The sequence below is a fragment of the Eleginops maclovinus genome, chromosome 4 (genome assembly GCF_036324505.1).
Source record: "Eleginops maclovinus isolate JMC-PN-2008 ecotype Puerto Natales chromosome 4, JC_Emac_rtc_rv5, whole genome shotgun sequence".
Taxonomy (NCBI): domain Eukaryota; kingdom Metazoa; phylum Chordata; class Actinopteri; order Perciformes; family Eleginopidae; genus Eleginops; species Eleginops maclovinus.
Window position 1 is genome coordinate 24,906,566 of NC_086352.1, and position 140,531 is coordinate 25,047,096.

General features: G+C 39.5%; 8 protein-coding genes across 12 annotated transcripts; 2 read left to right on the forward strand and 6 right to left on the reverse strand.

The window, feature by feature from the left end:
- Positions 1-11,132: 11,132 nt before the first annotated feature.
- cpeb1b (cytoplasmic polyadenylation element binding protein 1b) lies at positions 11,133-22,595 on the reverse strand. Of its 3 annotated transcripts, none has more exons than XM_063882583.1 (12): positions 22,468-22,595; positions 22,124-22,226; positions 19,896-20,117; positions 18,378-18,607; positions 16,529-16,784; positions 16,292-16,405; positions 15,572-15,676; positions 14,711-14,847; positions 13,778-13,976; positions 13,381-13,475; positions 12,937-13,017; positions 11,133-12,553 (listed from the first exon to the last, which is right to left on the reverse strand). In XM_063882583.1, exons 1-12 carry the CDS (start codon positions 22,480-22,482, stop codon positions 12,443-12,445), a joined length of 1,668 nt encoding a protein of 555 aa, XP_063738653.1. In that variant the 5' UTR covers positions 22,483-22,595; the 3' UTR covers positions 11,133-12,442. The 3 variants fall into 3 exon arrangements, with proteins under 3 accessions (XP_063738653.1, XP_063738651.1, XP_063738650.1); XM_063882581.1 differs by having other exon boundaries at positions 15,587-15,676; positions 22,052-22,226; XM_063882580.1 differs by having other exon boundaries at positions 22,052-22,226.
- Positions 22,596-28,264: 5,669 nt separating this feature from the next.
- On the reverse strand, positions 28,265-38,966 carry LOC134862963 (RNA-binding protein, mRNA-processing factor 2a). 2 transcript variants are annotated; one of them, XM_063881122.1, is made up of 8 exons: positions 38,467-38,966; positions 35,644-35,721; positions 34,261-34,299; positions 33,929-33,991; positions 32,782-32,932; positions 31,811-31,974; positions 30,132-30,204; positions 28,265-29,341 (listed from the first exon to the last, which is right to left on the reverse strand). In XM_063881122.1, exons 1-7 carry the CDS (start codon positions 38,725-38,727, stop codon positions 30,139-30,141), a joined length of 822 nt encoding a protein of 273 aa, XP_063737192.1. In that variant the 5' UTR covers positions 38,728-38,966; the 3' UTR covers positions 28,265-29,341; positions 30,132-30,138. The 2 variants fall into 2 exon arrangements, with proteins under 2 accessions (XP_063737192.1, XP_063737193.1); XM_063881123.1 differs by having other exon boundaries at positions 31,826-31,974; positions 38,467-38,963.
- A 19,635-nt stretch (positions 38,967-58,601) lies between these two features.
- On the reverse strand, positions 58,602-63,043 carry LOC134863189 (proteasome subunit alpha type-4-like). Its single transcript, XM_063881532.1, has 10 exons — positions 62,915-63,043; positions 61,583-61,706; positions 61,118-61,142; positions 60,985-61,027; positions 60,482-60,644; positions 60,288-60,365; positions 59,849-59,937; positions 59,516-59,646; positions 59,052-59,175; positions 58,602-58,835 (listed from the first exon to the last, which is right to left on the reverse strand). The coding sequence occupies exons 3-10, from the start codon at positions 61,118-61,120 to the stop codon at positions 58,681-58,683; spliced, it is 786 nt and encodes a 261-aa protein (XP_063737602.1). The 5' UTR covers positions 61,121-61,142; positions 61,583-61,706; positions 62,915-63,043; the 3' UTR covers positions 58,602-58,680.
- LOC134863188 (solute carrier family 25 member 44-like) lies at positions 62,513-66,634 on the forward strand. 2 transcript variants are annotated; one of them, XM_063881530.1, is made up of 4 exons: positions 62,513-62,663; positions 63,774-64,429; positions 64,610-64,737; positions 64,962-66,634. In XM_063881530.1, coding segments are annotated over exons 1-4 (978 nt in total). In that variant the 5' UTR covers positions 62,513-62,661; the 3' UTR covers positions 65,154-66,634. The 2 variants fall into 2 exon arrangements, with proteins under 2 accessions (XP_063737600.1, XP_063737601.1); XM_063881531.1 differs by having other exon boundaries at positions 62,543-62,767.
- Positions 66,635-69,165: 2,531 nt separating this feature from the next.
- Positions 69,166-76,382, forward strand: LOC134862983 (cellular retinoic acid-binding protein 1). Its single transcript, XM_063881178.1, has 4 exons — positions 69,166-69,326; positions 70,406-70,584; positions 71,092-71,205; positions 75,752-76,382. Exons 1-4 carry the CDS (start codon positions 69,257-69,259, stop codon positions 75,800-75,802), a joined length of 414 nt encoding a protein of 137 aa, XP_063737248.1. The 5' UTR covers positions 69,166-69,256; the 3' UTR covers positions 75,803-76,382.
- LOC134862982 (paired amphipathic helix protein Sin3a-like) lies at positions 76,185-92,400 on the reverse strand. Its single transcript, XM_063881177.1, is given in 22 exon segments — positions 76,185-78,161; positions 79,499-79,706; positions 81,955-82,049; positions 82,806-82,898; positions 82,998-83,171; positions 83,359-83,495; positions 83,498-83,527; positions 83,665-84,250; positions 84,375-84,558; positions 84,761-84,999; positions 85,170-85,286; positions 85,771-85,996; positions 86,366-86,484; positions 86,597-86,683; positions 86,914-87,069; positions 87,594-87,746; positions 87,877-88,128; positions 88,376-88,703; positions 89,160-89,266; positions 89,367-89,555; positions 89,762-89,978; positions 92,212-92,400. Coding segments are annotated over 21 exon segments (3,894 nt in total). The 5' UTR covers positions 89,957-89,978; positions 92,212-92,400; the 3' UTR covers positions 76,185-77,942.
- Positions 92,401-93,330: 930 nt separating this feature from the next.
- On the reverse strand, positions 93,331-99,818 carry LOC134862942 (uncharacterized protein DDB_G0271670-like). The gene is made up of 9 exons (XM_063881086.1): positions 99,687-99,818; positions 98,825-98,977; positions 98,228-98,265; positions 98,080-98,109; positions 97,800-97,966; positions 96,137-96,765; positions 95,902-96,001; positions 94,517-94,838; positions 93,331-94,125 (listed from the first exon to the last, which is right to left on the reverse strand). Exons 2-9 carry the CDS (start codon positions 98,899-98,901, stop codon positions 94,043-94,045), a joined length of 1,446 nt encoding a protein of 481 aa, XP_063737156.1. The 5' UTR covers positions 98,902-98,977; positions 99,687-99,818; the 3' UTR covers positions 93,331-94,042.
- A 6,226-nt stretch (positions 99,819-106,044) lies between these two features.
- taldo1 (transaldolase 1) lies at positions 106,045-116,013 on the reverse strand. Its single transcript, XM_063881087.1, has 8 exons — positions 115,762-116,013; positions 113,020-113,143; positions 112,101-112,208; positions 111,334-111,465; positions 109,610-109,785; positions 107,309-107,506; positions 106,646-106,791; positions 106,045-106,522 (listed from the first exon to the last, which is right to left on the reverse strand). Exons 1-8 carry the CDS (start codon positions 115,859-115,861, stop codon positions 106,490-106,492), a joined length of 1,017 nt encoding a protein of 338 aa, XP_063737157.1. The 5' UTR covers positions 115,862-116,013; the 3' UTR covers positions 106,045-106,489.
- Positions 116,014-140,531: the final 24,518 nt, after the last annotated feature.

The window sequence follows — 140,531 nt, forward strand, 5'->3', positions numbered from 1 at the left end:
ATGGCAATCACTCTCCGAATCACGCCTTTCCAGTGTTCAACTTCAAGTTGCATCAACTCCATCTGTCTTTGATCAATCAGTGTACTGGTTTGCAGTCTCCTCTGAAGGTCGTGCCACTTTTTCACATTGTCACAGTGCACCTTTGTGCACTCGTGTTTTTTTAGGCGATAGGAAAGGTTCTTCCATCCACCGTAGCCACAGGTCGTTAAGGCATTGTCACGCTCACGCTTCCCGAAAACAGTACAAGGGAAACAGAACACTCCATCTGTGTGGATGGAATACACCAGCCACGATCGATGTATATTCTCACCATTTTTCATGGTTCTTTTGTAACTGTCCTTGGTGAATCTTCGAGGAGGATTGTCTAAGTTTTGCGGGAATTCAATGTCCATGATTTGCACAGGTCCTTTTTTGACTATTTCACAGCGCATACTGCTTGTTAGGACACTGGGCCAACATCCTGGGTCATCACTTAATGTGGTGCTTGCAATACCTACAGGTACCCCAGTTCTGGATGGTGGGGTGGTCTCTGCCATGTCAATGTCATCTTCCTCTTTGTCCTCCTCATGAAGTGGAGATGGAGTTGATGGCACTGTTGAAAACATATAGTTGCAAATTAATTTATAGCACAATTGCCATGTGGTAAGTACAGCAACTAGGGAATGGTGATCTACTTGTATAATGCTTTAAAAAGAAAGGGTCATTTTAATACACTTTCATAGCACATGGGTGTTAGGTGATAAGTTGAAATTGTGCGGCTTAATGCACCTTCTGTTGAACCACTGCTGGGAAGTGGTGTGGATGCTTCCACTTGCTCCTCCTCAAGTCGTGATGGAGTTGATGGCACTGCTGAAAAATATGTAATTACAAATTAATTCATGGCACAGTTTCATGTGTGAAGTACGACAACTAAATGCTTAAGGTATGGTGATCTACTTGTGTAACGCTTTATAGCAAATGGTCATTTTAATACACTTTCACAGCACATGCTGCTATAACTTTGGGTCACTATGATAGGTGATAAGTTGAAATTGTGCGGCTTAATGCACCTTCTGTTGAACCACTGCTGGGAAGTGGTGTGGACGCCGCAATGTTGTCTTCCACTTGCTCCTCCTCATAAACATGTGACGAAGACGATGTTGATGGCCCTGGTGCAAAAATAAATAAATACATAAATAATATTCTTTTTATTTATATTGCACATTTTGCATGCATTGATCTCAACAACTCAGTTATTCATTAACATTAGTGAATGTCCCACATATTTGAAATGTCCAGAAGACTCTGTGGGCAAGTGGAATGAATACACACAACTATGACTTGAATTAGAAAAATGTAAAGTCATTTTGATAACATCAAGTGTGTTGATAGAAGGCACTAATAATAGGTAGAAAAGAACGTTACCTTCAGTAGCACCAGAGACAACACTTGGTAGAGCGGGATGAAGAAATTTCAGCAATGCCCCTTGGAGAAAGAATAAGTACTGTATGATTAGCTTGGTTATTTTTCAAATGCTTTTGAAATCCTATCATTTTACAGTCTGATAATTGTGGTGAAATAGATATTAAAAGCATTACACACAGTTCCTACTAGGCGGTTTAGTGGCGGTTTCTATACGACTACAGGTGAAGCACTGCTTCACCAAAAAAAAGTAAAAAAAATAATAATAATAAAATCTTACAATAATCCCGTTTTCACTGGTTTGAAAACAGAAATACAGTCACTAAGACGAGCTGTTTTCCTGAAATCAATTCTGTGAGTGGCAACAGCGCCATCCCCGCACCCGTGGTGTGTCTGTGTGTGTCTGTGTACTGTCTGTGTCCCATAGAAAAAGCTCAAAGCTATCGGTACAGTTTTTAACGGTGGTCCAGTGGTATTTACAGCTATCATGGAGACCAACAACAACAAACAGCAGAATAGGTTTAGAAAAGGATTAATTGACACTAAAGTGGCTGTTTTCTTCATGTGGCTGATCTGCGCCGGGATGTTAACCGTTAAAATGTAAATAAAGTAAGTAAATCAACCCAATGGTATTCTAGCAAAATTATTGTAAACTCCCATGTTAATCTCCTATTAAATAGCTAGCTACTACAGGAATAACTATTTCACTGGTTGTCTCAAGGCTCTAACGACTGAAAACATATGTGAAGTTTATTTAGGATATTAAGAGGAATTAATCGTTGATCAATTTGGCCAGCTGATAACGTTATGAACTTATAGTGAAGTCAAAGGTAGCAGTTTAAGTTTGGTTAGCATGCTAGCATGCCAAACCACTGGTTCCTAGCTAGTCGTCGTTACAACCTCGCTACTCTAGCAAAATATGGTATACCCTGCCTGGCACAATTTTCATGTTGATTGTGTATATTCTACTTACCGGTGTCTTGTTTTCTTTTCTGCTCCTCTTCCCTTTTCTTCTTCTTTTTTTGATTGCCGGAGAGATAATTTCGCTTCATTTTAATTTTTCACTTTTCACTTGCACTTGACGCTGTCGCGCTAATGCATGGGAAAGGGGGGCCCCCTCGAGCTGGGGTATTTCGACTACAATGTGTCGTTGCGCTTTTCGGACATCGCATGCTCTAGGGAGGCGCTGTTGCTGCCCTCGCAGTCGCAGCAGAGCCCTTCATATACAGATGACTGCTTATTATTATGAAGCTATTTAAAATCGTCATTGCTGTTGAATACATGACCTGTCTTATTGGTATGCATGTTGTTTGATTCATGTTGCATTTGTATCAGACTTTTCTTTGAATTTTGAAAAAAAAAAAAAAAAAAAAAAAAAAAAATCTTAACCTGTCGTCTTTGGGGGGCCTCCTCCTACTCGGGGGCCCTAGGCAATTGCCTACCATGCCTACCTGAACGCGACGGGCCTGCCCACACGGCGTCCCAGCAAAATGTCAATCGCGGCGCAGAACTGGTATGTAAGCGAAAGACAAATGGATAAGTAATTTGGAAATGGTTTGGTTACAAGGTGTCTGACGAGTTACAGCAACAGGTGATCTGTAGAGAGTGCTTATATGTCGCCACTAAAGTGTCGAGTACGACCAACCTGTTTCACCACTTGCAGTAGCACCACAAGGTGCAATATGAAGAGTGCCTAAAATTACGTGTAGCCACGCATACTCCTAAACTGGCTCGCAGTACACCGAAGCAAATATCTCTTACAACTTCGTTTACAAATGCGGTACCTTACGATGGATCAAGCGACAGGTGGCGGGATATCACACGGTCGGTGACATACCTCTGCAGTGCCCGTTGTTTCGCCAGGATAGCGAACTTTGAAATTTACTAAGCCAGATAATTTTCTTCTTAACGACTGTAAAACAAATATTTGATGAAGCATCGGAGCGGCTGTCGCACGGTCTGTTCAAGAAACATTGCCGCGGCTCATTTAACATGGGCTATGCATAGACTTGACTGCACGCACCCACCGTTTTGCTGCGATTGCTGCATTTTGCCTTTTATTAAACCAGGCTGTTTCTACCACTATTAAAGTAGGCAGTGTAAAAAATGTTCTTTTATTCGAAGTCCAGGAGTCGATTTAAAAGAAAACGAAGTGAAGCTCCTCATGTAAATTTTAAAAGGAGTATTTAATAAAAGGATGCAGCAGTAGGTTTTACAAAAGTTTCACAGCTGTGGCTCAATAGCCCGGTACACTCGTCCACAGGCCGCTGAATGAGTGGAGCTCATCAGTAGTTGCTGTCTGGCGGTCCGGAACAAAAGAGAGATCGATTTCACAATACTAACATGTTTTATAGAACCACCCTCTTCCGGTCATAAAATAAACAACTTCAAAATAAGACGAGCTCCGGTCTCGTCCTCTCATTGGTTGGTAGCGGGGCTGGATCCTGTCGGCCGCTTGTCCTCACATGGGGTTCTCCAGACTCTTCTATTGGCTGACGTCGTCGGGTGCGGGTCCTCCTATGACGTCACCGTCGCCTTCTTGTTAGCGACTCTTGAAGCTCACCTACGATATTCTATTACGCAATCCTTCTGAGGTTTATCAGTTATTAAACACGCAATAGTATTACTGCAGCATCAATGCGTGAGAGGTAGAGGCGGTGTGTTTAGTATGTAACTCCACGTGTCCTTCTCCCTCTACTCATATATACAATACAATATTAGCTATATGCTATCTGAGGCTAAAAACAACATCCGGTAGTGCTACCGGAATTGGAGAAATATGGTCCGTCCAGAAACAGTGAATTATCTTTTAATGTTCCGTTTCAATATATTGACTATTTCTTAAAGCAGGCAGACTTGATATGTGACCATGTAACCTACAACCAAATTTAGGCTTGAGTTTGCAATCAACAAGGCAGGTTGACGGGCACAGCGACACTGGCAGGCTGGAAATGAAAGCACACAGCGCAATGGCCAGGTGATGCAGTGAGGAGGAGGAGGCAGGAGATGGTGTTGGAGTGGTGGTGTCTCCAGCAGCAGAGGCCAGGTGATGGAGAGAGGAGGAGGCAGGAGATGGTGTTGGAGTGGTGGTGGCCAGGTGATGCAGTGAGGAGGAGGAGGAGGAGGAGAAGGCAGGAGATGGTGTTGGAGTGGTGGTGGCCAGGTGATGCAGTGAGGAGGAGAAGGCAGGAGATGGTGTTGGAGTGGTGGTGGCTCCAGCGGCAGAGGCCAGGTGATGCAGTGAGGAGGAGGAGGCAGGAGATGGTGTTGGAGTGGTGGTGGCTCCAGCAGCAGAGGCCAGGTGATGGAGAGAGGAGGAGGCAGGAGATGGTGTTGGAGTGGTGGTGGCTCCAGCGGCAGAGGCCAGGTGATGGAGAGAGGAGGAGGCAGGAGATGGTGTTGGAGTGGTGGTGGCTCCAGCGGCAGAGGCCAGGTGATGGAGGGAGGAGGCAGGCGAACATTGAGGCAGTTGGTTGAAACAATGATTAACGTGTTTTGTAAGCTGGTTTTTCTTGATTACTGTTTGTGTGCAGTACAAACAGTGGAAGTGTGCAATTGACCTACACGGTCGGTTGCACTTACAGATGTAGTATTCTGTGAAACAGAAACAAAACCACACATCAACAACTCTACTCTATAGAATATACTGGTGTAAAACAATGTTTAAAATCCTACCTCCATGATGTACAGCATGTTGAATATGGTTAGTGATATGGCCCTTGAATTTATGCTCATGGTCTGTTGAAAATGGGCAGCACGGGCATCTGTAGATCCCCTCCTCTAGATATTCCTTGGTTGCAGGACAATCTTTAAAGTGTGTTGGGTGCTGAAAACATTTAAACATTATACATGTTATTTAATATGATGGTAAAGGGGCTTATGCATGTATTTGCACCTCACCATTAAGAATACAAGACATACAGTTTTCTGCGCATGCCATTTCTGTGCTACTGGTGCAATACAAGTATTACTTTGAACATTAGCAGTATCTCTTGCAATGACTAAAACTATGCAGAGAGAATTATCATAATTGTATCAAAGTGAAATGATAAAACGACTACTTAGCTAACATTATGTAGCTAGTCCAACACCGAAACTGAAGCTTGTCAAGTTGAACACGTGCTTCGCGCTATCAACAGTCAAGCTCACACTAATCTTGCATAAATGTTTAAAACGGGAAATATATGTGTAGTTTTGTACAGCAGGACAAATACAGCATGAACTCAATTTCACAAGATACATCTTTGCATGCGGTTGGAAAAAGCTATCGCCAGCTAAAGTTAAATTGACAAGATAACACTGCTTTTATCTACCGTATCTATCTATCTTACGTTATACGACATGCAAGTAACATCAAATGTCATAGATATTTTAACCAGTGCATCATTGTGCGACAGGGTCAACGAAGTAATGTCGTTATGAGCATAAAAGTATGTATTTTTCACTTACCGCCATAACGTTAGTCTTCTGTCTGTAAAAACGCGACTGTCGTAGGTGGATTCCGGAAGGCTCAATGTAATCTAAACCTAGCACTAACCCTAACCCTGGAACGTGATTGGACGAGCCCCTCATTAATATTCATGATCTCCCGGAATCCACCTACGTTTTGCACACACGCTGTAAAAACTGCTGTTCTCACGTTTGAGCATGTGACGTAATCAATATGGCCGACTTGGACATTTTCAAAATGGCCGACTTGGATATTTTCAAAATGGCCGACTTGGACATCCCGCAGGCTGCAGCGAAAGGCTACTCGCGCAATGAGCGGCACGAGTTGGAGCGCGGAAACGGTAGTGTTATTGCGTCAACAATATTGATATATATTTTGTATATATGACTTGGCGTTCAAACGACGCGCAATTGGTACCAAGGGTAAGGGGGGGATAATCATCAAGTTCAAAATTCAACACACCCATTTGGGACTTGATTAACACTATCAATACAAGAACTTTGACACCAAAAGTAACTCTGTATCTTGAAAATAACCCCCCACCCCTTGAAAATGAAAAAAAGAACCCCAAAAGTGGCATTTTCTGCACATTCCGCCTGGTATGCATAAGCTGTTCTTACTGTTTGCCTATATACTGTTGAATAAATGCTTTCAAACCCATTTGATATTTAATAAACACTATTAATAGAAGAACTGTTACACCTCAAAGTGACCCTGTATCTTGAAAATAATCCCCCATCCCTCTTTAAAATTAAAAAAAGAACACAAAAAGCGTTTTTTTTAGCTGTTCTGCCCTTTGTATGCATTCACTATTCTTACAGTCTGCCAATACTAAAAGACTAAACTCATTTGGAAATGTTTTATTTCAAATACAAAACAGTTAATTCATTTTTATTCAGTCACATTGACATGGAAAGAACTTGAACTTGTCAGTCTTAAGTAGCACCTCACATTTTTCTTAGCCTTTCAAGACTTTCTTGGAATTTTGCATATTCCAGTGTGGTTCGGTCACTCCTCTTGCCTAGGTACGCCATGAGAGCATCTCCAAACTCCTGTGCTGTTTTCATCCTCCTCTTCCCACTTGGCAGTGTCACCTGGATTCTGAAGATAGGATCGACTTTAGGCAGAAGCGTGGTGCTTTCTCTGGCAAACTGAACCTCAAGCTTCATGCTCTGCAGCTTTGCGTTGTTGTTCAGACTTTCATCCACAAGGAACTTTTCAACTTCCCCACTGTCAGTGAAGGGGCCACCTCTAGATTTCAGTGTGTCCAGCATGTCTAGTCTCTTCCTCTCCTTTCTTTGAGCCATCTCCTGTTTCTCGTCTGCCCCACTCTCGAATTTTGCCTTCATGAGTTTACTCCAGTTGAGTTCAACCTCTCTTTTTGCTTGGGCTGCTGCCTTGAAACCTCTGAAGGACGGAATCTGTCCATCCCTAAGCTCCTGGCTCTTCTGTAAAATTATTGACCTACTGACTGCGTTCAGTGTGCCTAGCTTCTTCAGTCTGTAGTCCACCTTGCCACATTGTCTCTCCATCCCAATGTTGTGCACAGGGGTGCCATCAATGTTACTAGTCTGTTCACTGACAGGGTAGTCCATTGGGAAGGTCTCCTCATCAATCCCATAGTCCCTCCTCTGCCTGGCCAGGACAGTCTTCAGATGGGGCTGCATGAGATCTGTCAGCTTCTTCAATTCATCCAAGTTTTCGGCAGCCACGTCTGACACTGAGTTCAGGACCTCTTCCGTGTAGGTCTTCTTTACGCTACTGAAGAGCTTGTCAGACACTACAGGATACTCAGGTGTTGTGAACGTAGTGTAGTTGTCGCTGATTGGCTGGCCCAAGCCTGTATGCAGTCCCTTGTAGAACTCCCTGAGCTGAGTATGGGTAGAATCTTTCTCTATGGTTCTGGCATAGAAGGGCTCCACCAAGTGCACACCCAGGCAGGCAAACACCAAAAGGGCCACTTTGAGGTAGGGAAGCTCCATCACTTCTCTGACGAGGCAGGCCAGGCGGTTGTTTATGTGAGGGTTCTGGCTCAGGAACTCTGTCAGATGGCCAAAGTGGTATATTAGGACTGCTGCTGCCCTGGAGAGACATCCAAACCTGCTGTCTTTGTAGGAAAACAGCACACTGGATACCTGCCTTTGCTCAAGGAAGAGGAGGAATTCCCTGTAGCGGTTCCAGGGTTTGTGGGAATACTCAGGAGCCACCAACTTGAGGCACATGTCCAGTGCCTGTCCAGCCACACTGGCATTCTTGCTGTCTACATCCAGATCCACCATGAAACTCTGTAGCACTTGCTCCATCTTCATATCGGCCTCCACCAACCGCATCATTTTATTCATGGCACTGCTGAAGCCCAGTGTAGTGTGGGTGCCACAAAAGATCTGACCTGCTGGTGTTTCCAAGTTGTACATCTCTGCCAACAGCTTTGAAAACGCTTTGTTGTGCTCTGTGCTGTCAGTCACATGTGCATCTACAAGTTTATAAACATCCTCCACACTGACTCCTCTGACCGACGCCAGTATTTCGAACCCCATATCCACTTGAATTGCTATGTCCTCAGTGGTCTCTCGATGAATTGGTAAGATAGGCAGAGGAAATGGGCTATCTTGACCCACATGCAGCCCTTGTACCATGAACTGGCCTACACCTTTCTTTGTGGTGCTGTCCGATGCATGTGTGATCATTTTACCTTTCTCCTTCTCCTCCTCAAGCTTTTCCACAACTAGACACAGACTTTGGGCCTCAATTTGCTGTAGAGCTGTCCTTATGCTTCTAGTACTTGGCACTGTATCCTTGTCAAAGACCTCATCAGATTCCCCAGCACTTTTCCAACTTCGTCCAAACATAGTGTTGCCTACTTCAATCACAGCTGAGCTCGCCTCACTGATAGAAAGTCCCTTTCCTGAGAGATTGACTATAGTTGTATTGAAGTCATCCCGGACTTTTCTCTCGGACAATCGTATGTGTTGAAACTCTTGTGGTAGTAGATCTTCATCCATGTCTAGTTCAGCAACATCTGTGAAGAGTTTTTTCCTTCCTTTGGGTTCTGCTCGCACCTCACTCTCTTTACCCTCCTTTTGAAGCTGTGTGTCAGTCTCAGACATCTGTCTCAGTTGATTTGGGGGTGTGCCCTCTTTCTCTTCATCACTGCTGCAGCTGGATTTCTCACCAGTTTCAATCAAGATATCTGTGATATGGTCCAGAGTTTGATATGAGAACTGCTGGTCTCTCTTCCTCTGGTACTCTTCGCTCCTCTCCCTCAACCTTTGGGTTCGCATCATGCTATGGTACCAGACAGGGTCCACACCTTTGGAACAGAACATCCTTCGCTCTGTCTTCTGATCTTCATAGTATTTGTGCTCCATCTCACTCATGCTTACACACCACTCTTTCTCCAGTGATTGCCGCCGTAAAGGGTCATGGGCAAATACATCAAAGAGCTCAGACTTTGTATGAAATAACTCTTTGTATTGTTTGACAGCCAGTGAGTCTTCTTTCCCTGTTTGTCCATACCTCTTTCTGCCCTCACTGAACTGTTTCCAGATCCTTTCTACCTTCCTCTGGATGGTGCTCAAGGAAACACAAAACACAGTGTCATGGTAGTACTTGGCGTAGACCTGTTTTGCCACCTCCCGTGCTGCCATGGTTGCAGTCACTTTCCCATTGCCCATCTCCAGGTGGTACCGTATCATGCTTATGACACTCTGCAATGTGGGGAGTTTTGTGGGTGGTTGGAAGTTCTTGGAGGGAGGAAAGTCAGTATCTGCATTATAAATGTTTCCAGTAGATCTAGTTTTGGACATGCATTTGGGCTCTGCCATGCTTGATGATGTATGTCATCAGACTGATGTGACTTCTCTGAAATAGATAAATATTCTAAATTAGATTTAGATTAAGTTACAAGCACTAGGTCTAGGAGAGTGTTAATTAACTTCGGTGCTGCCTACTAATTTAGCTTAATGTAACAGTTAACTAAGTGATTACTGTATAATAAAGTTAGCTGGCTAATTTGAGCAAAAACATGTCAAATCAACTGTTGCACTAAGCTAGCTAGCTAGCTAGTTTGAGCTATGTTCTTAACAGATAGAAAGCTAAAAGTATGACTAATATTGGAACCTGACACAAACCAAGCTAAATTATAGTACAATAAATCATATAATAATACAATTAGAATATAATAATTTTGTTTAAAAGGAAAAAACATACCTGGGACAACTTTGTTTAACTGCTTGTCTGATGGTGTGTTGAATATGACTGTCTGCTTGGGGATTTCAACGGTTTGCTTGCAGTCAACCAGCAGCCACAATGTATTATGTAAATGTACTTTATCACATTAGAACATTGCAACATCTGACAGGTGAACCAAAGTGTTCTCTTAAGATTTTAGTTGATTTTTAATGATAAAAGGGGGGAAAGGGGGCAAAAAACATGTCCGATTTAGTTTTTTGGGTGGGGTGGGGGGTTTATTTCATGATAGGTACCACTTCCAATACAAAATATCTTCCAAATGACCCAATGCACCATCACTGAAGTGGGTGTAATCATTTTCCAATTTTTTTATTTTTAGGCCATTTATCCCCCCCCCCCCTACCAAGGGGCCCAAAGTAGGCCTACGCTGAGAAAATATCCCACCCCCCTTTACATTACCAGCCTGAACTGTTGATAAAAGTAAAATAATTTGGTGAGCCCTTGCAAATTATTGCCTCAGTTTCCTGTTAGAGTAAAGGGAAAGTAATACTATACTAAGTTATAGTATACTAGGGTGTCAGAAATAGGAAAAAAGTGAAAAACATGAAAACAGTATTTCTAAAATATGTCAAAATTGATAGTAAGTTGAAAAATATAAAAGAATTCATAGTATACTAAAATATGACCAAAGTCATAGCACGATATGCCGAATATATCACTAAAGAGTCATCGTATACTATGTTAAGAGTGTCGAAAAATACCATAGTGTAGTATGTGGAAAATATTGTCATTAAGTATGTCAAGGTATGAAAGAGTTCATAGAGTAGTGAGTCAAAAAAAAAGGATAAAAATCATAGCATAGTTTTCTCAAGATAACTTTACATACTATGTTGAACATTTAATATCTTGAATGACATAAGAAATAAAAGCCTGGGGTTTGTAGAGACAGCCGGGGAAGGTCTACTAAAGGTTGAATGGACCTTGTTCAATAAAGATACATTTCAAAGAACCGAAACAGTGATTACCTGAGCTCTGAAAGAGGATCAACTCTGAAACCTAGAACTGAAAAGAAGAGTCCAGACACAGAAGGTAATGCTTAAACACCTTTATTGTGCCCAATCTGAACATACTCCACAACTGTTAAGTAGCAGCAAACTTGGCAGACCACAATGAGGTAGACTTTCAAAACTCTAAAAAGCAGCTGGGCTAAGGGACAACAAGCTCAGCATGACCAACTTAATGGATAAAGAAAAGACACTTGTCTTTGGCACACAGCTTATTATGCATTTATGTCCAACTGGAACACAAGGCAAGATGGGATAAGAAAGCATGGAATAATTTATTTGGGTCTACTCAAGCGCTGGCTAGATTCAATTTATCAATCAGCGAAGTGGAAGTTCTTACATTCAACAGGAAACAAGCAGCTGTTTAACATAGGCGAGTCCCCCTGCTGATGTACAAAAGTGATTAAAAACCACTGCCACCTCTCCACACGTGCAAATTAAAAAGTGCAAAAATTAAACTACATACAATCAAATGTTCATTCACTCTGGTCTCAACTGGATCTATCAGGTGCTTGAGAACTGATGGATGGCCCAGTTGGAGCATATCCAGTACTATCGGTAAATACAGTTAACATAACGGGACTAACAAAGCAAGTTAAAGTACTACTTGCAACATTTTGTGCCCATTCAGTTGAAATTTAGGAGGGCAAATTAAAAAGAAAAATGTATGAGAAAAAGAACTGGAAAAAAAAGAAAAAAAAAGAGGGGGATTTTCCCAAAAAACGGCCGCCTGGTAGAATTCTGTTCAAAATGTTCATGTCATGACTTAAAACCGTGTGTACAAATTAGTAAAAAACTGCATAAAAATGTCTGAAATGCGACTGGTTAAATGAAGCCCAACATTAAACTCCCAAAAGTAAGAAACACCAGTTGGCTTGCACAGGAAAAACAGATGCCAACTGGGGGTAGGGGAGAGTGGGAGCGAGCATGGAAACAAAATAAAAATTTAAAGGCACTGTATGGCATTTGCCAATGAACGGCAATGAGACTTGCGTGATTGCTCTTCACTATGCAACACAAGTTAACAAAAAGAAAAGGCATTGTCATCCACTTCCTAACCTTAGGCTGACTCCCAACTCTCTGTCCGGCCACAGGTCTGGGAAAATGCGTACGAGTGAAGGGCCCCTCGTCTTCCCAACAAGGTCACTGTGCATAGTGCCACTGAACAACAGCAAAAAAGTAGCAAGTGCAAAAGTGAACATTTTCTACAGTGATATCCCCAGTGCCTGGTGGAGTGCCGCGATCCCCTCGTGCAGAGGGACATCTGACACACGTGCTCTCCTTGGCGGGCAGCCCGCCCCCCTCAGGGGCCCCCTTCAGAGTGTGCTCCTCTGCTCTAGCTGGAGTCCCGGTTCTTCTGGTTGCGCATCAGGGGACGATGGTTGCTCAAGATGTCCATGGAGTGTTGCCAGTGCCAGCAGGAGCGGCAGTAGTACTTGAAGCAGGCCTGTGGGAACATTTGACAGGTTAACCTGTGGCTCATCTCAACGTCAGTCTAACAGCAATACAGCTTTACTGAAGCATCAGCAATAAAATACTAAAGACTGTCCATGCTAGGCTGAGGTCAAAGCCAAAAGGAAAGCACTGTCAATAAATAATCCCCCCGCAGATATGGCAAGACCGGCAAATACATTTTATAAGTCTTAGCAGTAGAATGTTTACATTTGTAATCATTACAACTTCCATGAAAATAAAATCTAGGTTATAATGAACAGTCCCTTGACCTTTTCAATGAGTTTATCAGAAATGGGTTTCATGTTTTCCTCTTCATAAACACCAGCAAGGCATGACGCTAGCGGGACATTCTCTCTGAGTCACCTCTCCACTGACCTGGTCTCTGCAGAAGAAAGGTCCGGCTTGGCGAAGGCAAACTTGACACATGGAGTCCTCCAGGTACGGGTCGATCTGGACCTGGGGGGGGGGGGGGGGGCAACGCGGTGTTACTCTACTGATAAGGTATTTGTACAGTTATATTTTTGTAGCACTACATTTTTACTTTTATTAATATTAAAGACAGTCAATGAAAGGCTGTCACTCTACAAACCGCAGGAGGGACATTAATGATTCTACCCAGCGGGGAACGGGTCATCGTTACATCTCTTACTAACATAAAGAGTAGCATTAACATTGGCAAAAATACGTCACAGAAAATTGGCATCAAAACATATTTTAAGTTCAGTCTACATGTTGCTAATTTAGAATTGCTTCTAAGCTGACTGGTAGTTTGATATCACACAGTAAAGTAGGTATAAACCGTGCTGGAAAGTATCTTACCTTCTTTGTAAACTTGGGGGTTTTGATTTCTACAAATGCTGCGCCCACAGCCTTCAGGTAACTGCGCTGATTGTTAAAAGTGACACGTCCAGAGCCTGAAAGACCACATTTATAGAAACAATTATTCGATAGCCTACTCTGATTTCTCAATAGTCAGAACTGTGAATGATCCAAAGATAGAGTACACGAATTGAACCATTGAAACTTTGTTAAATTGGGTCAGTCAGTACTCCCAATTGTTTCTGAAGGCATTTCATTCATTACAGTCCGCGCAAAAGGACAACCCAGGGCAGAGTCCTGCAGCAACATGCGACAGCCACTGCACTCCGGTATACCAGTTAGTACGTCCTTGAAGCTTACAAGAAGTCTTCAAACTGCAGGCACACAGGGGTCTCACCTATGGGGTACTTGTGCTTGTCCGTGTCGATGCCAGCGTACATGACACCACCGAACAGGTCGTTCATGATGCTGGCCAGTGCCTCAGCGTTCAGCATGCCATGCAGCGCCCCAACAAACACCGTCTTACTGGGGTCCAGACGCTGGGCAGGGCAGCGCACGTAGTTACTGTCAGAGATCACCCAGGGGATCACCTGCACCTGAAACCACAACAAGAGTCCCAGGAGTCACGGCTAAGAACTTGCTTAATGACTAAACCTGGAGATAGTTTTGTTTTCCACACTTTCAATTCAAATGTTCTTGCACAAACACGCACTCCGCTCATGGAAAAGTATAGTATCAAAACTGAAAAGCAGCAAACGCTCCTCCATCAGTTGCTGGAATCGTAAAATGTTTGGTTTTGTTTTTTGTTCAGCTTTATGGTGCTCTGGCAATAAAAAAGGGAATTTATTCATTTTCTATTTTGATTAAATGCATTTGTAATATTTTGAAGTGGGTAAGTATTTAATTAAGACAATTGGCAACTCTAGGTTGCAGTCATTGGAGGAAGAAGAACTCATTACTTCATTTACTGAAGGCACAATCATCAAACTGTAAACATGCTCTAGTACACGTTTAAGTCAAAGAATGTAACTTTAATCCAGAACATGTACTTGTGATGTAGGAACATGTAGCCTGTAACATTATTTTAAAATCATGCACATTTTCATCATCAGTTAATGTAAAACATTCTGAATTAAAAAAAAGTAATGATCCAAACCTCATAATTGTGTCACAAGTTGGAACCATTAAATGTTTGCGGTCAAAAACTTATAGTTTGAGATTTACCCTTATATACTGTTGAGATGGAAGTAAAAAGTACCATGAAAAGAAAAGACTCAACTGGAATGTGTATTCATTTTAGTAGTTCAGAAACTGTTCTTCCTCTACTCACATCCTTGCATCTCATTCTGCGGCTGGACATCTTGAAGTAGTACTCTCTGCTGTCCTCGGGGTGAAACGGGTCCTGGGAGCAGGCTTGGAGCAGCGCTTGCACAGACTTCTCATTCTCAAACACCAAGTAAACATACCCTAAAAACCATCAAAACATTAGGATACACAGCATGTTTAATTATCTATCTTCTGTACAACCTTTATCAAGCAGTCAAATTATCCATGGTTCAAATAATCATGAGCTGCAGCATAGGCAGGTAAGCTCTCCCTAAAAAAGATAAGATCTACCTTTATTAATCCCCATGGGGAAATTCAGTGGTTTAAGCAGCAACAGAATGAGGGATAAACAGGACAGTGTGGCTCACACAGGATAATAAACCAAAAAAATTAAGGACTTCAATGAACATATATACACTTTGTATCTGGATTGTTAAATATATTTACATTGATACGGGTAAAAAGGTCTATAAACCATAACAAAAAGCTAGCAGATAATCTCAAATCATGGAAGACATTTGCTTTGAACCCTGCGTCAGGAAAATATTAAGAATAAATAAAATAGTCAGTCCTAAATAAACCCTCTAACTGAATTTTGTCGGACCAACAGACGAATAGGTGATCAGTGAAAAAATAAACAGAATGTAATAATTGAAAGCCTTCACACGCTCAGTTGCTACAGGGCTAATGCATTATGAAGCATACTTGTGTTTAGTCTCCATCCATCTATGCTTTGCCACATTTCATTACCATTATCACTATCCAGAGTAGCTGTAGAGACCAACGACCAAACTCACCAGCATGCCATGTGCTCACCACTGTGCCACCCTGAAGGAATAAAAATAGCCTACCAGCATGTTGTTACCTTTAGCAACATTACCTTTGGGAGGACAGCGAGGGTGCTTTCCATCCTTACCAGGCCACTCCACACTCAGAGGGCCGTACCCGCTGAAGGTGTTGATCAGGCCAGCTGTAAGGAGAGAGCGATTTCATCCATATACGAGGGTGGGCACCCTAAACTGTATAGTCGCATAATTTTCTGGTTGGATGGCTAGATAGTTTTTAAAGACAGCACCAAAATACTAGTCAAAGTTAAGAGGATTTTTTTAGTTAACAGAAAAGTCATACTGTTAAGCCTCAATATAAGAAAAGATTTTACAACACGCATAATCATCCTACTTTCTGTAAACTTGTGGAATAAAAGAGTTCTTCGTTTTTGGAGCGACTATCACAGTGCTGAAGGCCAAAACCTGAGAGTTCATGCACTGATGTGCTCCGCTAAAAGAATAGTCTGACAAACTCAGGCTCACAGCAGGAGCCACAGAACTAGATGTGCTAACAAACAGTTGCTTTACAGTGTTCAATACAATGTTAGGGATGTTGCCAGTCTGCACCTTGTTGAATTGAAATACAGAGTCTCCATAGTTTGACAAATTTTGAAAAGCAATCCTGATTTTTTCCCCTTGCTTAGGCTTTAGCGAGCATATTTAGCATACCAGGATTATGCTGTTATCAAGCACAACCCCTTTAGGACTGCACTGTAAAACTTAAAATTATCAAGATTAAAAGTCAAAGCAGCAGTTACCTTCTGTGATGTCCCACGGCACGCCACCAAGAAAGACCTTGCAGGAGTACATAGGATCCTTGTTGTTCCTGGGAGGCAGCTGGCCACTCCAGGTGAAGGTGGCCTCATTTACAGCTGAAAAACGAAGGAAAAAATAAAAAGGGGGAGGTAAAAATGTTCTCAAAGCCACCACATAACATTCATGATGCATCAGAGGGAGCTTTAGAGAACACACAGATGAACTCAAGTCCGACTCACCTGCAGCTTGTCTGTGCAGGCGGGCCTCCCTCTCAATGCTGAACGTGTCATCAGGCTGGTGGTCGAGCATGTCTGTACCAGGCCAAGGAGAGCCGCTACGCCAGCGGCGGGAAATGCCAGAGGCTGGGCTGACACTGGGCGGTGGAGTCAGAGGAGAACCGGAGTCCTGGGGGTCTAGACGCGAGCCCAGTCGCAGGAGATCCTTCTGTAGGTTTGATGCCAGATAAGGTAGAGGAGGGGAAATCCGCAAAGTCGACTGGAGAAAAGATATATCCAGATTATAATACCTTACTGAAGACACAAGACTTCAAATATGATCAGTGTATAGAGTTTAAACGATTACCATAAGTTCTCAGAAAAAGTTAGCACACATTAAAGGCAAAAGCCATATATACACCCCTGTACCAAGCGCCCTTAGGGCCACTGGATTTCAATATGGAACATGGAAAGTGTAATTTCGCCACAAAGGCCATTTAGGGAAAAATTAGGATTTGGAGCTTACAAATAAACTTAACTTTCTGATAATAAAAACACATGAATGACATGGAAAACAAATTACTTTTTTACTACACTGCGCATTGAATAGAGTAGTTTTTCATTCAATGTGTGCGGCAAAAAATAAATCACAAGAGGAGCAAAGCGCTCGCAGCCCCACTGAAACATCATCTCATCAGTCAGAGCTGATTGGCTGTAATGTGTGCGAAAAGTGTAGTTTATGCAGAGGAGACGAGAGAGCTTAGACTACATCACCAGCGGTAAATAACTAACAGAAAATGAAGAAGTTGACCATCTACTGGAGCTTTGGTGAGCAAAAGTATAGTTTATGTATCGATTGCTATTGTAACCACGGTGACGAGTGTCTGTGTTTTCCTAAAGTCTGGTGTTTTCATGCTGAGGCATCACGGTTGTTGTTATTGTTAAGTTTTGCTTTGTGATAGCACTCTTTACTCCATGTATTAAGGTACAAAAAGCCTTTATATATCCAAGTTGTTCGTGCCCCACCAGTTTTGTACATGTAAAAACGCCACTGGGTGAAGGGAGGTTCCTAGAGAGAGACGGGGGAATGCTATGGGAGAGCTAACGGTATACGTGTGCGCGAGTAATAATTAACATTCTTCTTTGTTGTTTTGGCGTGGTTCCGGACGACAGTAACCTGTCTCAGAAGTGAATAAACTCACGGACAAAAAGAGACACGAGGCCTCCTTGTATTCTTATAGCGAGACGCTGCAATGATGATTGAATGATGCGATGATGACATGTGAGGTGCGCGCAACCAAGCTACAAGGATTAATACAGTTCAGAGCCCAGACCACTGCTCTGACACTTTTAACGCAACTTCGAGATTTTAACAGAATCAGGGCACAACGGCCATGGTGGCCGTAGGACGTACAATTATTTTCGGGGCATCACAGCCAGACCGAGGGGCAATGAAGGCCATGGCCGTCATGAAATTCCCACCCTGGTTGAGAGGAATTGACTGTAGCTCCACATAAAAAAAAAAGTGTGAACATTTTTTTTCTAAACTAAACACTTGTAGAAATGAACGTTATAATGAATGAATCATAACAGGTAAAGGAAGTGAAGCACTTTAACAACAAAAAGCTAATAAAAAAAAGGGAGCCATCAGAAAGGGCTGAGATGCCTTGCTAAAAGTAATATGAATTTGACAGTGAGTGAAGAAAAGAAGCCAAGTTTAAGTAAAGGCCCAACCCAGCGTTATTCCTAAGGTCAAACCAGCCTCAACATTTGGTTGTTCGCAATCCATCTAAGTTTAAAACAAATATCCCCATGACTGAGCGCCACTGACAATCTAATACAAAAACAGGAATCACAGAACCAGTATCATTACCAGCATTTCAGAGAGGTGGTCTGAGCCAGAGCTGAAGCCGCTGGTCTCAGAGTCTTCAGGACTGCTGGAGCGAGAGTCTAAAAAGGAGCTGGAGTCCAGACGGTTTGCCATGCGAGCCATAATGGGAAACTTCTCCAGGAAGTCAGCAGTCATGCTCATGGACTCAGGGGGCAGGTAGCCTGGGGGCTTCCCAAGGAGGTTACTGAAGGGGCTGTTCAGTATACCCAGCACTGGAGGAACAGGACAACAACACCATTAATAGTCTTATTAAGATGATTCAACCATTTTGTTTTTACATCTAGCCATGGTGCTATTCCTGCTTAGATGGTTTGATGTTTGTTTTGCAAGAGGATGAGCAAACTGAAATGTGCTGAATCTACAGAGCCATATCGATTTGTGAGGAGGCATGCAGGAATTGCAAATTCAAGTTTCTAACATTTGCATTTCCTAACTTTGTTCATCAACATGCAAACAGGTTTCTAACTAAGGGCAAAGTCACAATGTAGGTTTCTAATTTTCCAAAATGTGCAGCTAGAGGAGGATACTTTGCACAAGCTGGCTGCCAACAACAACACAGTAATTGAAGCGAAGCGTAAAGCAGTTTTACTTTTGATATTTGGCCACTTGGCCGAACAAACCTGGAACACAACTTTGTCATAGACGCTACACATCTTACTAAAGCAAACTGGAGGCCAACTGATCCATCCTTTTCCCAAAAAATGGCTAGCTCCAGAACTATTAACCAGCAGTTTTATTCCTCCGATAAGCGAGTCAGGTGTATGGATTTTAACAGTAAACGTGTGGCACTGAGGGCTATTATTCAGCTTTAGGCCGCTCTGTCCCACTTTATACTGGGCCCAGTTTAGAAAGCTCTAAATTAAGTTATGCTGGGTGGGTTTGGACATGCAGTGATCAAACTCTAATAGTACAAAGGGGTCAGGGCAGGTGGAGCACCTTTACAGTCTGCAATATCTTTAAAGGACAACTCAATTTAGAACCGAAATAAATATTTAAAAAATCACCCCTTTACACAAGTGAGAAGTAGCAAACTTGGGAGGGGGGTATAGCTTGTATGAAACACAACATCCTGGCATCAGTGTCATCAACAGGTACTTGGTATTTTAGAAATGACTAAACCTTGTTGTTAGAATACATTTGTTCCAATATGTTTTAGGGAAAGTAAAAGTAACTACTGGAGTATTTGTTTGCCTTCTGGATTGCTAGAGATGCAGCGAAGTAAAACTGCCACATCATCCTCCCTAGTGACGCTACGGTCTGTTCCCACACAGACTGCTGTAATGATGAAACACGGCATATTTCTAAACATAAGGGCTACACAAGACAAGACACACCGCCTCACAGATGTTACAATACCTGCTGGAATGTTAAGATAAATGGTTCAGGGAGAAAGCTTATAACTCTTGAGAAAAACCACCAACCTTACTCTGACATTGTTCTAAAAAATATTTGCTGGTTTTGCCATTATTAATTGAGGTAAACAAAAACGCTGGTACTTACTGGAGGGTGAGCTGGTCTGAACCTGGGAGGGGGAGCTGTGTAAATCCGTCTCCTGGCTGCACCAGGGTCTGTCCCAGCCAGACAGCCGGAGTGACTGGAGGCCCAGGCCCAGGTCTGTGACACCCGGAGGGCCCCGGGCCGACGGCGTGTCCTGGGAGCCGGGAACGCTACCACAGTTGGGGAAGAGCATCCTCCTGCTGCCCACCGCAGCCAGCTCCGACTCTTTTTGAGCAAAGATCCAGGTCAGGGATTTAGAAAAAAAAGAGAGGAGAGGATTTGTTAAGCAGCTGAAAGAACAGTTTCAGTCTGTGTTGCACAGAAATGGGCAGGGAGTAACTAGTCACACAACAGTTTGTGAAAATAAATCTTGCTTAAAAATAAACTTCCCTGATCATGACCACATCTCCCCCTACCCTGGCTGACGGGGGAGCTAACCTGCTGCCTCTGTGCCCGGTGCAACTGCCATGCATCTCTGTCCGCATCACTGACCCACCTAGCAGCATGTGACATGGCTGCTGATGCACTCACACACCCCTGCTAATGACATCAGCTTCACCCCCACCCCCCACCTCCCTGTTTCCTTGCCTAACAACTGTGTAATGAAAAATTCCTGCTGGAGCTATTGGTTTGTTGATAGAAGTACTCCCCGTTCTGGTAGGCACAGCACGGCTCCGAGTCAGTGGGAAGACAGCCTCCACTGCTGCTAGTTACAGCTGCTGCTAACTCTGTCTAGCCTCGTTCCTGAGCGAGCGGACAGAGGAAGGAGGAGGGAGGGCGAGGCGAGGGGCAGAGCTACAGCAGCATGGTGGGAGGCAGCAGGGGAGCAAATGACTCAGCAGACTTTATTTAAAATAAAAAAACTTCAGACTTAATGCTGCGCAATAAGTGAGCAGGAAAATGGATATAAATAGCTTGTTAACAATCACACACACAAACAGTTCAGTTTGTTTTCCTAATTTTTGCACAAAAACACTAAAGGAACTGTGCATGTAGAGCCTTGCTGTGGCAGAAATCAGCTGACTGATCAGATGCTGAGGACGAACGATTTGCACTAACAGCTCCTCCCTCCAGGCCTGGATAGCATCCAGCTGCAGCCCTGATTCAGCAACACTGAGCAAGGGTTGTGGGGGATAGAGGCAACAAAATCATTTTAACTCTATGTGCAGCAAGAAACAATTAACTTTTGTATTCATTGTGACTTATCACACAAGTGTCAAACTGTAGCTTATGTCAAGCCGCGTGTAAATCTTTACATTAACTGGACCAAGAATACAGAAATGCCCTGAGCAAAGTACCACTTCAACAAAAGGACACTGTGCCGAGCTTAATTCTTGGCAAATCTCACTTCTGGGGTTAAAAACACTTCAAAGTGCTGCAATGCTGCAGATCAGCGATGCAGCATGAATCAGCTGCTGGCATCTGAATGATAATGACGAGGTTTACCAGAAGGCATTCTGGATAAGATGGGGACTCCAGTGAGGATGCAACTTTCAATGATGTAGAACAAGATCCATTTAGTTAAACAAACTAGTATGGTAACTTATGTGGGTTTATTTTATAGGTTTCTAGCCTAAAAGTGGCTCTACAACAAAATTGCATATGACATAACAGCAGCAGGGGAATTCACATCAGATTGAGGAGCTATCACAGAGGTGTCGTATCTGTAATTCAGCTTGTCAAATGCTTTTGTTTATTGAATGAGAAATTAAAATAAATATCTCTGGTTTATGGACTGTTTGGTATCAAAAACTTCAAGATGTCACATGCCGGGCTTCTGGGAAATTGTGATTTTTATAGACTAAACACTGACATAAAATGAGCAATAGTTGAAATTTTAGCAGATAACAAAGCAATCGGTTGATTATCTTTGGAACTAAAGATAACAAATTAACAAAAAATGTTCAATTCAAAATGGTATTGATGGCAGTGTGTTAGAACTGCATTTAATCCTTAAAATGTGACATTTAACAAAAATACAACTTTAAATTCATGAAAACAATTTAATAAAAAAGACATCTTTCCATGTCAGCTCAAATTCAAATGGGTAAGATTCAGTGGAGAGACTTGACTTGGATTTAACCCAGCACGAATTATGTTCTCGCTTTTTGCAGCCAAGACGAACTGCTGCGGAGTGGGAAATACTTAACAGACTTTACCACACAGCAGGTCTGGCGTTCCCCTGGTGTTGTTAGGTGTGGTGCACACACCGGTGAAATCCAGACCGTTACCCAGCATGGTGTTCATCCTGCGAAAGATGTCCGCGTTGCTGCATGTGGACAGCGCCGGGGACTCCAAGTCCGGGCTTTCTGGCCTGCGGGGATCCTTTCTCTGCTGGGAAACCAAAAGACAGGGGGAATTATTTCTAAATTAAAGCTAGAAGTCTAGCTAACGGTTAGCACAAATGAGGTTGGGTTTTCAACCGTTATTAGATTGCTCTTGTGAGTTCTTTCGGGTAGGAATGAAGAGTTTAGACGAGAGATACGTCGCTGATAGTTTCAATGTTCACACTCATGGTGAAATGTGATCGTTATACTAATTCAATGCACCAATTTTATTTAGTGTTTCAACTCACCAGGGAAAAAGCCATGATGTGGACTGACAGCCTGTGAGAAATGTCCAAACAATAACTGCTAGCCTCAATAAAAGGTGATATTTATGTAGCCTGCTAGCCAGCTAATTAGTCTCAATTTGTTGAACGTGTGTTCAGCGAATGACTGTCTTGAGGCCTCCGCCGGCTCACGTGACCCACATCAAAGCCAATACTGCACACATGAATAATCACCTGTTAACCAAGATCACAATTTGAGAATATTTAAACATTTTAATATACTTAGCATAATCTTAATATTTTATTAATGGACCAATAAATAACACATTATATTATTATATGAGATTTTCCCAAAATAATCTAAAACATACACTATGATAAAAATACTAATATAAAGTACACCTCTTTTAATCTGTATCATATTTAATTTAAATAAATGAATAAAATATTAAAGCATATCATACAAGTACCAAATAAGCACATATAACTGGAGTTTCATGACAGTATGTGCACTTTTTACTGGTGGTTAGGGGAGTAGGGTGACAAGCTTCCTCTACAAAAGAGGAGGGTGAGGTTCAAAGATGCCCCAGAGTTAAAATGGTTTACATTAACAAAGCGGTTGCCTTTATTAAGGTTAAAATATTGCCCGGATGGTTGAAGAAACGTGGGGTTGTTTTCCAAAAGGGATTTTAACTGTTCAGTTAATCGACTGTTGTGATTTTTTAGTACAATTTAATAAGAAAGGCTTTGTGAGAATGCCATCAGTCAAGAGCTTTGGTAATTTAAGACCGGATAAGATGGAAAGTTATTGATCCAAATGGGAAATAAAGTCTAGATGCAGCAGCAGTATCAGTTCAGTGAGGACAAAGAATAAAAGAACATGAGCACACAAATAAAGAAATATCAATACTTCATAAAGGACAGAGGGCTATGTGATATGATACAATTTAAAATAATAAGGCCATCAGTGTTGATCAAAAAAACGTCCTATGTTGATTAGGATAAATTCTTCTTTTTTTTTAAATACCACAGTATATGTTTGTGTATCGATCTTAGGATATTTTATTATTATACAATATTATATTTTATTTGTATTGCCAACAAATACATTTCATATCATTGTAATGTTGTTGTTCTCAGTGTGTAGATATTTGAGAAAATACTGGGAACATTTGTTTTGCAGTACTGGATCATGTAATGTGTCTTTTGTATGTAAAAAAGTAAAAAGGAACTGTGGGCGTTATATAAATGTAGGGGAGTAAAATAATAGATATACTCAAGTAAAGTACAATTATCTTGAAACAATATAGTTTTTTAGTTAATGTACTTAGTTACTTTCCACCACTGAAAGATGGTTAGTCACATTGCTACTGATAAAAGCTAGGTGATGATAAGTATGTTGCCATGTATGCTAGATAACTCCAAAGGGCAACGCTGTTTTATTACCTCGGGTTATTGAACTGCTAATTTGTTATTTATATAATTTTCATTCATTTAGGCTTAATAATATGTTCTGTTTGTAATGTTCCCATCAGTGCTGTAATCTGTGTCATACCTTACCACTTTTAGAATCCACATAGATCTGAGTTTCCACACCAGAGAGACATAGCGGGAGAGAGACAGGAGAAACATTCAAAATCTTTAATCATCTGAATCATCAGATTCTTTGAGAAACATGAATCACAGTAACCACAACCTTTCAAATGGCAACTCAGTAAGTTTAAATAAAGATGCAGATTCTCTTTTTTCTAGTTTGTAGATGTTTTAATCTAATATATTCTTATTTGTTTAGTGTGCTGAGAAAACAAAATGTAAAATATCAATTGAACAGGAGGTTAACTTCTTTATTTCAATGTTAGTTTAGTTTTCTAAGTTTACAAAGTGGAATTGTGAGTTTCTGTTTAATATTTAATCCTGTTAGTTTTACTTATCTACATATGATGTGATTATATAATATGACAGTGATCATTTTGATGTTTATTCATTGCAATTCTTAATTAGTTTTCACGTTGTGTTCAGTTATTTAAGGTTAAATTACCTCAAATATAAACTTTGTGTATTGTTGTCCCAAGGTTACGAGTGACACTTTGGACAAATTAACAGCTGCCATGGCTGGGTGTCCATAAATTCACAGCAGCGTCCACCTATAAGTGCAGCCTGCACCAAGGTTGATAGAAAACCCACAGGCGACACTCTTGGACCATCAAGTCCACTACTGCCAATGTGATGCAGGGGGAAAGAAAACAGGACAAGGATTTGTTTGATAAGTTTGTCGAGTTAGTGTTTCATCAATCACTCCACTTTTGTGCAGGAACAGCCTGAGCTCAGCAGGAGAGTAAAGACTGTGAGCAAGAGGATGGTGAAGGCTAGTAAGTCAAAGCCCAGACGTGGTGGAGTGTTGGTGCTCAGGTATGTTTTCTGACAGCAACACTCTATTAAAGATGTCTTTATTTAGTATATACAGCTTAAGTTTATCACACAAGCAATAAGGCTGTTAAACTCCTGAGCTCTGTGAAGTGTTTTCATTTATCTTGTTATGTCTTGAGAATATTGTATGTTGCATTATTGAAAAAGCATAGATATAGGGTTAGGTTTAGGGTTTTCATCGCTTAAACAACGCTGTTGTGCATTATGACAAGAAAGCTTTGAATGTTGAATTGAAACTTGTGTATATGTCATCTAACAGTATAATGAAGAAGTGCTACTATGGGTGGTCATCACGTTCCCCCCCTGCCACAGAGCCTCTAAAACCCTCTGCCCAAAGTGCTAAGCGAGATGAGGCTTAAGACACACCTGCAGGAAAATCTACAAAACAAATGACTAAAAGTCTATATCACTCTGTTATTGCCACTTCTGTTAACCAGGTTCCCATTGAATGTCTTAACTGTTAAAATGGTTTAAAGGAGTATGTATGAGGAATTACATAAATTGCACGTAAGTGGTTTGTTTTTTGTAATTCTTTGCTACCAGGGCCCATGATGGTTGTTAAGTCCGTTAGACACCGCGGGTGCAGCAGCCTGTCACTGAAGGAGCTGCACAGTGCACACAGGGTGTCCTGGAGGGGGTCGGATAAATTGTCCAGCAGAGAGGACAGCTTTGCTGCCATTCTCCTGTCTGCCACCACCTCCACAGTTTCCAGATGAATCCCAGGACAGAGCTGGCCTTCCTTATCAGTGTGTTCACTCGTTTCCTGTCAGCAGCCGAGATGCTACAACCCCAGGAGACCACACCATAAAAGATGGCCGATGCCATCACTGAGTCAAAGAAGGTCAGATGAAGTGCCCCCTGCATCCCAAAATACCTCAGTCTCCCCAGCAGATAAAGTCTGCTCAGTCCCTTCTTGTACAGAGCAGTAAAGTGATCAGACCAGTCAAGTGTATTGTTCAGATGAACACCCAGGTACTGACTGGAGTGGGTGGAGAGTAGGAAATCCACCGTCAGGTCCTCAATTAAGAGTGTAAATGAAATATGTTTGTAACTAATTTAGTTTTGTTGTACCCTGTCTGTATAAATTGTCTGTATTAAATGTTTTAATTAGTCGAAGATTATGTTTTAAAGCTTTGATTTTGAATGCAGTACTTCTAACAGAGTAATCCTGCTCTCTGTTAGAAGTACTGCATACTATTTTTACTTAAGTACACAATCTGAGTACTTCTTGCACCTCTGTACAAATCCTACTCCCTTACCCATGGTGCCTATAAATCCTATAAAGAGAGCGACATGATGTTTGTTAAGCTTGTGGTTCTATAGCACCACACAACGGACAGAGGAAGTGGTGCAATATTAACATCATGTCTTTTCCAGCACACAACACACACATGCCAAAAGTAATGCTCCCAATGCGGCCGGTCCCCAGTGGTCACTGCAGTATCTCCCAGTGTCCTACCAACTCCCCCGATGCGCACAGATGTAGCAGGAACTGTTCATTGATTCTTGCAGCTTTAGTTACTTTACATTTTTCAGCTGCAATTTACTTACAAACATCCCTCGAGTGCAACTCCATCAATGCCATGAATTTAAGTTGTACCAGAGTGTTTAACAGTGTGGTATTTGTGTAAAGTAAAGGGTCCTAATTCTTCCTCCACTCCCTAGCACTCAGTCCAGGTTGTGCCAGGTTGCTCTTTGCAGCTGCTTCATGGTGGTCATGTGGACTCTGGGCCAGAAGAGGGCAATAAAGTCCCGCCGTAAATCTCTAGGTCTCTTTGATAGAGCTTGTTGCGGTTTTATGGCTGGTCAAACTGTTTCTCTTCCTTCTTTCTTTCAACCGTATTCAAACACAAAATGCCATAACTAATAAGAAAACCTGTTGTGGTACAGATAGAGTTTTGGATTTATTAATTTTACAATGACACAAAGCACACTTGTGAGTGATTCCAAATGTATGGTTTACACAAAAGGTTATGTACATTGATATGTAAAGAAGATCCTCTCCAAAACATGTTCTAGTAAACCTACAGCAAGGGCACCAAATGACTGAATTTTCGCTCTACAAAATGAATGCTTAAAAGGTTATTACATTTTATGGACCCTCCTCTTAGATAAGGGCCTCTTGTTTCTAAGAAAGATTTAGCCATTTAAATAATTCCTTTCATAAATGACAGGATAAATTAAATGGCATCCATAAAACAACACTTATGTTGTACCTTAATTTGTTGGTTTACCGGTAACGCCTTATTTAGAAGATGTAAAATAAGGATCTAGACTACATTGATATTGGGCCAGTCCAGTTGGAGAGACATCACAAAACAAAGAAATGTAAATATACTCAAATAATAGTATACCTTAATTTCTGATTCTAACATACAGCTTGTGTTTGCAGAGGAATCCACAGAGGAAAAGGAAAGGTTTCCTCACATCACCATCTTTGCACTCTGTATTGATTTAATGTCAATCCAAATATTCTGTGTGAAAGTTTACTGACCTGTTTTTTCTACAAAAGGGCAAATGGCTGATTCTTGAGAGAATTGTTTGCGTCTCCTGAATCATCTGTTAGTTTGGGATTTAACAGCCTACAATTCATTTATAAATTCATCTCCATTAATGCCTCAGAGTTCCTGTTCATTTTTAAACATTTTTTTACAGATTTCTGATTTAGTTCAGGAAACGTTTAATCGAGCAAAAGACCATTTTCTCAGAGAAAGATCTCTAAACTTTTGTCTGACCAACAATTAAAAATGCAAATATATATAGTCACACTTATAACACAAACACAGCAAATAATCACATGCAAGTTGATGGCAGATGTTTGACAGTTTAGGTTCTTGTCAAAATCATTATTAAATTGATAAGGAAATTAAAAAAAATTTTCAATGTTCTTTAATCTTGATTAAATGGTGAGTCAATCTGAAATCGAATGCATCTAAATTATATTAACGCTTATACAATGCCAACGTTTCAGTCTATACTCACAGTATGTCTTTCAACTCAGTGCAGCCGTCATGTATTATGTCCTGTTTATACCGTAACTTAATTGGCACAATATGGACAAATGTTTACAGTTAACCATCAGCACTGTCACCACTATGATTAGGCAGCTGGTCGTACCGGGGACAGTCACTTAAGAGTCCCTCGAGGAGCAGTCATGGTTGGTTGAGCAGAGCGCCTTACCAGCTTATGAGGGCAGAGTGTGGAGGTCAGCATGATGCAAAGCGACACTAATGCAATGGTGCATTACAAATGAAAAGTTGGCATGAATTATTGATGTCAACATCTGATGTGCACAGAATTCATTTCTTGGAGTTAGCGTACAGTGTCAGTGTTAGTTAAATTAAATTGGCTGCTGACTCGCCACAGTGATGAATGACAGATGTCCAGAGAGAAATGCATTCACTTCTTTTATTATTCATAAGATGGGAATATTTTTGACATCTTATGCACAGCAGATACAAAGACAAACATGTTTTTTTTTTTAAACCACAAACTAAATTCCTTCATCACTATTCTTGCTCTCCATTTCAAAATGGCCCCCAAGAAAAATCAACCCTTTACGTTTGTAGTCCAGTTTCACATTCTAAAAAGATCGTTTTACAGCAATCTCTTTTTAGCAGAATGGCCCAAGCCACGTTCAGAATACTTCCATTTTTGACAGATTCCCATTTCCCCTTTAAACAAATTGCACTTTTTTTTCCTTTAAAACTACGTCAACAGGATTATAAGATCAAAAAGTAACACCAAAAACACAAGAGACGACTAAACATCCAACTTATACAGGTTCATTATTTTAGTTGCACAAAAATGCATAAATATACATTACGCAAAAAAGTACAGAAACATCTGTACTTTACTTTGCTCAAATAATGACATACATTGATATGAGGATTGGGGTTGTCAGAATGTAGGGAAGCATTCACAAGGTCCATGCGATGCAAGCCATTTACACAACAGCCTAGCTTTCACAGAGGTAAGACCAAGGTTCTACAGGAAAACAAAACATTTCGCTGTCTAGGCCAAAAGGTAAAGACGCAACACAAACACTAAGAAAATTAGGCTACACAGAACTCTGCGTTCTAAATTCATGCCAAAAAGACTAACATGCAATGACTCTTAATGCTTTAAGCCTCCCACGAGCAGCGGTAACCCGTGGAAAGACTAGCTCAACAACGATTACTTCAATTAGTTAATTTTCCTCAGCAATTATGATCCATAGAGTTTGACTAGGCTTTGCATGAGCTTTTTTTTTGAAGTGCTAAGATGGTACCGCAATAGTTGCCAAGGATAAGCTCAGATTGTCGACAGCAAGATGGTTTCAACTCAAACTCCCCCCAGAGACAATCGGGAGGAGATATAAATACTGTTTGTTTATAGTAATGCACACTTGTCCATTAAATAAACCTGATTAAATTAATGAAGAGCTTGGTAAACCTCACTTCAGCTGGACAAAGGTGTGGTTTCCAGAGGCCTGAAGGAAACAGAAAACAAGATTTAGTTTAAGATCAATAAATCTGTCATTTACATTTTTTTAAATGTAATTAATCATATTATTCAGGAGTATATAGTGTTGTTGTCAGGAATTTCCAGCAGCAGATTGAAACTGTACTAATGCCATTAAAATGTTTAGTGTGCTATTAAGTATTTCATGGCTACAAGATCGTAAATGAGGAATGTATTCCAAATCTAAGCGGACCTAAGCTTTATGGTAATGAATGTACACGAAGTGAAACAGTGTGAGTCAAACAGCCTTTGAAAAGAGGTAAAAAAAAAAGCTGCATTACAAAATTATGGAATATCAGCCTGAAAGAAAAAGCATCGTGGGGATCAATAATTTATCTAAAGCAGAATTTTATTCCCCTGACAAAGCTCAACTTTTGTCCAAAACTAAAATGAACACTGTAGTATATTCTGCATCAATCCCACTTTTTCTGCTGCTGTAAGTATTCAAATGTGGATAACTGATAATATTCCATAATTTAAAAAAAGGCACAATTTACTCCTGTTTGGGTAAAGTTTGATAAGAGCCATCACTGGAAATTTTAAATGTATTCATTGCACATTTTATATCTTTAGGGGCTGAGCACCAAAATACAAAGTTAGTCATTTTAATTTATGTTTACTCATCCAGTAGTTTTCAGTCAAACATTGTGTTTCAGACATTATGCAGGTTTCAGTTTGCACGACATCAGGTTAGCAGTTAGAAGATGGTGGGTGAAGGTTGAAAAACTCAAAATGCTGTTGTCTCAAAGGTTACTCACTAAATATCTAACAAAACTGCCGGGACTTCCATCCAGGCTGGGAAGTCTCAGAGGGAGTAGGGTACCAGCGCATCTGAGAAAAAAAACACAAACATTTATGTACAGCAGACCAAACCAAGCTTCAGTGTTACAATTCTGCAGACGAAACACACTTATTTTACTTTTGAACAGCAGGTTTAGAAAGACTGTCCCATTAAGCCCTGGTCAGTGAAGCCATGGGAATGTGGGTCATGTCGCCGCTCATTGAGGACAATAGTCCTTGAGTAATTAACAAGCATGGAAATGTGGAACGTCAACCTCTCCATTTGTTAAACATTTCCACAGGGTAAGAGCTGGTACCTTTCCATACCTGTGACTAAACATGTGGCCGAATGAGGCCTCACATTTATACAAACTGAAACCAAAAAAGACGGAGGCAATAGATTTCCTAAACTAAGATTTACTAAACACTCTTACACTGCTGTGTCATACAGTCAAACTATCCAAGCCAAGAGTCAGTGGAAAGAGACCGGAGGGCTTTTTAGGGATCCTTCATCAGATTGCAATTAAAAGGGCTTTTCCCCCTTTGTGTGGCTACACAGTCAGCTTGCGTTCCAACAGAAACGTGGACAGTAAGTTGGCACCTCCAGAAAAGGCCATCAGGTCCGACAATTTCTCCAAGCAAATACCTCGCATTCCTCCGCCTCTTACGCCCGACAAAATTGTCCATGTAATAGCTGCCTACTTTGCAGTGTTGCACTCCCCTGTGCTCTTACATTGCTGCAGGAAGTTAGATCACAATGAACTTTAAATGACCCAACAAGGGAAATATTTTCCATTGCTATTGTTACCAAAAGCCCTGCCCACTGCTTTGTAGTTTGCTGCAATGTTGCATTTAGACTGCGATTATTTTGGAAAGTAAACACTTCGTACACCTATGTTGTATATTCCAACTTTCAGTAGACATTATGACCCTTAAATACAATGTTTAAAATGAGTTTTGCAAACCAGATCCAATCAAAAATGTTTTAAATTGACTTAACATGTGCAAATCGGGTCTTATTTGGTATTAAATTTTCCTTTAAGGTAAAATGTTTACTCTTAAACAATCCCACTTTATTGGACCACACTGTAGTGTAGACCAAAACATTGGTATTTTACAAGTGAGCATCCGTTGTATCCTGCAGCACACGGATGGACAGTGATGACAGAGCTCCATTATGACTACCATACGACTAAACACAAAGAGGTATTTAAATCAAGTGTGTGGTATTTTAAGGTTATACTATATCAAAGAATATACAAGTCACTTAACTGATACCATGACAGCAGTCAAGACGTTTTCCATTTCTAAATGACAAATCGTTTTATTACTATATAACTCAGGGTTGTAACAGCTCCATGTTTTGTGACAGACTGGGCACATGTTTTGCAGCAAAGAGTGATCTGAAGACTTGCTATCCAGGTTGGATTCAGCAGGACAAGTCCAGTTGCTGTAATACCTCAGGATAACGGGTATTGTTTCAAGACTCTGAAGATCTGCCTTTAACAGTGCAACATGCTGTCAAGTTTAAACTTGCACAGGTGCATCTTTTGACGTCTCAGTTTAAGCTCAAGGATTTGGGTTGAACCCAGTTTTACCAGAGATGTATTGTGAGACCTGAATGTCTACTAGAGGAAGGAAGAAGAGAAACACACACCGGTTGGTCCCTCACCTGGGCGTGGAGGGCTGCAGCAGCAGCAGCGGCCGCTGGATAAGTAAAGGCTGCATGAGGGAGGCCTGGGGTCAGCTCCGTGGTGTACAGGGGGTAAGGAGTCCAGGCATCTGGAGATGCTGGGATCAGTGCTGCTCCTGTCAGATCATCTGGGGAAGTACAGGGCAGGAGCAAACAAAAGCTGACTGACCTACTCTTGAACATACAAGCTTGCATCATGTGAGCAATAAAAACAGATGCTAAAATATAAACAGGAAAAAAAAAAATGGGTCATCAAAATGTGCTACAAAAGGGGGTTTGTTTACTTTGTCAGAATGTGGCCTTTAGTTTTATTACCGACACATTTTGTAGTAATAACTTGAACTGTTACCAAGATAAAAACTTACTTACAACCCTGAAGATGTGCACTCAGACCAGATTTTGCATCCAAATTGTTTCTATGTGGAGCACGCCAAGATCAATTTGAGTCTAGTTAAGAGACCTGCCAATCCCCCTTTGCACAATGTAATTAAGCGTTTAACAAAGGATCCTGCAGTAATGGGCCATGTTGTTACTGCTCCGCTATGGAGGCTCTCCCTTACATTTTCATTCCATACCTGTATACCAAAATACAAGCAATGGACGCAAAATGGAAATCTGGTCTGAATGCAACTTGAGACTTTAATGAACCTGTCCAATACTACCAAAATCAAACCATTGTTTTAGGTAAGTGTCCCCGTGAGAAAGTTTTGTCCAGAGTTACAGAAGCAAAGCGGGCATCTTAAGAGCCGAGATGACACATGCATGTGGTGGTGAGTTAGTCCTTAATTAGTAAGATACTGTTTTAACTTCTGCCCATTTGTCTTTAATACCACAATATTCTGAGACAGATTTAAAAAAAGGGTAATTGAGTATACTGGCATTGCCAAGGTGAGAGTGGATGAGAGAGCCTAGAGTGGTGCAGCCGTACAACTTACATGGGTCCCGTGCAATGAAGTGTGCTCCTAGAGCAGGGTGGATATTTGTGGGGTTCGGTGTGGCCATCAGCTTACTCTTTGCCATCTTCGTGTTGGCTTTAGCAAACTCTAAGCGCAGGGTCTGGGGACTTTCGGGGTCAAAACGGATACCCTGGGGGAGAGACGGAGGAGGGGGACATAGTATCGTAAGGGCGGTTTGAGGGACTGAAACTCTGTAGTCTCACATGGCTTCCTTTCCTAAAGCCGTGTTTCAATACTTGGGATTTATCCTTCAAGCTTCCCTTGAACTTAACATTGTTCTATCCTCTGGTGGCATGGTAAAAATAATTGGCTTTCTCTGAACTTAAACCGTTCAATAACATTTTTGTCATAAAACAGGAGGAAAAACAGGGAAGGGAGAAGGATACCCTCCTGAAGTATTTCAACATGATTGCATCTCTTTTTCCTCCTGACGAAATCAAGAGCCCATGTGTCTGAAGAGGAGCCAGGAGGAGAGGGAGAGGAGGAAAAGGGCCGATGTGGAGACTTTTGAGAGCAAATACTTTTAGGTGGTTGAACCCTGCTTGTGTTCTTGTGCCCTAAGCGTTGTGCCCACATGCAGGTGAGTAGTTTTTTTTGGTGTATGTGTCTGTGTGTGTGCGAGACTGCTGGTGTGTCTAAGATGCTGGTGATGCTCATAAGAAAGGCTAGTCTATGAGAGAGAAGTGTTAGATACTGCCAGATACGTGGGCTACTGAGTGACAAAATAAGAAGTTACACTACTGAAGATGTGTCCAAATAACACTACACATGTGGCTATGGAACAAGTATTACAGTAAAGCAGTGATATGCAAAATGAGGAAAGCTATACCAGTCTACGAAGGGATGTAGGTCAAAGTAAACTACCGTAAATCTACGGGATTCTGGCCTCTTTCCAAAAATGGCCCTGCCATTGAATTATAAAAAGACAAAATGGGTTGACTTTGACACTTTTTTTTTTTTTTTTTTTTTTTTAAAGGGAAAGAAGAGTTTTTGAAGCTCCCAATGTTTTGGTCTAGAATCAAGCAAAAGTTAGAAAAAAACTCAACAAAATATATTTTATGTAAATAAAAGGGGTAAAATACAACAGACCCAGAGAGGAATTGGATAAAAACAGAGCTATGCTTACATTTAGAGCATTTTTTGCAGCTTCAGCTCCAGTACGACTGTCAAAGGTAACAAACCCGACAGGCTGGAAGGCAAAAAGGGAAGAAACACACTGTGACAGCTGACAACATTGGAGGAGCATCTCAACATGCAAGAACCTGCATTTGCCAAATGTCACTATATCTATCTATCTATTATAGAAAACATATCAAGGATCAAACAAATCAGCAAAATATGTATCCTTATTTTCAAAGTCCTAAGGCAATGTTAATGTTAAAGAGCGTCACTGGACATTTGTTTTGTATTTTAGTACAGCATTAAAGCAATTCCTTCCACTGATGGAAGGCCTCTCACCTGTTTTGATGTTAACTTAATCAGTGACCCTTCATAACCCTGCGGGGAAGAAAGATAGCCAATTATCCACCCTGGAGTCACATGCAGGAAGTCAGGCATGAACACTTCTCGCTACATCAAGAGGAACCTGCTTGTGTGCACCTTCAGTTTGAGCTCAATAGAAGGCCATCACGGGTCCTTTTTGTGATGGTGTTGTACTTACATTTGATGTGGTAAAATGGAGCGAAACATGTACATTTCAAACAAATCCAACACTAGTTTATTTCACTGCAGATAGAATTTTAATATCCTTAAAACTAAAAAGAAAAAAACATTTTTAGTTTAAAGAAAAGAAAAAGGGCAAGCACAAATGAGTGAAGGATCTCTCTTATGCAGGAGTTTGGCCATAGATTAGACACCACTTCTAAAAAAAAAAAACTCCACTGGTTTTAAACTAGGTTAAAAACAGCACAAGTTTTGGTTAAAACAGGAACAAATTCCTGAGAAATAAAAGGGGAATGTTGCCTAAGCAAAGTATTGATAAATGGGATCTCTCCTGATCCTGATTTACAGCCATGGAAAATAAACAACTTTCCCTGGCTGTCATAAATCTTTAGAAACAATCCAAACCAGATTTAGCTTCAGTTATTCATACAAAAACAAGAGGTAGAATACAGTCAATATTGAAAAGGTTCTCTAAAATAAACTGAAGTGTTTTAATTTGTATAATCTGTATCCCTATTTGCACACTGTTAGCCATGTACAGAAGCAAAGGACAAAAAGTAAATGAGTGTTACAACAACTTGTGTAAACAAAACATTTCAGTGGTTTCACAATGTCTGATTGTTACGTGGGGAAATAAATAAAGTTTCCCTACATGGTGGGCAAGCTGGGTCATGGAGAGGGTTTGTTGGCCAATCGCGAGGGCTACTCATTTACACATTCCACAAGATCATCCATGTGCAAGGGATACCACTTCCAATTTGGTTAGTTAGGACACGGGTGGGAGGGGAGTTTATGGAACTGGAGTCCAGTCAAAAACAGAGCAATGGACAAACAATTATGTGGCCTCATTTCCATATATGCAAATATCTGGACGTCCATTAACAGAGGGGATTGTTTGATTTCAAAAGGAGCTCTGATGAACTTTTTACATTGTGAGCAACAGGCAGTAATACAATTTCATCATGAAAAGTGGTCTTATGAGAATATCCTGCACAATGAAATTACGGTTGCCTCCATAATACTAACAAATGTTTAAACTCTTCCTTCTGTGTGCCGATAATCCTTTAAAAATAACAAACATTCCAAAATATTTTCCAGGCCTTCAAATAAGTCAGCCTTGCTTTACTTTTAAGGGTGAAAAGTCCCGACACAACCAGGAAAAAAACTCATGTTACTTACCTTAAAGGGTCTGAAGAGAAGGTAAAGCTCCCGTGGTTTAATGTCCACTGGAAGGCCACTGACAAACAGTGTTCGTACCTGCAAAAAGAACAAAGAAAAATGTGCGTTTGTCAGCGGGAAGCAAAACATCTTAATATCTGTGTATTTTTATTGTGTCCTTATTCTATAGAAAGACCAGCATGTTGGACTATAAACTGTGAGCTGCAACATACATAGATATATATACACACATGCATACATATATATGTACACACAACACATAGGGATGTGAATGTGCAGTTTATGGTATGATTTGTGGGAAAAGGAAAAACCAAACATGTTTTATGCCTGACTTTTTTTAACAAGGTTACAGCATTCAAAAGATGGACATCCTTAGACGTACGTTTTGTTTGCAGCATAATTATTATTTTGTTTATCAATTTGGGATACATAGGACCTGATGAAATGATAAAAAATATTATTTACAGGAAGTCGTTTTTGAAAAATATAAATGTGAGAACAATGAGTTTATTTTTGCTTTGCCTGAACATGAGAGGAAAAAAATGCAACATTTATTTTATGTTTAAAACTTAAAACTGTATAAACTTGCCTTGCTCAATAATCCAACTAAAACTGCTTGTTTAGCTTGGCATACTATAGGCTTGTATGTTGTGCGTGTCACCTTATGTGCCCAACTGTCTAGCTAATGGCCGCTGCTCTTCACGGCACAAAGTTTATACCTCTTTCGGACCTGCGGAGTTTTGGCATAAACGCAACGGCCTCCTGTTCCCTTCCAGGTCAACTACGGTCTGGGACAGTGACAGGAAAGTTCAACAACTGTTAGCTCTGTCAGAGTTTTTGTTTGTGGTGTTAGCACTGATAGCTACTAGTAACCGGCTCAGCCTTCTTCAAGCTGAGAGCAGTGTGGAGGCAATCCCTGTCTGATTCATAGATATGCTCCAAGTTTGAGCCTCACCAAAGAAGGAAATTCCCTCAGAAGATGTGCGACGAGCAGCTTCATAGCCCTTCCTTTCACTATTCTTTTAACCATCTCACAACCCTAAGATGTATCAAGCGACCCCTTGGCTGGATCCTGACCCTCGGATTGGGAACCACTCCTTTATCTCCCTGTTCAAGAGGATTTAAAGTACGTCTCCAACAGATCTTATCTATTCTCTTTAAATCAATCTTGTGAACTTCAAGCATGTTACGAGCTGAAGGGGGAACTTAAATTGGTCTTCATCCTGTTAGGAAAGCCAGGACCAGCACTAAACAGACATTGAGAACCAATGTAGTGTACAGTGCGGAGTGGCCGGAGAAATAAACAGTGTTGTGCGGGGCCCATTAGTTCCCAGCCGGTGGGGAGGCCCCCACTACAATGGGGCTGCCAGACGAACAGCACTGGACAACAGTGCACAGCGTGACACCATTTCCTTCCTCTGACCTGCGGCCCCCGCCCTCCAGCATTTTTCAGGTGCCGCACAGCAGCAATTCTCAGCCCTCTACAGCTCAGCACACACAGCGACTGAAGGCCGGCTCAGCGGGACACAAACTCAATGAAGATGTTTTAACTCATCTATCAGCTTCTTGTTGACTGGGAGTGTATGAACCTGAAACATACTGTATTGTTCACAAAATCTGAAGTGCATCAGTTACTAGGTGGTTTATTTAAGAATATAAAAGGCTGACAACTGATGACTGAAAAAACATTCTTCATCTTGATTTACCACGCATCTAAATACACATTTTAGGGTACTAAATACATTTTTCTGGCCGGTTTGTTTAATCTTTGCGCCTAATAACAAGGAGACAAAATACAAAAGGACATTAGGCTAATAACAGTCAAGAGGCCACATGTGGCTTTGTTGTAAGATAATGGGAACAAAGGAGGACCAACAAAAGGCCCTGCACTCCCCTCAGTGCGTCTCCATAAGGAGTCATTAAAGAGGAAATATAGATGGCCACACAGACTTCGAGTGGCAGAGGAACTACTAGTATTTTAGTTAAAGTAATTAGTTCTCAAAATTATTATTCAGATAAAAAATAAAAATAAAGGCCTTTGTATTAAGTTAGACCTACCAAAGGATGTCAGTTGTGACATTTGTTTTAGGTTACAGTTTCATGATGACCTCTTCTCAAAGATATTGAAAACGGCAGCATTGTGTGATTATCTTCTTTGCAAAACAAAACGCCCCCTTCAACAAACCTGATGCTCAGGAAAAGATAAGAAAAAAAAATTACAGCATTCGGAAGGAAAATTGGGAGAGACCATAGATTTCTTTCTGTTTTTTTAATGCAGACGGACTGCTTTCACCCATTTACAGCGTGTTCTCAAAATAAAATACATATAGGCCTTATTATTGACCCACGTTTTAAGGCAACATAAATCCTCTACCTTTTTCGACACAAAGAAACATTAAGTGAAAATTTGGTATTGAATACGACAAATAAAAATACAGGTTTAAGAGCTCAATTGATTCATGTTAGTTATTGGCTAATCATTAAGTACCTGGTGAAATAACCAGTGAAAAAAAATATATGATGCGTCACAAAAAGTTTAATGAATAAGTATGTTGGAATAAAAATGTCTATCAGTTATAAACAGATACTATTAAACAATGCGCTTACTTCCACTGGAAGTGGTTTCGCCCCTATAAATAGCCCCTTCCTAACTTCCTTCTAAACTGACTCAGAAGAGCGAAAGCCACGATAAACCAAAGTAATTTCAGCCAACACTCAACTATCAAAAGTTGCAAAAATACATTTTTATTCGGTTGTCATTCAACAAGAACACGAGGGTCAAAGTCCGGAGCAGCGGAGATATTAAACTTTGTGTAAACTCACCTCCTCTTCGATTGAAACATTGTTGTTGGGCTCTGCGTCAGCCTTGAGACTCATGTCGGCGGAGGCTTCAGCGGCTGCTGCTGCACACAGTATCAAGTCTTTCCTCGTCGAGTGATATTTCCCCCAAGTGCGGCTGAAGCTGCAGTGAAAGTCCTGGTGGCTTTTGAATTTAGGGAGAGAAGATGTGCCGAGGTGAAGTTGTGCAGACGAGGACGGCGAGGTATCCGAGGATATCTTAGAAGTATTGCGAGAGAGAATCATTCATAAAAGGGAGGAAAAGGGAAGAAAAGAAATACAGACACGCGCTAAACTAAAGGTGAGAAGGTGGTTTGGTGCTCCGTGTGTGAGGGTGAAAGATAGTGGGAAAGAAGTGTGCGTAAAAAACAGAAAGCCTCTGCGCTCACATCAATGCCCTCAGCTGTGGGATTGTGCGGAGGAAGAACAAGTAAACTTTTCTCATTGGAGCGCGTCTCTCTCTCTCTCTGTCTCTCTATCATCCACCTCCTCCTCCTGCTTTTCAATTAGGTCATCAATTATGCTGGAGTCTGCTGTGAGCCGTAATCAGGCTGCAGATCCGCCTCAGCTGCTGCAGGAAGACCCGGCCCCTCCGCGGCTGCATCACCGTTTCTATGGGACCCAGTCAGCCAATGGTAGTTTTATTTTATTTAACACATATTGACGTTGGCCTACAGTAATAGTATATTGTAATTCTTATTAATTCATGGAACTATTTTTTATTATTATTATTTTTTCTGTTTGAACCTGTCGCCTTAAACTTTCTTCGCCCCCCCCCCCCCCCAACACCAACTGATAATAGAATTCTGTGACAGTATGGCACCACGCTGACACAAACCTTAATGTATTTCAATATATTTTATCGTTTATATATGGGGTAAAGCCCACTTAATAAACACAAATGTAAGGGCTATCTATTTTAAGTCAACTTAAATGTATTTATTCATGTGACACATTTTATTACAGGTGAAAGTCCTTTAGCTTATAAAAAACAGAGGCATTTAAAAATAGGGTTATCATTTAATGTTGTTGTGTAGTTATGTCTAAAATCATTACACTAGTACTGAAGTGTTCCAGTATGTCAGAGATTAAACAACTATTTATTTACATTTAGTTTGTTAGTTATATTGTAAAACAGAGTCTGCTGTCATTCAACCCTTTTTGATGCTTAAGAAAATAATTAATCACAAACACACACAATGTGTTTTTGTTTTTTTTACAAATGTATGCATACACTGATGAGCCTTGTTCAAATATTACGTATTTTGTTGTGCAAAATCATAAATTAAATAATAATGATACAAATGATGATAATTAATCATGCCCTTGTGTTTTAGTGATGTGGCTGATAAGAGTGGCGTAGGGGGAGAAGAGTCCGAGTTGTGTATTGGGGCTCGGCCCTGGACGTGAGCCCAGCATGCATTGCATTTCCTCACAACAAAACAGCTCTCAAAGGCCACAGAGTTTCCTGACTTTGTATAGGAACACAATCAGGCCTGCAGGGCGAGGAGGAGGGGGGGGGGGGGGGGGGGGGGGGGGCAGTGGACGGACGTTTTCTCACTGTACTTCTTCAGTGGTTTAATCTAATAATAGTGGATCAAACCACCAGTGTGTTTCTGTATTGAACTCAGCTGGTGAATTTGCTGTATAAAGATATTTCAATCTCTTCATGAGGGGAAATACAAACAGATGTAAATATGACAAAGCATTGGCTACTTGTATAAACTGTTGAGCTAAAAAAACATGGAATTAATCCATTAACTAACAGGAAATTAATTTACTTTTTCCTTTGATAATTGATTAATAATTGAAGTGTTTTTTTTAAAAGCTAAATCAATAAACAAAAATAACAATATTTATTTGCTTCTCAAAATAATGTATTTACTGTTTCTCTATGTTTCTTTTAAAAATGAAATATTGCTTAGATTTGGCCTGATATCTAGAAAACAGCCCATTTTTTATAAAAAGATTTGATAGATTAGTGAGTTCAATAATTGAAGAAATAATCAGCAACGTAAAATCATGGGCACATGGCTCTCTTCATTTTTTTACATTTTAGAATTACACGCAACCACAAATGACTTAAGGATACAAATGCTCATTGCATGTCTGAAATTATCAATGGATTTAAATAAAAACAAGGAGCTTTGTCTGACTAATTTGTCTTTATGTTGAAGGGTAGGGGGACGCTACAGGCCTCTTTAAGGGGCCGGTATGTGGGTGTGTCGATGATGATGTTGTTTTAACCATTGACTGGATCCACTCCAGGCTTCAAGTCATCAGTAACATTGTTTTATGTGAGTGCATGTGGAATATCTTTATTGTATGATTTTGTATTTTTTATGATTTATGTTCAAGTCTTTGTGTGTTATGTATTTCACCTGACTGCAAGACACATTTGTCCTTTGGGTACAATATGAAATCAAAAGTAAGATACAGATCTACATCTCATAATCCAGAACAAAGTAGGTTTGTAGAGATCTGGCTTCTGCTTCAGTCAGCAGCTGAAGCACTTGACTTTAGAGAATTTGTTCTATGGAACATCATATATTACGCTCTGTTTGTCATTGTAGCAACACTTGCTGCCTATGAAATATTGACTGTGCTGCTGGGTGTTCATTAATGTATTCAGCACTAGTCTGTACAGTCTGTACTCTGAGGTTTTAATGCATAGGAGGCCACAGATTCAGGACTTATTACAGTAAATTTCATTCACTTGCCTTACATACACTTAAAGAAAACATGAGACAAGATTGTCCCTGCCCATTGCTACATGATTTTTAATGCTAAAACAAAATCTGAATGTAAGAGATGAATATTTTTTAATCTTTTATATATTCCAACTAAGGCCCCAGTTGTGCAATGACCCGCAGAGTTTTTTAAAGACACAAATTTATTATTGTATTGCTGTTTGCTTATCCTCTATCTTTTATAATATGTTATTAAACATGTGCTTATTGTTTTTTGATTGAAGGTAAAGAAGATTGTAGGGTTTTTCTTCAAACATTTAATCAATATGGATATTATTATTTATAAAATCAATACATTTATAATAAAAAGCACATCATTGGCAGCCTGAGAAAAAATGCTTTTGATGTCTTTGGTTTTGGCGTTTTGTTTACTTTTCCTTCCTCTTTCTTTACTTTTTCCCACAAATCTTTAATGCAGATGCGGTGGTTGGAAAAGTTTGACCATTGCCACAAAAAGGGTTAAAACGCAAAAAACATGTCAATGTTGCTCTGAGCCTTTTAAGCCCAAAGATGTCACTGCCACCTCACTGCCAAAGATAGCTTTGTGTGGATGTAGTGTGCTCACAATATCTTATTCATACGTCTCTTCGGTTGGATTTAAAAGAATGCCTGATGTAGTTTAGAGCTAAATTCATAGACCCATTCGCTCTAAGTGTTGGCATAGAGCCTTTACATAATTGAAAGCTATAGACTTTTATAGTTGAAATTATCAAGAGATGTTTATTATTTTAACCTAAATGGATTTCTTCATAACATCACAGGCCTTATAGGATTCAAATAGCTGCTGCTTCTTATTAATTGTAGAAACATACTGTCTTCTGCTTTTACATCACAACTATTCCAACACGTCTCAAAAGGATATGTCGCCAGTATGATAATACCGAAGATGTTGCTAGGACTGAACATTGTCATTCCAGGAAGATGTCTTTTCTTTTGCAGGCCCTTTTATAAACCAATCGAGTTAACCCACAGTCTTTGTCAGTGGTCCCCAACATCTTTGGATTACATCCACTTAACGCAAACATAATATCCCTTGTGACCCCATGTCAACGGTTGAGTCTTTCCATGGTCAAATAATGATTCTCCCTTCTGAGGCTGCTTAATTTAAAACATTTTAAGGGCAAAATATAGTGAATCTTTTTTGCATGTAATAAATAAAAGCCAAAGATCAAAGGAAAGCTTTAAAAAAAAACAAGATGTTTTAAATTCATCTTATGCCCCCAATATACATGTTGTAATGTATGTTTGTATCTAAAAATATGCAAATCATACATATTACTGTGCAAAATCAATGTCCTATCCATTGATTTGTTCCTTATAATCGTCCCTTTTATCTCAATTTTATCTGTTTTAATATTCAACAAAATATGGAACATGGCCGAATCTTGGCCTTGAAAAGGGTTTTTAGTTAAATCAGAAGCTAAGCATAATAGAATAGGATTTTAACAGCATGAAATCTACTTAAGAGAATAAAAAAACTGGATGTTAAGGAGTTAATAGGATAGTGAGCATTACCAAAAAAGCAATATGTTTCACTGAATTAGCCTTCATTGTATTGTACAAGATAATCCAAACAGTTCAGAAGCATTAAATCAGATTCCCCCCCCTTTCTTTCCTCCCGCAAACACCTGACAGAAACCGAGACTGTACAGCTCAGAGGCTCTGGATAAGCCCTCATGTTTTATTTGCGAAAAGCGGCCCCATTGTCCCATAAGTCACCTCGCACAGCACTCTTCTGCTTCACGCCACACTGAGCCTGTCCTACTACGTTAGCATCACCCGCTGCTAAAGCACTTAGCTTGTGTTCTGCGTGTCCTCTGTGGTACAGCCAAACATCCATTTGGAGGTCCTAGAAAACTTTGTAGCTTTTCCACCCACACACTGAGTGAGGGAGGCGCTGGGAATTTGTGACGTTTCGTGAATACTTTGTCCAATAAATAGCCCTCTTCACGAATACATTATAATCATGGACATGTAGTTGCAGCCAAACAGCATGATGGGAATGAAATTTGGTTGTATCAACTGAATGGTCTTATTGAGATTATTGAGGTCTTATTGGTCTTATTGTCCAAACCAATGATGTCTGTAATACCTTATCAGCCACTGATAGCACCAGTTATCCATTTGGTTGCCACATTTCATCTGTTGCCCTTTTTTTCTAACACTTGTCAGACATTGTCACACCTGCTGTGAGAGCCAACAAGGACAGAAGGAGGGCGGAAAAACGTCTGCCGGAAATCAATCGGACAGTGCACTGATGATACATAAACATACGCCTCTTTGTTTTGTTGGCATAAAAAGATATATTTAAATATTAACGTCATCTGTGTCACAGATGTAAGTGAATTTCAACTTAAGTGCATTTAGTGGAATTTCAGATTGGAGACAGTTGTTCCAGCAGACGACATTAATAACAATTTAATGCTTTGCTTTTATTTGATGTTGCAGCTGCACCCAGAAGGAGTTCACAGCTGCCATTTTCCATCAGTTCCTTGTAGTTGACAAAGTTATTAAGAAGGAACGTTCACATATTTTAAAGGTTGATTGTGAACAAAAAGGTGGCATTTGAAGGAAAGTTGTTTCATATAAACAGTTGATCATTTCGATTCACAACAAGAGCCTGTGAGCTTAATTTAAGGTATTGTTTCTTGGTGTACATTACCAATAGCTAAACAAGGCTTAACCATTACCAATAGCTTTATACCTATTTATTAAATGGCTAATTTGGTATTTACATTTTATTTTTGAGACTTGGAGCAGTAAAACTAAAAAACAAACAGCCATAATCCAGTATACATTAGGCAATAATATACTGCTCTAGGTTATCCAGCTAGGGGCAACATTAGCATTCATCCGGAGCTTTCTGGCCACCTTTCAAATGTCAGTCCAATATTCACTCACACCTTTTAACTCGGTCTCAGACTCCGTCCACTACTGAAGGTTCTCTGGCTCCTCGGCTGTAAAATGTTTGGTTTTCCTCAAAAACAGTTCACTAACTTTGTGGGTCCGAGACTTTGTTTTCCGTTTGATGCTAAACATGGAAGCTACTTCATTTATCAGAACTGGTTTACTGAAACACAACACATGTCATTAATGTGAGCAATGAGACTTAACCATTGAGAAGATAAAACCAAAACAATTATCTAAAACCATTAAGGGGATATTCTTTTATTTATGTGTTGACAAATGTTGATGTTGTTGTTTAAAGGCATATTGGGAATTACATTGTTTACTTTCTTGCCTATAAAGTAAGGTAAGAAAAGCGACACCACCCTCATGTTCGAGAGCTTAATATGAAGCTAACAGGTGATTAGCTTAGCTGAATTTAGCATAAAGACTGCAACTGGGAAAAAAACTCCTTTGTATCGGAATGACTGTTAGTTTCATTTAGGTTTTGCTTTGTGATGGAAGAAGCAAACTGCACTGCTTTGTTTTGAGCTTTGGATACCAAAGAAACCCAAGTATCCCATCCTTTATCAGCTGGAGGAGGAGTCATAACCTCTGAACAGCAGCTGGAGCAAACCATTTTCTTTCTCTACCACCTCCAGATGTTCACCACTGATCACATCTATCAGGCCACACTTTGCAAAAAAAAAAAGACTAAATAGTTCACAGCTTTACTGCATAGGCCTCTGGATGAAAGCTTCTCACTGACACTTGTAATGTAAACCGTAGAAGCAAGCTGTGTTTGTGTTTGGGACATCAGCATCAATCATACAATAGAATACAAATATAAAAAGATCTTGGCTCTATCAGAACTTAAAGGATTACAACAATAATATATTCATGCTGTAGTTTGCCTTTATTTGTTGAGCACAGTAACCCCAGTTCATTGCCTCCCCCTCTCCTGGACCTTAGGGCTGTTATGTTTTCTGCAATGACAACAAAGTCAGTGCCAGCAGCGACTGTGTTTATTGTTTCATACAAAGCAGAAAACAAAACTGGGCTCAAAAATGTTCCAAAAGGATTTGCCAGATCTACTACTGTGATATTGTGTGTTACATATTGTTTGTAACTCAGATAAGAAAACAAATCTTTTTTTCTGGCAGTCTGTGCGTCTCCTCATTTTTCTCACAGATCATTTTTGAATCTTGGAGAAAAGACAGGCAGGAGATGATCTTGTTCCTGATGAAACAGACGTAATATCAAAGTGTTTCCTATTACACTCCCACTCTGAGCATTCCTAAGTGGAGGAAATGCTGAAGAAACAACCCAGAGGGACCATTTAAGTCATTTTCTCATGAAGTGAAACTGGCAAATAAAAAATAAACTCCACTGAGATTTTCCTCAACATGGGAAAAACATGCAAGAAAGCCCTTTATCAACAACATTCCTGAAGCCCTATTCATGAGAAATAAAAAATACAAAAGTAATTACTTAAATACTTTTCAAGTGGCTACGTACTAAACGATCACACCAAACCAGCTGATTTCTTCATATTTTAGAGGGGGGTGTCGTATTAAACGCAAAGCAACAGTGAACTTGGTGAAAATAAACACTTTCGCAACATCCTCCCTCAGCAATAAGGTCTTCACTTCCTGTTTGTGTATGGAATAAGGGACACAGAGGGTTATGCTATTTAAACCAAAGGGCAGCATATTCCCAGCTAACAGAGGCTGGTGGGATCTTGAGGACTGCTTCCAGTTTCTCAGGGGGATGTGAAGTGAAGTAGCTGAGAAAAGGCAGAAAGCTGGAAAAGAAGGGAAACAAGATAATGATGCAAACGAGAATGGAAAAGAGGATAATTAAACAGGGGGGATGGTCGATGGTCTTGCAACTGCGAAGCCTTGTTTATACACGTACAAAGCACGACCAGGCCCTTCATAGATGGCGCAACATCAACAAACAGGAAAAAATACCTTTATGATAAACAAGCTGTTTGCTAACATATTCTTCGAAAACACCAAAAGGCAAAACATTTGGTAAAGAGGCAGTAACACAAAGAGTGCTTCCAGAAAAAAATGCAGACTAATAAATTAATTTATGCAGAGTAGGAATCAAATATTTATGGACATATTACATTGCTTTTATACCACCCTGGTGAAGATCAGAGTCGTTGGAACATCAGATGTACCATTATGGGACAAAGGTTGAAAGTTTGAATATCGTAAACTATTTGATTCAACTGGAAAAATATTTACTCAAATAAATATGTTTTAATACCTCCCGTTTCTAAAGCTTTCAAAAACAAATTAGCTATCTTTTTAATATTCTGAGACATGTTATCAAATTAAATATTTTTCTTCTTAATATATGTCATTTTCTTTTAAGGCTATTTCTATTTTACACAAAATATGTGATGACATAAAGTTAGGCTTGCAATTCCTTGATAAGGGTACACCATAAAATCATAATCAGAGTCAGAAGAATCCGAATGAAATAAGATCTTTGCAACTACAGATTATTTCAAGGTAAAATAAGTTAAAACTTCTACTTTGAAAATATGGAAAAGATCACAAATCACCAAAGAAAAGTCCACTTGGCCTAGCTTAGCATAAAGACCGAAAACCGGCATCTTTAAAGCTCATAACAAGCTAGCTTTTCCCTCCTGCTCCTTACTTTGCACATAAACATTTGATTGTGCTCCATCATTTACTGAAATCTGTAAACAAGGTATTTTGCTTAAAACAAACAGATAAACAAATGGAACCAAACCCAAACCTCCTCAGTGAGACATTAAAGGATGTGAAAAGTAGACCTACAGTCAGGGGAAATACATGTCTAACTAAACCACTTTGTTGCTTCCTCAATCAGAGATCCCTGATCCTGTAAATAAAGTAGATGAACTTGATAAAACTGAAATCTTATAAAGTTGAAAGAATATTTCGCTCTCCAGACTCTTTAATGTGACCGCTCGATGTTATTGTGTTTTCATTTAACTGTAATATTTAAGCCCATTATAAGAGTACTTTGTAGCAGTGTATATATAATCAACTAGCACAGAGATTTTAAAGACAGGAAGGCCTTTTGATAACTATCAGACCCACCAGTGCCTGTGACGCCCTCCGCCTGCAGGCACTTTCTGCAGCACTCACACACAGCAGACGATACTCCACAAATTCTAATATTGTTGGACACTTTTAGCTCAGCTGTGATATGTGGTCGTGTTCTGGTTTTGGGCAGCGTCTCAGGAATGTAAACTCCCCACTACCCACTCATAAACACAGACTTCATAACAACTAATGACATACAGTGAAGTGTTCACATGTAAGGTTAAACATCATCACATGACTAATTTTTATGATTGATGATGAGTTTTTTAACAACTCGTCAGTTATTAGATTAGCAGTAAGTGTATTTTTGATAATTGTGTTTGTGCTCATCACCTCGAGGCAGATGTGTGTTTGTTATGTTTGGATGAAGTTAATGGGTGTTTTGGTGAGGATTTAAGCCACTGGACTCAGTTCTTCATTATTTTCTTTCTCAGTACGTTTTTTTTCCTTTCAGTTTTTTTTCTTTCCGAAAAATTCACAGCTTAGTTTTGATGACACCTGATAATGATCCACACATAAACAAACACAATTCTTCTTCTTCTTCTTCTGCTGCTTCTTCTTCTTCTTCTTCTTCTTCTGCTTCTTCTTCTGCTTCTTCTTCTTCTTCTTCTTCTTCTTCTTCTTCTTCTTCTTCTTCTTCTTCTTCTTCTTCTTCTTCTTCTTCTTCTTCTTCTTCTTCTTCTTCTTCTTCTTCTTCTTCTTCTTCTTCTTCTTCTTCTTCTTCTTCTTCTTCTTCTTCTTCTTCTTCTTCTTCTTCTTCTTCTTCTTTGTAAGTGTTGGTAGGTAAATCTCACAGAGCATCAATCACTGGAGTCCAATCCAAACACACGTTATACGCACAATGTTCTTTCTGCGCTCCACAGATCCGAGGCATGGCTCTCATCTAATGGACAATAACAAGCCAGTTAAAAGCGGCAGGTCTTAGTCCAGTCCAACTCAGAGACACTAAATCAATCTGTTTCTAATAAACATCTGGCTTTTACGCCACTTGCTCATCCTGAAACCTGAGTTTGGAGTGTGGCATTTTGAATGTATTACAATCTGGTGAGAAACAGATGAGGTAGGTAAAACAGCTTCATTCCTTCTCAAATTTCGGCTGCTTATTGCCTAACGCCTGTCCACGCTTTCACATCTAAATATTCCTTCCTGCTTTTAAGAGCAGCTATTTCCAGATGATCTCTTTTAGATACAGACATAGGAACATAGGAAGCATTGATTTGTTCATCACATGTTTAATGTTGTTGCTGGTAAATGAGGAGCTTACGTTATTTTTTATTGTATATGCTGCTGTGAATCTTTTAATCTATAATAACATTTGATAGATTATGTGTATGTTTATTAATCTGAACCTTCATATTGACGTGTGCCAGACAAATGTGGACTATCAATAGCGACCAGCCCTGGTTATAAATCATACAGAATGATATGACATTAAAAGTCCTCTATTCTCAGGTTTGCCAGTTCATTACTACATTTAAATATTGGCTTTATTTGAAAGTAAAATCCCACAAAAGAAATCAGAATTAGGCTTCAGTTCAGTTCAGTTAATTGTTTTGTTGTGAAAGGTTTTAAGTCATTTTTTGTTTTGTGTTGTGTTGTTTTGTGAACCGGCCCAATGTGTTGTTTATCTTGCCTACACTGAACTAACCCTTTAACATGGTTTGACTATCTGACCCTACTTCTTCCAATTTGCATGCGAGAATTGACAGCTTCATAATGTGAACAAAACACACATTTACTACTTCATAAACATTGTCTCTGTCAGCATATTTGAAAGAAATTGTATTTTAAATGTGTTTCACAATAACTGTGAGTAATTCACACAAAAATAAGCTGTTGCTAAAATAACATTTTTCTTTTGAAATAGCTTTAAATTGTCACTCATTACAAGTGAAACACACCAACCATTAACCGAAAAGGGAAATTCAGGTTGGAATTTAGGGCTGGAAGGCATTCAGCAGAAGTAAAGAGTGCAGAAGCAGCAAGCAGAACTAATGTCATCAAATATTCAACTTGGTAAGGAGACTCAGCTGAGTAGGATTTCCCTGCAGACCTACATGAGGAAACCTGAAGGATCACGGGATATTTTGCTCAGGAAGTGGACGTGGGTGGAAGCCATTTTGAAAAATAACAAATGCTCAGTATTTCAAAAAAGAAATTAGATCTGTAAGTTGACCACACAAATAAAAACATCTTAAGTTAAGATTCGGTTTTGCCTTTTTAGTACCAATTTGATCCCATGTGCGTCTCAGGGATATATTTAGTTTTGGGGAAAATACTATGCAATAGACGTTGAGAACATTGACACACTTTAGTCATCAAAAGATTGACTGACCAAAAATGTGGGGGAACTTTCTAGTCTAGTTTTACCAAGACAAACACCAAAAATGAGCATTTTAGTCAAACTTGAGAAAACTGCACTCTCTGTGTTTGAATACCAAAAATGTCTTAAATGTCAAGGAATGATTGATCTTCTGCTTATGTGCTTGAAATATAAATCTACACAGTGACACAGTAACTTTAAAACGGAACTTGCCTGGTAACTAAGATGCATGATAGGTACTTTAGCAGAATACTTTTTTTTTAGGATGCGGGACACACACACACACACACACACACACACACACACACACACACACACACACACACACACACACACACACACACACACACACACACACACACACACACGTGCTGAAGAATATAGAACACTACTGCAACTGTTTAAAAAACAAACAACACATACAAAACTATAATTACAATTAAAACATAACATTTCTGCATTTATTGAAAGCATTTCAAGACACAATCTGACAAATGAAAATGTCTTTGAATTAACAGATATTTTAAATAAAGCTTTAAACTTTAAACACAGAGCTGCATGTTAACGACACAAGTGAAGAGGTCATACGTAGAGTAGAGTTCTTTGAGTTGAAATATTAAAAAGGCCACATCCTGTACTGACATGCTTTTTCTAGCACTTGTCATTACTCTAGGAAATCTAAATATTAAAAGGGGAAGTGACACAACATTCGTCACAACATCAGTATATGTTACAGAAAAATGTTAAAAATATTTGAAATATGAAATGCCGACCTGCTGTGATGCTAAAAATAATCGTGCTGGAGAGTTATGTAAAAGAAATTCATTACAGACTAAGATCAAATTACATTCATACAGCCAGTAACTGATATATCATTGTCAGCAAAGTTTAAGATAAGGGAAGGTAAGATATTTTGAACAAATATCTTAAACTTATTAAAAACACTTTTAAAAAGGGACCATTGGCCAACTCGTTTGACTCGCCTGACCAGTTTTTGCGTCACAAAACTTGTGTGTAGATGTGTAGTTGAAATAAAGGCTAAGATAAAAAAATGGGTATGATCTGGGCAGGTGCGCCAGAAAGGGGGGTGAGAAGTGGGTAAGGTGCCATTGTCCCCCCTAGAAACACACTTTATGCCCCTGGCCCACTTTGCCATCGCAGCTGGTGTGGATGCTGAGATACATCGGAGAGTTCTCAGATTATTTTATGCTTTTCTTCATGCCGAGTGCTTTCAGCTGTACTTTTTTTGAAAGACATTCCGGGTGAATTTCAAGAATCACCAAATGCCTAAACTAAAAATAAGTTCCAGGCATTTAAAAAAAACAGACCAGCTTCATTGTTGTAAAGAGCATCCTAAGTGAAAGTTATCTAAAGAGCCATTTGAATCATTTTAAAAAAACCTCCTCACTCCCCATAACAGTCTATTAGTCATCCCCTGCACTCTTCAAACTGTGAGGCAACTGCATGAACTCAATCTGGAGATTCTGGTGGACATTTTTGGGATGCGGCAGGTGCCGTGCAGAAAGGCAGAGGCAGTAATGGGGGAATTGAAGGAGAGAGAATGTTTTTGGGGGGTAAAGTGAAGTGCATTACCCGCGGGCTGCCAATAGGTTGGCACAATCCCATCGCCCTCCATCACCTCCACTCAGCTCCTCCAGCTGAGGCGCACTTAGCACCATTCATAATGCATGGTCACCACCCCTCCATGCACAGGCCTGTCATGGCTTGTTCCCTTCGACAACTCAGCCCAACTCCACTTTTTCCCCTTAGAGTATGCGAGCAGTTGCATAATTTAGATGCTGCCCGCTGTTTTCAGGCCTCATCCCTTATCAAAAATGTAACAGACTGAGTTTCTGGGGGAGTTTTATCTAAACGTGACGATGGAAGATGTGCTGGTTGAGACAATGGACGTAAGCCTGGACCACAACTTCTCTAACTCCTGAAGAAACTTTTCTGAAACATGGTGATGTCAGCATCATGTATGGCTCACTGCCCACGTGTATATACAAGGCACAAACCTTGAGAGAATAAAGTACATGTACTGCATATTAAATACCAAAAAATATTGGGATTCATTTAAGAAGACTAACGAGAGAATCTCATTTAATCTCACTTTTTTGCTCTTTTGAGTTGATTTCTACTATTGAAGTCAAATGTAAAGTTCCTCAGATTAATTAATCTCCTGAAATGTGTGTGAGTGTCTAAACATGAATTGATGCATCTGATCATATGTATGTACGTACATCAGGGAGGATCAAAGTATACGTATACGTGTTGCAGAATTATTTAATTGGAGTTGATCATAAGGGAAACAATAGGCCCATTGAAGGAGACTCATGCAGCCAGTGTGGCCAGCTGCAGTCAGGCAGGTCAAGGTGACTGAGGTCACAAGAGAAAGATATTTAAAAGAGACGAGGAACACCTGCTGAAAATATCTGACTTCTCTCCACTAAAGGAAAGACACGGGTCATATTGAATCTGCTTGTGTGTAGTCAGTGCGTATGTGCCAGACATTTATTTGGGATCACAAGATGAAACAAAGTTTAGACAAGAATCTGAAAAACTGTTTGTTTCTCAACTACATTCTGATGGAAATAACTCAAAATGATATGAATGCTAGAATATGAATATGATGTAGTCACTGGCAATAAAAACACTGTGACCTATAGGCACATGGAAGCCAAGAAAATGATTACAAAATATAAACGTATATGAAAGACGAATGCAAACAACCATATTGTAAGGCAAAAATATTGACAGTATAGTATAGCCTAGTTTACTAAAATGTAGGTGCATTGCACTGTATGCAATATATGGAGATAAAATTGCAATACAAAACATGCAAAATAAGTCTACATTACACTGGAAATACATGTAATATATGTTACCAGACAAGATATTTTATGGAAAGTTAATTATGTTTTGCATTAAGGATATTTGTTGTGTTTCTCCAATCTCCAATTGTGTCAGAATATTGACGTGGAAGAACATACCACACACAGGTGCAGCATTAATGTTCAGTTTGCTTCCTGTAAACACAAATGAAAGGATTTAATGCTGATCAAGGTGCCGCGTTGTTTTTGTTAAGGTGTTTTCATTTCTTCACTACAAGTCTTCCATAATTTCATTTGATTATATAATAATAATTATGATTATACAATGATATTCAAATAATTGTTTCTTGAACATACAGTTCATCTCCCATTTTGTTGACTCTCTCTCACTTGAAACAACATTTGGATACCATTTAAATGTATTTTAAGTTCACTACATAACTTGTTTTTTCCACATCTTCAAATATTAGTGTTTATATTTTATTTAAAATTGTTACTTTTTTGTCCTGCGTAAGTTGTTCTGCTTATGATTCTCATGGCTCTCTTTTTAAAACATGCTCTTCATTTCCAACAGTAACAAACCCTCACTTTCTTTTGAACTGTTGCCAATTTGCGGCCGCACCATCCATTGGGTATGTTTACATGAGCACTCTGTTTAGCTGTGGATTTTTTAATTATTTTTTTTTAACCCAACACGTAGCCACTGTGTGTCATTTCTGCACTGAATTAGTTACCGCAGTAATAATTTCAAGTGGTGCAAGAAAACCTTACATTGTTGATTAAAGTAAAAGTATTTCATAATCAGCATCAAAATGTAATGGCAGATGTGTCCCTTTCAGATTGTGATGCTTTAAGCTGGAGCACATGTATTTACTTTATATAGTGTACAATAGTTTAATCTTGCACAGTATCATATTTAATTAATTGATAACATGTTTTGTTTTTAAAACATTAATCTGTAAAGTAACTACATCTATCTGAAATTGAGTGTGTAGGAAGAAAACTGAGGTATGCTTCTAAACTCATGACATGTTCTTGTATTTGTTTTATGGTATATTATATAGTATGTGTTCTTTAAACCTCTGAACAAATACACTCTGCATGTTTTAGGATTCTAATCTTTGGCTTTAAAGGTTTATTTCTGGTAAGAAATCAGCACGTCACAAAGTTTTGTCAGATGTTGAAGAGTAACATGGATTAGGAGCCGGTCTGTGAATTTTCCATGACTGTTTTCACTACTTTATTACCCTCTCCAAAAAAGAGTTCATCCTCACTACCTTATTAGGTAAGTAGTGACAGGAGGCCATTGTTCCAAGTAGAAACAGACCAGCACGTCTGCAAGAACAATTTAACTGTGGTAAAAACAACAAGAACAGAACACCTAAACAGACTTCACTTTTAAACAAAGAACCACTGACAATCATAACAATCTGTCTCTATGGTGTTTGCTAGAGACTTATTGTTGCTGTGGGATAAAAACAATGTGTCACTAAAATGTATTTTAAGAGGCTATACATTTTCTATTGATATTAGCTTACCCTTTTATTATGATTTTTTCTTTTAAACAAAATTAAAGAAGTTTTAGGAGCAAATCAAAACAGGAAACTTACCAGAGTTGGAGTAACCTTTTTCTTTTTGTTAAAACAACTATCTAATATTGTTTCAAGGTCATGCAAATATTTCTCTCCCAAAACCTTGTAGCAATCCATTAGACTGCACTGCACTACAAAACCTGCCATTGTGTGCAGCACCAATAGCTTCATATATGTCTCCATAATAGGCAGTATCAGCAGCACCGCTTCTAAGTATTGTTTACGGCAGCTCGGCTCCTTTTATGGTGAACTGTCGTGATCTGTGTGAGCAGCGAGTCTGTAATCTCAAGGATTTGCAGGCTGCTCATAAAATTACTGTCATGGATGAGAGGATTATTTAATTCCCAGTAAGGTCAGGATTTCACATCACACTGAGTGGCCTTGGCTTTAAATAAGAGCTTGAAGGTAAGTGGTAGAGTCAGTAACAGAAGTAATTTTGAAGAATTTTCTTTCTTTCCCCATGATTGATCCTCATGACGTATCACTGTCCAGTGCACAGATACTGGGGATGAAATGTATGACTTTCAGTGCCAGCATTCATACCAGATATAGACACATAGAGCCTCTGCTGTAACAATACACAAAACATTACAGAGTGTTAAATAACACATTTAGCAACTTTTTTAGTTGACGAGGAAGTCCTCTGAATCATCCTGTTCTCACTGCCCGTGATACGCCACTGTCGAGATCAGCTACGGGAGATCAAGGGCTTTGAAATGGCAACAACTCTCATGTCATGTTTAGCCTCAAATGCTAACTGCTGTTTTTCCCTCTGGGAATAAGGGGAGATGGGAAGATGATTGCTTTGAAGGGACACTCCTCCTGGATCCTGTCTCCTTCGGCCCCTCTTACTCCCCCTTTTTCACCCTTCCTTCCTCCTCTATCTCCTCCTTCTGCTCCTCCTCCGGTGCTAGCAGGATAACATACCGCCTGCCGCTTGTTTGGATAAGTTAATGCTGAGATGTCAGCCTCGATTCTGATGTATACCACCTGCCTTGGCCTCCGACTGACCTCGTACTCCAGCTCCCACTGCAGAGACATTCCTGTGCTTTTCTGGGTCTGTGTTTACACTGCAACAGATTGCCCTGCCTCCCTATCTGCCTCATCACGCTGGACAGTGGTGGGCCTCTACGCACATACCAATACACTTGTGTTGTTAAGAAGGAGTATGAAAAGTGAGCTGGAAGGAAGTGTTGTGTTCAAGAGAGTCAATATGACGTTTTTGACACAGGAATTGAATTCTTACACAACCCTAAATCTCAGTGGACTGGACATCTCTTTCAGGCTGAACCTCAGGAGGGGAGGCCTGCGAGTGGCTCCAGTCATTCAGATGCCAGGAGCCTCCCACTCAACACTGAGAGAAGCTCATGTGAACAACATGACCTCACTGCACTGCCCTTTAAATGAATCAGTGCTGTTGATTTACAGTTTTCAGTCCATGTAAGATCCTAACCAAAAGATTCACGTCAAATGAAAAGAAGTTTTCATTTCAGGACCCGTAGGCTAGCTGCCAAGGCTTTATCTTGGATGTTAGTCAAATATCTTAATTGTTTATGGGCCAATGTCACTAACGTCACTTGAGTCTGCAAATAGAAACGTACTAAGAGAATGTGTTTTTTTTAAATTCATTTGTATTGTTGGTCAAAGGCGAACATGTTATTCTGCTACTGGCTGTTAAGGGCACAGATAACAGGCCAATGTTACCACTTTAATAGAGGTATTAATGCTATCTATGAGAGCAAAGAAGAGCCATGCTTGCAAGCTGTTTTTAAATGCTGCTATCTCGAAATCACAAGTTGATGTGAAGAAGATAAGATAACAAAGATAACAAGCTACTTTTGTTGTTTCTATGGATTCATTTAAGTTGATTATGCCAAAAACAAACAGCAGATTTCTTGCAAGAACAAGATAATTTATAGCAGGAAACCACTTGTGCCTTAAAAATGTGTTACATTAATCACAGCTGATTTCAGCCTTAATGTTAAAGACTGTCAAATAACAAGTTAAGACAAATAAACAACAGTATTTTTTTACTCCTCTCCTCTGTAAATGAAAACTAATGTAAATTTACATTTCTAAACCTTACCTGACCGCTTTCTATCTTTTGTTTTCTTGTGATGGAATGTTGTTGATTATCTGGAGATAACAGCTCGAGATAACAAAATAATTAACTTGTGATCATGAGATAACAGAAGCAAAAATACTATTGCAAACACCACCAATCTAGGCTTCAGCAGCTATCAAAGCGCACTAACAACAGATTACTGTATCACTCGAAGAAACAATGGAGGAGATTTCCCTTACATTTTCATCATTATAAATAAACTCCTTACCATTATAAATATTGTGAATAGAATATACGTACAGACAGGAAGTTACCCTTGAGGACATGGAGGTCATGCCCACTGCATTGTTTCTGGGAATGTGTGCACTTTAAAACTCAGGAGTTGATGTTCTACAATTATAGGTGAATTACACATGAGTGGGTTTCAAATGTCAAACATGGTGCTGGCAAAAAAAGAAAGATTAAATGAATGATAATAAATGTACTTTTTCACATAAAAATATTGTTATCCTTGAGATGCCGAAAAGGCAACCATGAAAAGATAAGTGTAAGCAATTTCATCATAAAGTAAATATTACTGAACTGTGAGCCGAATAAATAAAATAAAATCAGAAATGTAAATTTATCGATGGGTTATGCTGGAGGGGATTTGATGTATTATTTATCATATCCTACTGCCAATTTGGTTTCATATTGATCAATCAACATTCTCTGTTGTTTTTTACTGAAAAATACTGATCTTCAAACCCCGTTTTTTAAATCCATTGTTCCTAAAGTTACCATAGACAACTTTTATTAGACATTTTCCCAATATATTTCATAATTTCTGTTGGAGACATATGTAAACGAAAGGGCGTGGAGATTAGGAATATGTCTCTGCAATAGCACTGTATAAAAAGAGGCTACAGGCACAACATTTTACATGTTTAACCCTGTGGTTTAACCTCGTAGTAGCCATGCCATCACAGCATGTGTGCTGCAGCATCAGCAACAGCTGGTTTCAACCCAGCCTTGACCACCTAGTGTGATAATTGAGTGCCCAATATCAAATACAACGTTACAACAGTCACTCATTGCTGTCACATTTACCGTCTGACTCAACAAAACACCGCAAAATTACATTTAACTCAAAATCACCAGCACCACTGACTGTTTGAACAAACCCCATGACATAATATCCACAATAGCTCTAAGGTAATCTACCAACTACAGCATGTTAACAGAAAAGACACATGATTTGTCAGTGATGAGTTGTTGTGTTTTTGTCGCATGTTGGTTAATCTTCATTGACCAGCTGCTCAATATTTCTTGTTTATTGATTGGATCCAGTGTACCTACAGGCTTAAAAAAATAATTAATGACACTAGCTGTGCACTATTTGGATATGCAATATTATTTTCCTTTTTAAACAGAAGTAAAGAAATGTCACCAATGAACGCTATGGCCATCAAGTGGTAAGTAGAATACATAACATCTTAGGAAAGAGTCAAACTGACAGGAGACTGACGTGATGCTCACACCAGCACAACAATATGTTTATTCACAACCTGACTCCATGAGGATCAATGGGACAGAAAACTGGTTTCATCTAGTCGCACTTACATTTGTCAGAAATATAGTAAACCATGTGTCTTTCTATACTACTGTTTATTGTATTTTATTTTTATTCACATGCACATTTTGCAATATTCTGTCTTGCACTATTTTATTTTTAATCTGTTATTTCTTTTACTATTTTTATTGATTTTATTTGATTCATGTTCTATATATATTAACGTTGCATTGTTGGAGGAGCCTGGGACTTAAGTTTTTCCTTGCCATATACACTGTAGCTACTGTGCATGTGACAGTAAACCTGCGTCTTTGGATTTATTATATTAGGTGGATATATTTTAATATACATATTGACATTCATATCAAAACGTATAAAATACTGTAGTACTACTTTTAATCTAAGTTTGTACTGTAATATTTTCCTATTTGCATCTAAAAATATGGCCTATATATTTAATATGTCATAGGTTTTCGACAATACATCATCTCTATCCAAGTTTTAGTGCAGGCTGCTTGTCTGTTTGGACAGGTGTCTTGTCATTGAGCTTGTGCAGGAGGTTGTGAAGGTGAACCTCCACCATGTCATTTGAAATAATTGCATTCATTTGAAGTTGCTTGGTTGTGAGTGTGTGAAAGCAATGCATCATAAGATCATGATTCTAATAAAGCTGTAGGCTAAATGTGATATATGAGAAACATACCAATTAAGAATCCAATATTTTTTATTATTTTGTAAATGGGTTAGTAAAAATTGCAAAAACAAAAAAAGTCTTGTTCTTTTGGATTTACCCAACACATTACTGTAAAGGTGCAGCCACTGGACGTACAGCTCCATCATGTGGCAAGTAAAAAAGTTGCACAGCACAAATATGTGGTTGTTAAGTAATGTACAACTTGTAGTAACTTAGGTACTGTTGAATTGTTTGTTCCATCTCACTAATATGGAGGAAAGTGTCAGTAATGAGTAAGATTATTGTAAAAATTGTGTGAAGATATAAAAACACATCCATCAATTTCCAAACTTTTAATGTAAAAGACAAAACAATACAGGATTTGGTGACAGGAGAAAAAAAACCAACCAATTTTGCCTATTTGTCCTTCTCCTTCTGCTCCTTCTCTTTTTTGTCCTTCTCAGCCTTGGCCTCCTCAGCCTCGTGCCGCTTGATGAGTTCCTCGACTTCTTTCTGTTTCAGCACCTTGATTTTTGTTTTCCCATCTTCCCGTGTCAGGGTGGCAATTTCCACTGAAATAGTAAATGTGAAACAGCATTGAGTGAGTGTACATCAAGCAGTTACAAACAAACACTCTCTGGCAACAAGGCAATAAACACATTCTGGCGATGAAATAGTTAGTAACTGTTTAAGTACATATAGACAGAAGTACTGAGACAGCATACAGCATATCAGTTTTGCAAAGCTAGTAAAGATCGTTAGCTGCTGTTAGGAGTTTGGAATCTCACCTTTCTCTGCTGAGAGCTTGCTTACATCCATTGTTTTGTTGAGCACTTTGACCGCCAAAGCCAGAGCGGAAGACAGACTCATCTCACCCTCTTTGAAGTCCTGCTTCAACATGGACACTGCAGCCTGAGGCCAAGAAGACAACACATCAAACCTCGTACAGTGGAAGAATATAATAAACATTCACAATAACATATGGGTTGTATGGATACATTTATGGCCCGTTATGTGTGAAAATGGCACAGGCAGCTAAGAAGTGTATACATGCATTGCACCAAAATTACTGGTTTAAGTTTTGAAGAGAAATTTGTCACCTTAAGGTCTTCTGAGATCAGTTCAAAAACATCCAAGACATTATTCAAATATTATTTATGCTATTCACAATCAGGGAAACTATAATTACTTCTATATGACACTGCCTTGATCCTTTCACTGATTTTCATTATCTGTGTCACTTCAGACTTACAGCGCTGTTGTTGCCAATACAGGTTGCCTTCCAGCCTCCATAGTTGCCGCTGGGGTCGCTCTGGTACAGCTGGAAGCCGTAATGTTTATCCCAGCCCATGTAGAGCAGAGAAACACCAAATGGCCTCTTACCTGTCAGGGTGAACCACAAACAGCGGTTACAGAAAGCCAAAATCCAACTGTGCTTTTACACAGAAATTAGAATGTGGTGTCAATATTCTTGTAGCTTCTCAACATGACTGACAATATGTTGCAGGAGATGTTTGATTCAGGTTGAAATACATAAAAGGGATACATGCTTTAAATTAGTAAAGCAGACTTCAGTGTAGCTTACCTCCAAACTGTGTGTATGCTTGCTTGATATCACAAAGGGCTGTCACCAACTGCTCGCAGGGTATTGGCTCCTGGTACTGCAATAGATACCTGAGAAGAAAATAAACAAATCAGAATGTAATGGTCACTCCGAGGGTACAAATGGTCATATTGTCCTCGCAGAACTGTACATTTACACTTTTTAATTTAATAAAACTGTTCTTGTGTTTATTGAAAGATTATGCTGTGTGTTTTCACTTTTTTTAACCAGCTACAATTAAAATATTTTGTGTGAACAAATGGCTGCATTAATTATCCAACAAAATAATCGCATAATACATTTACTGCTCCTGGCTAACTAATAAAAATTAAATCAGTAAAACATGCTGAACACCCACAACCTAAAATAGTTTTTTTAGGATAGACTAATAATAGTTGTCAGGATTTCCTCTGAAACTCACCTCTGCGCAATTAGCCGCAGCTCATTCGTCAGTACATTGGCATCTGATGTGATCCCAGCAACACTGCAGGCTAAGTCACTGTAAAAAATACGACCACCACAAGATTATGGTACTTCAGCCTGAAAAGGGGATTCTTACGGTTTTAATGATATGAATAGGCGCTGAAAAGTATTTCTGCTGTTCAGATCACTCACTCATTGAGCTTGTAGATCTTCTCAGAGAAGAAAACCTCATCAAGCAGTTTGTGGATGTTGCGTCGCTCAGCTGCTAGCAGCACACCATCATTTGCTAGAATTCCAAGACATGTGCCAGCGTGACCGATCGCCTCCATCGCATACTCCACCTGATACAGGCGCCCTATGAAATACAGTCACAGAAGTTTATTGATCATACCAGAAGACCCAAAACCCTTAAACAAATGTGTATTCAAAACGGACTGGCCAGTTGAATAAGCTAGACAAAAAAAATTGTAAGAGTAGTTAAACCCAACAGTGTGAACACCATAGAAAAGCACCACTCAACCAACAGAACATTCAACTTGATTTAGAATAACTATCTTTAACAAGAAAACTTTCCATTAACAAATATATTAAGCATACCAGAAGCCACATAGATAGAGAAAATTGCATAACAATAAGAAACAATACTTATAAAAGATTTCAAAATAAAGTAAATGTGTAGAAGAAACAAGACTTGCCTTCAGGGGAAAAGATGGTTGTTCGGGAATCATATCTACGAGACTAAACAACAAAGGAAACTGTAATTAGCTGAGAAAAAAAGATTGTGTAATATTTTTAACATGCATCAAGTTATCTATGAAAGCTGCTCACCATCTTTTCCCGTCCTGAAACTGTCCTGCAAAATAAAACACAAGTTATAAGATGATGTGCACGACCAGCAGAAACCAAACAGTGAGCAGAAAAACGTTCCTGTTTGTATTGATACCAGTTTTCATTTCATGTGGAGTAAATATAACCTTCCTTACAGTTTGAAAAATATAAACAGTCAAGAAAGTCTCTAATGCTTTATTTGCAGATGTGTTGACTCTCAACAACAGTTAAATTAGTTTACTATTCACTTTTATCTGTGCCTAAGTATCTGACAGCTAAGCTAGTTTAGCTAGCTTCTGCTGAACAGAATGAATTTGCAATATCTGAGCATGCTAGTTCGTTAGCATGCTAACCAGCTAGCTAGTTCATAATAAAGGAAGTCAATGAGTCAAAATGTACTTATACTCTGAAGTGATGGGGGAATTAAAACAATACCGCAGTACATAATAAAATAGGAATTATTACCTTGGGTGGAATGGTCTAAGTTTGGTTAGTTTTCCTACAGAAAGAGAAGTCCACTACTTTCAGTTTAGTGCTTCCTCTCACGCCGGGGTGCTGTGAAGATGGAAGAAGCCATTCAGCAGCGCCACTGTCCGGAGGGAGGAATGATCAGAAGTTAATGATAATAAATAAATATAAAAACGTTAAATTGTTAAATATACAAAGAGGAGATATTAAAGTATCATTGTTGAAAACATAAAACCGTTTAAAAACTTGAAAGAGCATTTGAGATAGCAGGTGGTTTGTTTTTGTTTACAGACTTCCTGTGAGAACTATGTTGGATTTGTTATGTAACACCAACAAAAATGTCCAATAATTTTCTGTGATGAAGATGAGAACAGCAACTGCAGTAAAGAACATACTTTTTGGTGCTGGTTCTGTTGATTCTGTTGTGTAACATTGAGCAGGCTGGAGACACAGTGGTGTTTCCTTAGGGGCCAGCCCATGTTGGGATGAAAGTGAATAAGGCAGCAAATAAAACAACTTTTCTTAATTGCAGGCTGCGTACCTCACGACTGCCCATGTACTATGGATGAATCCTGGCAATTTTTTATTTATTTATATAAATATATATAAATATATATATATATATATATATATATATATATATATATATATATATATATATATATATGCATTGTTCCTTAGAAATCCACAAAATAAATAAAAATAGATAATGGTGACATAGATCTATCATAAAGAGAAACATAACAGCTGTGTGGTAAGAGTAAGAAAATAATAAGGGAGGTCACACATTCTCTTCTCACAAAATAGTGGTAGGTATAACGTATACGATGCTATGACTAGACAAGACTGGGTCTATCTATTGTAGCTTATATGATTACATGTAACACATTTAAATTATTGCATGAACTCTGATAAAGCTATTTGCAGTAGTGCATCTATGCAGCCCAAAATCCAGAGGAAGAAGAAGAAACTCTACCGTGTCATTGGTTGTTTGATCAGCATGTCGTTTGAATGGGAAGCGGAAGTTGGCTGAGTTGCTAAAGGGAAGCTAACTACGACTAACGTCCTTAACATATATGTAAGAACCTGTAAAAATTGCATTTTTTTAAATCGACCGATAACATAATGTTTAAAGTCAGACCACCATTGTCCTGACCTTGTAATAAACATTTGTACGAAAAGGTAAGTGCTTGCTAATCATACCAATGTTAACGCTAACCCAGTGCTAGCTCACTGTTAGCTAAACACAAGCTTAAACCACCAACACTTTCAGATGGGGGCGACAGGCACGTTTTATTTTACGACTGGTGTTGTCTTTGTTCGACTTACTTTGTTGGGATTCATACGTGTTAATGACGGCTGCTCAGGGAGCAGTCATTTGGCTTCAAACCAGCTGGGAACACGGTGTCCTCTGACCGGTGTTGCTGAGCCTGGGGTCATGCACAAAATGCTGCATTTAAACGTAACTGGTGCTTAGCTACTGGGTGACCAAGAAAGGCAATATTTGTAAGAACGCAATCATAATATCGACATGCCTTAATGTCGTTGAGCCTATGCTAATTGGATAATCACATCTTTGTGTTTAGCTTTAGCTTATTATCTTGCAGCACGACCTTTGAACTCTCCCTCATAATTGCATATCTATAGTATTCAATGAGAAGTACTTAACTATTAATGTAACATGATTAACACTGCAAACTCAGATCAGGTAGAGAAGTAGTGCCGCTGTGTAACATGGTTGTATTCATATACAGAAAATTAGGCTGTTGTGGGGAGTATTGCAAATCTATGAGCAACGATGTTTTTTTGCATTCATGCAATGAAGCCACCAGTGAATTTGTGAGTCATCTCAGATCCTGGAAGGGCCAACGACAATAATTCCCAGACATCCCAGTCCGGCAATGATGTTTTTATTTATGGCATCAAGACTTGACCAAGATTCCTGTGCTCTTTCCTCAAAGAAAACAAACCAAAGAACGTTACCATTTTTACATCTCAGGTTTTATTTGGTTGGGTTTCAATCTAAAGCATATCTTCCTTCTGCGTCTTTGTATGCACCATATATACCAAGGCAAATTCCTTGTATGTATAAACCTACTCTGTAATAAAACTGATTCTGATATCACGGATGAACTTCCACACATAGTCAAAACTAGTTTAATAATCATCCTGTTGTTCATGCTGTTAGGAATCAGTCTGATGAAGGCTCACCTACAGCTGGCAGGATGCAGCAGAAAAGGAACATCCAGATCATCGAGTGGGAGGACCTCGACAAAAGGAAGTTCTACTCTTTCGGGGTGTTCATGACAATGAGCATCCGGGCCACTGTCTACCCGGCTACTCTGATCCGCACCCTGCTGCAGGTGCAGAGAGGCACATCACTGTACAACGGCACCTTTGATGCTTTCTTCAAGATTCTGCGGGCTGAGGGTGTTCGAGGCCTTTATCGTGGATTTATGGTCAACACCTTCACACTCATCTCAGGCCAGGCTTACATCACCACCTATGAGCTGGTGAGGAAGTATGTCTCCCAGTATTCCGATGACAATACGGTCAAGTCCCTGGTGGCAGGCGGCTCAGCCTCTCTGGTGGCTCAGAGCATTACCGTTCCTATAGATGTGGTCTCTCAGCAGCTGATGATGCAGGGCCAAGGGGAGCACCTCACCCGCTTTCGTCTCAATGCTGACGAAAAGTCAAAAAAAATGTTCGGCCAAACCAGGACCATCATGGCTCAGATTTTTGCTGCTGATGGTTTCCGGGGCTTCTACAGGGGATATGTGGCATCTCTGCTCACCTATATCCCAAACAGTGCCGTCTGGTGGCCTTTTTATCATTTTTATGCCGGTAAGTGGTTGAAAATAATGTCTTCTCAACTATAATACACCAAAAGTACACTTTCTCTAAATACTTGGTTTATGTCGTGTCAGTCTATGTTCCCAGTGAGTTTGTATTAGTGCAGTTATTATGAATCTACCAGTTATTGCCCTGTGGTCAATCAAGTATCTGTTGTGTCATGTTTCACAGAGCAGCTCTCTAAACTGGCTCCCAGTGACTGCCCTCATCTGATTCTACAAGCCATGGCCGGACCTCTGGCTGCCGCTACTGCCTCAACTGTCACCAACCCAATGGACGTGGTCAGAGCCAGAGTGCAGGTACCTGTCATTTACTGTGGATCCATCAGACAGAGATTGAACCTGTTATGTTGAATTACCGATACACTGAACACAAAATCCAGAGTCTTAATGTTTGGGATATGCCAGAAGTTAAGAAATGTATGTCAACAGACAGCTGAATGAATCGTTGTAATTGCATTTACATCACCCATCCATAGACAATAACGGGTTGTGGTTTAAAAATAACACTAAATGTTTTTTAGGTTGAAGGGAGATCTTCTGTCATCGAGACTTTCAACCAGCTGATTAAAGAGGAGGGCTGTTGGGGACTGACCAAAGGACTGTCCGCACGCATCATTTCGTCCACACCCACTGCCATCGTCATGGTGGTCGGCTATGAGACGCTGAAAAAACTGAGTTTGCGACCGGAGCTGGTGGACTCGAGACACTGGTAGAAAAATTCTGCTCTGATGATATATGGACCACGTGCCAGTTTAGCGCTAATGAGACCTTGTGTAAAAACTCTGGATTACAGATTTTCTTTTAAAAGAACAACCTGGGGAACAAAATGAAATCAGGACACTGTAGATACAATTACCTGTGTGTCCAACGAATGTGAGCATTCAAAGATAATACTCTTAGAAAACCTAGCGGCCATTGACATTCACACCAGATCCAGGTTCAGTTTGTATTGCTGCTTAACATGGCTGATGCTATTTAGTGTAATATAAAGGGGGTGAATAAAATGTTGCTTTTACACTGGAAGATGCCGACACATTTATCCAACTTTTTAGACAATTGATTTTGCACGCTGTACAATCATGTTCAAGCTTCTTTGCGGTGGAGAAAAGTTAAATTGATTCCTGATAAAATGTTTTTATCTTTGATAGTTTGTGCGACAGATTGCTGTTTGAGCGGTCCCAAAGCCAAGTGCTGTTGGCCACGCGTAAATAAAGAAAAAAGAGTGGTTTTGATCAGGCTTCAGATAAAGGTCATATAATGTATTATGACATATTCATGTCAGTAATAATCAAAGGTTTGTTTTCCTTCACTTTGTCACTGGCATCTATGTCTTGTTCCTTTCCTTGGGCCTTTTCTTTTTTTAAATATTTGCCTTCATTGTATATTCAAGATGCAATATCTGCTATTTTTGCTGTTTGTGTGAGAAGACTAGGTGTTGGAATCTGTGTGTCATGGCAGCCTGTGTTGTTGGTGTATTTAATTTACTGATGTTTTGTAGCTGCACAAAAAAAAGACTATAAATTCCACGCAAAACAGTAAACGTACATACAATATTTGATCAGCATTTGTTTGTAACATTCTAATATGCTGTTTGTTTGATATTGTAAAACATAATGCAGTGATCGCCCGGGTCAATAAATGAACTTGTGTCCTGGATGCTTCCAGGAAATGGAGAATGATTGAGGTTGTTCAGTTTTAACCTGATTGAAGGAAAGCCGAAATAATACTTTTTCCATCTTGTGATAGTACATCTTTTTGTGCAATATTCTAAATAAGTTATCCTTTTCGGCACAAAATGTGATTGTATATTAATTGTAAATTGTGTGACTAATGTGATAAAGGAATGCATCATACCTTATTTATTTTCTTTATTTATTTTGGCGAGCATGAACACAGAAGTGTTCCACTTTCAAATGATGCTTAAGACAAGTTAAATGCTGTCACTGTATTTTCATCAAGGACAAAGCTGAATGGCAAGGGGCGGTGTTTGTTTGACTGAAGTTAAATTCCTTTATCTGCATTTGTTTAAAATGAAGCCCTAACAACCCGTACGGTTTTCTGAAGTTCTATATAAATCTGCTCTTAAACCGTGCCAAGATGTAACACCCGATGAACTCTGTTTTACTAAAGTCTGCAAACCCTGTTTGGAAAAGAGAATCTGTCTTTAATAAAAATGACTAAAGTCTGGAATTGATCTGCACTACTTTAATACTAATTCAAAGTGTGATTTCAGAGATTAACTTCCTGTTGTCAACTGTCTTGTACAGATTTCACATTGTTTGTCGTCTCACCATGTCGTGGTTCATCTATTGGGTTAATTAAACTTTACAAGTGCTTAACCAAAAGGAGCTGATTATTTACACATTTTTAAACAAAAGGTAATGAACATTTGCTGCTTTTTTCAAATTTGTATTTTTCCATGATGGCTTTGATATTTATAAAGAATTTAAATTCCAATCTGCAAAATAATGTCAAGCTGTATGTGCTCTCATCCCAAAATCGCAGATCACTTTAACGTGAGTTTAAAGTGAGGATTTAGCAGGACCCCAATGCAGGAGCGTAGGAGACCAACTAAAGCATGACAAATACTGGTTTGAAACAAACGCTATCTCAGAGTTTCAGTGTTTAAAGTCACATTTTGGTGGAGGAATTGTAATTGTAGTAGTCTTTTGTGATCGAACGTTTTGAAAACGTGTATTGTGCCTTCTATTGCCCTGAGGGAGTTATTTTTTGCAGTTGAGAGGCTCTGAGAGGAGCCCATGGGAGAAGATGAGGTGTTTCCTTGATGTTCTCATTACTGCTGGGCATCCATATTTCTTATTGAAGGTGACAGTGACACCAAAGGTATCATATCTCATTATGTTTGTTACGTAATGAGATAAGTAAGGATGGCCCTGCAACACTTAGTTTCATTCTTCAAGCAATTTAAAGTGAAAACAAACATTTGCTGGGAAATACAATTTTTAAGGATGCTGGTGCTTGTAATATTATACACATTTTCTTACATATGTAGAAAAATGTACTTTCTCTCATAATTTAAAATGTTATATTTTTTGCTTGTCAGTTCAAATCATTTCTTAATTTTTCAAATAGGCTGGTGAATAAAACATACAAAATATAAACCTATGTATTAAGCGGAGAATTACTGCAGTGAAAGATACTGCCCTTTTAAAGCAGATATAACATATGAAACATGTTGATACAGTACATTTAATGTCCGATTTCATAACAGACATAAAGGTTTGACATCCAAATTTCTGGATGGAAGTGGAAACATGCTCCAACATCATACATTTTGTTTGTCACAAAACTTTTCCCTCTCTTTCCCTTTTGTAAATAAAACCCACCAGAGAGCACCGGACAAATCTCCTGATGAATGAAACCAACAGGGAGGCCGGCTGAAGCTGACGGGTCGTGGTGGGATGACAGAGTGCTCCCTGCTATGCTCTCTACATTAATTATCAGCCGGTCTCTCGAAGGCACTTTGTCAAAAAGATGGATGAGGGGCTGTCAGAGAGGAAACAAATCTGAGCTGGTTGGGGTTAGAGGAAGGGCCTCTCATCCTCAAGGGATGTGACGTGGTAGACGTGCAAGTGTGTGTGTGTGTGTGTGTGTGTGTAGAATAAAAGGTCAGATGGAGGGTTAATGTGTGAATTGTTTAAGAAGACGTCGTGAGGCAAAATAGTAGTATAGATAGATATATATTGATAGTATATAGAGTGTTTTAAAAAGCAGCAAAGGACAAAGAAGTTTTAGAAAGGTGCTTTCATTATCTATGTTGGTGTATTTAATATTGTTGAAATGAGGAGGCTGGATTCATGTTTCACTTCTACAAATAGTAGATCTTTAAAAAATATGTCACCTTTTGTCTTCACTTTCGATTTCATAAGCAGATAAATGGGAAAGGCAATCCATTTGCTTCCTGCTAAATTCATTTTACAGTAACATAAGGCTTCTACAGTCAGAGTTACACAAATAAAATGGGTATCTTCACTTAAACTTTGTAAAAAAAAAAAGATTATGACTTTAGAAGATGACCAATGATTTGTCTATCTCTGATTGTTTAACTTCAGCAGAACTAAAGACACATTTAAGACAGATTGAGGACTCTGTCTCCCCTTGCTTACGTTGAAATTGCTTTAGCAATGGATCTCTTCAAAGCATAATAACAACATTTAAAGTGATCAAAAACTGGTTCATGTACAAAGGACATACAAATAATTACTAAAATCAAAATTAAATTAAGAAATATATGAAAACAAAACAACAACAAAAATGTATTGGTATCGTGTCATGTGAATATTTTGGGTTTATTTGCCCCTATACCTGGGCACTGTTTTGTGATTTCCTCGTCCCACAATGGGGGTCAATGGAATTGGTTTCTGGGGCTCATATTGAAACTACTTTCTACAAAAAATGAACTCTTGTGAAATTGACGTGCAATATATGAGTAGATGATACTCTATGGGTGTCAATGGAACATTTGTATAAAAAAAGAATCTTAGTTAAATAAATATTTGTGTAAATACTGTATTTAGTTCCACTAAATCAAGACCTGTGTGTGTGTGTGTGTGTGTGTGTGTGTGTGTGTGTGTGTGTGTGTGTGTGTGTGTGTGTGTGTGTGTGTGTAATTGGTGTGTGGGAGAGGAGGCTAAGGTGGAGGGGGATTGGTCTGCTGTGTGTGATCATTGCACACAGGGAGAAAAGGGAGAGAGGGAGGGAGGGAGAGAAAGAAAAAGCCTGAAGAAAAGGGGAGCGGAGGAGACAGACGACAGGAGACGAAAGGCTGACACACATCCCAAACCCCACAAGAAAAATGCCCAATTTTGCAGGCACCTGGAAAATGAAAAGCAGCGAGAATTTTGAAGATTTGCTCAAAGCTCTGGGTGAGGATAATTTACTCTTTTTCTATGAATGTTTGAATGCAATTTAGTTGGAGGGGTGTTGACTGAACAGAAAAAGAGGTTTGTGCGATAGATGTAGATATCTAACCTGGAATACAGACTGCAATCAAGGTTCATTTTGAAATGCATGCAGGGATGAAGTTAAGTGAATAGATTTGAGATTTTCTATTGTTAAAAAACGAAAAAAAACCAAAAAAAATGTATCAAACTTGAGTTACAGATTGGAGATTATACTTTATTATCTTAACAAAAGAATTGATTGATCAAATTCTTGCAAAAGAGGAACAGTTAAAGATGATCTTTTTCCCACCACGTTTCCAACATTTCAACGTCTAAATATCTAATTTCAGCTCGATGAAAGGCAGGTTGTGCTGCTGTATAAATTGCTTTTAGATGTATGGTTGCAGCAGACTACATGTACCACCGGCACTGCTTGTTCCAAAGTGGAGTACAACTGGTTTTAATTACAGGAAGAGAGAACATGAACTCTGGTGAGGATGGATGAGAAACATACTGAAGCGTTCTCTCATCTGATTGTTTGCACTGTAACTGTGTGACAGGAAGGGTTAATAGCCTTTCCACTGTTTGGAGGACAGGATCTATCATGAGGTACAGGAGAGCCAAACAAAGCAGCATTCCTCCCCCTCATCACCTTGTCACTGCAGCCTCCATATTTGCAACATCTGCTGATAACAATCTCAAGACGCCTTTTTTAAAATATGAAAACCCACTACCTTATACTGTGAGATCTTCTCATGACAACTAATAAAGGGTTAGTTTGAACTCAGATTGATGACAAGCTTTATGCATTCCTTTGTTAAAAGGCCAAGTTTCATGTCTGTAACATGAACTCAGATTGTTTTCTCCTCATGTCTGTGGCGCCAGAGGCAGACAGAAAAAATGTGAGGTGACACAACTCAATATCAGGTGATAAAGTATGGACAAAGTAGTTCTAAGTGGTTAAAGGTGGGATCAAAGTGGTTAGTTCATCAGCGTCTTATCCTCCACAGACGAATCAGCTCTATTAAGTATTCATACTGTAGCTCTGTGTGTGTTCTTAGGTGTGAACGCAATGCTGAGGAAGGTTGCAGTGGCGGCTGCATCCAAGCCCCATGTGGAGATAAGGCAGAATGATGAGCACTTCTACATCAAGACTTCCACCACCGTCCGCACCACGGAGATCAACTTCCTCATCGGAGAAGAGTTTAATGAGGAGACGGTGGACGGCAGAAAGTGTAAGGTAATCTGATTAATCATGATATACTTTCTATAAATGTATTTGTCTCCTCCTCTTGATTTAAATATCACAATTTTGACAAAACATTTGTATTAACCAACAATACCCAACTCTGTGAAAGCTAGAAAAGACATTTGATGAAATTAGGAGATTTGTAGACAGGTTTTTAAAGTAATGGTAGAAATCAAATCACATGTAGTTGTATTCCTTGTGTTAAATAACCAGAACTTTATGAGTGGGATTGGTTTTATTAGTGTACCCTTGAGCATTATAGTATACATAAATTAAGGGCTGCAAGGAACAAGCTTAAAATGAACTAACTAAATAAATCAAATCAAATATTATTCAGGCTAAACATGCAAAGAAAATCCCTGAGGACTGACCAGTGATTAACACACTGTCCCCTTCAATATCTCGTATATCACTCTGCTTTACTGCTGCAGTTTGTAAGCCGGCTAAACTGAGGAAATAACTATATGAAACCTCATGAAAGTGCTGCTATTTCTACAGAGCTTGGCCACTTGGGAAACAGAAAACAAGATGTACTGCAAACAGACTCTACTGAGTGGAAACGGCCCGAAGACCTTCTGGACCCGAGAACTCAATGGGGATGAACTCATACTAGTGAGCAGTTTTATTTATTTGTATTTACTATAAGTGACATCTGGGTGAGAAGTAAGAGAGTGCTACATGCAGCAGTTGACTCAAATTAATCAAGGGTATAAAACGTTTGAGACATGTGTCTCTTCATGTTGATCATCCCCTTTTCTCTAAAAAGCAAATAGTTCTCTTTATGTATTCTTTTATAAAAAATGAGCTCCCAAATGCTCTTCTCCCATCAGCTTGAAGACGGATGTGGATATAATGACTCCCATTTTCATCAAAAACTCTCCCAGCTGATAAATGAACAGATGTTTTGTAAAGTGGGATGAAGTGTCAGGTTTGGTCGCTGTCTTTAAATACATGGGCCATTTCCTGTGTCTACATCTCAGTCTACCAATACAAGAGATTGGTCAAAGAGACAGTACTCAATTGTTTCTTGAAAAACACTCTTGTGCTGTAGCATATCCTTTATGAATAGTTTCACATTTTGGCTTATTAAATATTTTTGGGCAGAAGTTAGAGGAAAGGTTGATACGTTTTTATGACTTCACATGGCAGCCAGCAGCTGGTTAGCCTAGCTTAGCATAAATACTTCGAACGTGGAACCAACATGGCCTCACACATGAGCTTTTACCTTGAATACAGTAGCTTGAAATTTAGGAACTGGTAATCAACTTTTCTACCTTAAGCTTATTTCTGAATCAGGCGGATATATCAACAGAATCACAGCAGAAGCAGAAACCAAAACTAGACGGATGGTCAGGAGAGGTCGTAACTGGGTGGTGACACCAGATGTGAAAATGTGAAACAATCTGGTCAATGATTTACCCAAAAAACTACGTAGTTCCTGGAAAATGTTCTGAACTCCCATGGCCATTTGGAAACACCATTTGTATTTCCTTCTTCGGCCAAATGAGGGTGTGAATAAACATGCCTGCATCTGTGAGGCAGCACAGTATCATCATGCATCGTTTCTTAAATTCATCATTTGTTCAGATCAAGAAAAACATTAAATAAATATATCTATTAAGATCATACTTAGAGGTTTTATAAAATGTAGACCATATAGGCCGAGAGCAGGTAGAAGTATTTGTTACAGCAAGGCATATTAAGGGGGTCCACGGGAAAACTTGAAACATTTAACTGCCATTCGAATGTTGTCGGACTGCACTCTGTGAGTGCATACATCAGAAACACATCAGCCTCCAATTCCTGGAAATTCATGATCACTAAGACAAAGAAGTTTAGTTCCTGTAAACATCTGGGTCTGCTTGGATTTATTGGCCAGATGGTCAACAAAGTCCAGTTTGGCTGTGATGGACTCACCTCTGCAGAGATGCACTCAGGAGAACATTTGAGAGGGGCTGTAATTTAGACTGAATGCAGGTTTCCAAACTGGGAACAAAAGCTTTGAACAGCACCAAATCTGTTTTTGTTTAAGATAAGGGTGTGGACGTCTGTCTGTCCATGTTGGAGTGATAGGATGTAATCTGATCGGCATGTGGGACTGAACCATTGGGAGAAAGAAGTTTAAAAGGAAAAATACCATAGTTATAATACCACCGATGTGGGAGAGGTCCGATAGATATTCCCTGCCGTTTTGTAATTAAAGTTAATCCCTCATATTACATCCCAACTAATGCATTGTTTGGATTCTAAGATTTGAACTATGAAGCAAAGATTTTTAGCTCTGAGGCGATCCAAACTGTGACATTTTTTTGTCAAAGCTGACATCAGTACATACTCATAACTCGGTTATTAATAAAACTACATAATGAGTCTAATAATGAGTTTCACTACGCCTCAGCAACACAAGTTACACATACTGCTGAATGCTGCGGGGTAGTGATGACAGATGGGTTACTTTGCATGCAGATACAGCTGGGAGCAGAACATAAATTACACAACACAAAACACTGCACCAAATTCAACTACTATTAAAATGTAGTCTTTGAAAGCCTACATGGTTTAGTCATTATTATTCAGCCTGTCACATTATTTCCAAGGACTAGTTGCAAATGTCAAAGAAGAAGACATTTAGGGAGATTACGATAATTGTTTACCCAGTTTAACTAGACTTCATTGGTCATGGTGTCAGTATGAACATCGACAACACAAAATTACCAAATAGTAAAACACTTTGGCACAATGAATAGTGCAAAGGTCAGACTGGTTGGCTGGAGTAGTCCAAAGGTTCAGTCAGAACATGAACTACAAATGATCCGTTTGTGTAATTATGAGGATATTTTAAAAAGAAAGCCCCTTTAAACCTCTGAAACTGTTTTAGGTTTGAGTTCAAATCTGTTAGCAACTGTTGCTGTGTGCTAGTTCCAGTTAAAGGTCCTGTCCATCCATCCCCAAGGAAATAAAAACTAACACATTTAGTCTAATAAAGGCACTGGCCAGCAGATGAGAGTATTAGGGTCCCAGGGGGAGATGGATGAATGTGGGGCCTAATGAAGACAACATGGCGCTGCTCTCTGCACTCACTGTGATCGAAGAGGGGCACAAAGATCATTTGGTGAGTCTACAGTAAAAAGTAGAATAAATACTTGTCCATGCGAGGAACCTCATATACTTTTTTTACATTTCAATCCAATAAATATAGATTTTTCAAAGATTAATGCAGTCATGCACTGGCTACTTTATGATGGGACTGGAGCCAGATGAGATTGTGTGGCCGTGATATAGTTCGGGGTCCAGATCCGTGTGTGTGTGTGTGTTTGTGTGTGTCCTCGAATGGGCTTTAATTGGTCTCATTGATCTTGCTCTTGAGAAATGCCAATGGACCCTGGTGTTACCTCCAGTTAATGTCTCCCTCGGCATCGCGCCATGTGCCAGATGGAGTCGCCTCGGCTTCATTTTTCACATCGCTGCCCTGTTTCCCCGTGCCGCCACACAGCATGGCCTGAGATAATGATAATGTGCGATGCTGCAGTTGGCCAAAGTGCTTTGGCCCTGGGACTTCCATAAATCTTTATCCTTGGACACATAAACCCCATAACCCGGAGCGTGCAATGTTTTTCTCCCATTCTCTTATCAGTTTTTGTCGCGTCTGTTTCTTTAAGCAGATAGCTGATCCAATTTAAGATCAGTGTGAGCAGGCCTTTAGGTTACAATTTCTTCAACTTCAATTTGCACAAACACAAATTAAATTGTTCTGATTAAAAAGGTTTCAGAAAACCAGAAAACAGTTTTCGAAAGATGAGGGTTATGTGGTTGTACATGCTTAGTGTCAAAGCTGGAATGCACAGGACCTAAGCATGTAAAAGTGATAATTTTGACAGTTATATTTTAACATTACATGTATTTTCTTAGACGCTTTTATCCAAAGTGACAAATATATTTAATACTGTGGGCCATCCCAACAGGAGCCATTTGGGCTGAAGTGTCCTGCCCAGGGACTCAGACATGCTGGCTGCAGTGGGGTTTGAACCAGTGTCCCCCTGATCCGAAGATTAACGCCACAGCCTCCCTAACATGTTGTGCATATATGATAAATGCAGTACTTTACTACTTATTTACCCAGTAGTAAACTACTGTTACAATAATATATTATTATGACAGTAATAAACAGCTCTTACATTATTTGAGTGATAAACACATAATATTTTGCTTGTACAGCGTAGCCATATACATTAAGTATGTAATTACTTGATATTTAAAGTATTTTTTAAAGGCGGTGGTGTTGAAATCCATAGGAACTAGGGGTCACTAAGGGTATATTCTCTCATTCTTCTCTTTTTGCAATTACTTTTACTTAATACCATTTGAATCCAGGCCTTTGACTTCATTTAATAAGTAGTATAAGAATACAGTATTTCAAATTTGACTTAAAGGTCCCCTATTATACTCTTTTTCAACAATATATTATAGGTCTCAGATATTTACGATACATGTCTCTTAAGTGATAAGCTGAAATACCAAACAGATCATGCATTGTAGCATGCCTCATACCCCTGTTTCAGCCCTGGTTCAAAAGTGTTGTTTCTGTGTCTGTAGCTTTAAATGCTAATGAACTGCTGCTGGCCACGCCCCTCTGAGAAGTGATTGGTTTAATAAGACACATTGGTGCTCTATGAGGAGATTCAGGTGATAAGGTGGGCGGGTGCTACCTTGGCTGGTTATTGGCTAATGGTTTCATCACCCAAAAAAACAATTGTGACATCACAAAGTGACCAACATCTGATCACGTAATCTATATCAAGACATGTCTTGATATAGATTACTCAGGACAAAAAAAGAGAGAGAATATTTTGTCCTGAAACGTGAGTGTCTTCACACACTGGCGACACATATTTATGTACAGATTAAAGACATGATGTATTTTAGGCATAATAGGTGACCTTTAAGTATAAAAAGACTGAATTGACTGTAAATAAGGAAACTGGAAATAACCTCAGACAACCTGAAGGCAGGGCAGCAGAGGCACTAACATCAGACCGGTCTAAACTTGGCTGTGAAAGTGTTCTGAAATTTAAGAAAACAGGTTTGATGATTTGCGGATTTCATACTGCTGATGATGATGTTAATCAGATTTATTTTTTCTGTCTTCCTATCGTTTCAGACCTTTGGAGCCGATGATGTGGTGTGCACGCGCATCTATGTACGAGCATAGCAGAGGTCCACAAGTTCAAATATTCTCAAACAGTTGGTGTTTCAGTGTCAGAGCTGTCAGTGTGAGAAATCACATAAAATCAACACTTTCAAATCATCCTTTTAGACATTCAATGTTTTGCATCTTCACGAAAGTCACAATTTCAGATGTTACCGCTTTATCCATTTTTGTATGTCATTTTTCTAGCATTGGAAATTGAGCAAATTATTTTTTGTTTGTTATGTTGAACAGCGTTTGCTTTTAGGACAGCAGGAAAGACAAACACGCAGCTGATGAATAACTTGCTAGTCAGTGTGTTATCTTTTTCTATAATAAAAAAACAAGTGGCGCATATCATAAAAACACCGTCAGGAAATAAAAAGAAAGTGGTCAACTAAATGTCTTACTATTTAACATATAGTTTAATGCCAAACACCATACTAACACTCATGTACAACATCATAAAAGTCAATAGACACATTAAAACGAAGTCCAAATAATGTCTTTATGTACAATCATTTCCCCGGGACTTTCTGTGGTATTCTATATTAAACATAGTAAATACAAAAATAAAAACCCAAGTAATAAACTGTTCCAAGATTGTCTGTAGCTGTTTACGTTACTGACCACTGCCTTTAATGGAGGAATCATTTTATTTTATTCGTGTTAATTATTTGAGCAAATCTGTGCTGACATACTGAAGTTTTGGTGCTTCCAACTTGCTAATGTTATGACGATGGGAAAATAATAATAAGTATAATGTTAAGAACAGCATGTTGCTTATATGTTCATTTGTGAAACATTTTACAGCATTTAGCATGATGGATATCTTCCAATCTCCATCCAGCATATCTACAGGGCCAATTCCAGATTTATTTAATAAACTGCTGGGATAAAAATCCTTAGTTTACATCCCTCTTTCAAAGGGAATACAACATTCACGTTTGTATTTCAGCAAGAAATACAAAACTGATAGCTTTGATAAACGTCTTTAGGAAATATTATTGCTTGTTATCTTGATCCATAAATTGTACACACGTCTGACATTCACATAGAGCTACTGTACATCAGTCAGTGTTCTTCACCGACACTGGGCATAAAAAATAAACACAGCTCATGTACAGTTTAATAGGAGACAAATCAATCCTGTCATACTGATTAGAGCCATTTTGTAACGTTAAAATACAAGGAAAGGTTGATAGCATTGAGTAGACCTCAGTACTTTGAAAAAAGGACATATACTGTACCTTCAAAAATGAAAAATGCTGCTCAGCTACATTCAATCATCTTAAAACCACGAGTGAGACTGATACCAGAGACTGATGGTAGAAATGCAAATGAAGCGGTAGAAACACGTATAAAATGGGAAATTCTTCTACTCAACAAAGACTTTAGGAATTACACGTTCAACAGACCACATACGAAAAGGTCTCTAATTAACATCCTTTGGTAAAAAAACAGTTCAGCAAACTCTAGCTAAAGACTGATACTAAATGTGTTAAAGTACGCTACACATAAAAAGAAAATCTAGATATAAACAACATATTTACAAAGTGTTGGGCGGTCATAAATTACTTTACGCATTTTACACTGCTGGCATTGTAAAGATGCCGATCATCTACCCATATATATAGATATATATATATCTATATATAGTGCATTATTGCACCTTTACCACTAAAATAGGAAAACATTCACAGGCTATACAAGTGAACAGCTGGAAGCCAGATGACTGAGTATCAGGTACATGTTCTTGCTGTTAAATTATATTTTAACATTGTTTAGTTTTTAAATGCTTAACCAGGTTTTCTGTTGTTTAAACTGCGAATTGCTCTAAAGAAATTATGCAGTAAGGAGTGTTTCTCAGTATATTCATCTCATGTAATTAATATTATAATTTCATTTTTGAGACAGGCAGGTTTTTTTCAATATAGCGACAGTAGCACCTGAAGAAAAAATATTTTACACACGTTGCAGGATTTTGCAAAGTAAGCTTAAAGTTTGTACACATCTCCTGACTCAGGTTGGACACCAAAAACAATTTGGCAACTGAATCCAGTAACAGCAGGTTGTAAAAATCTGCACGGAGTTACTGTGTACATGGAGTCATCACTGGCAGGGTGTTTTGTGAAGACAGCATCACAGCTTCTGTCTACAGAGACTACAGTGTCCGGTACTTCACACGGAACTTGTTAACATTGATATAATGGAGGACCTTAGGGTGGCAAGTGGTGGTGCAGGGCAACAGGCCTTCTCGTCTTTCTCCCATCAGCCACTTGCGGTTGTCAGCAGCCATGTCGCTGGTCACATGCTCTTTGGCCCAGGAGTCCAGCCAGGCATGAAAGCGTCTGTGCAGGCGTGTGTTTACCCGCTGTTGGGACTGAGAAGAGAAGACCAGAAGAAGAGCTCAGCAAACACAAAGAGTTGTCAAATTAACTCACATCAAGACACCATGAAAATCAAAAACTATCCTGTTTCTATGCTTCCAAAGACATTTAAGCAATGGGGGCTAGAAAACCTCACTGAAAGCACCAACGCTAATGTGACTTTCGGATGGAACGGCCCCTCATTAAGTGCCATCTGGAGGCTACTAAAGTGACCTCACATCTATCCACATCTCGCTTCATCACAGGATGAATTAAATGTTGAAGGGAAAAAAAACTAAACCCTAACAGAGCCTTTTAAGAAGAAAACAGACAAACCAAAAAGATAAGGTATGAAAAGCACACAGATCATTTACCACATATCTTAAGGATAAAACAATTATCAGAAGGTTAAAATATTACATTGCATTTAAATGAGCAAAGGAATAGTTGTACCCCATCTGTCATTAACTCTAATAATATTATCAGTCTGTATAATACATTTGATTTATATAGGCGCCTTTCAAGGCTCTCAAGATCGCCATACAAGCTACCCAAAACAAAACACTAGCAAAAAAATAAGACAATATGATCAACAAAAACAGAGGATGTGTCATGTGATCAGGGTTGATATGCCAGTGTGAAGAGATATATTTTGAGACTTGATTTGAAAATGGAGGCGAGTCAGTATTCCGGATGTCCGGTGGGAGGGAGCTCCAGAGGCGGAGCGGGGTGCAGTGCGACTAAAGGTTCTGGACCCCATGGTGGTTAAGTGGAAAGGTGGAACAGTGAGGTGGATGGAAGCACAGGATCTAAGAGTGCGGGTGGGTTTGTTGATTCGCAGATTGAATGTATGAATTCCCATTTGTATCTTTCTGGTGAAGACAAAATATTTTGTTGCGAGAAAGAGTTTTCATTGTTCTTTTCGTATTGACAATTTTGGAATGTTAAGTTTTCTGACTTTGCCTATAATGTTGCAGCCGCTGTGCAATGACAAATGCTGCATATATTTAAAAAAAACCATCATTTTTGTTTGCGATTAGCTGTGTATGTGTACGTGTTTTAAGCACCGCTGGCACGGGCACTTGTAGTTTCATTATATTTTATATAATGACAACAAAGGCTTGATTTCTATTCTATGATGGTAGAAATGCAAATGAAGCGGTAGAAACACGTATAAAATGGGAAATTCTTGTACTCAACAAAGACTTTAGGAATTACACATTCAACAGAAGGCTTCATTTCTATTCTATCATAGATACGAAAAAAGCTGACAATTGAAATATCACTTGTAGATTTTAATTAAATTAGGAGGACAACATTTACTGAAAGTATACAACTATTTTCTGCTTACCTGATGAGCGCGTGTGAGTGCGGTGTGCCTGTACATATAGTCCTCTGACTTGCAGACATAGACCATCTTGTAGGAGTTGAGCTTGAACATGCACTCCATCTTTAGCTCGCTGCTGCCGTCGTGAGACGTGTCAGAGGGGACCTTGCTCATTCTCTCCTGCTGCAGCTGCTCCCATCCTCTCTGGCATTTCCTTATGCGCCTCAAATTCCTGAAGGCCAAGAGATATTGACAACCATGAAAACCTGACTGATGGAAGAGTCAATTCTTCTCATTACTCCACACATCAAAAGGGTGCAGCACGTTTACAGGGAAAGTTCGCACAAATTTCAGTTTTAAACAGTTTTATTAACTTAGGCATGTTATACACGGAACAATCTTGTATTTGACAGAATACACTGCGCGGTTTTGAAGACTAGGAGATGTGGTCAGGCACAATACACATGACATTAAGCAAATTTGAGAACAGTAAAGTCAAATTTGAGAGGACTGTCCCTTTAAACAATTATTTTTTTTAAACCCATGCATTGCAACTCACCGAATGACCGAATTAGATAGGGAGTCAAATCATTCAAGGGGAATGTGGATCTATAAGAGCAGCAGAGGCAGCAGTCGTAATATTTCTGTACAGTGCACTTCCGTTGCACAGCCACGTAGGTCAAATCTAAATATGCTTGGCAAACAAAATATTTGTTTTAATTGGAAATTGATTCTGATTTTGTGCATGTAATAAAAAATGCAATTATTCACCCCACCTGAATGAAAGTTGAATGTGTACTTACCACTGAGGGTACAGGTGAGCGGGGACTGAAACCATGAAGCATATTTTTGCATTCAGGGCTCCACTTAAAAGACAGTGAGGCCAATTTCAAGTAAAAAAAGTGTTAGAAACAAACACTAGAAAATTGATGCCGGATAAAATACCAATCCAAAATATGAGTTGAGAATACTTTGATGTGCACATACTTTCACCAACAATGTACACAGTGTTATGATCATGAGATGAAGACCCAACACAACTGGGAAAGAAACTGCTTTTTTACTGCCATTGAAGACTTTTGTGAAGGAGGAAGTCTTTTGTGCTGCTGATCTCTCATAGATTGGATGAAAAAATAAAAAAGGGACAAGATGTGGGTGAGCCCACTGATAAATCATAGTCAGGCACCAGATTTATGCAATGGGTTAAATAAGATAAATATATATTATTTTTTGTTGGCTTTTGAAATGTTATGGTAATGGACAGCCATCTCAAAGAAAACAAAAAACCGAAGAATCACCAAAAAGCAAATGACAGACGGGCTCCATGTGCAACACAGACACGCCTCTATGCACAGCTCCGAGGCGCCAGGAAAGAAATAGACCAACATGAAAATACAATTTAGACAATCATTTTATTTACATAACCTACTCCTCTGTACAAGTGTTGCAGATAATGTGCTTGACCAGAGTTTTTAAAAACTTATGAGCACTTATTTCTGTCAAACTAGTGGAAAAAAAACCTCACCAACAACAAAAAGTTGCAACGGGAGTGCACTGTTTCCACGGGAAGTTATTACAAATATTACACTGAGTATAACAGACTTAAACAAATGGACATTTGAACATTTACATTTCCAAACAGTAAATTAAGTCAAAAACAAGACCTTCGATCTAAATACAATCACAAACAAAGGGCATGAAAAGGTAGAAAAGGAAATCATGACTGCACCTTCCTCTCTTAACAAAGTCTCTCAGGTCCAACACAACAGCTTCAGTCTCACAAACTCAGGTCAAAGACATCGTAGAACAAGGATTTTAAAATGAAATAGGTTGGAACCCATTTGTTTTGCTTTCAGTTTGTGCATTCAATGACTTTTGTTCTTATGTTACACAATGAAAATCATCATTTCAATTTCAATACAATGTGAATAATCAAACCAAATGATTCCTTACAGCTGTCTGCTAAGGTGGAAATTCAAAACCCATGATCAAGCCAAAACCATTTTTAAAAAACCTTACTATTAATAAATAAAATTCCCATTAAAAAGGAACTGAATCAGTGAATAAATAAATTCCATATTTTTTTAAAAGATGGCCATGTAAAGTGCAATCTTCAATGTGAGGCAGAGATCAAAAACTGAAAAAGTCATGTTCACGGCCAATGAGATTCTTTACAAACAGCAGGGCATCAGGCACTGCGAGCCTTCACTGTCTGTGGAGTGACTCTCTTCAGTGAACCTTCTCAAACATTGTTGTTTGTCCGTTAATAAAAACGCAGAGGTCCTATGCCTAAAACTTTTGTAATTACAAAGAGCTTCCTTAGGTCAGACTTGTGCACAAGTGCCACGGTTTCTACCTCTGAAAATGAGTCGTGTTTGGCAGCTGGTTTGGCTTGTCAACAGTGGAGTGGCTGCTCGGCTGTCTAGAGCCTCGGGACAGAAAGTATGCAGACAAGAGGGGACACATGGCTGGGGCCTCACCTGGGGAGGAACACCGGCTTCTGGGACAGATGCTCACGCAGCTCTGGGGATGCAGAATCTGAGTTCAGGTATCTGCCCACGTAGTCTGACCACCTCTGTGGATGACAGAGTAGAAAAAAACAATCATTAAAAAAGTGTGCAGACACACATTTCAACCTCCAACTGAACCAGAATGGTAATTATGGCCTCTCAAATGTGAAATATCAAGGTTAAAAAGTATTAAAGAACATTGTTTAGCCGGAAAAATATCAATAATAATAACAAAATCGGCCAATTTAAGCTTGTTGCAGATAAATTGGTTTACAAAGGTCAGAATATAGAAACAAAAGCTCATGTCTTATATTCAAGGTGACAAACTGAAAGCCCCAAAACACAAAGATAATCCATTGAAAGCATTTGTTTTAAAACACAGTAAAGCTGCACATTCTCACATTTCAGAAGCTAGAACCATCTACAGCCCCGGACGACCAGGGACCACTTGAGCATAATCATGTTCTCTTGTTTTATTATTTATAGGTGTGTTTTTGAATTAAATGATTCTTTTTTTTATTATATTCTATAAACTGCTGCCATACATGAAAAGATAAAGATTTAAGAAACATTTGGAGTGGTCTCTTCATTTTTTCCGGAGCTGTATTATTCCAGCTGATCAAGATTTTTTAAATTGATAAAGATATTTTTAAATCAAACATCAAAAGAGTTGGTAATTAATTTTCTGCTCATTGAGTTGAATGACTGTTGCGCAACAATGCCCATTGGTGTTAAATGTAGACAGAGCCGACATACTTGTCGCAGGGTTGCACTACATGACACTACTTGGTGTACGAACTGTACTTCAATACTCGTCATACCTCTGCCTCTGCTGGCTCATCAGAGTTGTCCTCCTCCGTGTCCAGCAGCTCCATGGCCAGACTGACAGATCCTCGGCTCTTTACAAACATTAACTAAAGAGAAACACAAAGAGAGGATATCATGTGTAAACAAAGTGCTCAGAATAGTTTATACTGATGTGCAACACCGTCATCTCTCTGGGCATATGGTACCTTGAAGCAGTTTTCATCCGACATTAGCTGCTCCGCTTTGCGCTGGTAGGTGCCCTCGGCTGTGGCCCTGGATGTCTGCGTGGACAGTAGGCCCCCCGACGATTTGTTGGCACTTTCGCTCAGGTACAGGTCCGTTACACGCGCACAAACATCATCAGTGACGAGGTGCTGGAGCTGTGAAAGCACGGGGTTCAGTATGCAAAGTATCCACAAAGGAGAAACTAGAGCCAGATCAGTGCAGAAGTTAACAAACAGGTTATTATTGTGGCAGTTAGATAATGTGTCGATATGAATTGATTCAAAAACATTTTAGTAAGTGTCAAACAGAAATAAAATCATATGATGTATTCTTTGTGCTGACCTGCCGGACGATGCTCTGAATGAGTTTGTCCATGGTGAAGGCGATGTAGGCATGGATAGTAAACATTTCCCTCAGGGAGTCCTCGTAGTGAGTCGGCTCCATGTTTCCATCCAAAAGATTACGCACCATTTCCAGGACACCGAGTAATAGTCCTCGACATCAACATCCACTGCAGGTAGAAAGTAGTGAATGTGTTTAAGGTCATATGGTGAGAGAATACAAAGTGTAATGCATGCTGCTGAATTAAACTGAGTATCTCAGGGCATTTAAACAAAGCCTTCACTACTTCTTCTCTTTCTCACTTACTTGGCTCCTTCATCTTCAGTTGGATTGCTGGGTTTTCATTTTTTTCCCTTTTGAAGCCCAACACTTCTCTTTCCCACTCTCGCTCCCGGGCGTCCTCCTCAATCTGTTTCTCAGCCTGCCCGTATATGCGCAGCAGGCGAGTACAGAGGATGTGATGAAGACGAAGGAAGATGTACCAGTAGTTGTTCACGAACAACAGGTTATAGGCGTCGTCTGTGCCCCGGAGCTTCTGAGCTGCTGTGTTGCTGAAGAGCAGTTTGGACTTTGATGGGCTGCTGCCTGGCAGGCCATTGTGCTTCTTGGGGCCTTCTGGATCCATCTCCATGTCTTCTTCTTCCTCCTCTTCCTCCTCCTCCTCGACATCCGAGAGCTCCCCTCGCCGTGCAAACAGTAGGTCAGGGATTAGGTGGTGGATGATCTGCTTGATCTTGTACTTGTCTTCTTTCTGGATGCCCACCTGTCTTTTGACGTGGTGGATGATGAGGGCAGCAGCATCCTCCAGGATTTGGCTGTCTTCATAGGTCTGGGTTAGGTGAGGGCCGCTTACTGGCGGCGTGGCAGTTTCCTCTGATGCTCGCTCCTGACGCTAAAGGATGCAGGACAAGAGACAGGGCTTAATTGTGAGGTATTTTATTAGGCAGTAGCATTGCGCATGCAGCCACTGTATCAAAGCGCCACTCACAACCAGCAATGTCTTCATGTTTACTTACGTCATCATATAGCATTTCAATTTCATTGAGTAAGGTCTTTGAACGCAACACTTTGGTGTCATTCTGCTTGAAGTTGATGCCCTGATGGTCGAGTGACTTTAGGTAATACTTTTCATTCTGATCCCGCCAGATTTTGTTGAAGCCTCTCTGGGCGTCTCTCCACTCATCCTCCTTCATTTTTAATCTGAAACAAGGACAGGAGAAAGGGCATAAAAAAACCTTAAGTAAATCAAATTCTATAAAACAGGAACAGTATTTTTAAAGTTTCTTTTATACAGCACTTTTGTCTTCAAGCTGTGTTTGATTGTGCTCTAGAAATAAACTAACTTTCAAGGTCTGACCTGAGGCAGATAATAAAAATAAGTAATTCAAATCTGACTATTAACCTTTTCAGCACTATGGGAACAGACACAGCTGGGTTCTTCTTGAGCCCGTCGATGATGTCGTTGGCCTTGTCTCCATATATCCTCTGGATAGCTTTGCGATGGATGACCTCTGACGAGCCGCCCATTGTGTTGTCCATCTTAAAGCGCAGCTGCTCCTCTGCCGACATGCGAGAAATCTTCCGCTGCACGGTCTCCAGGGCTCGTATCGTGGAGAGGTTGGCTTCCAACACGACATCCAGCTATGGGAATGCATTGTGTTTATAACTGTTAGTTTCATCAGCAAAATTGTTCTGTGGTCTTTTGACTACTGCGAGTGCCTCATGGAGAAAAGGTGCTGAACACATTTCAATGACCACACAAGAACCAACAGTATATATTTTGGAGCATGCATGGACTGAGTTTTCCTCACCTCAAAGCGCTCATCCTCACATCTGTAAATGTGCTCCTCGTATTGAGTCTTCTTGGAGCTCACAAACGTAGAATCTTCAGACCACGATGGAAATGACACCCAAGTGTCATTCAGAACCTGAAAGAGAAAATGCAATGCTCAATTCAATTCTCCGTTAAAGCAAGGCATTTTATTTCCAAAGATGTGGAATTTAGTAACAAGTCGACTGAAGGCAGGATAATAAGGGTGTTCAATCCAAGCCGTTTATATATCCATGCCTTCTGGATAGATAAACAAAACTTTAAAATGTAAAGTGCAGTAAAGGAACTACAAAGTCATATTAAGACATGCTAAGAACTACAATTTACTTGTAAAGGATTTTTTTTTGGCAGGACGCTCAACGAAGCAATTCACAAATGAATCCAAAAGGAACTAATCTTACTGCTGCAACCGTGGCATTTCATAAAAAGGATACTTGTTATACCTGTTATAAATTCATCTTCCTAAAAGCACATTTGAATGCTATTTGATGCCTGGTAATGTTAATTTCAAACTAAAATAAATATTTGTCAAAAGGTGATCATGACAAAAATACCTGAGCAGACTTCTTTCTGGGACTCACCTCTCTACACAGCGGCGTCCTTCCTGTGCACTTGGGCTGCTGGTAGCTCTTGGGCAGGGCTCTGTAGCTGGACCCCAGCCTCTTGCAGGATGCATAATCAATCTCCATGGCGATACCCTCTGTGGCGCGCTCCTTGGGTAAACTCTCTGTGTGGCTAGGCTCCCCGTGACTTGACTCCCGGTAGCCCAGGAAGTTTTTAAACCATGTAAAAAGCTCCGGGAATTTTCTGTCAAACGTGAAACAATGTATGTGAAATAAACCATAAGTAGTGAGGCTGCGGCCTGGGGGTGGACGGGTCACAGATTTGTTTTTAATTACATTAAGTTGCAACTGCTTGAAAAACTCAAAATGTAAGGACTGCAACATAGGCATTAAGTCATAACAAAAAAATATGACAATATATTTCTCAATAAATACTGGCAACAATTGGATGGTAACACAATCGTTTTACTTCATATCTCTATAGTACTCAAAGTCTGTTTACAACTCAGGTGTTTTAGTTGGTTTTATAATTGAGCTACAAGGCACAACAGTAGATTTATAGAGGTAAAGCACTGGAGACAGGTGTAACAGACTGGTGGGGGTTTAAACTCACCCAAGAAATGGGATGACCAGCTGGACAAGCTCCGCACGAGAGATCACTTCCTGATTGAAAATATGAAGACATCGCAGGAAGTTGTCGTACGCCTCAGAGCTCCGCAGGGCTTTCTTCACCTGTTTTGACAAAAAAAAAAAGCAAGCCTTCCATTGAGATGATGTCATCAATATATAGTAATTCAGTCGTAAGCTTGTTATTGCAGTATACTGGTTGTGAATAGAACAATACCTTCTCAAAGAACATGGATTCAGTGCTGGTGCTGTGTTTGCCGGCATCACTCAGGCCATGGTCCTTCCCCAATATCTTGGGCTTTTTCTGCAAGGCAATTTAAACAACCAGTTGAGAGTAAAAGCAATACCGTCTTATAAATCATAATAAATTCTACTTTTTTGAAGCTGTTTGATACTTGTCAAAACAGTGTTGATTTAGCTTTATGGTCCTTATGGAGACTGTTGTGTGGTGTAGATGCTGCTGAACGGATTCTTTGAGGCGTTTCTAATATCTAGACTTATTAACATGAACTTCCTTTGCAGTAGTGTGTGTACCTTAAGAGGCGGTGTGGGTCCCCCTCCAGGAGGTCTCCTGATGGGCAGGCCGTTTTGGCTCAGTCTCTGTTTGCTGTTAAGTAACGGCCTCTTCACTGTGCCGCCATGGTCATTGCGCACCGACTCTGCTCTGTCTGGTGCAGCTTTGCACAGCAGCTGAGAAAAGCGTTACACAACATAATGTCACCAAAGAGAAGTCAGTCAAGAAGCACAACCCGCATTTACTCAGGTTTTCTAAAAATTGTTTCAAATACGTTGCAATTTTGTGAACTCAAACATGGTAAGCTTTATTACATTTTGCTTACCACACCTTACATTTCAAGCGAGAGGATAAATGAGGTGTTCCTCTCAGAAAAAGAAAACACATTCAAGCAAAAATAAATATATAAAAATCAACCTTCTTAATATATTACATGCAAAATAACTCAGTGTTCCCTGTTTAGTTTGACTTACATTTGACCAGCCATAACATATTATATAGGAGAGGAGCGGAATACGTTCAATTGTACGTTGCTACATAATCTTACCCTGTATGGTTTCGGGGATTTTTTATCAAAATGAAACAATTCAAACTGAAGACTTTCTTTCCACAGCTAAAAACAATCACAGAACCAACCATACTAACTTAATGGTCGGGTTAGAATGTCCCACACTGTAGGAGTATGTCCACAGACACTCACCAGTGAGCTGTTTGCATCAGGCAGGAACTGTCCAAACTCTGAGAGCAGGTCCTCCTGGTTCTTGAAGAGTCTCGCCACCTGAGTGTAGACCTCCTGCTCAGTCAGTGCAGGGGTGTAGTTACCAGCTGCCTCTTTAGCGTTTCGTTGTTCCTTCTGGGAGTTAAAAAAAGGAGGTGGTGAGACTATCACTGGTTGAAAATCATAGTAATTTCTCTAGCAAATCTGACTTACACTCTGTGCCAATCTGCCTGAATGTTTATTTAATTGATGTGTATTTTCTTACCTGGTATGTGTGAAGTATTTCCAGGAAGGCTTTGTAGATGTCCGGCTGGCCCTGGAAGCGGTTCTTGATCTTGTTGACATAATTTATAGCGTGGTTGAACTCCACAGGCTGGTTGTTTTGGAGAGGTGGCCCCGCGGACGGTGTGCTGCTCACAGGAGTGTGGGACTGAACTGAAGGTGAGCGCGGTGAGGCGTAGGAAGGGATGGATGGGTTGGGCTGGCTGGTGGGTGTGTGGGCTGGAGACTGAATTGGCTTATGGAATAGAAAGAGCAAAGCAGCAGCATGTCACCACACAAACAAAGACTAAGTTTGGTTGACATAAAAACAACAGATCAGAAAATATATTTTCAAAACAAATTTGAATAATTAAAAAAAGTGATTTGTTATCTTTAAGCTTAAGCCTTAATACTTTATTTAAAAACTCACTGGGGTGTCAGTCTAGAAAAAAACCCATTTTAGTCCATTAAACTCAGATCAGATCACTAATATAGAAACCTACCTTGCTGGTTTTACTCGGGGCAGGTTGGGTGGGGGCAGGTGGGGCAGTGGTGGTTGTTGTGGCGGTTTGGGGGACAGCCTGTGGCAGACTCTGGTGCTGGTTGTGGCTCACAGGTTGGCTGGACACTCCACTCATAGGGATGTTATGAACAGAAATACCATGAGGGGTGATGTAGTGGATCTGACCTGGCGTGGTCACGTTGACTAGATCGTTGGTTTGAACCTCAATTTTATATCCGGGTGGCAAGAAGGTATTAAACCCCATAATGAGGTCTGGGTGGCCCTTGAAGAGCTGGGACACGCGGTTTATGACTCCAGGAGTGTCTATGCTGTAGTGACAGAAAAAAAGATAGTACTTTAATATCTGTTTTATTATTGACTAATTCCACAGGGTTTGTTCTGCATGTTAAATAGAGAAGGAATACAGGATAAGATTGACTTTTTCATCGAAAGTAGAGCTACTGAAATTATTAAATATCTAGCATCTAACAAAAAGTATTTAAGAGCAGAGTAACGTACATACAAAATTAACCAAACTATATAGAATGTCAAATAAACACTATAAGGAAGATATCAATATGCTAAGCTTGTGAAACAGCGTAAGTTACGTAAAATCACATATATACTGTACATGTAAGTAAATAATTAACATAAGAAAAGATACACAGAATTAACAGCTGGAGGTATAACTACTATATGAATAGTAATCTACAGAATAGACAGTGCTATAAATATTAAATACTACTTTCTTTAAATGTTGATGAAAAAGAAGAAAAATAACTCACCTCTGTGACTTGAACTCTTTCATAATATCAAGAAAATCATTGTAAACTTGTGGCTGATTGCCAAACTGCAGCTTCACTTGATCCAGATAGGACAAGGCATCTTCAACCTACAAAGTGAAGAGGGAAAAAGTTTGACAGATACCTTTAAAAAATACTTTTCTTTGGAGGTTAAGTTTTAAAAGAAAAAGTTTGTCCATGTAGCTGTACCTTTAGTCGCTGAAACTGCTGTCCTTGGGTAGAAGTCATGGGTGCAGGTGGATGAACATGACCTTGGACCACAGCAGGGCCCTGGGACTGAACTGCCAGGCTGTGTGCATGGGGACCAACATGAGGGGCAGTGTTGTTATGTCCATGTCCGTGTCCATGTCCACCTGTGCTCTGAGGCAATGTTGGCACCTATTAAAGGAGAAAATAAACAGAATGTTAGGATCAATAATCTTTTATATATATCTTTGTCTTCAGTAGGCTTTCTACAATTGTTGTAAATGTTGTAATTGCACTGAATAAAGGACTCTTTTTACAACTTCCCCAATGTTTTTGAAATGATTACAATTCTGTTGTGGAGACTGTTGTCTATGACAAATTGTTTGATGCAGTTATACCTGGTAGCCTTGGGGGAGAGAATACTGGATGCCGGTGGAAGGCTGCATGTTGTCTGCAGATGCCTCTATCACAGTAGGAGCTGGGGCGAGGGCCCGGTGCTGGAAGCTGTCTGCAATTCCTTGAGCTGGGGGGCGACGTGCTTGCTGTTGCTGGGGCGAAAATATCGGTTCCTGGTCCTCCACACGCCTCTTCATTGTATCCGCATACTCAAAGGGGCTAAATAAGATGAAGATAGAATGACAGTTAAAAGGTCGTTGGGTTTAAATTATGCTGAACTACCAAATTTCAAAGCATTTTTCAAGAATGTGCAGTCAACTCAGAGTAGTTATTTTACAAAATCAACATTAATGCAAAAAAGTGAAGTTTTTATATTGTAAGAGTAAGGATTGTTAAAGTTGTGTGTTGGACAATAGTAAAAGGTTTGATAAATTCAGCAAGTAAATGCTGCAGACACCAAAATCACATTTACAATCTGAGTAATAATGTTTATTTCAAACCTTTAGTTCGCGCTTTAAAAAGGTTGTATGAAAAATAATAATATTTGACCTAGTTCAAAATGTTATGAGAAATCTTGAAATAAATAATAAAAGTACAAACAAAACATTTTGTGGCAAACAGAAAGCAATGAGTGTTCAGCAGAATGGCCGAGACAACCAGTTAGGGACTGTCTTTCAAGTAATTGCTTTAAGTGTACAGGACTTCTTTGTCCTTCTAAAACACGAAATGAAGTGTTTTTGTAAAATGTGACACAAAGGGTCAGTTAAACAAAAATAATATTTAGCCGTTAAAACTGGCCCTAGTGATACCATGTTCACTATAAACAAATGCTCTTAACGTCTATTTTAATTTGTTTATGCCCATTGGCAATCTATAAAGTACCAACACCAATTTATTTCGATCCTGAATCAGAAGACCATCAGACTTTTGAACTCTTTTCATCATGATGAGTGCATAGTAACAAAAGATTTTTAGCCTCGGTCTTTCAACATTTCCAATAATGTTTTCACATATAGAGAATTCTGCTTAGTGTAACAATAAGCATAATAAAACAAAACATTTAAATAGCTGTGCATTTTTAAATAAGTGGTCGCTGGTTTACAAAAGTATCCCTTTGGCAAAGGATAAGAGAACGACGTATCAAAATAAAATGAAATGGTGCTATGTGGCACATAGCACGTTCTGAACATGCACCGTGAGAAGTAATTTATTGACGTTCCCTAAGTAAACGTCATTGCGGTCGGTCAGCGGAGAGCCGACATTGTGCCTCACTGCTCTGCACCACCAGTTTCGGAGAACACGGTGGCTGAGCGTTCGGTCTTGAGTCGCCGAGATCGAGTCTGTCGCATATCCAGCTTCAAATTTTCTTTGACGAAAGGCGAAGCAGATACGACAGACAGTAAAATATGGCGAAATTAGTCGACTGGCGCGACAAAAAAAGCTAACATTTAGCTGCCAGCCAACACTTTACAGGCATGTAGGCGCTGTCTCTCTCGCTCGCTGTAGCCCTGCCTCATCCCCTCCCCCTCTCTGACAAACACCGAGCTTAACGCCATCCGTTTTCGGTGCAGCTGACCGCTTTCGCTTGTCTGACGTTGGCTTTAGTGCGAGCTCAAAGTTATGTGGCAAGCGAGCTAACCTAAACTATTTGCAAATTAAAGGCTAGTTTTCGGAAACAAACAGCGAATGTGTCACTCGGGTCATCGCTGACCGTCCTCAGTAAAATGGGATTTACTATAAAAAATCCAAATGAGCTGAGCATGTTGGCTAACAAGATATAACGAAAAGAAAGCAGCCACGCTCCACTGCAGCTGACAGCGTGACAACCCAGCTGTTTGATAAGTTTATAACGTATGAGTTACCGTTAAATCAGGGTAGTAAAATAAATTCACTTAGTGACTAATTAATTCTGGCAATGCTAGCTGTGGTAAGATGTGCAAGAACGCCAGCTAGCTAGCTAACACTAGCATCTACATAGCGTTAACGTCGCATTAACGGCAAGTTATGCGAGAAGTTTGACAGAAAAATACTTAGTTGTCATACACAAGGCTTGTCCGCCAGTTAAGTTTCCCTATTTTAACCCACAACCAGGCAGTAATATAGGTATAGCAAGGAGAAACTAACAACAAAATGCATGTTGTCAGGTCAGTCTGCTCGGTGCTAGCATGTCAGCTAATTCATGGTCGCCGCTCTTAGCCTCGACTAGCTTGACTAACTTATCGGTGCTGCACGCTAATGATGCCGCTACTCAAATTCCACATTTTATTTTGTTGGAAGACGAAAATAAAACAAAACACTGAATCATCACAGAAAAGTGGTGAGTGTTAGATCGCGATCTGGTCTGTTCGGCAAGGTTATATATAAGCTAACAAAATGCTACGTTAGCACAACAACCAACCCCCCATCAGTACAGGGTATGCTCGGCTAACGAGCTAACACTAGTTTAACTTACCTCGCAGGACTGCCACCAGCAACACTTTGACCCAGTGAACCACTACTCGTGCATTCAGCTGGCCGTAACAAAAAGTAAAGTTATTAGAAATTGTCGCAAATAGAAATGTCAAAAAAGAAATTGGCCGGAGAGGCTACGTCGCTAACAACAGTGTATGTATGAAGCGGTGTTCCCTGAACATAGAAGGCGTGTCCAACATGAAGGCGGGCTAGTCTCCTCCCAGTCTAAACTGGGATTGGTCACATCCCCAGAATGAAAACAAATACAGTAAGGGCAGTGAGCCAGTATTTTCGGTTAAAGGCGTCTGGTTTAGTTTATGGTCATGCCTAGTGCAGGATTATCTGCACCACAGCCTCCATGTTGCCCGTCTTGTACATAGGTCGATGTTTATAATTATTTTCACAAATATGGATTTGCAATGGTCCACATTACTTAAGATGCATCATGAACTAAAGAAGAGTTTTTCTTTGTTTTTTCCCAGCCAAGGACCCCTTGACCCTATAACTAATACACCAGTCACCCTGTTATGTAAACTACTTCCCTTTGGGTTTGGTGAGGGTTGTGTGAATGAACAACCCAAGAACGTTTTATTAGTCCTAAACATTTTTGCAGATTATTAGAGTCATTGACTTGTTTGATTAGAATGTGACCATAAATAGTGGGTTGGGCTGTCTTTACTTTTTGGCTTTTGACTGTAATGGCTGAATATGCCATGTCTTAATTTGCATCAACACATGCAGCAGGTCTATCAAATGAAGCACATCAGACCATTTTCCATTTTCCTTCTTTTCATTTTTGGCCCTCAAGTGTAACATAAGTAGGCATTAATACCAGTTCACAATACACAATTTTCCTGGCCATGATATTATCTCAACAACAATAAACATTTGAAAATAATAATGACAATGACAATGACCATAATAATAATAATAATAATAATAATAATAATAATAATAATAATAATAATAATAATAATATAATGCTATCAATGAAATTCATCCTTGTCTTTGTTTATAGTGCATTTTGTTCTTTTATGTCAAATGTGTAACACAAATTTGTGTTTGGGGTGTTGGGGTAGGGAGAAAATAAAACGGAAACTGAGGAACAGAAAAGAAAAAATGTAAGAGGCGCTGGTTTATTAATACAATCTAAATATATGTGTGTTATTAACATGATATAATTATTAAAGTAATTATCACAATTCTTATTAATCATTTGGTTATAATTTTAACACAAACAGTAGAATAAGCACATTTCTCTGTTGAATAATTACAGTTTGTCATAGAGTTTCAGCACCAGTCCCGTAATCAGTGTTTTCCACTGAAACTGAGATTTTGTGTCATTGTAAAGCTTTCTCCATACCACATTTCAGCAACCTAGGGGATTTTTTTTGTCAGTCATCAAAAAAAAACAGAGCGAGCTAGCTGCTTGTCGCAGCTAATATCCTAATATAGGCCTAAAAACATAAAATATGAATCTCAGTTTAATGCAGAACCAACAATTAATTTCCTTTTAAAGTTAAATAGGGACGCACATCACACACCCGTATGCACAAATTGGCAGTCTCAAACGTTTTTTAGGAGTAAGACAAAATGCACAATTTATATCTTAATCCCAGAGGGTCTAAGTGTAAAATTACTTTTGAGTTTTCATAAATGTTTTTCTAACCCATCTACATTTTTATTCTCAATTTTTGTGATCTGTGAGCAGCAGTAGCCAATAACAACTCTGAAAAGGTGCATAAGGATAAACGTAGACTGGTGTACAGTACATAAAACATGTGTTGTTCTTTATAATTCATATTATGACAGATTATCACCCAGCAGCATGTTCAGTAAAGGCAGATATTTTGAAGGAATATGCTCATAGTTGTTAAAATTACTCCTGCTACCAAGGCTGAGGCCTGTTCTGGAGCTGCAAGACAAAAGAGGACAGGTTACACATATACAATTTGTGTATGCATTTTAAACATCAAAAAGTGATATATACAGTATGTATGTGTGTGTGTATATATATATATATATATATATATATATATATGTATAAATTGAATTGCTTTTTAAGAATCACAGAAATAATAAAATGTTTCTTTAGTTATTTTATGTCTATGCAGTTGCCAAAACAGATTAATATGTATTCATAATGACTTTTCTCCAAAAGAAAACAAACTATGGAGAGAAAAATTTAAAGATGAAAGAAGATGTATTGCTATACTTTACAAACTTAAATCAATGTTTCATTAAATGAATTATCACAAACAAATAGCAATAAAGACAGGGTGGCCTGTAAGAACATGATGTCTTACCATTTGAGCATGTAGTGTTCGTAGAAGCTGTGGTAACAGCTGCCGTAGTGGTCGTAGTAGTGGCGGTGGTAGTGGTCGTTGTAGTGGTCGTAGTGGTAGTAGTTTGTGCAATAGTTTTAGTAGTGGTAGGACTTTTGATGGTTGTGGTGGTTGGTGCAGCAGTCGTGACCACAAGGCTAATGGGGGATGATTTAACGGTGTAGCTTTTGGTATACAAACTGCTAACTACCGATCTGCTATTAAAGGAGCGAGTACAAAGATCAGGACATTTTTCAGAGGGCATGGTGGAAATGCACAGATTCAGTGTGCACTGGATATACATCTGCAACGCAAAAAATAAATTGATACAAGTTAGCGTGTAGAGACACTCAAATACAGATAACTTTACAATTTCACTTCAAATTTTAATAAAACATGAATCACTGGTTGTCAGGAGCCTGTTGTAACAAAACATTTAGTCCGTTTTTAGAAAAAATGAAACTTAAGTGTAGGTATAAACAAAAAAGCGCTAACAACTGTGTGGCTGTAGCAGTGTATCATGTATATTTTTTAGCTTAGCTTGTTAGTTTTTCTGTTTGTCAGCAGGATAACAGAAAAGCAACTGGCCCAATGTTCATTTTCCAAGGGTGTAGCAGGGTCAGTGGAAGAACCATTTTATTTTGGAGGTGAATTAAATTACTGGATGGATACACGCATTATTTTTCACTTCGGGGAAATTGCCTTGTCTGCTCTCTCCAAGTGCCCTTTTTGTTTTTGTATGTCATTGGTCCAAAAAAAGAACAAATTGCTTTCTGACCTGATAATGGCCCAACAAGAAGAGGATATTCAATGAAAGTACATCGGATCAAAATGTCATGGCAATTTATCACATAGTTGTTAGGATATTTTAGTCAACCCAAAGCAGTGGACCAACTGACAGTTGAGTCACGTTGCTAGCGTGGTTAAAATCTAAAATGAGAGGTGTACTTTCATGTACTTTCAATCCAGCTGTTTTTCAGATGGCTCAATAGGAGATCAATTTTTACAATATCCTTATGAAGGTTTCACGTCACCAGTGTGGTCTACAGCTTCGAAAAAAAATAAGAGACCACTGCAGCACTATCAGTTTCTGTGGTTTTATTATTAATAGGTTATGTATTTGAGTCAAATTATTTTTACATTTTTATTGTATTCTATAAACTACTGACAACTACTGATTCAAGACAAATTTTGAGTGGTCTCTTTCTTTCAGAGCTGTACATCACATGATCACCACACATCTTTAAGTTACATAAAAAAATAGTGTTTCTACCTACACTAATCTTTGAAGATTTAAAACAACCCCCAGGCCAGGAATACTGCAAAACTGTATTTTATATTAGTGTGTGTTGCATGAGAGCACTGACCGTTGATCCTTGAGTTTCAATTGTGCTCATATCAAGGCGGTAAATCCTGGAATTGGTTTGAGTTGTGATAATCTCTAATGTGCTGCTGGAAGATGTACACCTGGAAGAAAAAAAAAAGATTAAAATAGTATGCTTCAAAGCCAGAAGTGACCTTTGCAGACATTTCATAAAGAATCTGTCTTTTTCTAGATGTTGACCTTAAACCTTAACAGGAAATAAGTCGATTGTCACTGACCCTTGCTCCAGAATGGGGTGTGATATTGCAAAGTCCTCTGTCGCAGATTCAATACAATTGCTCACTAACATCTCGGCTCGACTAATGCTGCAATTGGACAGCACATAGAGGTCCAACATGTTGATCCTGGAACCTATGGATCCAGTGCTAGAAGTGCTGGTGGATGAGCTGTTATCGGTAGAGGTGCTGTTATTAGTAGAGTTGGTGGAGGTGCTGTTATCAGTGGAGCTGGTGGAGGTGCTGTTATCAGTGGAGCTGGTGGAGGTGCTGTTATCAGTGGAGCTGGTGGAGGTGCTGTTATCAGTGGAGCTGGTGCTGTTTCTCTCTGATTGGGATTCTGCTTCTCGACGCAGACGTCTCGACATCATATTAAGGGTGCGGAACCTGGGGATTCTTGTAAATCTTGACAGGGATCCCTCTCCTGGAAAATGCATTTCTATCCAAACCCCGATCTCACCGAAAACCTCCTTTTCTGTTGGCATGTCCATATTGTAATGTGGCCCCGTAGCATTCACTTTTTTAGGAATCCGGCATGCTAGCGGGAAGATGAGGGAGGGTTTGCGGCTGACCATAGTGTAAGGACGCACACTTTGCAAGGTGTTTGTGTAAACCAGATCTGAACCAGCATGCTGGAAAAAAGTAGAGGATGAGGAAAAGTCAGAATTAACACATTCCTATATCTTTCAATTTAACATGTAACTTTCACTCTCAGTCAGCTCTTTTTCTTATTTAACCAGACACAACAAGGTCCTTTCAGCAGGACAAATCAGACCAGATAATTTCGCTCTCATAGCTTTTCATACCACAGCTACACAGATAAAAAACTGCTTCTGTCATTTCACCGCTCTTACACAGAGGCCACTTGAAGCTCATCCGAAATTTGTTAAAAACTGCTCTTCCATCCAGGAGTTTGCCAGGTGAGAACCCAGCACCTCTGTGGTTTCCCCGAATCAGACTGCAAGAAATCTGGGTGTGATGATGGTGACCAACTTTCCTTCAGCGCGAACGTCGCTGCTTTAACCTGTTCCTGCAGATACACTCTCAACAACTAACCCCGAGGGCGACACAGGTTCTGGTTCAGGCTCGCTAACAAACAAAAAAAATCCACAAGTTTACCTTGGCACCCAACACACAAGAACTAAAGTTGGAGCAATTAAATGGTTTGACTTTTTGGATGCAATAACCTGCATGTTTCTTGCTGTTCTGTGTTTGTATCTTTATGGTCTGTCTTTATGAAAAAAACGTCTAAATGAAATGTATTATTATGTCCTTGACTACACTTAAGCAAAAGCACAACATTTTCAGGGGTTATTAGGTAGAGTATTGCTGAGATCTCCTCCTCAGTCATAAATAAATTGAGAAAAGGAATATTTTAAAACATGAATGCTACACGCATGTTGCATGTTTGATTAGAGCATACAACACAATAGAATGAGCAAAACATGAATTAGCAGAGAAAATATTCAGTGTGCAGATTATTTTGTTCATGAAAACAACTGTAAATTGAACATCTGAATGAATGTGATGTGTTACATTAAAGTCATTGTTTAACATGGCACCCAGTGTTCTCGAGTACAGAGCCCAAACGATAAAAGCGAAAACATTTCCTTTCTTGAAAGCATAGTGCCATGTATTTAAAAAATGAAAAGGTGGAGCATGTTACCACAGTCTTGGTGCCACAGCCAGACAAAGGGATGCGTGCAGTCAGGTGTGTGGTGTTGTAGCTGACGGGACAGGTGGGGCTGTTGAGCTGTAGCTCCTCTGGGTTGATTTCACTCAGGGATTTGAGAGGGAGCACCAAAGTCATCTCTGTCTCCTGACACGTCAACTCTGCAGGGAGACAGTGCCAGATTATTTGCTTATTCAAAAAAATCAGTTTTAAAAGCTTAATTTTAATCACATATTAAACTCCTAAATACAACAAAGTGTAAGATTTTCTCAACCTGTTCCAGCAGGTAGTGTCTTCATCTCTCCTGAAAAGATTAGAAAAGGAACATTTCAATAGCTGTGGGGTTTGGGGTTGTGTAGTTTGAGCAACAGTATGGCATAACTGGCATTCTTATGACATTGCTAAGAAGTTGAATTTCTTACTTTGGTACAGCCACACGCATCTTGGCTCAGATTGAAAACTGGAAAGACAGGAAGTGCAAAACAGACCAGGTCATGCGCTAAATATGCTCCATTCAAGATAAGGACATTTTCTAGAAGTGAAAGCAGGTTTGCGTTTCAATTATAAATTGTAGTGTATGAAATACGTGTTGTGTAAAGTTGATAGCACAGAAAGGGGAAGGGAAAACATGTGAGAATGATAGGGGGGTGGTATTAAAAGATTCATACTGAGGACACTTGAGTTACAGCAGTCTTGGTGGTATGTGTCTTAACCTGTAAAGCTAGCAGGACACTTCGTAGTTACATGCTTTCAACTAAAAACACCTGTCTTTTGTTCACAAGATTGGGTAACAACTGAATGTGAAAAAAAGTTTTGCTTTTCATTCATTTAAATCACCTTATGTAGACTTAATATATGACAAAGTGTGTGTAGTTAAATATCAGTTTAACTTGTAGGAGATGAGTTACATTATAGTATATGTTACACAGTACTTATTGACAGTGCATTAGTGCGTCCAGACTTTAAAAATATAATTACGCTTTTTTCCTCTGCTGATTTGGTGCAACAGGACAATTTACCTCTTGGTATTCACAGCAAAGCAGATGGGCAAGAGTCGGGCCAGGTTGTTTTCAGAGCGGACCCAGCCCACGTTCATGGTTGCCACAGAGCCAACGGATTTGTAACCTACCCTGAAGAGTTCAGGGGGGCCAACAACTGCTATCTCTGAAATACTGGAAATATAGAGAGTAAGCTTTTATTATAAGGTTAGCTTATAATCTGAATATGTAAAGTAGCTAAAGCAGTGAGATAAAAGTAGTACTGTAAAAAGTAAAAGAATGGCTAGCAAAATGTAAAAGAAAAAAAGAATAAAGCAGTATAGAATGGTAAGTCAAGAACAAGTTCCCCACAATCAAACAGACATTGAGTAAATGCACTTCAATAGTAAATGTCAATAGGTTATAGGTTAGTGTCGAAGATATCTGGGATTTCTGTTGGCTTCGACATCTCCCACTTGGCGAAAATAACCAACAACAAACTGGTGACAAAATGGCTTCAAAGCCTCCACAATTGTGTGTGTGATAATGAAACACGAGCTACAAGTGGAGGTGTTTGAAATTGTGTAAATGTAGTTTTAACGTTTAATTCATGCTGTTCTGTGATAAGGCACAATGGTATAATCATCAGCACATTTCTGAGTAATTATATCAAATCACAAACTGACATGAAAAACCTGGTTTGAAAAATGTTTTACAGTTTGTTAATCATTGTTTATTGTTGATCTATCAAACATTAAGTATTAATGTTACGCTAAGATTATGAAATAATCAGAATCAATTCCTGTTTGATACAAACAAATACACACTGAATATAATACACATTTAGCAGACTCTAGGTATTTCACATATATACATAGAATACATTTTCTTTAAAAGTACGCACCTCTCGAGGTCCGAGGTGAAATCTGTGGTGAAATTCACCAGCTGGTATGGCAGGACAAACAGCACGGAGTCTTTATTGGGGGTGTCTCTGTTGCCACGGGTACATCACTGCAGCTGGAAGCCCACTCCTCCACTGGAAGTAAGGACAATGAGAGTTACACCTGATCCATGCAGTTTTATGTTTTAACATGTGGTTATAATCCTCTATATGTTCGCTCCATGACATTTAGAGGCATCATTGTTTGACTGACAGACTCACCAGTGAGAGAGAGGTGCACAGGGACAGCGCTGAGTGGTTTGTTTTCTATGACTTCGTTTATTTTAGGGATAGTGATCCAGTCCTCTGCCATCAGGTAGATGAAATACTGGCCTGCTTGTGCTTCTCCAGTGAATTTCAATGTGCATTTCCTCTGGTAAAATGAATGACATCATGTCAAATAGTATTTCCAGATTTAAGTTGTTAATTATGACACATAAGTAGCAATCAATAACCATAAAAAGTTATGTTTATTACATTTGTGTAAGACTTGTCATATGTCAGTTATTCAATGGGGAAAAGTAATTTAGTTAAGTACAGTTTTGAGATACTTAAATTTAGTATTTCTATGTTGTATACACCTCACACTTATGCTCTGCAACATGTCTAAGGGAAACGTTGAACGTCATTTGTTAGACAGCTGCAGTAACCTTAAAACTTTATAACTATCAAATATAAAGTATAGCCTAATTGAGAAACAATTTCAGATGTACTGTCATGGATTAGGAAGCTCGGGAGTATATTAATTATTTCACATTAGCCCCACAATATCAGCAGAAACATTAAAGGGGTTATTACACTTAAAGGCATATATTATAATTTAAACCAAATTCCATAAAACCTATTTTTTTTATAGTGGGCCATTTTGCATTTTGAGTACTTTTAATCCGTATTTTTACTTTAAATGTAACAGTTTTCCTTGTAACTTAGTGGTTTTGCTACTTCTAGTCAAATAAAAGATCTGAGTACTTCCATTACTGCTGGTAAAGGTGATTTTAAACAGTTGCATTGTGTCATTGTGTGCACTTTTTAGAGACATGTTTACAGTAAGACTCACATTATCCAGCTTTATGAAAGAGTGCTCAGTGCAGTTGACACACTCTCCCAGCTCGGCGCGGGCAAAGCGGCAGCTCACCCTGTCAGTATCTAGGTCTTTCACCGACAAAGAGAATTGTTGCAAGCAGTTCACACGGGCCCTGAAACCGAGAGGAAATTAGCCCCAAGTATCACATAAACAGTAACACTTACAGCAGTTGGTCTATTCTACTTAATGCTAACTCTCGTAAATGTCAAACAATGTATGCCGGAACCCTCCCATGACATTGAATTAAAGTTTAATACATTTTACTGCTTTTTAGCTTTACCAAAAGCTTTCAAATAACCTCTTAAAGCTTTAAAATCTAATTAAAAGTAAGAGCTTTCCAGCATCCTAGACTTTGTTCAATCATGTGTAACTTTCTATCTCGTATTTTTGAACTCTCTTTAGCGGTATCTGTACTTTTCCTACTTTATGCAAGCTACTGTATATCAATTCATTAAACTATTTACATCACAGGGAAGGATAATGCCAGGTTTTTCTTACAGCAAAGGCAGTTTTGAAAGTGTGTGTGTGCGTGCGTGCGTGCGTGTGTGCGTGCGTGTGTGTGTGTGTGTGTGTGTGTGTGTGTGTCCAATACCTTAGTGGAGGGGGGAGAGCAACATAAGCCGGTTGGTTGAGTTTTCCGTTGTTTTCTCTGATTATTGGTTTTGCTTTTATTGCAACATAAAATTGTGTGTTGGACCTAAGGAATGATGAAAAAAAATGGAGAGTTTCGTTACCAGAAACTATCATCACATCAACATTCCCATTAAATGAAAAAAATAACATCCTGGATCTATGACGAAGAATTCAGTACCACTGAGAACATGGAGGAGTTAGACTGATTATGGAGGCAGGATTAATTGATAAGTGCTGCAAGATAAAAGCAATGGGCAGCATGGTGGGAAACAAGTCAAGAGTGAGTTATATAATTATAATTAAAAATGTAAAATATAAATCACCTTTTCACATGGTTTGTATAATCAGTAACATAATGATGCAGACTGAAGACAATAAAGCACTTGTTTGTTTTTATTAATGTATTTATATTCCATTAAATTATATCAATATAATGTGTTATTCTAATTATTTTTTAGGCAATACTAAATTGGCCTACTTCTGTTAACCCAAACAGTCTAGTTAATTGAATAATAATATAAACTGTATTTAATATTATAACATACATGTATACATGGAAAACAGAAAGCCTAAAACATGAGAGAACAAAAACGTCCTCAGTTTAATAACTGTGAAGTTGAATTCATGAGCACTATTAACCACAAAACAATGCACAACAACAAGAAGCAACAATTAAGAAAATGAATGAATATAAAACAATGTTGATTTGCTTTAGAAGAAAGACTAAGTGTATGATGGATTCCTACCCTAAACTTATGGTGGCGTTGTAATCACTGGGTACGGTTTTCTGCCACTGGCGGACGCACCAGCCAGAGTTTGGTTTACTGCCAGTGAAAGGTAACGAGGCGGGGTGGACCAGACAGTCTTCCCCGTCAGCACACAGTCCAGACAACGCTGGACAAGGATTAGGAGCGATGGCGCTGAAATGAGCCCGCACCTGCAGGGGGAAAAGAGACAACAAGGCATTTAGGGTTTTAAGGGCAGAGACTGATTTACGACTGAGTGAAGGATCAAGAACCTGTTGGTTGAGCCCAGCTTGTCTTACTCATAAATAAGAACAGACATTTGCAGACATAATTATAGGATCTGTTTTTTTCCACAACACATGAAAGAATTGTAGAGATGGGAGATTAGTGCTTTATAGTATATTTTCTTCAGTTTTCTATCTAAAATATGAGTTTAATTTGTCTATATAATAACATCATAATAATAAATAGTACTCCAAATAAAATCAATGAAATTAGTTATTTTTCTGATAAGAACACGAAGGCTTTTAATACACATTTACACAGGAAATAATTATTTTTGGGACATACTGTACATTGTTAAAGCTCTCTCTAGGTAATTTGAAAATAAGGGGTCAATAAGAAAGAATACCTGTCTCCTCTGTAAATGAATCTCTTTAGTGTTAGGCTTCAGCTAAGAAAAGTGTATGTATAAATCTAGTATAAATACTATGTTTATTCTAAGAAATATTAGAATTCTGGAGAAATAATTGGAAAAAAATGGAATTAATGTATACATTTGAGGGACAAATAACAGAATGACGAGGACAGGAAATGATAACTTAAATTGAATAAATAATAATAATAACGCAAAAATGTGAAATGTGTGGTAAGGGCTTCCTGCTAGAGCCGAAGAATTTGGACTTGAAGACATCATGACAAAAATAATTTAATGGGAAGAGAAATCATCACCCACCGTATTCCCTCCATCGCTTTCCAGGGGCTCAACATGGACAGTCAGGCCCAGAGAAGAGGCTTTGTAATTCGGGCAGAGCAGGACCAGAGTCAGGATCTGCAGCAGGAGGCTCACTTTGAATCTGTCCAGCATGTCAGCTCCTCAGTCACACAGGGAGTGTGAGCCTTTGGGAAACACAGAGATAGAAGGATAGGATGTCGTTGTCATGTCACGGTCATAAAGTTGCTATTTCCAATCATCATGTTGTCTATAAAGTACAACACGTTTTTTTGTGCACATACCTAGCATAATGAGTACTGAAACCTTCCTACAGATTCTGAGAGGGACTTTGGTGTGACGCAATGGAGTCACTGAGTAATTGTCTTGGAATAAACGTGTGAGAGAGATGGTTGACTAATGTGGAGGTATGTCTGCAATCATCGTATGGTGTGTGCAATTTGAATGATATGCACTGATGCCTGATTACACGATATTCCCACAAACAAATATAGGCACAATAAAATAAGACATTATAGACATTCACATTTAACTGAACGCTTGTATTTGAAGGAAGGTGGAGAAATTAGCTTAGATCATTGTCGAATGAAATCGTCAGGGATTTATTTAATTGGAACACAAATGTGAAAGAGTCACCTTTAAAAGACATATTAATCATATGTCATATTACTTTTAAATATCCTTGTAAAATGTTTTTATATTTTGAGATATTTTCAAAGGCTTAGTAGTCCTAAATCTGAATTACTGTGTTGTTTAAAATTATAACTTACAATGTTACATTTTGTAGTTTTTCGTGAAGTCAGATGTCAATAATATACCTTCTTAAAAGAAGAAGGCTTAGGGAAGAAACACAGACAGTGATGTGTCACCACTATGTAAGGATTTGTGATTTCTTTTCTGGGTTTGTCAAGCATTTTCTTCCACTATATTGTCACATCAGTTGTTCATTGAACAAGTAAAAACCCAGATTTTGGTGATTCAGAGAGGTATTTGAAGGTTTAAATCCTACATGCTAAATTCAACCACAGCTATCAATCTCTTTAACAATTGTCTCTTTTTGTTGATTGTCCTTGTCAGTTTCAAATGTCTGCATTTCCATCAGTTAGAACAAACTCAGTACTCTGATTGAGTTTCCTCTTCTTACATTTTTAATTGAACATATTTCCTAACAGAATATAACCATTAATATGTGTCGTTTCTTCTTCTGCTCACTCAAGACTTAGTTTGGAACAGGAAACATACTGTACTTGTGTGTCGTTTTTTTCCCTTTTTTCTATGTTTGTACGATTATTGTCCATGTCCTTACTTTTCCTCTATTTTAATGTTTATGATTTACTCATATTTATTAAGGAATAACAATATACACATCTCGATTAAGAAGTCAAATTAACTTTGAGTATTAATAGGGGTCTGAACCATCAAAACAAAGTGACAATTCATAAAAAATGTCCCTTACTAGAATACAAGCCCAGTATAATTTCTGGACTGAAGATCTAATATTTAAATTGTTCATCATTGTTTACTTTAGAAGGCTGATGACGGAAGGGGCCCATTCTATATTTCACAATCTCCAAGTGATTTTTATTTAGGTTGTTTAGTTTGTTTGGTGTATAGGATCTGTTTAAGACATTGATTATATTCCACATTTACCCTTTATATTGTTTTAATATTCAATCATATATTGATTGAATATTTTAACTTGTATATATTTGTTTCTCTTTCTTCTTCTGAGCTGAACGCTTAATGAGTTTACCTTTAGAGCATTTAAAGCCTGCCTCTCTTTATAAACTGTAAAATGAACCAATGTTTTGATAAAAACTGGTTTGAATAACTTTGTTACTTCAGCCTGTTTTTGACTTTCGATTCCATGAACAATGTATTTTTAAAACGGGAGTCGACACATTTAAGGAACATGGTCAACACTCAGGTATGCCGAGCTCTCAACTAAATGTTCCATTGTGGAACTTGTTCACTTTGAGTCACAAAACACTTATTGTTCAAAACCTGTAATGAAGACATTTAATGTATATTTCTTATTTCTATAGATACATCAAGTGTATCACACGTACTTCTCGATTACACCAGTGTTAAATAAGTTTTATATTCAGTTTGCTCCAAAAAACAACACACTTGTTTTTCTTTTATTAAAGTTTGTTGGCTATTCTCAAAATGTTTACCTAATTATTTGTTTACTATACAAATAAAACTGATAATCTTTAAGTCATAGAACAGAGCAATTCTAACAGCTTTGCTGCTTAAACTAGAAATGCAGACTTTAATCTCCACAACCTTCATGTTATGAACAAGAAAACACAAGATATCCAATAATTAGTCAATTAATCCTTAATTACCTCAAGCCTCGTCACACAAATGCTTTGAAGTCCCACCTAATAGTGAAGTTTTGTCTCGCATTGAACAGAGCATTCAAGAAATGTGTTCCTGTTTCAAAAAGTTTGGAGGAAACCGAGGAGGAGCTTAGCAGACAGAATGGAGTTTAACTTGCTTGACCAGAGACGGTAAAAGACGCACAACTCAAGCTGCGTGTCAAGGAGGGATTTGTAAAAATGTTCATAACAACCAGTGTAACTCAGCTGATGTGGCATCCAGTAAAATAACATGCAGTGATTATTTTGTGTGTCTGACAAACGCTGTAACTCAGATCTGTTACCAAAGACAGAACTAAACCAGAAAAGCACAGAACTTCACAAACGCTGTTTCCATTAGTAAACATTAACGTGCATCATCCCTGTGATCTGCTCCAAAATTCCATATGTTCTGGCCGTCATTACCCATTTCCACTTCTTTAAAATTGGACTGGAAGTTTTCCTGCAATCATGCACACAAACAAACAAACAAACAAACCAAACACATAACCTCCTTGGCAGAGACAACGACCAAAACAAACTGTAATGAGGGAGTTTTATTTATTTATTGAAAGAGCAAAATATCCTTTTATAAGGAATGATGGTACATTGGACTTTATGACATTCTGCCCTAAACTTGGTCCAAATAGTCATGATAGCAAAACTGTGGTCCTTTCCTGCCGAAAAGGTGCTCAGGGTCCTTTCTAGTAGTCACAAAACTTTACTAAAAGAGACTCATTAAGACTTTTGTTCTACAAAGTTTTTCCCTTTCTGCTCAAATTTGGAGTAAATTCTATACTATTTTACAATAAATCCACACCCACATTACTATTAATAATGTTTGGTCAGTTAATCCCAGTGTGGAGTTGGTCCGATGAGGAGAGGGAAGGCTTTCTGGTGTTCTGGAGCTTCTGTCAGCAAGTTGGAAATCAAGACGCCAGTCTACTCAATCCTTATACCTCCTGTCGATGCGACGTCAGATCTCTCCATTACTTGCCGTTTTTCACATTCAGCATTTTCTCCTGTGATTGAAATAGAACCAAACAATGCAAACAAAGCTTATCAAACACGTTTCTATATGCACTAATATTTCTGACAAACGTTTAGCTTATACACATTTGGCAAAAAATACATCAAAAACGTACTTTGATCATGGTCTCCAGCTTGATAGCGTCAGCAGCAAACTTGCGAATGCCGTCAGACAGTTTCTCCACGGCCATGCGGTCCTCGTTGTGCTCCCAGCGGTAATCTTTCTCATCCAGATGGATCTTCTCCAGATCAGAGGCCTTGGCTGCAAAAACAAACCATTAGGGTCAAGGTGGAAATAAGTGCATTGGTCTTGGTTTTCTGTACGTTCAGACAGATTCAACTTAAAGCCACCGACGTGTCATGTGAAGCATTTTGAATTCCATCTCGTCTCAGTGTTTGGTGATGACAGCTTAATAGCTCTTTAAAAATAACACTATTATCCTACTAGAGAAAAGAAAGAGATACAAGGAAGACCTTTTAGAAGCATGTGTCAGTGCAACATTGTTTGCATTAACACAGGGTGCAGCTAGTACAAAGAAGCTATCATGAACATATGTATTCAATAATATAAAAATAAACCTGCACATTTAGACGTAGACTTTTTTAATACATCCATTTTGATAAATGTATATAACAAGAGCTGCAGGTGACAGAACCCCAAATAACACCGCAATCATCTTAGTTTATAGTGACATTTCCTGTTTTTATATAGTTGTTTCTAGTTTACTGATTGTCCATGCACAATGAAGCTGGTTAATGATAATAGCAGCAGACAGTACCTTTCTCCACTTTAAGCATCTCTGTGACGACGCTGTGGTCCTTGCTGAGCTCTGCCAGCAGGCCAGGGGAGATGGTGAGCAGATCACAGCCCGCCAGGGCTTTCACCTGCCCCGTGTTTCTGAAGGAGGCGCCCATCACCACAGTGCTGTAGCCAAACTTCTTGTAATAGTTATAAATCTTGGTCACACTCAGCACACCTAGGAGAGAACACAGAGAACATTTTAATGCCCAAAGGCATCAAATGTTACACATGCGAGCCCCTGTGGAGCCAGACTTAATTAACAGTTCATTAAAGTTAAGTCCAGCCGAATCGAAGTTTAAAACTGAGAACGTTACCTCAGGAATGCTATTTTAACAGTGGGGAGAACAAGTATTTGATACAATGCCGATCTTGCAAGTTTTCCCATTTACAAAGCATGTATAAGTCTGTAATTTTATCATAGGTACTCTTCAACTGTGAGAGACGGAATCTAAAACAAAAATACAGAAAATCACATTGTATGATTTTTAAATAATTCATTTACATTTTATTGCATGACATAAGTATTTGATCACCTACCAACCAGTAAGAATTCCGGCTCTCACAGACCTGTTAGTGTTTCTTTAAGAAGCCCTCCTGTTCTGCACTCATTACCTGTATTAACTGCACCTGTTTGAACTTGTTACCTGTATAAAAGAGACCTGTCCACATACTCAATCAAACAGACTCCAACCACTCCAAAATGGCCAAGACCAGAGAGCTGTGTAAGGTCATCAGGGATAAAATTGTAGACCTGCACAAGGCTGGGAGGGGCTACAGGACAATAGGCAAGCAGCTTGGTGAGAAGGCAACAAGTGTTGGCGCAATTATTAGAAAATGGAAGAAGTCCAAGATGGCGGTCAATCTCTCTCAGTCTGGGGCTCCATGCAAGATCTCACCTCGTGGGGAATCAATGATCAAGAGGAAGGTGAGGGATCAGCCTAAAACTACACGGCAGGACCTGGTCATGACCTGAAGAGAGCTGGGACCACAGTCTCAAAGAAAACCATTAGTAACACACTACGCCGTCATAGATTAAAATCCTGCAGCGCACGCAAGGTCCCCCTGCTCAAGCCAATGCATGTCCTGGCCCGTCTGAAGTTTGCCAATGACTATCTGGATGATCCAGAGGAGGAATGGGAGAAGGTCATGTGGTCTGATGAGACAAAACTAGAGCTTTTTGGTCTAAACTCCACTCGCCGTGTTTGGAGGAACAACAAGGATGAATACAACCCCAAGAACACCATCCCAACCGTGAAGCATGGAGGTGGAAACATCAGTCTTTGGGGATGCTTTTCTGCAAAGGGGACAGGACGACTGCACCGTATTGAGGGGAGGATGGATGGGGCCATGCATCGCGAGATCTTGGCCAACAACCTCCTTCCCTCAGTAAGAGCATTGAAGATGGGTCGTGGCTGGGTCTTCCAGCATGACAACGACCGGAAACACACAGCCAGGGCAACTAATGAGTGGCTCCGTAAGAAGCATCTCAAGGTCCTGGAGTGGCCTAGCCAGTCTACAGACCTGAACCCAATAGAAAATCTTTGGAGGGAGCTGAAAGTCCATATTGCCCAGCGACAGCCCCGAAACCTGAAGGATCTGGAGAAGATCTGCATGGAGGAGTGGGCCAAAATCCCTGCTGCAGTGTGTGCAAACCTGGTCAAGAACTACAGGAAACATCTGATCTCTGTAATTGCAAACAAAGGTTTCTGTACCAAATATTACGTTCTGTTTTTCTGATGTATCAAATACTTATGTCATGCAGTAAAATTAAAATGACTTACTTAAAAATCATACAATGTGATTTTCTGGATTTTTTTAGGTTCCGTCTCTCACAGTTGAAGAGTAGCTATGATAAAAATGACAGACTTCTACATGCTTTGTAAGTGGGAGAACCTGCAAAATCGGCAGTGTATCAAATACTTGTTCTCCCCACTGTACATGGTGATGAAGCCTTCTCCTTCTGTGCACCATCAGGATTCCCATAACAGGATTCCCATAGTCCAAAATGTGATGACAGTTTAACTCAACGGACTGGCTCAGTCAAATAAATGGAAAAAAAAACTGAAATAGCATATTTTACATCTTTGAGCAACTGATGATTTTAAAAAAGGGTCGATTTTCCTCAAAAGAAATTATACACCGATTTACAGATGTTTCTTGTGAGTTAATAGGAACAGTGTTTTTTCAACAAATAAATGCTTCAATGCCTTGTGCCCTCCCCCTTGGACAGATTTTCACTTGAATGCAACCTTCATACACTGAGGATGGCCTTCATTACCTGGGTCTTCATGTGGCTCGTAGCTTGTGCGGCCTGTGCTCTCCTTGTACCAGTCGAGGATGCGTCCGACGAAGGGTGATATGAGAGTTACCTTTGCTTCTGCACAGGCCACAGCCTGAGCAAAGGAGAACAGCAGGGTCATGTTGCAGTGAATACCGTGCTTCTCCTCAAGCTCCCTGCACAGAAAATTAAAAATACATTCATATTTGGAAAACAAGAAGTCATTCATTCTTTCTATGACATTCCAAGCCCTCGAAGATGGCAAACAGGCCACAGAATATGAGACTGAGACTATGGTTTGATCAAAGTGCCGTCTTTTCGTTGAGAGAAATTAAAGCGTTGTTATTTTGCACTGGATAAATATTTGCAATCAAATTGAGAAAGTGCAGTTAACAGAAATACAGGTTTCAATCTAGGTAGAAGCGTAGATTTGAGTGAAACTCAGGAATTACAGTGATGTGTAGAAATCCTTAAGAACACAAAGCCGCTCTGATGGCATGTTTTTATCATGTTGCTGGCATAGTGTTAAGTCACAGGGCAGTAAACTCCTATTAGGGATTTAAAAAACTAAATGTGCTCTTTATTAGGGATTACCCTAGCGAACATACAAGATCTGAAATGTCGCCAAGTTAAGCGTTTTTCTAACTGAAGGGTACGGGTCACTTCAAGCTTTGTGAGCCCAATCCCATTTTTGATCTGTTTTATGCCAGCAGTCACAGGTGGTTTACGTGCAAAGGCTTTCAAGCAAAGCAATGCAATGAGTGCAGTCACGCTCAACTCTCCACACCCTAATGGTCCATAGTCCACACCATTAACAAATCTCCCACAGGCATCCAGGGGACAAACAGCGTTTCTCTCTCATAATGCTACAGTGTGAACAAGAAATCCATGTTCAAATCGGAAGGAGATCTCGTAAAGTTAGCCTTAGCAGTCGGCAAACAGCGTTAGGTGCCATGAGGTTGCATTTTTAAGCAGTCAAGCTATATTCATAAAAAATATTATTGGGCAAAGATTAAATATAACATTACCATGATCTGTTAAGATTAAATCTTTAACAAATGCAGTTTTTGGTGCAGAAAGGAAATGGTTTCCCAACCAAAACATTAGCTTTATTCAGCTTGATGAAACTACTAATGCAAAAGATATATTTTCATTAAAGCAACTATTAAAATATAAATAAAACCGTATGTCAAGCACTGAGCAAAATGCTTAATTTATTTGGCAAGTCAACAGCTTTATTATGCATAACAGCAAAGGTATGCGTTTTCCACTCCAGCGGTGTCATAAATGTGTGGGGGTAAAGCCGTCTCCCTGCAACATGTCATGAGGATGACTACATTTCCGAAACCTACTGAGAACCTGGCCATTTTGTAAAAGAGAGCATTTTGTGTCACAGTTCAAATTAGAATACTTTCAATAATTGTTTGTCATTGGAAATTAAAACATAAATAGTAAGTTATAACACAATGCAAAACACTTTTAAAAGGTGCCTCGCAGTTTAGTGCTGTTTTGGGGGGCTTACTTAATATGTGTGTATAAGCACTTATTATAATGTTGTATGTGTTGTTTGGGTATATTTTTCCTTAATTAAATAAACTAGACAGAAGCAAACATCTGCATGTTTTCTTTTTTATCTCAAACATCATAAAAACCTCTTACCTTCATACATTCGTAAAAACAGTAAACAGACACAGTAAATGGTAGAGCACAGCTAGCGCGCTCACCTGCCAGCCTGGATTCCCTCCCATGTGGATGAAAGCTTGATGAGCACACGCTCCTTGCCGATGCCTGCTTCTTCGTAGAGAGCGATGATCCTCAGGGCCTTAGCAAGCATTTCATCTTTATCGAAAGATAATCTGTTAGATAAAAAGAAAAACACGCCTTTAATTAGTTTAACCTTTATTTGACAGCAGTGGCTCAGAGGGGAGAGGTTTGATTCCTGGCTCATCATTTCTTTGAGCAAGTTCTACTGCTCCAAACGGTGAGCCTAAAGTGTGTCTAACATGGCTGCTTTCTTTGAAAGTGAATGGGCAAATTAAAGGCAAATTTTGAGCATTTTGGATCTAAAGTTAACTACATTTACTAACATCAGCATTACAGAATGTATTTTAGGCTGTGTTGCAAAATGTACCATACAAGCTCTCCAAACAAATGTTTGAATGAATGTACTAAGTACTTTTTATTCATCAGTTATCTGGTTGCAGACAGATTTTAGTTTAAAGACACTAAATGTAATGTTACGAGGGAAAATGTAAGTATATTAAGCAACGGTATCCCAGTGGACAGCATTTTATTTTAAAGGGATTACCTATAATCCTCCAAAGAAAGTCAACATGAAATAAAAGCAGAGGGATGACGTAAGAAACAACATAGTCACTAATTACCAGATGTACGCACGCGCTCTAGGCCTCTCTCTCAGAGCATTATTTTTTAAGTACATGGGAACACGTTTCCTCTCATAATAACCCTCTTGTGACATGTTTGCACAAACCTGGCATCCACCTCAGTGGAGACTCTGCCTGGGACCTTCTTGAGGATCTCCAACCCGAAACTCACAAACAGCTTATCCATGGTGTTGGCTACCTGCTCATCTTCAGTTCTGGACAGAGAAGGAGACATTATGAAGTGAGTTAACTTGAAGTCAGAGGAACACTAAAAAAGGCATTCTAGGAAATGATCTTAAAACCAGCAATCTTCAACTTTTACACATTTAAAATATTAATTTTGACAAATCAGTCTTTACTGGTTTGAAATTCTTCAAAAGAGTAGTGTAGTAAGCTTGTTGTGCAATACAATAATACTGTTTTTTCAGATCAACGCTGACATTTTCTTGCATCACATAAGCTCATTTGCATCATCAACAAGGACAAATATTTAAGACAAGATACAAGGAAACAGACATTTAAAAAAAACATGATTTGCCAAAAGCAACATGTTCAAGACCCTTTAACTTTCCTATAGGATTAAACTCTGTATTTAATTTGAGGATTGACTGGTGCACAAAGGAATGCTTCAGTCTTACTTTATTAGATTGTGGAACCCTGTATCTCTGATTGAAAGGCAACAATTGATATTGGCTATTCAGGCCACGGTTGGGGTCAGAGAGAATGCTGTTGGCCAGTCTCAATATGTTATTATGGTACATTGATTGATAGTTTCTCTAAGGGTTGACCTATAATATCTGAGCAGTTGTAAATTAAGGAAGTTTGTCAACACCTTGCACAAAGGTCTTATGTCCTTTGCATAATCTGCAAAACCACATCAAAAGTTCCCTTTTTTGAGTAAATGACTTATTTTACAGGCTGATAAAATACAAGTTAACCTCTGAAGTAATCCAGCAGCTGTTCAAGTAGAGGTTGGTTTGATTTTAAGGTGTTTGGTTCGGTTTTCACTTTTGCCCGAGATCTTACCCGCCTTTTGCGATGCCATATTTAATGGCCTGATCCACCAGGTGCTGGTAGGCTGGCATCTTGGCAGCAGCCAGGATCAGAGACGGGTTCGTAGTGGCATCCTGAGGCTTGTACTCTTCAATGGCTGCAAGACAAGTAGAGAGAAGAATGGCGAGTGACACACATGTCCACAATGGAGGCAGCAAAACTCTCAGGATAGATTCACTTTAGATGTCCTGAAAATTCACAACAGATATATTAAAGTTAAAACACTGCAAAGGTGTCCAAAGGTCTATTACAAAATCCAAAAAACACTATTTACAATTACAAACCTTAGAGGTTTAATGATGTTTTTAAGACACTAAATAAACAAAGTCTGAAAAATCTAAAAAGGTTAAAGCATTCAAAATTGTGGATTTAATAAAACTCATAGTGCTGTGGTCAGATAAAAACAAATGGCGCCATCTACTGCATAGAAATGTTGTTATACCATCCTCTGAAACAACCTATTCGGAGTCAGAAGCACATTGAAAAGGGTAAAGTAGGACCATCATTAATGTATAATAATAGTATTTTGTTTATTACCAAAGAAAGTTTATATGCTGCTTGGAACTCTTAAGACGCTTATGCTCAGTAAGAATAAATAGTTCAAACTGCGGATGTATATTATTGGAAAAAATAAAACACCAGCAACATCTAATGGAATCCTTAATGCTGAAAAATATTTGCGCCAAAAATAGTTAAATAATGTTTAGGGTTATTAAGGGTCAAAGACCTCTGTTGATGTATTCCATAATCTGAAGAACTCCACTTTCAAAACATCCGGTTGTAGTTTACAGGAGTGACCGGCAGATTTTAATTTGATGTGCGTGAGCAGCTTTTTCATGAAGCACGCAGGTTTTATGTCAGAACTTGCTGTTGCCAGCTTTTCAGGCTAAGAACAAAGCCTATCGCTCTTTCAGGGAAGAAAACACCAAAGTTCAAGTGCCGATTACAAACGTTTTTCTAAACAGAGTCTGGTGCATCTGACACCGGTGGCATTTTTTGTCTTAGTATTTTTTTAATAGCCATCCCAAATATATTTCCACTGACAGTACAGGTCATTTTCTGGGCAAATCGTATTACGTTTAAACACAGATAAAAGACTGTAAATATTTTAACACTAGTCTTGACTTTTTTGTGCAAATTTACAAAACTTATAGTTGAGAATGAGGATTTCATTTGTTGGTAGGCCTCATTTATTTGTCTATCAATAATGTGCACAAACATTCAGATGACATAACTGCAAATAAATCAGATTATTGTACACATATGGCTGTATCTTAAAAAAAGTTTCAAATTTAGACAGAAATTAAGTGTTGGTTGTCTAGAGGAATGTTTTAATGCATATTATAAGCCACAATATAACAAAAATAATTTTCACATTGAGAAAAACACTTAATTTGAAAGCCAACAACTTTAAATAAAATCAGTGAGCATGCTGGTGCATATAGACAGTAGTTCCTTGTGAGATGAAGAACAGTTTATCCTAATGCATGCCTCTTACTCTCCTTAAACCATCAGTAACTGTGCTGGCTAATTAATTACCAAGTAGTACTGTGCTAGATTTCACAAGTGCCCCTCCGTTTACTGTCAGGCTTCTTTCAAGAACCTTCTTCACAACAAGATTGTTTTAAGAAGTTCTTGCAATTCCTAAGTGATGTTTCTTGGTATAACTTGCAACCATCGGGTGAAACCTGAGAAATCCTACAATATTCATGCAGTGAGTATAGGATTAGACAAGTTGCAACAAAGTATTATTTTCTGTGTCGTTTTTTCCGTCGAATGGATGTAAAAAGCAGGGTTCTGCTGACCAACTAATTGAGAAATCACATTATATGTAACATCATTAAATAATGCAGCCATTATTAAGTCCATTTCCTGTATCCATGCCTCAATACAGAATCAGTGTTTTATGTAAACTACAAAGAAAGTATCAGTTACGCAAATAAATGGTAACACGTTTAAAAAACACTATGCGAACAGCCACCACTCCTGCAGTGTAGTCAGAGTAGCTTGACAAGCCAGACTTTCACAGACCAGTTCTGTCATGTCATCCTGAGTCTGCAGCTCTGGATGAGGAACTGAGGAAATCTGGTTTGCAAAACAATGCATTTGTATTACTGCAAACAGTTCCTCATTGTGGTCTATTGAGAAACGTGAACTTGTGTTCTGCGGCATGAAAGAGACAAACGAGGAAGAGCTAAACATATCTTTTACACCCTTTTGCCGAGTTACTGCGTTAACTTCAGGCACATACTGTTTATAACCTAGTCACTCCATTATTATTTATTCACAATACACACAAGTTTAAGTGCAGATTGTAGATCGTTGATCTAGATCATTTGGGAGGTTAAAAGATGCTAATGCAAACAAAATACTTGCATATTTAATTGAATTAGCAAAGACGTGACTAGTATTGCTAAAGTAGCTAACAGCTACTGTCATTAGCTAACAGTAATAACAACTAATCGGCTTATAAGATTGTGAACTATAGTAGTGACACAGTAAACTTTTGTAAAACCTCCTAGGAGTTAGTTAGCTCGACAGTTAGCTGACTAACATTAGCCCTTTGGTGTAAATGAGTTACAACTGATGCTAACATTTGCTGCTCCCACTTGACACGGCGGTCATTCACACTAAAGCTGCATCCTTCCTGGTCAGATAGTTAGCATGCTAACCAAGCTAACATTAGCATCTCACTAGTAGTAGGGGTTATCTCACCGTTAAAGTCTCCAGTGTCTGCCACCACCACAGTGTGTTTCTTCAGCTGGTTCAGTGCTGACTCCATCTTTCTCCGTTTGTCTGGTGACACAGAGGACATGATGAGCAGAGACTCGGACCCTTTTATACACAGAAAGCACGTGAGAGCAGGCGGAATGTCAGGCGGTCGGGAGCGCGCAAGGCAAGAGGGAAGGACTCAGCGGGAATGCGCTCCGGAGAGATTAGACTTCAAGTAAACTCGGGAGAAACAAGGTGTGAATAACCGTCTCTAAGAACAATTAAAAGAAACAGTCATTGCTATGAGTCTTGCCAATCTTACTTATTAAGTATGACAGATGTAGCTATGTTGCCAAAAATACTGGATGAAATCGAGCATTTTGAACGCTGGATGGCCTAGATAGCTAAGGCAAGACTGAATATTATTATATTATTAGTTAAAATGTCCTTGACATGAATTAAAAAACAGAAAATAAAATACGGAAATAATAAGGCTATGGCATGAAATATTGCCTAGTTTTAGTTGAAAAGTAGTAATACATTATAACGTTATGTATGGTAAAGTATAGCAATAGAACATAGATTGTATAGATCGAATATATTATGAAATAGTATTTAATGTAGTACAACAAATACTAACTAACAAAATGTATGGAGAACAAGTGTAAAGTTACCCATGTAAAGTAAAAGTATCTCAAAATTGTATTTAGGTGCAGTACCGGAGTACATGTAAGTACTTTCCACTGCATATTTAATTTTACTATAGTATGAGGTAACTTGTGTTGAATTATGTTTTTTAATGGAAAAACTAGTATAAAAATACTTATTTACAAGTAAACGTCTTGATTTTTGAAAATAAAGGTAGGCTAAGTATAAGCCCTTGTGATCAAGTTACGCCTTTGAAAAGCATTTGTACAAAGCTCATTGAAGACATTAAGAGGCCTTCTTGAACCTTTATACCTGCAATGCAATAAGAGTTCAATTAAGTGTAATATGTGATATATTTAATAACACAAAAAGAACTGAGTCTGCTAATCATGTGCCATTGTATTATGTGATGTTGCTCGCTTGATTACTTCAATAACTGTTCCGAGCCACCTGTTCCTGAAATATCTTCTTGCCCTCCAGTAACAGCCACTTGAACATGACTCTTATTTTTGCAATAATATGGGAACAATTTAATTTAAGGAACCATTTGCTGTAATTGCCTTGCTCGCCTTTCAGCGTATGTGCCTTTATTAAAAAAAACCGATGCTTCAACCCTCAGGCTTTTGCAGTATAATAATACTGTCATTTACTCCATTACCAACCTTGTAGGTCTGCTTTACTGCCATTTTTAACAATGTCTAACAGTTATCATTAGTTATATATAGACGCCATAACCTGATTGCAAAGAGCTGTATATTCTTCCTTGTGAGAAGACCTTTCTTTGACAAACAATCTCAGCCATGAGGTTAAAATAAACAAAAGTCTACATCAGTGAAGTTAAGATAAACAGGTACAAACTGTTTTTCTGTTTACTTCTTGTTTGTTTTGGCAGAAATTCAGGTTTGTTATAATAAGATTTAGGCCTATGTGTTGTGGTCACAGCAGTCTGCTGTGTTTTTCCTCCTCCTGGGTTTGCCACTCCCCCTGTCGGTCTCACTTCACACCTGGCCGTCATCTGCAATCATGCTCACCTGGTCGTCATCTCCAATCAACTCCCCTTCATAAACCCTTGGATTCCCTGCTGTCGGTGCAGATCGTACTTCGCTCTACAGTGGTAATGATACGTACCCGGCTCCAGTTTACCTTGTTACCTTGTTACCTTGTTACCTTGTTACCTCGCTACCGAACTCTCGTCTCTTGTTGCCTTTGACCACAACCTAACTCTGTTTCCCTCTGCCTGCAGTTATCCGGATCACGCACTCCAGCTCGCCTGCCTCACCCTCCCCCCGGTTTCCGCGTCCTCTACCTGCTCCTCCACCTCACTCAATAAACCCCTTGCATCAATTCAACACCGTCTCTTGTCTGCTCTTGGGTTCAGAATCGTTATCTTAACAGAACGATCTGGCCAAGATGGACCCAGCGGACATTGACAGCATCGCGGAGCTCTCGCCGCCCAAGGCACTCAGGTTGCTGAGCACAGCCAAGCCCTCCGGGAAGCTAATGGAAGCCTTTAGGAATCTCGCTACCCGTGGGCACTCAGGGTGGGTTTGGGGAAATTGGGTTATAGCCCCCCCCCACAAACGCCTTTTCCCCGTCAGGTTTTACCCCCGCCGGCCCCCCTTCCCCCCAAACCTGCCAGAGTGGCCCTTTTTCCCGCGCCGGGGGCTAGTGGGGACATGGGTATGGGGCAACCTTTTTTATCCTGCACTAGTTTTATTTAGCAGCCCCCCACCCTTTCCCCCCGAAAGGCTAAGTTTGTACATTTTGGGGTTTTAAGGGTAAGCATTAAAAGGGGGTTTTAAAATTAAGGGGCGTGGTTTAGTAACGAAAAATTTTGATTTTTGTAGGGGAAAGGGGGGGGAAGGTTTTTGATCATCCCCTTGGTAGAAAGGGGGGGGAGGGCCCCACGGCTTATTTTCCCCTTTGCAGAGCTTCCCCCCCGTGTAGCGGGTTTTTCCGTCAGTTCCCGGGCCCATGCAGCCCGGGCGGGGTGGGAAAGAAGGTTTACTATGTGGGCTTTTTCTTTCCCCCTTTAAAGGGGTCAATTAAGGGTGAGTGGAATAAAGGGGGGGTCTAACACATCTATGATGATCTCCCTTTTATCCGGGTGGTAATCGTTACGCGAGCGGGAAAAAAGGGGACAGGCGGGTTTCCCTTTCCCCCGGCATCGGGGGCTTTTTTCCCCACTTCCCCAGAGGCCCTCTCTCTGCCCCCCTGACCATGCAGAATGAAGAGGAAACCCCTGCAGCTGGGGGCATGTTCCCAAAGGGGGCGGTTCAAACTGGTTTAAAAAACCCCGGGGGTTTTCTGTAAATGTGGGGGCTGCCCCCGGGGATTCATTCCCCCTGTCCCTCAGACCAAAAGAAAAGGGGGCGGCAGGGGGACTCGGGCCGTGAGCCCCGCCCCCCCCGCCCCGTTCCTAATATGCACGCTCACCCCTGGTTTCCCCTTTCTTTTCCCCCCCGGGCATCCCTTTTCCCGGGTTGGCCCCTTTTGGATTCGGGAGGGATGAGAATTCAACGGGCGCCCGGGTTCGCGTTCAAGGGTTTGGGATTCAGGGGGAACAATTACCCCCTCCCTTAAAAGCTTTAAAGCCTTAGTGGGCCCCTGGCCCCTTGGGAACCACTGTTCAAGTGGGTTAAAATTGGGTTTGGGAAAACCCACGAGAGTTTTAGTTTCCCCCTTCCCCTCCCGGGTTTCCCCCTTTTTCCCCCGGGTTTGGGGACCCCGGCTCAAGCGGGACTTTCCCCAATTTGATGGTTTTTTGGAAGGTGGTGAGTTGGAGCCCCTTTTTGGGATTTCCCCCTGCTTAAAAGTCTGCCCCTTTCCAAAAAGGGGGGGGGTTTTCCCCTTTTTTTCCCCCGGAAACCCCCCCCCTCTCCTTTGGGCCCCCCATCTATATGCCGGGGGGAGGTGGTTTTTTTTAATGTGTTTTAAATCACCCTGCCCCCCCATCGCCCCATGATGTGCCCCTTGATCCCCCCCCGCGCCCCTTTCCCCTTGTCGCCGTTAAATTTTGTTGGGAAAGGGGGGCCATGGGGAATAAATTAAGGGTTTTCTTTCCCGGGTTGGCCCCCTGGAATCCCCTTTGTTTGGGGAGGATTTTTTTTTGTTGAAAAGGACCAAATTCCCTTGTTGTTTGTTTCGGGGGTCAAATAACTTAAATCAAAAAAAGTATGCCTTGGCCCCCTTAGTTCCCCCTTTGAGGCGCAGGGTTTCTACAATCTTCTTTAAAGGGTTTGGGTCAAAGCAAAGCCCCACCCAAAATGGTGCGTATCCGGGGGGGCGATGAGTGGAAGCTGCTTTTAAACCCCCCCCGGACTTTTGGGGTACCTGGTATGCCCCTTTGGCCCACTAAGCCCCTTTCCCTTTTTCCCGAAAACCCCGGTAAAAGATGCCCCCGGGATTTTCTAACCTCTATTTTTTTCTATTTAGACGAATCCCTTTTTTTTCTCCGAACCGGAGGGCCCCTTCCCCAAAGTCAGCCCAAATTTTTAGGGCTGTTTGGAGAACAAAATTTTATGTAAAAAAGGCCCGGGAAATGTGAGTTCGTGTCCCCCTCTGTATCCCTTCCCCTTGGGGGCCATTTAGAGGGGCAAATGAGGCCTTTCCCCAGAAGGTCTTTCAGTGACAGATGGCCCCCTTCCCCCATTCCCGAAGAAACTGGGAAGGGTTCCCGGGTTTTTCCAATTTTCCGGAGGTTAAACCCTGATTCCGAGGGTTTTCAAAACCCCTTTCCCCCCCCCCCCTTCCGCCCCGCCTTTGCCTTTGGGCGGCCCGAGGCGGAGACTGCCTTTTCGGTCTTAAAAGACTTTTCCCCGTCTGCCCCCCTTCTTAAACCAACCGACCCCTTTCCCGGCAGTTAAAGTGGAGGTATGGTCTGACAGGGGGGGGGGGCGGTCCCGTCCCCGCGCCCGTTTTATGAGAGAACCCCCGGCCTTTTTTTCTCGCCCGGTGGTATGCTGAAAGTAACTATGATGTTGGTAAAACCCCGAGCGGGGGGCTGTGAAACTGGCATTTGGGGGAATGGCGGCCCCTGCCCTTTTTAGGGGGGAGAAAAAAAGGGTTTGGGTTTGGCACCAAACCAGAAGCTAAGCGTTTAATTCCCCCCCAACCCGGGGGTCCCCCCTTTTTTTTGGGGGTTTAAATTTTCCCCCCCCCTAAGTCCCGGATCCCCTAAGTCCAAAACCCGAAAAGCCCCCTTCCCCTCAGTTTAACACTATGAACACAACCCGGCCCCCCCTGGAACTACCCCTCTCCCTTCCCGCCCCAAGGTTTTTTGCTGTAACCCCGGGGGATAGAGTCCCCCCCGGAAGGCCCCAAATCCCCCGAAACCCGATTTTCCGGGGGAAGGCCCCCCTTAAAACCCTTTTTTTGTCCCCAGTTCGGTTCCCCCTCAAAGTTTTGGTTTTTGGGGCCCCACATCGGGCTTTGGTGTAAGGCGTGGGGCCGACCCCGTCCCTTCCCGAAGGGCACTTTTTGGGGGCCAAACGATGGACCTGACCCCGGCCCTTCGTGGGGTTTTGACGGTGTGTGGCTCGGGGGAAAAATTTCCCCTCAACCCCTTTCTGGGGTTTTGCCCTTCCCTGTTTTGGGGCGGCCCCGGTCCCCCATTGGGCCCGGATTTTTTTTTTGGGTGGGCTTCCCCCCCTTTAAAGGGACCTGTAATTTCTCCCCTTTTGGTCAGATTTTTTTGGGAAAGGGGGTTCACTTTTATTGGCGTTTAAGCTCCCCATGCCCCCGGGAAATGCCCCGCTTTTTGTGCAGATGTCTTTGCCCCAGGGGGTTTTTGCGACCTCGTCTCCCAAGTGGTCCCCCTTCGTTTCCCAATGGGAATCCTTCTTTCCCGGGCGCTGGGGGCCTCTGTCAGCCCGTCACAGGGGACCCGCCCCAGATAATGGGCCTTTTAGGAGAAAAAGGATTTGGAACCCCCCGTGCGTTGTGTGGCTGCGCGGGAAACCCCCCGGCTTGGAGTGACCCTTCTTTGGTTTGGTATGCCCCCATTCCAAAGGGCCTGTGTGCCAGGCATGTCCCCTTGAATGCTCCCCGGATACCCCCACCCTTGTTTCCCCCAGGGGGGATTACATTCCCTCCCCCGGTCCAGCACCTTTTCCCCCGTTGTCGAGGACTGGAGGGGACGCACCGCCCCCTTTCTGCGGTCCCCCAGAGCAGGGAACCCGGCGCATTGTGTCGCCAACCCGGGGTCCGCTCCTGCCCATCGGGGGGGTTTAAAGGGTGGTTGTCCTAGGGATTCCCCCTTTGAAAATGGCTCCAAAAAGTTAACCCCCCGTTTTGTTGGCCCTTTCCCTATTTTTCCCTCTAATCCCCCCGGGGGGTCAACCCCAAGTGCCCCCAGCCATGCAAAGTCCCCCCCCTTCCATGTTTCTTTAAAAAAACCATCTCCCCGTCCCCCCCCCCCCCGGGGTTCCCCCCCCCTCCCCCTTTGCGGGAAAAAACCCCGATTACAACCCCCGGAGTTGTGGACATTTGTCGGGCGGGGAGGGGGGGGATCAGTACCTGGGATTGGGAGGGTTATTGGGGCCCGAGGAAAGGATTTGGGTTTTTGCGGGGCCCTCCTCGACCCCCCCATCCGGGATTTTATCGGGTAACCCGAAGGCCCTTGGCCCCCGGAGGGTAATTTAGGGGAGGGTCGTTGTGGTCCAAAAAAAAAACAGTTGCTGTGTTTTTTCCCCCTCCCGGGTTTTTCCCCTCCCCCGTGGTCTACTTTTCCCCCTGGGTCCCTTGCAATCAAAACTGGGGTTTCCCAATAAATCCCCCTTTATAAACCCCTTTGGTTCCCCGCTGTCGGTGCCCGTTGTCTTTTGCTCTACAGTTTGGGAATGATAGTACCCCCTAGTTTCCTTGTTTTGTTAATTGTTCCCTTTTTACCCCGTTTCCCCGTACCCAATTCGTTTTGTTGCCCTTTTACCACAACCCTAAATTGTTTCCCCCTTGGGCCCCCGGGTTTTGGGCCGAAAAGTGCCCGTCACCCCCCCCCCGGTTTTCCCCTTCTACTGTCCTCCCCCTCACTCAATAAACCCCCCTTTCATCAATTCAACAGTTCTTGTTTTCCTTGGGTTTTGAATCGTTATCTTAAAACTATGCTTTATTTAAAGCTTGGTTTGCATGCATGTTTTTTTTAGAAGGCATATTGGACTTTTATTTTATTACGTATTTATTTTTAGCTTTAGTTACTATGCAGATTCTGACTATTTTTACACAATGTTAAATATTACGAAGAATTAAGAAATTAATAGAATGTATTAGTTATTAGGATAACCAGCAGTATAAAGTTATTAAATAGAGTGCCACCTTTACTGGCAGGTTCCTGGTGGGGGAAGATGGAGGCAGCTGGGTCATGTCTCCAGGTTGCATAAGCCATCGCCACTGCTCCATTTATTGAGGTTCAGATGCTCTTATGAAGCGGTACGCTATCCCTAACAGTCCCAGGTGTAGCCTTTAATCTTGGCCATAATAATAGTATAACCCATTTCTGTAAATAAGATAAGTTATTATCCATTCTGTACTTATTCCAGCATCCTTTGCACCTCGGTTACCACAACCTTATTCATACAGTGCAAAGTAACAATCTGATGTGTAAAACAGTAGTCTTACTCCTGTGTGTGTAAACAAACTCACAACAACTCAGACATTAAAGTTCTTTCTGAATATTTTCTCATTACGCTAACCTTGGAGGAAGAATCCTTCTGATTTGTATTTGTACTAATAGCAAGTAAACGGTTCTGCTTATCCTGGGAAGTATTTCAAAAGGTACTAGAGGAACCCTAATCACTTAGATTTTATGTTCACAATGGTTTTCATTTGAGGTTTCAATGGAAACGTCTCAACAATTAATGAATGGATTGTCATTTAATTTGAAGAATTGCATTTATTGAAATCATTTGCAACTGTTTAGTTAAGCACCATCATAAGGTCAACATTTTTATTTATCTAACTCTTTGGTTTATGACTTAGTAATGAATTAGAAATTAATTAGATTTCCATCAGCCTCAGCTAAAGTTAGTTAGCATGTTGTCACTGGGGTGCTAATGCGACATTTTCTCTTTGCAGTGGGGTGTGACATTTTGATCTGTATCCTCAAATATAACAAATACAATGAAAAAGTAAAGAAAACAACTATTCGACAACAAACACAGAACTGTGTAAATACATTGACACAAGCCCAGTAAATAAATGTTTACAACCAGTAATGAGGAGATGGCTGTCTTCTAATCCAAACTCACAGATATGTTTAACACTAAATGCTAATAGTGTATCACAAGGCACAGGAAACGTCACAGGTCATGTTTGATCTATTAAACCTCACATTACAGTTTAATATTTGACCTACAAACGCAGTTTCCCAAAAACACATTAAAATGGCAACTTGTGAAAATAAACTGTCATGAGGAAAATATTACATTTGGTCACTTTAAGGAAAATAATTTGCTTATGAACTACCACATTCCCTGTGGCTGACCATTTGTATTAAGTATATGCAGCTATTTGTATTCATCAGCTGCTGCTTTTATATTGCCTACTGAATCAGAGCAAATTAACCTATAAATTACTTTGTATTCTCAGTGGGCCGTCAGCTCTACACAGAATGATTTTATTATATTAAGAACCAAAGCTTTACTCACCACTAGATGTCAGCCTTTTGCTGCAGCCTGTCAGAACGTCACAGGGGGAGAGAGAGAGAGATGGAGAGAGAGAGAGAGAGAGAGAGAGAGAGAGAGAGAGAGAGAGCGAGAGAGAGAGAGAGAGAGCGAGAGAGAGGGAGGGAGCCTGTGGAGAGGAACAACTTAGGAAGTTTTGTCATACACTGAGAGAAGAAGAGGGACAGCCAGCAGAGAGTGTAGAGAGTGAGATAAGTGTTTGGTAAGTCATTTTCACCTTTCTATTAATACAGTATTTAAAGTAGATGTGTTAACTAACTCTTATCCCCAACTTCTCCTACTTTGCATCTTGAAATCTGTATTCCAAACATCTATGTAAGTGGCCCTGTTATGAGATTTAACTTAGTTATTAAGGGAGCTTTTGCCAGCAGAATTTTTCCAATTATTAGGGATAAACTATATCCCATTTATCTTGTGTGAAATGGAAATGAATGTTGTTTACTTAAAGATGGGATAAAATTAATCTTATGAGCTCATTTGCTATGACTTTCGCTTTACCCTGGCCAGGATATGGGTTTTCTCTGCTCGTAACTTGTTGTCTATACTATTGGTTGTTTTAGCAGTATGTTATGATGGGGGAAATGTGGTGATGTGTGAGTGTGAAGCTCTCTGATTGGCTGAGGAATGTTTCCTTGGACCTCGATGAAAGACAAAAATAAACTTGTGGGGAAGAACAACATATCAGAATACCAACCATTCCACAAGCTTTTCCCTCCCATCACTTTTTTTTCTCTGGACGTGTTACAGGAACTTAAGGCCTCACTGACTTCTCAAAACCATGGCCGACTGGCATAGTGCAGAGGAATTCACTGCCATACAATGTGCCCTTATGTTAGGTTAGCAGAGGGCTTACATTCTCCTAGATTAAGCTGCTTCATATTACATATGGCACATCATTTTTTTTATCTCAACTTCAATGAGAGCAGAAAAGCTAAAAAGGGAGTCTATTGTAAAAACAGTTAAAAAGTGAGGTGCTTCCATACGCCCATGTTGCTGTTCAGTGGTGTACTTTTCTCATATTTGCATCAGTGGGATTAAAAAACAGAAACATCTCTCAGCTGTTCAAAAATATCCAGTCTTTCTTTATAAACTAAAGTTTATGTTAATTCTCAACAAGTGTACATGGAGAGATGTTTATTCAGAGAGTGTGAGAATCCCTCTGAAGTGCACTGACAGCGGCCAGATTAGACCAGAATGTATTGCAGCTACAAGAAATTTGAATCATAAGCACCACTTGACTTTTCCTCAACAACAAAAACTCTCACTAACTTTCCACTAAACACATACGCATATTCAAAGTCAACTCTTTCTTAAGGTTTTACAGACATCAAACCTGCTGCCCACATCTCTCCTTTTCCCAAAATTCAAACATACACTCAGTTGTCAGTTTAACAGCTATATCTATAGGTAATGTCGCCAATACAGCAGTCCTGTAACAAATCACATATTTTCAAGGGAAGTGAAATTGTTTTAAGGACATCTTGATAAAACTGTATGTTATGTTTTGTGGTACTGTTGAACTACAAGGCACTGTACAGAGGGGGGTTGCTTTTATTTAGTGTGCCCCCAATGATTTCAATGAGATGGACAAAATCTTAGAAACATTTAATAAAACACAATAAAATGTAAAAACAGCACATACTCCCGCCTCTCAAATGACCATAGAGTTTGAGTCTAGTCTCTGTAGGTTTTAGAGTTGTACGTAACAACATTTCTATTAAAATAATCTATATTATAAATACATTTCTATTTTAAAGGAACAGTAACTAAATGTCACAATTAACAGTGATGATTAATGAATCATTTATATAATGCATAAAGTAAAACATGAATATTAGCTAGGTAGGGCGGAGAACTTGCTGTTTTTAAATTCTTTTAATTGCTAATCGAATGTGACATTCATGACTTTAAACAAAAGTATATCTGACAGCATTATTTTGGGTATAGGGAATTGTAATTAGGGATGCACTAATCCAACACTAACTACCAACCCATTACCATACACTTGCTTGTTTCTTAATTAAAAATCTGTACAACAGCCCCCTCAATCTGTGAAACTCATTATCAAATAAGACAATATTAGAATGTATCAGGGATCGCTGAGGCACTAAGCATGACTAAATAAGTGTAACTTATACTGGAATCAGTTTTCTTTGATATCTTGGATGAAAACTACAATAATTATATATTTGAATAATTTACAATTAATAGCAATCAGTACATTTATTACTAATGGATTTAACTTTGGCCTGCAGCTTGTGAAATGGGGTAAACAAATGAAAAAGACAGGGGACAGGGAAACTCTAGGAAAGAAGTGAATGACATTGCTGATTTACTTATTAACAGATTGATGAATCCAAAAGTATTAAACTATTGAAGGCTCTTTTTTTCTTTCTATGTAAACAAAGCTAATTTTCTACATAGGGTACGTATATGACTTATTGAATACGGCTCAGACACTGCAGCTTGCGATGACAGACGGCCTTCACACATTCCAGAATGTGCAGACGGAGACAGTAACGAGAAGGAGGCAGCTTCCTCTCCCCATGTCCTCCCACATGTCACCGGCTCCAGTATGGCTGAACTGATGAGTGGCATCTGCATGCTGTTTACACTCTGCCGGCAATCACTGGCCAAGAGCAAAGCTGCTTCCAAGACACAGTTTTCAATCTGTGTGCTGTGTTTAGTGCATATGGCATATAGCTATTTTGATGGAAGTTGTGAAGAAATGTTTGGGAGAGGAGGTTTCGAGTGTTTTCTTTAATCGTCACAGCTGGTGTTGTTTGTCCAACTGGAGCTCTGTGGCCCACTTGTGGGCTTGTCTAGGTGTGGCAACTCTCTGGATAATTGCCTTGAACACTGGCTGCACTGAGAGTGGATATAACAAGGCGTCATTGTACTGCTGCCTGCAGGTGTGTGTGTGTGTGTGTGTGTGTGTGTGTGTGTGTGTGTGTGTGTGTGTGTAAATGTGCACGGCTCTGCTCTAAATTCACTCACCCAATTTTCCCCCAGTTCGTGTTCCTTCAGTACATTTTTTTTAGCCAGATTTCAGACAGTCCTCTCTTCCTTTGTTCCCTCAGTGTTTTGTACCTGCGGTTTTCAGCCTCATGCTCTTACAGCCCACTTTCCAGCCCTTTCAGAGGAAAAAAACATTTGAAAAGCATACACAATCAGTTTCAGATATTGTACAGAGCACAGTCAAAAACATGTAAAGCAAGGGAAACATACTAAGCTATTCAGGAGTAAAGATCAGAGGGTTGCACCAATGCAGACCATCAACTATGTACATAATATCACAGGATATACACTACAAAGTATGATACGACCAATCTAAATGACTTATTGGTCCTACCGATAATGGAAGATTAAACGTTGCTGGGTAAAATGAGAAAACAGGAAACATTAAAAGGATAAAATAATAAAAACACATTTTTCATTCAAATTCAGGGCAACCAATATACACATCATTTTGTCAGCAAGTATACAGCAATTATATTTTGACTATTCCAAAGGCATGCCGATTGAATAGTGCCTCCCAATGTCTGACCAGCAGGCATTTCTTGAAAAAGTAAAGTATATGTATAAGACTGATTAAATACCGCTCATTAAATCTCAGACTTAATTATTCATTTAAACGTTAGAGAAATGTCTGCATGGATACAATGAAAAAGCACCCCTTAAGACAGAATCAATGATGATGTATTCATAAACCATTTGATGTTATCAATCAAATATGGCCTCCGCTCTAACGTATGTTTTTCATGTCGGTCCTTGACTGTAATATTTGAGCGTCATTTTGATGTACAGTATGTGCATAGTTTGTCACTTGAAGGCTGTTTAACGTTCATATTCTGAAGGGCTAAAGTTTCTGCTTGCTCAACTTCAATCTATGATTAAGACATGCATATCAGCAGGATTTGCTTGTTTTAGAGACAATTGTAGTACAATATGAAACTAACAAAAGTGTGATATGGAAACTTGATGCCTATAGTGCACAATCACTGAGTGTAGACTTCAAAGAGACAACTTTGTTCCAGCAGTTCAACTTTTAATATGTACAATGATGCATATTCATAGCTTTGGATGTATTATTAAGGAAGAAGGGGTAAAGTAATTGTTGTTACCTTTTTTTTTGTAGAAAAATTGTATCATTAACCAATTAGAATTAAGAGGAGATTATTCCTATATCTTAAAACATTACTGGAAAATATAAGTTGATCTAATGAATGTCTTTACTATTTCCACTCCCAGATTTGTTAACAAAATTCAAAATCACATGCAGTAAAAATATCTGATACTCAAACAATGGACCTCATGGTCTTAAGCATTTCAACCCTGTTTTAAACGAAATACCAATGGTTTGATTTAAAGCACTGTAGTTTGAAAATTCTGGGGAAAAAATGTATTTTGCTTTCTTGCTGCGAGTTGGATGAGAAGATTTATACCAATTTCATATCAACCTATAATGAAGCTCAGCATAAAGACTGAGTTTAACGATAGAAAAACTAAAGTGTAAAAGGAGTATAATTTTTATGTATGCATATTGTTTGTGTGTGTAAAATGTACTCTGTGCAGGTCATGTAGGGGATAGATTTATTTAAGCTGCACTCGAAAATAACAGAGGGCACATAAACAGAGAGCGTTTGACAGTCAAAGTCCCAGCCACCTTTATTCTCTCTTAACTGCACTTTACTTGATGTCACACACACAGGGGTTGTTTTATTTTTCTGTCTGTTCTCTCACGATGTTAGGCACCATCATGGCCTCTTACATTTTTGAAAGGTCTATTTTGTCCCCTCCGTTGCTCCTTGTTGAGAGCTCTGCAAAGATGTGAGTGCTGAGTGAAAACCACAAGTCATAACCACACTTTTTCACTGTTGCTGACTCCCAGTCTCACGCCCAGTTTAACACAGAAAAACAGAAGGCGAGGTTTTTTTTTTTTCCTCGCTGCATTGCTTGATGTTTCCTTTTGTCCTAACACCATATATTTCATTCTGTCCACCATGATTTACTTCTTCTGGCTGTCATACCCAGGTCTATTCATTGTTTGGTTGGGACACCACAGTTTTCTGTGAGGGTGATAAAATAGAATCAGCCACTCTGTATATGGCTGGGTTTTTTTTAGCCTTTTTGGTGGTAAAACTGCAGACTTATCTTTACATGGTATGTAATTTTGCATTGCATGGGGAATTCTTTAAACACGCAGGCATCCCACAAAGTCAAAGATGGTTTCCTGTACATTTCCGATTGTATAATTTAGCTTTTCTTTTATTGAATTCCAAACGCTTTCTCTGTACACTTTCTGGAAATAGATGATTCAGATTGTATCAACTGTTAATCAGTCACAAACAGCAGAGCACACACCTTGAAGTCTAGTTTCTGCATTTAACCTGTCTTAGTTTTTAAAAGGGGTTTGCAGCTATTATATTATACAGTGCCCGAGAAGCACCGTTGCCCAATCGTCCAAAATCTGTACTCCATTAGCCACCCTTGGTTCCTTAGCCTAGTGCCTACAGACTGAGCTGCTCCTGCTTTTTTTCTTGATTAGATTAGATTTTCACTTTTCTGTCTGAGCAGTCAGAGTAAGGGTTTGACTTTCATTCAGATTCCTGTCTGACAACCACTCGTAGCCACTGATCTTAATAGATTTAGTCTAACTCTATATAGGCTGGCTCTCTGGACAGATTTTGCCATTGCCTGGGAGTAAAAATCAATTTTCATGACTTCAAAATGAAGAGTATCTGTCTCTAGATCTGAAGAACAATGCCGTCAGAAACTTCCCAAACCCCATGACGTACTGAAGTGTGACACTAAATTCAAAGTCAAGTTTTATTTGTTGTTGACAATCTGCATATCTTATAATGAAATATGTAACACAGCTTTGTTTATTTAGGTTTTCCCAGTTATTTTATTTAAATTACCCCATTGTTACAGAGATAATTTGTGTCTGAAATTATAGGTTGAGCTCTTTTTAGATGTGTCTTTGCTTCCTCATCACAGCTGCATTTGTTAGTTTGTTCAAAAAGGGTGCTGTGTTTCTCCAGCTCAATGGGGAGCCTCTGTGAACAGCTATGTTCAATTCTCCTCAGAGACTTAGAATGGGAATCATTCAAGCCTCTCTTTTTTTTGGCTGAGCCACTCAGGCCCTTATCCATTCTAATACTGAATCTACTCTATTTTGTATCAAGTCTGGTCCTGGAAAATCAGTTGTAACAACATAAAAGCTTGCTGTCTTTTGATCTGATAGTTGTCTTAAAATGAATAAGCTACTGATTAGAATAGTTCACATTGTCCTGAATAAGAGATACCTGCTAAATTTGACAGATGAAGGATTTTCTTTTTTTTCTGCTTCAAATTGTCACTTTTGTCACTCAATCTCTTTGAGGATTATTTTAAATCAACATCAAGAGACATATTAGAAATCAGAAGACATTAGTTTTATAAAGCCCAAAACACAAATAAAACTCAGGAGGTGTTATGCTCGGTACAAACCCCAGGAACAGCAACAGTGGAGGGACCCAGACACAAAATTGATTTCATGTTTACTGGGTAGACAAATGGAAACATTACGGTATAGTTATTCAGATCTCTAATCTCTAAAAACGTACAGACACAATTGGAAACTAGCTTGGAAACACTGGAGCATCTAGCTGTTATGGAGTAAGTAGACAAGTTGACAAGTTAATTCAAATTGCAGACCATCTAAAGGGCATTTAAGGCAAATGTGGCGCACCCAAATATGATTTCAAGTCTAATCAATCATAGCTTCAAAACATTCCAGCTTTTCATTATTTATTCATTTGCACTAAACTTTGAACTAAGAAGAACACACTTAAACATTTATGGGTTAGCGTGTGTAGATCACAAGCCACAATTCAAACAATTTCAGATGGAGTTAAGGGGGCTGTTTCTTTCAGATGTTGTCAGTGGAGAACACAAGCTGAACTTCTAACGTAAAAAAAGGCTTTATATTGTCCTGATTAGTAAGAACATCCTGACTCTGAAAACCTCCTGAGTAATGAGTTTGGCATCTTATTACCTTTTTTAGTTTATCAGCACTGCTTTGAGCAATACCAGCTCTTTTTTTCTCTTCAGTAGTGCTCAGTAAATCTCAGTTCTCTAAATTAGTCATTTTCTCTTTCATAAGCAGTGTCATACAGAGCACGGTGACTAAAAGAAAATCTTGTTTTAATGCAATTTAGAAATGATTCATCTAATTATATCCCTAATCAGCTCACAGTGGCTAATGTCACGTGTCATCACCCACTGTTAGCAACAACCCTTACAGCACTGTAATCAACTCAGAGAGAGAGGGTTTTGTTGTACTGATTATTGAGGTCTATGTAACTTCTGCAACATCCTTGCCAAATCTGCACATGCAGGCATGCAGACTTCTCCATTGGAAGAAGAATACTTTATTTATCCCTTCTGGGGAGATTCTTTTTTCACACTTTTTACACAGTACACCAGAAATACACACACAGGACCTTAAGAAATGCATTAATGGAAAAGTGTCAGAGTAAGGGGGATGCCATGATTAGGCACACTGATCAGAGGCGTTTGGTTCTCTTCCTACAGTACCAGACCCATACGTATGTTAGGTCAGTGAGAGGAATTGAACCATTGACCATCTGGTTCCCAAGCCCACCTATGGTTGTCTGATGTCCTATATTATCTTTATAATTACTTTGGGATGGAAGCACCCACCCAACCACCCACCCATCCACACACACACACACACACACACACACACACACACACACAGAGGACAAATTCCATGTTGCTATTATTTGTTGTGTTCCTATCTAGGTCTGTGATATAATTAACATTCAGTGTGCCACCCCATAGTCCACAGCGACTTGTTCTCATTGAGTAGTTCACAAGGTACTTCTTTACTGCCACAGCCTGCGGATTAGTTGCTATGGAGACAAAGCTGTCGGAAGAAGGGAGGAATACGTTACCTGATACTTGTGTTTGCTTTCTCCGCAGGAGGATATGTTACCGAAAAGTTTGAAGATTAATGTTGACAAAGGCTCCGTAACTCTCAGGGACTGAGTGTGTTAAAAACCTCGGCATGTATTTCTCCTCTTTCCGCCCATCCAGCTCTTGGAGAGCAACTTTACTTTTTATGATTTGGTAGATTTTCAGTTTTTACACCTGTGGAGGTTCATTCATTTAATGGCAATATTAAAAACTAACAGTATTGTTTGAACACAGTAGAAAAATCCCCAAACTTCCATTAATTACCTACTTATTCCTTTATGAATTATTCAGTAAGTAGAGCGTATGTTTGCTTTATCTTAATTTTCTCATCCTAACCTTGAAATGTTTGCATATTACTAACTCTCTGTTAGAGAGACTTTGATCTTCAGCTTCAGTTCATTAGTACTACTAGTAAAGTATAGGCAGTAAAGCTGCAAATCATGAATGACATTCAAAACAAAAGGCAGCACCCTCTGTTTTAGTGTATAAAACAACAAAAGCCTGCACTTATGTCACTTTCTCTGAGTGCCTTGTATTAAGTCATAACAGGGAAGTTTATTCATAGAGGACACTTCACATTTGTGAAGTGTAATGACTCGTTTTGACTCCTGTGAGCCTCTCCACTCCCTGTTGATAATGATGGAACTGGAGTGACTCGAGTGCCAGCTCGCAGTGTTGAAGTTGGCCACTGGGAGCTAAATGAGCCATTTAGGGAGTCTGTGCTGAAAGAACGAGCTGGAAGACTGCCCTGTGTACATATTCAGGGAGGGCTGAAAATCAAAACTTTCTTAATGTCTAATTGAAATGTAAAAGGTCAGGTCTGTAGTTATTGTGGGGAACAACAAACCAGCAGACTCAGTTTTCAAAGTTGTCCTTAAAGGTGAAGGTTGGCAGTTATTATATTTGTCTTAAACAACTGTTGTAAAAAGACCATGATCAGCATTAATTGATGCAAATAAAAGTATTGTCTGTGTAGCCTGACATAGCTTATCTGATAGACTGGTGTTTTCCAGCCTGGACATTTGAACCTCAACAAGGAGTTCGAGAACTTTTTTAAGGGAGTCATGAGATAATTAACTTGACAGGAATGATGAACTGTATACTTCTCCCCACAAAAGAATGTTCTTCGGTCAGACTTTCCTTTAAACTTCATTATTTTCTTATAAAATACAGCATCATTTTGAAACAAAGTCTGTCTGTCTTTGATTGTTATAACAGCACAGCTAAAGCTGACTCTGAAAACCCCTGAGAGACTTAGGCATGAAAAACATCCAAGCGGTCAAAAACAAAGATGATCTGATTTGTGATGTGTGGAGCCACCACCAGTTTTCAGTAAATCTTCATTATATTTGTTTTGCTATCACTTTCCACTAACCTATTCAGTTTTTTTCTTTAATCTGTTATTTAGCGGTACAGTAGGAGTCTCAGCGCATGCAGGGTGTCCCATGTTGTCAATTGGTCGTAACAAATTTGTTTGTTGATTTAATTCTTTTTAAGGCGCTCATAATGCCACCCACATTTTTTGAGCTCACATTTGTAATAAGACATTCCTGTCTCACCACATCGCAAATGCCTAGCTAACATTGGTGTTGATAACAAGCTACGGAGGCGTCCTTTGCAGTTGATAAAAGCCTACAAATATCAACTGTGTCCAATTTTTGAAGACATGCCAACCTAGCAACAGCTGTTACACAAGATTTGAGTAGAAGTTATCAAAACAAACCAACATATGTGAAGGTTCTAATAGTAAGTGGGTATCAAAGCCAATTTCCTAAGCTCTTTTTTAAACAAACACCTACACAGTAAAGAACACCACAAATGAACTGCAAGCTCCTTAAAGAAAAATGATTCTGTTCAGTGAAACATGTATTTGCGTTCGAAAAACATTTGCACACATTTGATGATCAAACACTTTTCTCTCTGTTGCAAGTCACACTGTACTGCGCAACACTGACTGCTGTTAACCATGATGCATATGGGCAGATCAGCGGGTTCTCCAAGGGTGGACTTTAAGGGGGGAAAAAACAAGACATACATTTAATGGGACAGCTTCCCGTTGTTATCCCTATTATGGCATCATATTGTATATAGAACAGCAAGCAAGTAATGATACTGTGGGAACTCATTAGTGATGTTCGTCACAGAAAGTCATAGTGAGACTACAGTCACAAACGAGGTTCATTCTGTGATACTGCTTTATCGCTCAGGATTTGTATTAGCAAGCTAGTAAGCTGCGTCATTTGTTTCAGTTAGGTACACCAAGAAGGGACCTTGTATTTAGCAACTTATCTTCAAGTAAGAACTAGTTAATGCTTTAACCTATTTTAATAGGGTCATGCCAAAAATGTTCACTTAATAAATACTTCACTCATTACATTTAAACTTAAACACAGCTTGCGTACTTGGCTCCTGATCTGCTCTGAAGAAACCTTTCTCCAGCATTCCTGGAAGTAGAAGCAAAGAAACATCATTTTCATTTTTGATTTTAGTTGTCATTTCTCAAAATAACCTTTTGCTGATGGAGCACACTTTTTAAACAGTTATCTTCTTAGAGTTCAAATGCTAAAACACAGAAACGAGACAATCTATAGCAACAAAATGTAGATTGTCCTGACAGATGTGTTGCGCATAAAACAACCAAATATCCGGTCCACAACTGCAAAAAAAATTACTCAAGATTCCCTTATTAGATATTGACAAATATGTTAATCCTCATAAGCAGAGGTCCTTCGCTTACTTGTCATAGAGATGTTTTGGTTGAAAGCTCAGAGAAAATTAGATATCCAAATGTATTACCAAAGACAGACATTGTGCTAAACTTGATTTTTGGTCGCTTGAGAACACATGGTCTCATTCATTTTCAATAAACTCAACACGATAAACAGTACAACTCCTCTTTATGTTTTCTAAATGTAAATATATAGGAACCTCCTTTTTGGTCAGTTTTGCAGTTCATATAATGCCCACCGTCCCTTATTACTTTGAATCCATGTAAATAACAAGCAGACCATCTATCACGAAATACTATAAATCCATTAACAACAAGCAACACAACATTTAACGCTTTGTATCTTTTACTTGGCTGTTTTTGTTTTCTTCAGATCACTATGAAACATCATCCTTAGCCTGGTTGTGTAACGTCACCATAGAAACCCATTTGAAAAAGCACCAATAGGATAATCCAATTGTGGATAGCCCTGAACAACACGTTACAGTTACTGTGAGCGAATAAAAAGGTTTTAGCTTGGCAGTTTTGGACGTTTATTCCAGAACCACCATTAAACATTAAGGATTTAATAAAGAAGGCTTTGAAGCAGCTCTTCTTTTTGTGCCAAATGTATATTTGAGCCTTGTCAGTTAAACAGTAGAAGTGGCAGTAGGTGTTCTGAACCACAGATCAGGATGTCAGTGGAAAATCATTTGATGCTTGAAAACACAAAGACATGCATGACACGTGATACGACAATAACAGACATTAGCAGCTCCGCTACTCACAGCGTGGCAGGCCAGTTAAGGTCCTGCTGGATGCCCTTGGGACTCCGACTGCAGCAAGCTGTACTGTAACTGTGTTTTAAATACTATTGACAGCATCAGGAGAACAAGATGGACCAAGGTCCTTGAGGAGAGATGAAGCTCACACACACAAAGACACACTTAAGCATCCATTGTTTCATGTCTGCTACGGGGACTTGATCATCGGTTATCCCTCTGGTGCTCTCTGTCTCCTGGATCAAGCATGTTTGCCTACATGCAGCCACTTTTATGAACACTCCTTTGATGAGATTACTCACACTGGGATGCCACCTGTGTTGTTTTGTGCATGTGTTCTGAAATGATGCTCTTAAACTGCTGCGAATAAGGGAGGACAGATGTCTCTGTGTGTTTCCATGCAGATGAGGGTCTGACTGAGTAAATAAAAGACCGGATTTATGTGAAATGAAATGCCTGGTTGTTACTATATACTTATGGAATTCAAGGAAGTTACACAACATTGACTGGAGCAAATGCAAAGCATTTATTTGAGTGCATTAAGCGCACATTCAGGCAATTAAATATACTCTATCTCTACATAAATAAAACTCACTGCATCCTGCTAGGCTTCCAAACCATTTGTTTAACAGTCTCAACAAACATAAAAAATTAAAAGCATGTCTGCTAATCAAAGATCTCATTAGTAAAACATTTCCAGATTTCCCTGCGAATGGATAATCACACATGCACTGTTGTCTTACACACTTACATTTTGTATAATGAGCAATGCCAACAAAGACAGACTTAGCAGCTTGGGTTACATTTTAAACTTTTCTTGCTTTCAGTCCTAAAAATTGTTTTCACAATCAGATATAAAACATTGATCGAATATTAAAATAAGATTTTTTGACCAGGCTTTGTTTTGTACAGCTTTAAGATGACACATTTTGTTGCTTTTACTAAAAACCATCACTGCATCTGAGGAAACACTTCAAGGGAAGTAAACCTATAAAGCATCACATCTTCCTAAAATTTACCTGCAAATAACAATAAGTTGGATACTTTCATTAAGATGTGAGTAGATGCTACTTTCATGGAGTTTAATCTGGGAGTGGGAGTCAAACTGTACTGTATGTACTGCATGTTACTATGTATAGACTGTCAACCTGTCACCATGTTAACACAGTGAGGGTGGGCGTCATGTATGTGTGCCATTATATGTTTTTACATATGAGTGCTTGTGTCAGTAAAATGGATGAATGTACAGCAACCACCCACAGCTTCTTTCCACCTGGGGGGATTTTTCCTCCCTTCATGTCCATAAATACATGTCCACACAGAGCATATGTGTCTCGTCTTGGGCAGCGTTTGACTGGCAAGCAGGGTAATCACCTTTCAGCTCAGGGGATTAGCGGCAGAATGCAAATGGCAGATGTGACACTTATGCATACATCATGTTTGCAGGTGCGGAGATTTTCATGCTGGCTGTTCAGATTTGTGGAGAAGAGATCAGAATCGCACGTAAAGCTTTTCACACCCATGAAGCAGAAATGTTTGACAAATTTACGGCGATATTGATAGAGATTAATAGATGGGGGTATTTATATTTGTAAATAAGCGTGCGACAGGTTTGAAAGATTTCCTCAGACACGTTGGCAGTGTTTGTAACAGGCTGATTAATGCTGCATCCGGATGCCATTTCCATGTCAATTAGTAAAATGAAAGAAAGTACGACATGATTAAGTCAAGGGTACCGGTTGTTTGCTTTTGTGTGATCATTGGTCATCAGTAATTCTACATACAAAGTGGAATAATGAGAGCACCAAGAGGTGAGTAATGGAAGCCAGTCTTCATCAGTTTTATCTGGATAACATTTGGGGTATGTTAATCAGCCTGCAACCATTATTTAAAGACATTGTGATATTTAGATGATTTAACCATTAATCTTTTTTTTAATTTTCCACTAATTGACCCAGCTTACAATAATAAATGACTGCAGACCCCGACTTTATAAAATAAAACCAAAAATAAGCATAGAAGGGGTTCTGTAACAGAGCTAGCAGCTAGTGAACTGTAACAACTCCCATCTATCATTCAAAGTGGCCCCCCCAATTATGCATAACTTAAGCCTAAATTTTATTGAAACGGGTGATTTACATCACACTTCATACCATTTACAGTTGACATTAATAGGGAAATTAGTTAAAGAGACCAAACAATTGGCTGTAAACATTATTTTCTGCTGTAAGGTTGAGGGATGTAGCATGTGGATTCATAGTGATTGGGCTCTGGGGCAGTGATGCAGAGTTGCCAAAAACTGCATTGCCTCGAAGGTCCACTTGGAGCTGGCTACAAAAGCATCAATAGTCAAAAGTTAATCCACATAGTCTCCCATTTACAGCAGCAATTGACATAAGCTACAGCTACAGTTTGCAGCCTCTTAGCTTAACTTAGCATACAAATCCTCTCATATACATTAAGGCAAATTAGCACAATTCATAACATGTCCGATTATTAGCTTCAACAGTGATCGATAACAATCAAAATAAAACATTTCAAAACAGCACTAGCCAAATTTAAAGAGGAGAAAACAAAAAGAACAAAGAGCATGTGTAAGTACCCATTTAAGTTTCTCTACTCAGGGGAAATACTATTGTGCAGAGCAGTGTGCAAGGGGGTAAAAAGTTATCAGAAGCGCTTATTGCGAAAGACTTTTGAATTTGAAGAAATTAAATCCCCAGTGCACTCACAGCTAGAAAGGGGTTGTATACAGATCCATCCCATCCCTTTTGTTGCTGCTTTGCTCCTTTTTGATGCAGTTGGCCTCCTGTGGTGTTATTTGCTCTATGACTGCACATGTTGCTTGGCCTGTAAAACAAGGGTAGAACTCTGCATGCAGCAAGTATGAATATTTGAAGACTTCTTGTTTTGTTTATTCCACCACAGACACTGTTGAGTCTGTGGTTGTAGTGTAATCACAAGTTGACAGGCCAACTTTAATTATACATGAAAATATAATTATGCTCATGTAAGATACTTTACTAAGGCTAGATTTGTGCATTGTTACTCGTCTCATTTAATGACATGAGGCGAGACATACATGCTGATAACAACCTTTAGCCCAATTAGTTTTGTTTCTGTGGAGGCAGCTTGTGCTTTAAAAATGGTATGAATAATTAAAGTTCGATTTCCTAAGTTCACCTTCCCTGATGATAGGTAATTTACCTTAAGGCTGCGTGAACCAGCATCAAAACAACAAGTAAAAGATATATCTCTATAGTTTCTTACCCAGAATGGGAACACTCTGAAAACTCTTCAACAGTGACAAAAAAAAGTGACTCCTGCCTTATCTGTGGCACTTCCCCGAAGTAATGTGTTCTTACTGAGGATATAAATATTTTTTTCCAATAAGGGCTGAGTAGGTCTAAAGTAGAGTTGTTTAGATTGACACTAGGTCTAGATGTGATAAGGTCTACATGGGATCAGTCGTTCTAATGTTGGTCGCTCAGAAACGTGCAACTGGAGACTGAAGGAAATGCTTACCTCATTGTGTAGAAAAGGTGTAGAGCTGATTTTTTACACATCCAGGAGGCCTTAAGCAAACTTATCATTTATTCTTCTTCACTTTCTTCTCTTACTTTAACACTTCTTTGTGAAAGCAGTTGGAACTGAGAATTTACTCCACTAATCATTTCTTGGGATTTTCTGGGATACTTTTCTCTCGTTCCGTCTCCTCCGTCTACTCCATCATTGTTTTTCCAATTTTATTAAGACTTTATTAAGTATTCATCACTATCTTACCTCTTCATGTAGACCACCTCAATGTTAACTTGCAATGGAGCCAGAGGGACTTAAGGTAGAAATACAAACATTATTTTAATAAACATGTCGAATAAATACCATAAAAGTTTACAGTGGTCATGGATTTTATAAAATATTTCTCTGCTCCCTTAAGCACCATCTCATGGTGTGCCAGCTCTGTAAAGACACCACAAACGCCAGACACCATGCTGTACTGCGAAATACAGAGCTTCCCTGGAGGCAATAGGTTTATACAATATGGTATGTCCTCATTTTGCTGTAACTGATTTTCATTTATATGTAAAAGTATTTCCTTTGACAACCATACAGAAAACCAAAAGCATTGTCCTTCAAACAAAGCATTATGTAACACAATCTGTCAGCTGTTAAGGATTTTTCCAATAGCTTCAAACCAACAGCAGTTATATTTCTTGCCTTGACACAGAGATTGACAAAACACTCATTTCTGTTTTCTTTTTTACCCAGTGAGTGCAGGTGGGCGTAGAGCCGTTCCTTTCTGCCGCCTACATCAAAACTGTTGCATATGCAGTATATCTGGGTAGCTCTGAGCATGCCGCACGGCGTAATTACATTTTACCGTGTCATGTTTCACAACAGTCATCAATTGACTCATTCACACACGTGTGGTGAACAATAAGTTGTCTCATAAGCTTTTCACTGGGACTTGATTGTTTTGTGTCACCTCATGTACAATCCCCTTGTTGAACTGACTGCTTAATTACATACATTAGTTTAAAGCTTTAATTAATACAGAAGCGTATTGTACAAAGGTATAAAGTAATCACATTCGACTAATGCTGACCCAGGTGTGACTCATCCATTTTTCACTCTTGAGCTTTGTGGGTTCATATTATTCATTCATGATGATTAATGTGTGAGTTAATTTTTAATTATTCTTTGTATTCATGTTTAATTTACAATGCAAGCCGTTACAGGATGTCTTTGAAGGCAAGACAGCTCTCCACACATTGTTACCCTGTGATCAATAATCATGCAGTCTTACTCTGAGGAGTTGTGTGACTCCTGGGAGAGAAATGTCAGTCTGTCGATCAGGCAAAGGATAATATCTCCTCGTCTTTGACATTTATGATCCTCAGTGGTAAAATAATTAAACAGAACTTTTACCCTAGTATAAAAATACTCTGCGTAATAAATGAAAAATGTTACTAT

Coding starts and splice junctions, on each gene's coding strand:
- cpeb1b (XM_063882580.1), bottom strand. Junction 16,785..18,377: donor ACCACCTCTCTGAAATGCTG/GTAATGATACTG, acceptor TCTTTTCTCCAG/TCGACTTTGCGGATTTCCCC. Junction 13,476..13,777: donor CAAGCACAAGTACCCCATAG/GTGAGACCCCTG, acceptor GTGGTCTTTCAG/GCTCTGGACGTGTCACTTTT.
- LOC134862963 (XM_063881122.1), bottom strand. CDS start 38,727: ATGATTCTCTCTCGCAATACTTCTAAGATATCCTCGGATACCTCGCCG. Junction 32,933..33,928: donor CTGCAAAAAATGCTCTAAAT/GTAAGCATAGCT, acceptor TCTCTCCCCCAG/GGTATCCGTTTTGACCCCGA. Junction 30,205..31,810: donor CCCAGGTGAGGGACCAACCG/GTGTGTGTTTCT, acceptor TTTTTTTCTCAG/ATGCGCTGGTACCCTACTCC.
- LOC134863189 (XM_063881532.1), bottom strand. Junction 60,366..60,481: donor AAGATCTACAAGCTCAATGA/GTGAGTGATCTG, acceptor TATTTTTTACAG/TGACTTAGCCTGCAGTGTTG. Junction 59,647..59,848: donor AGCATACACACAGTTTGGAG/GTAAGCTACACT, acceptor TCACCCTGACAG/GTAAGAGGCCATTTGGTGTT.
- LOC134863188 (XM_063881530.1), top strand. Junction 64,430..64,609: donor TTTTTATCATTTTTATGCCG/GTAAGTGGTTGA, acceptor CATGTTTCACAG/AGCAGCTCTCTAAACTGGCT. Junction 64,738..64,961: donor TGGTCAGAGCCAGAGTGCAG/GTACCTGTCATT, acceptor AATGTTTTTTAG/GTTGAAGGGAGATCTTCTGT.
- LOC134862983 (XM_063881178.1), top strand. CDS start 69,257: ATGCCCAATTTTGCAGGCACCTGGAAAATGAAAAGCAGCGAGAATTTT. Junction 69,327..70,405: donor AGATTTGCTCAAAGCTCTGG/GTGAGGATAATT, acceptor GTGTGTTCTTAG/GTGTGAACGCAATGCTGAGG. Junction 70,585..71,091: donor TGGACGGCAGAAAGTGTAAG/GTAATCTGATTA, acceptor CTATTTCTACAG/AGCTTGGCCACTTGGGAAAC.
- LOC134862942 (XM_063881086.1), bottom strand. CDS start 98,901: ATGAACGTGGGCTGGGTCCGCTCTGAAAACAACCTGGCCCGACTCTTG. Junction 98,110..98,227: donor ATGCGTGTGGCTGTACCAAA/GTAAGAAATTCA, acceptor TAATCTTTTCAG/GAGAGATGAAGACACTACCT. Junction 97,967..98,079: donor GACACTACCTGCTGGAACAG/GTTGAGAAAATC, acceptor GTCTCCCTGCAG/AGTTGACGTGTCAGGAGACA.
- taldo1 (XM_063881087.1), bottom strand. CDS start 115,861: ATGTCCTCTGTGTCACCAGACAAACGGAGAAAGATGGAGTCAGCACTG. Junction 113,144..115,761: donor AGACACTGGAGACTTTAACG/GTGAGATAACCC, acceptor CTTGTCTTGCAG/CCATTGAAGAGTACAAGCCT. Junction 106,792..107,308: donor GATGCTTAAAGTGGAGAAAG/GTACTGTCTGCT, acceptor TTGTTTTTGCAG/CCAAGGCCTCTGATCTGGAG.